The 141,836-nt window shown below is 36.2% G+C and overlaps 13 protein-coding genes, 1 long non-coding RNA gene, 2 other non-coding genes and 2 pseudogenes across 21 annotated transcripts; 12 read left to right on the top strand and 6 right to left on the bottom strand.

Moving 5' to 3' along the window:
• Nucleotides 1-5,286: 5,286 nt before the first annotated feature.
• Nucleotides 5,287-10,076, top strand: LOC104787594 (P-loop containing nucleoside triphosphate hydrolases superfamily protein). The gene is made up of 10 exons (XM_019245481.2): nt 5,287-5,652; nt 5,967-6,095; nt 6,198-6,746; nt 6,828-8,024; nt 8,096-8,426; nt 8,534-8,795; nt 8,871-9,066; nt 9,138-9,496; nt 9,566-9,709; nt 9,808-10,076. Exons 2-10 carry the CDS (start codon nt 6,000-6,002, stop codon nt 9,905-9,907), a joined length of 3,234 nt encoding a protein of 1,077 aa, XP_019101026.2. The 5' UTR covers nt 5,287-5,652; nt 5,967-5,999; the 3' UTR covers nt 9,908-10,076.
• Nucleotides 10,077-14,737: 4,661 nt separating this feature from the next.
• Nucleotides 14,738-15,903, top strand: LOC104787593 (putative F-box protein At1g65770). Its single transcript, XM_010513201.2, has one exon. It carries the CDS (start codon nt 14,760-14,762, stop codon nt 15,831-15,833), a length of 1,074 nt encoding a protein of 357 aa, XP_010511503.2. The 5' UTR covers nt 14,738-14,759; the 3' UTR covers nt 15,834-15,903.
• A 9,728-nt stretch (nt 15,904-25,631) lies between these two features.
• LOC147944549 (small nucleolar RNA R71) lies at nt 25,632-25,738 on the bottom strand. The gene has a single exon (XR_015558611.1). It is a non-coding gene; the product is annotated as a small nucleolar RNA R71 (small nucleolar RNA).
• Nucleotides 25,739-38,000: 12,262 nt separating this feature from the next.
• On the top strand, nt 38,001-39,130 carry LOC104787592 (putative F-box protein At1g65740 pseudogene; annotated as a pseudogene). The gene has a single exon (XR_015598034.1). The product of XR_015598034.1 is annotated as a putative F-box protein At1g65740 pseudogene (transcript).
• A 12,309-nt stretch (nt 39,131-51,439) lies between these two features.
• Nucleotides 51,440-53,434, top strand: LOC104787281 (uncharacterized). 3 transcript variants are annotated; one of them, XR_015557612.1, is made up of 6 exons: nt 51,470-51,749; nt 51,916-51,996; nt 52,150-52,220; nt 52,351-52,422; nt 52,571-52,677; nt 53,054-53,434. It is a non-coding gene; the product is annotated as an uncharacterized LOC104787281 (long non-coding RNA). The 3 variants fall into 3 exon arrangements; XR_767828.3 differs by lacking the exon at nt 52,571-52,677 and having other exon boundaries at nt 51,440-51,749; XR_767829.3 differs by lacking the exon at nt 53,054-53,434 and having other exon boundaries at nt 52,571-52,859.
• Nucleotides 53,435-73,011: 19,577 nt separating this feature from the next.
• On the top strand, nt 73,012-76,409 carry LOC109133032 (uncharacterized protein At3g43530-like). The gene is made up of 5 exons (XM_087452792.1): nt 73,012-74,435; nt 74,699-75,405; nt 75,494-75,655; nt 75,736-76,110; nt 76,183-76,409. The coding sequence occupies exons 3-5, from the start codon at nt 75,575-75,577 to the stop codon at nt 76,258-76,260; spliced, it is 534 nt and encodes a 177-aa protein (XP_087308918.1). The 5' UTR covers nt 73,012-74,435; nt 74,699-75,405; nt 75,494-75,574; the 3' UTR covers nt 76,261-76,409.
• Nucleotides 76,410-77,943: 1,534 nt separating this feature from the next.
• On the bottom strand, nt 77,944-80,016 carry LOC109132881 (uncharacterized). The gene has a single exon (XM_087512633.1). The coding sequence runs from the start codon at nt 80,014-80,016 to the stop codon at nt 77,944-77,946; it is 2,073 nt and encodes a 690-aa protein (XP_087368759.1).
• Nucleotides 80,017-81,588: 1,572 nt separating this feature from the next.
• On the top strand, nt 81,589-82,481 carry LOC147944548 (uncharacterized). Its single transcript, XM_087512632.1, has 3 exons — nt 81,589-81,758; nt 82,058-82,326; nt 82,405-82,481. Exons 1-3 carry the CDS (start codon nt 81,589-81,591, stop codon nt 82,479-82,481), a joined length of 516 nt encoding a protein of 171 aa, XP_087368758.1.
• Nucleotides 82,482-84,214: 1,733 nt separating this feature from the next.
• On the bottom strand, nt 84,215-85,451 carry LOC104789427 (phenylalanine ammonia-lyase 2 pseudogene; annotated as a pseudogene).
• Nucleotides 85,452-85,556: 105 nt separating this feature from the next.
• LOC104789425 (putative F-box protein At1g65740) lies at nt 85,557-94,518 on the top strand. Its single transcript, XM_010515123.2, has 4 exons — nt 85,557-85,729; nt 86,299-86,635; nt 92,281-92,283; nt 93,913-94,518. The coding sequence occupies exons 1-4, from the start codon at nt 85,557-85,559 to the stop codon at nt 94,474-94,476; spliced, it is 1,077 nt and encodes a 358-aa protein (XP_010513425.2). The 3' UTR covers nt 94,477-94,518.
• A 12-nt stretch (nt 94,519-94,530) lies between these two features.
• On the bottom strand, nt 94,531-98,799 carry LOC104787279 (putative metal-nicotianamine transporter YSL7). The gene is made up of 4 exons (XM_010512820.3): nt 98,091-98,799; nt 96,306-96,567; nt 95,888-96,212; nt 94,531-95,803 (listed from the first exon to the last, which is right to left on the bottom strand). Exons 1-4 carry the CDS (start codon nt 98,476-98,478, stop codon nt 94,703-94,705), a joined length of 2,076 nt encoding a protein of 691 aa, XP_010511122.1. The 5' UTR covers nt 98,479-98,799; the 3' UTR covers nt 94,531-94,702.
• A 1,672-nt stretch (nt 98,800-100,471) lies between these two features.
• On the top strand, nt 100,472-101,506 carry LOC147944547 (uncharacterized). The gene has a single exon (XM_087450962.1). The coding sequence runs from the start codon at nt 100,698-100,700 to the stop codon at nt 101,253-101,255; it is 558 nt and encodes a 185-aa protein (XP_087307088.1). The 5' UTR covers nt 100,472-100,697; the 3' UTR covers nt 101,256-101,506.
• A 1,448-nt stretch (nt 101,507-102,954) lies between these two features.
• LOC147944546 (uncharacterized) lies at nt 102,955-105,021 on the bottom strand. The gene is made up of 2 exons (XM_087450961.1): nt 104,422-105,021; nt 102,955-104,192 (listed from the first exon to the last, which is right to left on the bottom strand). Exons 1-2 carry the CDS (start codon nt 104,891-104,893, stop codon nt 103,234-103,236), a joined length of 1,431 nt encoding a protein of 476 aa, XP_087307087.1. The 5' UTR covers nt 104,894-105,021; the 3' UTR covers nt 102,955-103,233.
• Nucleotides 105,022-112,497: 7,476 nt separating this feature from the next.
• Nucleotides 112,498-114,135, top strand: LOC147944545 (uncharacterized protein At1g65710-like). The gene has a single exon (XM_087450959.1). It carries the CDS (start codon nt 112,601-112,603, stop codon nt 113,999-114,001), a length of 1,401 nt encoding a protein of 466 aa, XP_087307085.1. The 5' UTR covers nt 112,498-112,600; the 3' UTR covers nt 114,002-114,135.
• Nucleotides 114,136-114,445: 310 nt separating this feature from the next.
• LOC147944544 (sm-like protein LSM8) lies at nt 114,446-116,783 on the top strand. Its single transcript, XM_087450960.1, has 6 exons — nt 114,446-114,608; nt 114,875-114,937; nt 115,051-115,091; nt 115,181-115,255; nt 116,379-116,431; nt 116,523-116,783. The coding sequence occupies exons 2-6, from the start codon at nt 114,901-114,903 to the stop codon at nt 116,611-116,613; spliced, it is 297 nt and encodes a 98-aa protein (XP_087307086.1). The 5' UTR covers nt 114,446-114,608; nt 114,875-114,900; the 3' UTR covers nt 116,614-116,783.
• Nucleotides 116,784-120,036: 3,253 nt separating this feature from the next.
• Nucleotides 120,037-120,143, bottom strand: LOC147944543 (small nucleolar RNA R71). The gene has a single exon (XR_015558635.1). It is a non-coding gene; the product is annotated as a small nucleolar RNA R71 (small nucleolar RNA).
• An 8,502-nt stretch (nt 120,144-128,645) lies between these two features.
• On the top strand, nt 128,646-129,661 carry LOC147944542 (uncharacterized). The gene is made up of 2 exons (XM_087512631.1): nt 128,646-128,933; nt 129,233-129,661. Exons 1-2 carry the CDS (start codon nt 128,646-128,648, stop codon nt 129,659-129,661), a joined length of 717 nt encoding a protein of 238 aa, XP_087368757.1.
• A 669-nt stretch (nt 129,662-130,330) lies between these two features.
• LOC147944541 (uncharacterized) lies at nt 130,331-138,187 on the top strand. Of its 3 annotated transcripts, none has more exons than XM_087450958.1 (16): nt 130,331-130,500; nt 130,721-130,882; nt 130,999-131,100; nt 133,613-133,943; nt 134,423-134,970; nt 135,068-135,412; nt 135,499-135,552; nt 135,723-135,893; nt 135,965-136,105; nt 136,187-136,240; nt 136,319-136,375; nt 136,470-136,666; nt 136,775-136,856; nt 137,141-137,581; nt 137,667-137,805; nt 137,916-138,187. In XM_087450958.1, the coding sequence occupies exons 3-16, from the start codon at nt 131,053-131,055 to the stop codon at nt 137,930-137,932; spliced, it is 2,625 nt and encodes an 874-aa protein (XP_087307084.1). In that variant the 5' UTR covers nt 130,331-130,500; nt 130,721-130,882; nt 130,999-131,052; the 3' UTR covers nt 137,933-138,187. The 3 variants fall into 3 exon arrangements, with proteins under 3 accessions (XP_087307084.1, XP_087307082.1, XP_087307083.1); XM_087450957.1 differs by having other exon boundaries at nt 130,423-130,619; XM_087450956.1 differs by having other exon boundaries at nt 130,406-130,882.
• Nucleotides 138,188-141,836: the final 3,649 nt, after the last annotated feature.

Here is a 141,836-nt window from a genome sequence, read left to right as displayed (position 1 = left end):
GCATCAGGTTCCTGGTGGTTTGTTACAGAGTTTACCCATTCCAGAGTGGAAGTGGGAGTTGATCACGATGGACTTCGTGGTAGGTTTACCTATGTCGAGGACATTTGATGCTATTTGGGTCATTGTGGACCGTTTGACTAAGTCTGCACATTTTCTGGCCATCAAGAAAACTGATGGAGCAGCGGTTTTGGCCAAGAAGTATGTGAGGGAGATAGTCAGATTGCATGGTGTGCCTGTTAGTATTGTGTCTGATAGAGATTCCAAGTTCACTTCGGTGTTCTGGAGGGCGTTTCAGGCAGAGTTGGGCACGAAAGTGCATATGAGTACAGCCTACCATCCTCAGACGGACGGTCAGTCAGAGAGGACGATCCAGATTTTGGAGGATTTATTGAGGATGTGTGTGCTGGATTGGGGTGGTCATTGGGCAGATCACTTGAGTTTGGTGGAGTTTGCTTATAACAACAGCTACCAGGCTAGTATTGGGATGGCTCCTTATGAGGCCCTGTATGGGAGGCCGTGTCGTACACCTTTATGTTGGACTCAGGTGGGGGAGAGGAGCATATTTGGTGCAGATTTTGTTCAGGAGACCTCGGAGAAGATTCGGGTTTTGAGGCTGAACATGAAGGAGGCTCAGGATCGGCAGAAGAGCTATACTGATAAGAGAAAAAAGGATCTTGAGTTTCAGGTTGGTGATAGAGTGTACCTCAAGATGGCCATGTTGCGGGGTCCGAACAGGTCTTTGACAGAGACTAAGTTGAGTCCGAGGTACATGGGTCCGTTCAGAGTGGTTGAGCGGGTGGGACCAGTGGCATATAGGCTGGAGTTGCCTGAGGTTATGCGTGCGTTCCACAAGGTATTTCATGTGTCGATGCTGAGGAAGTGTCTTCACGAGGGTGATCAGTTGTTGGCTAAGATTCCTGAGGATCTTCAGCCTAACATGACTTTGGAGGCGAGACCAGTGAGGGTGCTCGAGAGGAGAGTCAAGGAACTTCGGAAGAAGAAGATTCCTTTGATGAGAGTCCTGTGGGACTGTGACGGAGTAGAGGAGCAGACTTGGGAGCCCGAGGCGAGGATGAAGGCAAGGTTTAAGAAGTGGTTTGAGAAGCAGACCGCTTGAGCTTGTCTAGCCGGGTCCGAGTTGTAGTCCGTGGCTGGAGCGGGTACGGAGTATTCCAGCCCATCTCTCTTGATATTTGGTCGCTTAGGGGTGGTTGGTTGTGCGACTAAGTATCAAGATGAGGTGGTGCTCGGGATGCGGGTTGTTGGCTCCGGTTGTTGTATTTTTTGGTTTTTTTTTTCTGATGTAATTTCGTTGAGTTTGTAACGATTATGACATTTTGAGATTAATAAGATGAGTATTTTTCTTTATGTTTGACTGTTGTTGTCATGGGAAAAGAGAAATAGCTCGGGTTTCTATTTTTGGAAAGGTTCCATAAATAGAAAGTTTCCACAAGAGGAAGGTTTCCATAAATAGGAAGTTTCTAAAATGGGAATGTTTTGTGGAAAAGTGAGGTAGATCTAGCCGGGAGATACTCGTTGGCATCAGTGTTTGTTTTTGCTCTAGGCTGTGTGGGCCCAACTCACGTGATACCGATAGCTGATGGACTTTGTGGCCAGAGAGTGGGAGTGGTATGTTGCTTCGGATGACGATCCGAGAGCGCGCTTGAGGGTGACGACCCAAGAGCGGGGATATGTGAGGCTCCCTGGATACCGTAGCTGTGAGCCGAGGCTCGGCAGTGAGCCGGTATGTCTCGAGGGTTGCGACCCGAGAGCGGGGGGGAGTGTGTGTGGGTGACTTCCTGGATGCCGTAGCTTAAGGCGGTTGGCCTGATAGCGAGCCGGCATGATCGTTGGTTGCGACCACGGACGGGGGAAGCACTGAGTTGTGAGCAGATAGTGTTATGATGCGAGTATATTGGCTAGAGGGAGACCTCGAGGGTCAGTCGGAGGTGTGCGGGCTGTTGCGACAGTGGCACGGGAAACCTTGACTGATGGTGTTTAGTCCGGTCTGGGGACGTGCGGGCCGTGATGACGGTGGCACGGAGGTCCTTGGCAGATGGACGGTATTGCGGGATTCGGGGACGAATCCATATTGGTGGGGGAGAATTGTAACGCCCGCGAACCAATTTGTGTATTTTTGGTGTGGGTGTCGATCGACACCCTTGGTGGCATCGATCGACACCATGTTTTCCGGTTTGGTCGGGTTTGATTTAATTGCCGAATTGGTTCGGTTTGGTTTGATTTAAAACCCTAATCGTGTGAAAAAGGGGAAAAACAACCCTAGGTCGTATTATTTGTTGTACTCGCCGCTTTTGAGAGGAAAAGAAAGAGAGAAAAGAGAGAAAAACTTTTCTGGGATTTCTAGGCTTGTTCTTGGTGATTTTGGAGAGATCTGAGGCTGTAGGAGTGTTAGCTGTTGCTGGAATCGAAGGGGAAGCTTCTGGAGGTGTTGTTTTTCCACGTTTCTCAATCCAAACTTCTTGTTCTTGAGGTGAGTGCTTGACCATGGTTGATCTAAGCATGAGATCTCTCTTGTTTGAGTGTTTTCCTTGTTGTTTTGTGTTGTTTTGTGCTTGGGTTCGTTGTTTGTGTGATTTCTAGTGAATTCCGAGATGGTTAGACTTGATTGGAGTCGATTTTGGGTTGATTGGAATCGGAGTTCGTCGCTGGGATTCGCGCAGATCGTGTCTGCAGAGGAGGCATCGATCGACACTCAGGAGCATCGGTCGACACCAATTAGATGGGCATCGGTCGACACTGGTTGGCATCGGTCGACATTTTGTTGTAGCATCGATCGACACCGTTTGGCATCGGTCGACACTAGTCTTATCCGAGACTTGTTTTTATGGTTTGATGTATTGTTGTGTGTTGTTTGTTTTGCTTGAACTTGAGGGTCTCATCTGCTTGTGTGTATAACCCAGGTAGATGGGAGGATGGCCTCACTAAGTATTTATGATAATACTTACGCATCTCAATTGTTGTTTGTGGTGTGCAGGTAAAGGAAAAGTGTGATCGTGGAATCAAGGGCTATGAGGAGGAGGATGTTCTAGAGACTTGATTGATTGTGGTCTAGCTGTTGTTAGGTTGCTAGATTAAGTCAAAGGAACATTGTAGGATGTTAGCTTTTGGTTATTTCTTTGTTTGGATTATGATGTTATTGGATTATTATGTTGGATATTATTGGAATTATTTTATTTGGTTATCCGCTGTTATTGATTGATGTTAGGATGTTAGTGGGTATGGGACCACTAGTAAATTAAGGTATTCAAAAAAAAAAAGACGGGAAGGGTTGTTTCAAAAATAAGGGCAATAAATTTATTGGTGTCTCGAGCTCTCTAGCGACGACACATCAGCATTTTTTTGAGAATGCTTCTCTATTAATATATAGGAGATTTTTTTTTTTTGTGTAAGAATATGTTTCACCTGTAGAATATTATTCCAATGGTATTAAATAAGTCAATTGATTATTGTGATAATTTTATTTTGGAAAATTTAAATAAATAGTAATCAGTTTTTTTAATAGGTGAATAAATACGGGTTTTGTAAATGTTTTAGATCTAATAATGTTATAATAATTATATATCTTATAAAAATGAATATATATATTTTAAAAGTAAAATGTTTGATTTTTTTTAGTTAATTGAAAATGAATATTCCTTAATTATTCAATAGCAATTATGTGTAAATATCAATAAAAATAAGGGCAATAAATTTATTGGTGTCTCGAGCTCTCTAGCGACGACACATCAGCATTTTTTTGAGAATGCTTCTCTATTAATATATAGGGGTTTTTTTTTGTGTAAGAATATGTTTCACCTGTAATAATCCCCAATATTATTCCAATGGTATTAAATAAGTCAATTGCCTATAATAATGATTATTGTGATAATTTTATTTTGGAAAATTTAAATATGTGAACAGTAATCAGTTTTTTTAGTAGTTGAATAAATACGTGTTTTGAAAATGTTTTAGATCTAATAATGTTATAATAATTACATATCTTATAAAAATAATTAAAATATATTTTAAAAGTAAAACGTTTGATTTTTTTAATTAATTGAAAAGGAATATTCATTAATTATTCAATATCAATTATGTGTAAATATCCATAAAAATGAGGGCAATAAATTTATTGGTGTCTCGAGCTCTCTAGCGACGACACATCAGCATTTTTTTGAGAATGCTTCTCTATTAATATATAGGGGATTTTTTTTTGTGTAAGAATATGTTTCACCCATAGAATATTATTCCAATGGTATTAAATAAGTCAATTGCCTATAATAATGATTATTGTGATAATTTTATTTTGAAAAATTTAAATATGTGAATAGTAATCAGTGTTTTTAATAGGTGAATAAATACGGGTTTTGAAAATGTTTTAGATCTAATAATGTTATAATAATTATATATCTTATAAAAATGATTAAAATATATTTTAAAAGTAAAACATTTGATTTTTAATTAATTGAAAATGAATATTCATTAATTATTCAATAGCAATTATGTGTAAATATCCATAAAATGAGGGCAATAAATTCATTGGTGTCTCGAGCTCTCTATCAACGACACATCAACATTTTTTTTGATAATGCTTCTCTATTAATAGGAGATAAGAGGTTCAAATGATTCAAATAAGGCATAACACATGAACTTAAGAATTTGTATTAAAATTAGTTTGCAGATATTTTATATTTTTATATTTAAAGAGGTTCAAATGATTCAAATAAGGCATAGCACATGAAACTTGAGAATTTGTATTAAAATTTTATACAAAATATATCTTTGATAAACTAACAAAATGCTAAAGTGACAATAAAAAATAGATGGTATGACATTTGAGAGTCTATTTTATTTGTTATAAAAACACATATATAAAAATATTTTACTTATGTTTTGTTTATATTTCACATATGTTTTGCTTATTGTCTTGTTAGTTTACTTAAAATTTTTTAAAAATATATGTAAGATGTTACATAAATGTATATCAAACAATCAAATCAAATGTGATCATGTATATATATATATATATATATGATTTTATTATAATCACAAATCAATTAAAATTTATAAACAACTAAAAATGCATGGGCAACCATGTAGTTAAAACCGGTTTAAAATTGAAGAATACAGTAAAACCTTTATAAATTAATAAAGTTGGGACCATGAAACTTTATTAATTTATAGAGGTTTTAATTTATCGATAAATTAATAATTATTAATGAACTCTAATAAAAATTAATGTGTAGATATATACATATATTATTGATGGGACCATATATTTACAAAGGAGTTTAAAAAAAATATTATTTTATTATATTATCGAATAGTATCCAAAATTACACTAGTTCCAACTTGAGACCGGAGAAATTTATTAATTTATAGAAATTATTAATTTACCGAGTATTAATTTATAGAGGTTCTACTGTATTTACTTTACAAACAAGACCCTTAACTAAACCAATAAAAAAACGAGAAAGCCCCAAAAATAACCAAATTGGAACCTTTACAGCAAGTCGATCACTTCTTCTCCTTTCCCTCCAATTCCTAATCGTCCACGTCTCCTTCTAGAAACTTCTGTTTCTCCTGTCTCCCAAAACCAAACCCTTTGTCTCGGAGTAATCAATCAACTTCGACAACAACTCGAAAATCAAAGTAAGCGGCTACAATTTTATTGCCATACGCTGTAATGTTCAAGCCGATGTATGGTTTAGTTTTTTTTTTTTTCAATTCGAATCGCAAAAACCTAAGACGTACGGTTTCCCCAGAAAGAACAATTCGAAAAAAAACCTTACTTTACCTTTCAATGATTCATGGTTCTTGTAAAAATCGTTCCTTTGACTTCGTTGTTGAGCCAAAATCACTATGTGTAGTAAAGATCGAACCTTTGAGGGTTTTAGCGTAACAAGTTTTGGGTTTTAAAGCTAACTTTTTTTTTCTTTGTTTTTTCTTTCTTTCTAATATTCCAGATTGAGAAATTGAGTTTGGTAACTGTATTATAAATGCCGAGAATGCGTATTGAAGGAAGAGATTTAGTCGATCTTGTGTTTTCGTGGTCTCTTGAAGAAGTACTCAATGTGGATCTTTACAAAGGACAGGTTCTGTTTTATCTTCTTCTTGTGTCTCTTGTCCATTCTAGTAAACAGAAGCTTATCTTTCTATAGACTAGTAATCTTTTTGTATTTGATTGCTTTCAACAGATTGAGAAGATTCCTATGGAGTTTGAATCAACCGGAGACTACTTCAAGTCCTTTATCCCTCCACTTATCGAAGAAACACATGCCGCTTTATTGTCGAGTATGAGGAAGTTGTGGCAAGCACCTGTGGTTGAAATAAGCTACATTATGCAAACTGCAGAGTTTAAGCTTCCTAATGACTTGTTTTATAAAGTGCGTTTGAGTGGAATGAGTAATACCGTTAGTGATGAGGCTAGTACGAAGTTGATGCCTAGAGATCTCATTGCGCTGACAGATCAAAGGCCAAATCGTGTTGATGATGGCTGCAATTTTTCAAATGAACCTTATATAGTTGCTTTAGTGTGTAAGGCAGATCCAGACAGGCCTAATGATGTCACTATCTTGGCTTCAAAACCCCTTTTCGTTGAGAAGAAGAATGGCAAGATAGAAAGCCTTTTCGGTATTCATCTGGTCAATTTAACTACTAATATTCGTACCTGGAACGCATTGCATCCTGGTGTAGAAGGTGCAAACTTGAATCTTATCTCAAGAGTCCTTCAAAGAAACAGTGAGGTAAACGATATGAAATAAATTCTTTTAACAGCCTTTGATGTTTGTAATCATATTATTTTTTTGTAACTTCTGCTTGTGTAGGATGAAGGATTTTGTCTTCCCTGTCTACAAGAAGGAAGTGATGGTCTTGCTCCTCGTCGTTTTCTGAAGCTGAATCCTTCACAAGAAGAAGCAATACTGAGTTGTTTGGACGTAAGACGATGCTACCACACGAATACCATCAAACTGATTTGGGGACCACCAGGGACAGGGAAGACGAAAACAACAAGTGTGTTCTTGTTCACACTTCTGAATGCGAAATGTAGAACCTTGACATGTGGTCCAACGAATGTTTCTGTCCTTGAAGTGGCGTCAAGAGTTCTGAAACTAGTCTCTGGATCATTGAAGATTGGTAACTACGGTCTTGGAGATGTAGTTTTGTTTGGGAATGATGAGAGGATGAAGATTAAAGATAGGAGAGATCTTGTGAACATCTTCATTGATGAGCGCCTTGATAAGCTTTACCCATGTTTTAGGCCTTTTCACGGGTGGAAAGCTACTGTTGATTCCATGATACGTTTACTTGAGGATCCGAAAGGACAATATGATGAATACTTGGAAAATCTGGCACGGGTTGACAATGTGAAACGGAAAGACACTGGTTCAGTCTTCAAACGCAAAGGACATGACCTAAATGAAAACATAGCAGCACAAGTTTCTGTTTTTCAGGGGAAAGATAAACCTTCTCACTCATTTCAGGATTATCTTCCTAAAAGATTCTGTGATCTCAGGAAAGATCTGGACCTTGTTTTCACAACTTTATGCACACATTTGCCTACTGCTTTGCTGTCATCTCAAGCCGCAACACGTATGTATGAAGCTATTAACCTTCTCAGAGATGTTACAATTTCAGCTACACCAGATGGTGTAACTGGTGAAGGACTAAAATCTGTCCTAATTGCTAATGGAGAAAAAAGTGACAGACTCAACAGACAACATATGACGGTAGAGGATGATTATCTAAAGCTGTTAAGATCGATCCCTGAGATTTTCCCTCTTCCAGCTGTAAGTGATAGGCATCATATTAAAGAGCTTTGCTTGGGGCACGCTTGCCTACTTTTCTCTACAGCATCATGCTCTGCATGGTTATATACCGGAACACCGATACAGCTTCTTGTGATCGATGAAGCTGCTCAGTTAAAAGAATGTGAATCAGCCATTCCTCTGCAGCTTCCCGGAATCCAACATGCAATTTTGATTGGAGATGAGAGGCAACTTCCTGCAATGGTCGAAAGCAAGGTATGCGACTCTGTGTCCTCGCAACTCACTTCTCCCTCTCCTTAACTAACCTTTATTTTAAAACTTTACAGATTGCTCTAGAGGCAGAATTTGGGAGAAGTCTCTTTGAAAGACTGGCTCTTCTTGGACATAAGAAATACATGCTAAACATCCAGTACCGGATGCATCGCTCGATAAGTATCTTCCCAAACAAAGAGTTCTACGGAATGCAGATTCTAGATGCTCCAATGGTCAAGCAAAGAAACTATACGAAGCAATATCTTCTTGGAGAAATGTATGGACCTTACTCTTTCATCAACATAGCATATGGACGAGAAGAATATGGGGAAGGAGAAGGACGTAGTCTGATAAACAATGTTGAGGTTGCTGTGGTCATGGATATATTAGCCCACCTTCTCCAAGGTGATCTTTGATTTTATACAGTTGGTAAAGAAGTCTATAAAAAAGTTGGGCTCTCTTTGGTTTTGGTACAATGAAACAGACATTTTTTTTTTGTTTATTAAATGCAGTTTCAGAGAAAACAAAATCACGCATAAACGTTGGTGTTATTTCCCCTTATAAGGCTCAAGTAAGTGCAATCCAAGAAAAGATTCATGAAACATGTAGAGGTGATGCAGGTGGACTCTTCTCTGTGAGGGTTCGCACTGTGGATGCGTTTCAAGGTGGCGAAGAGGATATTATAATAGTTTCAACTGTTAGGTCCAACGGTGTTGGAAGGGTTGGATTCCTTGCAGACCGCCGAAGAGCAAATGTATTACTCACTCGAGCAAGGTAATTTAGGCATATCTCATTTCTTTGGTTATTGCAAGTGAATGTGTCTATATTATTATTTGTGTTTTTCTATAGGTTCTGCTTATGGATACTTGGAAATGAGGCAACTTTGATGAATAGCAAATCTGTGTGGAGGAATCTGGTAAAAGACGCAAAGGAACGTGGCTGTTTCCATAGTGCCGGAGAAGACGAGTCATTAGCGCAGGCTATTGCTTGTGCGAAAATTGAGTTTAACCAGCTTGACAGGCCACTGAACAATTCAAAATGGAAGGTAATAATTTGATTTGTGTTCTTTTGGTTCATTCTCTTTCTTTGAGACTTGACTTTACGCATGTGAAACAGCTTTGCTTCAGCGACGAGTTCAAGAAATCTGTGGGAGAAATCAAGAACCCGGAGATTTACAGGAAGATAAAGAATTTCTTAGAAAGGATATCACAAGGTTGGCTTAATGAAGAAGAGACGGAGAGAGACAATCTGGTTTCTTCCTTGCAGCTGTTAAAACAAAGCAAGATCGACAACATTCTAAGGCTCATTTGGTCTGTAGACATTCTTAAAGAAGACTTTTACCATGTCCAAGTTCTGAAGATTTGGGATGTTGTGTCTTCGTTTGATGCTCCTGAAGCTATAAAACGTCTAGATGAAAGCCATACAAAATATACAAAAGACGAGATAGAAAAATGCAGAGCCAGACGTACCAGAGGGTGAGTGACATAACATCTTATTACTTGTAGTAAAAAGCATTCTTTATCTGATTTTTCACATTGATGCAGGGAAATAGTTGTACCCTTGAGATGGTCTGCTGAGTCTACAAATGGCATACCTGAAAATAGCTCGGTGGCTTGTTCAAGCGATGCTATGGAGACAACTGAATCACTCAACCTCGTGGGAGAAAATTTTTCTGCAGTACCATCCAAGTAAGTTAATGCTTGTTTATGATATTTCAAGTACATTGAGCAAGATCAAAACACTCATTGATTCTTTTTGTATGCAAACATTACAAATGGACGCGTAGTGACTCTGTGGAACTGGAACATCTGCAAGTTGAAAATGAAGAGCAAGATACCGAAGTAGATCAATTAGGGGATCTTTTCGCCTCCAAACTTTCTCTATGACATGGTTTCCTCATATAAGGATTTTTTTTTTGGTCGAATATGTTCAATAGATTCATATGTACTTGATTCTTTTTGTTGTAAATTCGAAAATATGTTTCAACTATGTACTGCTCTAAGGTCCCAACAGAGATTAACTCTAGGAAATTGCATATAGAATGCAAGTTGTGTATCAGTCTGAATCAATATTTTCTTCTTCCTATTTCCTACATTCGAGATACTCTATCGTTTATATATTGACTCGAGGACATCTTACCAACGTCAAGTTTTGCTTACGTGATCCAAAATCTGTAGGCTTCACGGACTTTTTGGAGGCTAGGACCGAAGCAACCATTATGGACTATGGACTGATCTTTCGTGGCTGACAAGAGAAACTGATACGTACCATCACATTTTTTTTTTTATCATCTAAAATAAAAATTTACCCTTCACTATTCAAATCATGTTTTCGTACAACAAATGATATCCATGAAACCCAATTAATGGTAATTGTTACTAGGAGTAATATTCTTCAGCAATTTTGCAGTAACTCTTTGCAAATTTTTAGTATCAGTTTATTAATTTTCATCTACGGAATAATGAATCTTGTTTATATATTTTATTTCTTTAGATGGATAAAACAAATAACCATTTGCCTTGACTGTTTCTAATCCTCCAAATCTCAAATCAACAGAAAAATTATGCATTCATACCAAAACTGATAAACATGGACGCTATTAATGATATGAAATCTAATAGAATATGAATGCACGATTAAAATGTAATTATCCATATTTCCTCAGGTTTCCAAATGGCTGTTCCTAGTTTTCTCTGAATGTTGTTTAATTAGGTCAAATCTACTTTCTTTATAATTTAGAGTACCAGTAGTCATCTTAATAAAAAGCACCTTTCCTTTCTCCTCATTTTTGGTATAGACAAATCGTATTATGCAGAAGATGTTACATGCATGGTTATGATATATATGTTTTCACAAGTATATACTTAAGTAACACATTTATTGGATCTTCCACGAAATTGTTTGATCATTAATGATTCTGAGGCGGCCACTTAACTAGTTTCGCTCCTCTTGATACTATTTTATGTAAAACAGTAACAAAATTGTGCTTTTTGTAAGCTTAGACACATATATGTCAAAACATTTCTTTGTTTTGTTTTATGGATACGTACATGATAAGCTTAACAAAAATATATATGTAACCAGAATAAATCTCACTTGTAAATTACTAATATGCTGAAAAACCAAGATATATCATGTATTAGTATATATACTTTTTTATAAAAATACAATGTATGGTCAAGCTAAACAATGGAAATGGAGTAAGCAAAGACATAATGGTAAATCTAGTTAGCATTTCATTTTCTCCTAATTATATTTCTTGTTTCCCCAACAAAGATTTTCTTTCGTGTGGAAGAAACCAATGTTGATTAGGAGAAGAAAAAAAAACCCAACGTTCTATACGTTAGGCGCCAAAGAAACCAATGTTCAATTTGAAAATAAATATGGTGCAATGATCGATTATTAATTACCATGTTATGTTATAAATCTTATATAATATGAGAAGGTTTTTCTCAACTTCTTCTAATAACATGACACCTGGCTTCTTATATATATGACACATGTCATTATTTTCAATTTAATTCAAAACTATGGGTTAAAGAAACTTAAATAGATCCATCTCAATTCCCTAGCCAACAAGATATAAACTCATTTCAATTTTAATTCAAAACTATGGAGCAAAGAAACCAAAGAAACAAAAAAAATAGGCCTGTTCCCTAGCCAACATGACTAATTAAAAAAGTTAAATATATTTTTTTTCTTTTCCATGACTCTCTGCTTCTACGAACTTGGCATCATTTCGAAGCATCAACTACATAATCTGAGAATGTATTAATGCTTTACTTATGGTTGGTTTTCCCTCATTTCTCACATCATCATCAATTCTATCACCTGTTTTATTCCTCTTTGATGACCTAATTGGTTAAAAATCACATTATTTATTATATAGAAGTACTCAGATTTATCTTTCTCTACCAAATCTTTAATTAATTTTGGTTTTTTTAATTTAGTATTATTTCATAGCAAAAATATCTATAGTTTACTTTTGTTAAAGAAAAATTAATCTATTAATCTATTTTGTTTTTACAATTCATAAAATTTTCACTTATTTTTTGATCGCAACTGGAACTTTATTACTTAACTATTTTTATCGGTTTCACATGTCAATATTTACTATATATTAAACTATAATAAAGTAGAGTTGTGAGAAATTGTCATTTGGCACTCCTGTATTTTTTTTAACATGTGTCATTTTTTTCAATTTTAATAAAATAAAAAGACACATTATTGCTAATCTAAAACTAAATTGTCTACACACATTTTTTTAATTTGGGACATTTTATTTGTTCAGTTTCTTTAGATTTACATTTACTTCTCTCAATCAATTACCTTTATGACATTATGGGTGGACGTTTTCTTTTGTTCAAACTGTTCATATTGAAATAATGCATATGACCAAATCAATTACAATTAATATGCTTTATAACTGTATTTATTGTCATGAATGTGATTACTCAGAATAATGTGTCAGTGAAATTCCTTTTCCCATCATTTCCCATGGTATTTTTAAAAAAATATTATTTTTTATGAAGTTTTTTTAAAAAAACATGATGTCTTGCAGTATGATGATTAACAGATTAATTTCTCTAGGACTATTTGAAGAAATCGTTTATAAAGCCATGTCAATGTTTTTTTTTTGATATCATACTTGTCAATATTTATTAGCCTCTTTCAAAGGATTATGTTTTATGATAGTCATGATTTAAAGTTTTTGCATTGTTTTGTAATGTGATTTTTAACTTTTTAACTATAGTTGGAAGTCTTAAGTGATGAAGATGAGCCTAATGCTTGACTCCTAAAGCACAATCTCTTTGGCTTACATTCAATCATAATATTATAGTTGTAAGTCCCTTAGATTTCTCCTCTTAAGTCCTCTGATATTCAACTACAATATATTTCTAAGTTTATGTTTTGTAAATTTGCTTTGTTTTTCATTTTTAAAAGTTCTTTATCCCCATTACAAAAAAAATATTTTACTTTGCATATTGATAAAAAGATTGAGCCTAATTTTACCGTGTAATACATATAGAAATAGTCAAAAGATCACATATTTCTTTATGCCTCTTTGGAATCACTTCCCAAACTTTACAACATCCTTTCGCATTACACGGAAAAACATTACAGAGACCTATTGTAAAATATTTAATATATATACACATATTGTAACCTTAATACTTTCATCATAGACATATGTCAATCATTAGAAGTGGTATAAATTATAGTAGATTAACCTGTACAAAAGCAAAACTACTTTTATATCGCATTGGTATTGTTTGAGTTGCCAATCATACCTCATGTCTATTTTCCTGTAACCCTTACTCCATCCGTCATTATGCCGAAAAAAGCTTACACTATTTCCAATGGTTATCTATATTTTATATTTTACATTTAGGGTATAATTTTGAAGAGATATGGTTTAGTATTTAAATATATAAGATTAAAAGCATGATGCTATTTTAGTATTTTTAGAATTTAGAAATGATTTGCTAAATTTAAAACCAAAACTTATTTTTATGCAATATGTGAAAATTGTCCTTTTTTAACACACTTCATAACTATAAACTGATAAATGTATGTATTTAAATTCTTTTCAAGGCATATATAAATAATATCATAAACGATTCATATATAATTTAACAAAATTTTATTTTATATACAAAATATTTGATTTTATAACCCACGCATCGCGTGGGTAACTTTCTAGTATAATATATGTGATGTATGTACTATGAAATACGGTGTATGCGTGTTAATTTCAAACATGAACTATATGGTCAAGATTGATGTCGTCGTCTGTCATGCTAAGTTGCTAACGTTGGAGGTGATGCTGATGCTTTTGTCTATAGCTTCCCGATCCGATTAGGGTTTCAGAAGAAGACCAATATCTTGGGCGAGGGGTCAATTTTTTATCAGAAAAGTTTCACTTTAACTTCTCTTTAATTTCAAGCATCATCTAACATGTTCAAAAACTTTTTGAGTGAGATATACAATATATATAGGGGTAAAGGGCTTTCGTAGTTGGTCAAATATTAATGTTTTTGCGGTCAATCTTCCTCATGGTAGTCTAGTGGCAAAACAGTACACATGGATATGCATGATAAATTCCTCCTCCATTATTCTCAACCTCAAAACACTTTCTAGATCTTCCTCTTAAAAAACCATATAGAAAGCACATCTTATTTCGTGGTCTCAGACTCAATCAAACTGATTTGGTACACATCAGTTTAAAAACTTTAAACAAAAACTTAGTTTAATCGTATTTTATGGTATATTCAACAATAAAACTCCTAATACACATGTGAATATATGATCGATGTACGGACAATAAAATATGTGTAGATATGTACGTGTTAAATTCAATCTTGATCAGTTTGTTCCACAAACAATTATTCAGTTATTTTATCACTCCACTAAAGTCTAAAACATATATAAAATTTCGGCCTCATGTGAATCAGGTCAAATTTCTAATAAAAAAAAAAATCTATATATTAATGCTACAAATTTGAAGTCATACAAATGATACAATACTTTCCATAGCAAATAAAAATTAATAAACATGAAAGCTAAAAGTGGTAAAATATCCAATGGAATAAGAAATGAATGAAACATATTTATTAAAAAATCTCCATCAACTTTGGCAGGATCAGGTTTCTTTATAAAGTACAAACGTTCCCAATATATTAATATTGACTTGCAAAACAAACCAAATTAACGAAACAAAAGAACAACAGCAGAGAAATGGCAGATTGGTCTAACTTACCGGATGAGCTCTTGTTCTTGATCGCTGTTCGATTGTTCTCCGTGGTCGAACTCAAGCGCTTCCGAAGCATATGCAAATCATGGCGCTCCTCCGTTCCCGGCGACTACGCTCACTTCCCGAACCGCCCTCTTTTCTACGTCAACCAAGTCCCAGAAATCTCTCTCTCCCAATGGTTCAGCCTTGTCAAAATATTTCTCTCACGTGCAGCCTTTTTCCGTGTCACCCTCTCCTCTTCCCCGAGCCAGGGCTGGCTTATCAAATCCGACGCGGACATCAACTCCGGGAAAATCTGTCTCCTCGAACCACTCTCGCGCCATCCGATGACACATTCGCTCACGAGTGTTGATCTTTCGGATTTCACTATGTCAGAGATTCAAGAATCATTTGCGCTTAAGACGAGAGGATTCATAAGAGTGGTGCTTGTCAAATATAAGAAAGGAGAAGCTTATCATAATCGGATTCTTGGACTCGACCATTACGGGGAGATCAAGCACAGGCCATGGGATAGAAATAAGTGGAGAGTACTCAGAAAGATGGCTGATCATAAATTCTCTGACATTATAGTTCACAAAGGACTAATGTATGCCTTGGATACACGAGGCATTGTGTGGTGGATTAATTCTCGTCTTGAAATATGTATGTACGGACCTCCAGTTGATGATAACATCACATATAGCCTGCCCGGAGACAAGAGCTTTGTGGAATGCTGCGGAGAGCTTTACATTGTCGACCGACTTTGTAACAGAAAAGCTGGCTTCTATACTCCGAATGCTGAAACAGTCGGTTTCAAGGTTTATAAGTTTGATGAGGAGATAGGACAAATGATGGAGGTTAAGTCTTTGGGAGACAAAGCATTTGTGCTGGCTACCGACACTGGTTTCTCGGTTTTGGCTCATGAGTATTACGGATGTCTTCAGAACTCTATTTACTTCAAAGACGGCGAGAAAGAGCTTAATGTGTTTAAGCTAGACAATGGTAGTGGAAGTAGCATCACAACAATGTCCCAGTTTTCTCAGAGTTGTTTTCAAATGTTTTTTCCTAGCTTTCTCTGAATCTTGTCAAAGCTACTTTCTTTATATTAAGAGTATCAATCATCTTTAATAAATTCCTTACCTTTCATCTTCATTATCGGAACGAAATATATCTATGTATCAAATGGTGTTGGATATATTGTTGGATTTACTTCAATCTAGTACAATTTGTTTTGTCGAACCTCCCTAATTTTTTGCTGAATCTTACACATTTGTTTTTTTTTTTGTCGTGCACACATTTGTTTTGTACCTTACATATGTTGATTCTTAAGACAATTTTTGTTTTATTCTGTAGTAGCATATATAATAACATAACATTGAATATTACATCACTTAATGATAAAATTTAGGTTAATATATACATAGATAAAGTTCAAATGTTTTTCTTGACATTGTACTTTCTAAGATAGTTGTAGTTAATATACGTTATATATAGAGCAAAAGATAGCTCACTCATCTACTCCCTTAGAAGCAGAAACCAAATCACTATTAGCATCTCTTCAACAAGTTTGGATACATACATGGTTTGAAATCGGTGTGTATTGACGGCGATTGTAAAGTTCTTATCAATACCACTCACTGAGGTTGAATATCGCTCAGTCGCAAACACATCTGCCGAGGTTTGCTGGATATGTTCTTTACTTACGGAACTAGGGTTCAATATGAAGTCACCACCTGTAATATATTGCGACAATATAGGCGCAACATACCTCTGTGCTCCTTAAACTGAAGCGGTGGTTACTTTTCTAATGTTTAACTTCTAAAGAAGATGGAAGAAATGAAAAAAGTTTCCCAAAATTATATACACTGACCCACAGTTTTTAGATTAAATTTTATTAGGACTGAAAATTTGTTTCAAACATATCTTTAAAACAAAAAAGATATATAATTCAACTCAAACACTCGTAGTCGGATGTGCATAACCTTTCCGGACCATAGAAATAGCGTGTTTGTCTATTCATCAAATCAATCTAAATGCATTTTTCAAAAAAAAAAATTAAAAGGTTCATCATTCATGGTTATAATTCACCTAATTTATTGAAATTTCATGGTTATGTAGTATATATATACTCTAAAACAAAGAGTATTATTAAATAATGGTGTTGAATGACCAAATCATTTTAATTTTATTTAAATGTTAATATCAATGAATATGACTACAAGAGTTTGTTATTTTTTATTAATTCCATTGATAACACCTATCATTTCTTTTATCCTCGTATCCTGAACTACATAGACGGTCAGCCATGATAGACCAGTTACATCTATAACAGTTGCCTTGATCTCTTTCAACTGTATATACATCAAACCATTTAACCTGGTTTTTCCAAGAAAACTTGCAGGTAAACTTGGTTGTCATAAACCAGCTTGCTATAAACTTCCATAGAAATACGCGTCCTGGTGCCACTCTGCCGACTAGAACATCACTTTTAGATGTACAATTTAGTGTCAAGTATGTTTGCGGGCTGATATTGTTGGTAAGTGTAACAACAGTTCTAGCAAAGGGATTATATCCATGACAAGGACTAATGACATAACAAAAGAATATATAGAGAACGACGAGTGTTTTTGATGAGTTTTTCATATTCTTTTGTTATTAGACGTGTTGTGTTTGTTTTAGATTCATAAAGTTAGTCTAGTATCTTATTTATAGCGTTGATTTTGATTGATAATTTATAAATTGAGAACCGTTGCAAAGAGATACATTTATTTAATTAAGGGGTTACATTGAGCTAAAAAAAACGTTCAATAATATTCATTATGAGTTTTTGTTATTGCATATTTAGAAAATCTTTTTAGATCTATTTTATTATATAAAGTTTGATGACAAAGTTACTCATTAACAAGATCATGACATGTGTCAAATATATTGATTAGATGTTGACACATATCAAAAAATTTCTTTTCATATAAACATAATATGACAGCTAATTATATTTACAGAATTTTACATATTTATATTTTAAAAATTTTATTTTCTATAAACGTAATAGGACAGCTAACTATATTTACAGAATTTTACATATTTATATTTAAAATTTTTATTTTCTTAAATCAAAAAGGAAAACTAATATAAGCAATATATTTTTCATTGTATGCAAATTATATTATATGTGTGTTTTCAATAAAATTTGACATGTGTAAGCAAAAACTTAATTTATTAAGCATTTATATTAATCAATAAATAATGAATAATAAAGTTAAATAGAATAACTTAAGTTATTTAACATAATTTTAGTCGGATATAAATTGTATTTATCGTTGTAATATAAATTTTTATTTCAAGTAAGTACATAAAACCTTGAAAGAATTATGAACTTAAAAATAAAAAAATTTCAGTACTTGATGTGTATTAGTATAGTTTTACATGTTTTATTTTAAAGATTTTAATGCATGTAGTAATATCAAAAACCTGAAGAAAAAAAATAGAAAAAATGAGTTTGTAGGAATGAATTTTTGGTTAATTGATGAAAATTGACAAAAGTATTACTTATGAAATTATGACATATAGAAAATAATATTTAGGATATATTTGGAATTCCAAAAAATTTGTGGATGTTAACTGATATTTTATTGTTAAATTTAAAATACTAACCAATATACATATTATCTCATATGATGCTCATATTATTATTTTTTTTATTAAAAATTTTACTCAAATCTATGAAGAAGTGAATTATGATTTTACGATGAAATAGATAGTTAAATATGATTACTAAGCTGAATGTCTAACGATGAAATTTATTTTAGATTAATTTTTTTTCAAATATTAATATGTATCATTTTAAAAAAATTCATATAAGAATATTAGTAATATTAATATATTTCTTGACATAATATTATTCTTATCAAATATTATGTTAATTTTATTTGTATTTTCAATTCTTACTAAGATATAGATTTGATATGATTTATTAATTGTGTTTGATAGAAAATATTTAGTTCAATGCATTAAGATGAAATGTATAATTAAACTTAAAATATGGTTTATTATGATGGTACAGATGTTTAAATGGTATCCCTATCCTATAAGAGTTTTTGGGTAAAAACAAAAAGATTAATAAACAAGAAATATTATGTCACATATAAAACTTCAATCAATAGGAAAATATATACTTCCTATGTAATGGACCTCACTGGGAAGGTAATAATATAAAAAAAAGCCATCCACTCTCTCACAGACAAGCTAAGTGAGGAGGAGCCAGATGAGGAGTTGGGATCTATACAGCTGATCAATGCCATGGCCAAATAAAAATCCAAGTCGGTGATAAAAGGGCTCATCCACGTTGAAGCCGGAATCAATGGGAAGAACACTCGGGCCATCGTAAAGAGATCTCAACGAGCCACTACTTTTTCTCAGTAGAGGAGGCAAAGACAAATGGATTGAAGCCCAATAAGGAAAGAGTCTGCCTCAAGCCTGTGGAAAAGCCCGTACAAGGTCTGACTCATGCGGTGTAGCTACACATGAGTGATTGGAAGGACAAGATAGATCTGACCCTATAAGTACAATGGTTGGTCCCTCCGGAACCGGTAATCTCCGTTTGATTTCCTTTCAGCAGGTGCGCAGCAAGTATTCTTTCACAAGTTTGACGCAAGTCTCGTACCTCCCAGCCCCCTTAGCTACTTGTACTAAAAAAAACTAGGACGGAAGTTCGTGCCTGCTTATCCCGGCTACAATAAATAACTATCGAAGAGCGATCCATCTGAAGAATGGCGCTCGTATATCCCTAGACGTGGGTTTGTACTTTTTTATAAGGGCGAGGTTTGGAACTCTCAAGCAAGACATGATCTACATAATAAGACATTATAGGCGCCTAGAGAGAAAGGTACTTGGAGATGATTATAGATCCCTAAATGAGTAATCCATACAAACAAATTTATATGGGTATGATCCTTTTCTGACAAAACGAATTTTCTTTTAGACGTCAATGGTTTAGGATAGGTTTCCTGCCCCGCGACGCGAGGTGACAAACTTGGTGTAGTCGATCTTGGGGATAGTAGGCTCTATTCTATTGAGGCAGATTGGATTGTAACGGGAAAGATATTCAACGGGCTAGGTTCATGATTGAATATTCTGCTGAAGTCTCTACCTAATGACGAGGTGAGGAGAGGAGAAGTTGAGAAGCAAGTGATTTGAGGAGGACCGAGAATAAAATCAAGTCGAAATATCCAAATTCTTGAAATATAAAATTTCGTATGAAATATAAATAAATATCGTTAAGAGAATATATCTCTATGTCCCCCCCCCCCTTTTTTCGTTTTTTCTCCCATGCTTTTTATGGGTCTACAACCAACCACAACTTTCTATAGTTCTTCACTACTCCTAGAGGCTTGACGGAGTGAAGCTATCTGGAGGGAATCATTTTCTTGAAATCAATTAATCTAATCATGCGACGAATCTTTTTATTTGATGAAAATAGTCTTAATTCAAGTTCCAGTAATACATCTTCTAGAACTGCGGGTCAATTCACGACTATTAACGATTATAGTTTTCAATCAAGTTCCAGTGCTAGAACTGCGAGTCAATCCACTAACTTTTCGAGTGGTCAAGCGTCCGGTACTCAGGATGCTTTTGCTGGTATTTTTGAAGATCATCCGGGTCTTAATCCTAACGCTGAGCGTGTAGTGGAGCTGCAATGTGTGATACGCGAGAAGTTTGAGGCATTGACGCAAGATCCTGAAAAGGCCTTGATTTGGCCGGGTCTTCCCACGGAGAAAGCGAGAATATCCCTTTTATGAAGTCCATTGTAGATGATTGACCTAAAACGGAGTATCCGGGGAAACCTTTCAAGAAGCTCTGAATCTAGTGGGACAGTCGTCGGACTCCCCACTTGACCAATTTGAGATTGTCCCATTGATTTCTATGAATATCGAAAACTTTTATTTCTCATTCACAAATTCATCTTTGTTCATGCTGCTAACTCTGAGTTTATTCCTACTTCTGATTTTGGTTTTCGTATTATGGATCTTGGTTCGTGCTTTATGGCATTTCCACTTAGCTGTCATCCCATGATGATGGGGGAATCTTCGACATTCACTTCTTCCTCTTCTTCTTCTTCCAATAATAAAATAAGGGATAAAAGGAAGAAGAAAGAAGATTTAATCAGGAATTTGGTTCTCAAAGAAGTGGATAAGTATTTAGAAACCCATAAAAAGTCTATAATAAAAGAATTCCCAGGTGCTTTCCCGCTTATCGAAACGACCACCTTTTTGGTCAAAGTTAGCGTCAATCTTCTACAGGGTGCCGGATTGCCGGATACCGCGGACCCGGAAAGTATGGAGTATCTCCATAAGGTCCACCTTAATTTAGTGGACTCCATTAAAATGGTAAAGGAGGAGGGGTACCGGAATAACCTTTTCTATGATTTGATTCGATTCCTTTTAAAGGATCATCGAAGTCGATGAAATGGTTGTAGAGTTTGTTCAGCGGTCGTAATGTAATTGGTTAATGGGGGGGGGGCCCTGGAGGGGACTCTACCGTATAAAGTCTGCAAGCCTTTCGGAATGGGCTTTTGCTTCTTTCTTTATTTTTCGATATGCCGCTTCTTCGCCAGCAAGGAGCGAGAAAACAAAGTGGGCTGTAATGATGTCAGAATTTGCACCAATTTCTATCTATTTAGTGATTAGTCTGCTAGTTTCTTTGATCCTACTCGGTGTTCCTTTTCCATTTGCTTCCAATAGTTCTACCTACCCAGAAAAATTGTCGGCCTACGAATGCGGTTTCGATCTTTCCGGTGATGCCAGAAGTCGTTTCGATATACGATTTTATCTTGTTTCAATTTTATTTTTAATCCCTGATCTGGAAGTAACCTTTTTCTTTCCTTGGGCAGTACCTCCCAACAAGATTGATCTATTTGGATTTTGGTCCATGATGGCCGTTTTATTTATTTTGACGATTGGATTTCTCTATGAATGGAAAAGGGGTGCTTCGGATCAGGAGTAAAGTGATAGGGCACAAAATGGGGGGATAGAGAAAGGAAAGAGAATAATGCCCACGTTTAATCAATTGATTCGTCATGGTAGAGAAGAAAAACGGCGCACGGACCGTACTCGAGCTTTGGATAAATGTCCCCAGAAAACAGGAGTATGCCCGCGTGTTTCAACGAGAACACCAAAAAAACCTAATTCCGCTTTATGTAAGATAGCCAAAGTACGGTTGAGCAATCAACATGATATATTTGCTCACATTCCAGGCGAAGGTCATAATTCGCAGGAACATTCTATGGTGTTAATAAGAGGAGGTAGAGTGAAAGATTCGCCAGGTGTAAAATCCCATTGTATTCGAGGAGTAAAGGATTTGATGGGAATTCCGGGTCGAAGAAGAGGCAGATCAAAATATGGTGCAGAAAAACCCAAATCGATATGAATGAAAGATGCCTCTGGAACTAGTATCGGTCAGTCGGTGGAACAATCACAACGTTACACCCCAAAATCAAACTATATGGAGCCGTTACGAATGACCATAATGGAGTCTACTACACTAGCCAAGAAAGAGTGCATTTGACTCACTTCGCCCGTGGAGGTGGCAGAGGAAGCCTAAGGCATGCCCGGGCTAGTGTAACTGATCTCGCTACTCAATCCATATCGTCAGTTATATGGTTGCTTCATCCAAGAGAGGGTAAGAAGGTTAGAAATCATCAATGAGAGCAGGCTATCGCTTCCTCCTTACCCTCTCATCGACTGCTGGTAGTTGGCTGACTTGGTTGATGGCTTTATGTCATATGTGTGCCAAGTTAATAAAATTGTTATATTAATGAAATTATACATAGAAATTTGAGAATATATTATAAAATAGAGCAATTCCAAGATAATCTGGTACTAAGTCATTTCTATTTTGCAAATTATACATAGTAATGGTCTCGGTCCTCACATCCACTTATGGGACCCTAAGTCATATAGGGAAATCCAAGATGATCTGGTACTAAGTCAATTCTATTTTGTTAGTTACATTTATCAACAATTCTATTTTATCTGGTATTAACCATTCTTTAATTTCTAACATTGCAGGAAGAGGAGTTGGGAAGAGAGGTCAGTATCGGTAAAGTTTTTTTCAAAACACATACAAAGCCGGATGGTTCTTATGTTGATGGCAAGGCAGAGAAAATCCATCAAGCTTATCAGCAGAAGTTGCAAGAGAGGATGGCTGAGCTCGAGGCAGATTTAACTGCTTCAGATGGTACTTCACACCATCGGGAGCTCACCAGCGATGAATGTACTGCCATCTTTCTTGAGGTAAAGTAGCATTTCTACTCGTTCATTGATGTTCATATAATTTACCTTGTTTTCCCTTAGTTTATTCACATCTTTTGCATCTTTTTCTATCCATTTAGGCCATTATTGTGTAGCTTTAGCACTAATCATGCATTAGGGCTTAGTTGCATTGCATTTGCATCTTTTCATGCATAAACAGGTGATTTTGGAGCTCAAGGAGCATGGAAGCAATGGAGAAGAGATGTGAAGCAATCTTGAGGAGGAAACAAGGGAGTTAAGGCTGAAACAACAAGGTCCGGAGTCCAACTCGACCGCACACTCGACCAGACACTCGACCGTGTGCTGAGGAGGACTCGACCGAGTGGAGATTGCACGTGAGAAGCCAGCTCGACCCCTAGCTCGACCGAGCACAGGTCGAGTTGACCGAGCCGTTGACTGCTTTGACTTTTTCTATTTTTAGGGCTTCCACTTCCCCACTATATAAGACCTTGTACCTGCAGCCACCAAAGGGTCCAGCTTTTTAGATATTCCCAAAAACCTAGTTTTTACCTTTTTTTGCATTATTCCTTTTGCATTTTATTAGATTTTGTACTTGTTTAAGAAAACTCTTAGATTCTTCAATATTGTTGGTTCAATAACTTTCTTAATATTGAGAATTTGAGTTTCATTTAATATTGAAGATCTCAGTTTTATCTTTCTAATAATGCAAGTTTCAATATTTTCTGGGTTTTTGATTTGTTTCATCATGTCTTGTTGTGAGTAGTCTTCTTAGGATCTTGAGGATGAGTTAGGAAGGATTGATCTTGTGGTTTATGTGATTTGGTCAAGCTTGATTGTTGTAGATCTCTTCTAGGCTAGATGTTCTTAAGGCTGATCTTGAACTGAGATGTTAGGATCTGATTTCAAGCTCCTTAGCATCACACCAATGTTTAAGAAGCATAGATAAGGCTAGATCTAGAGCTTACCATTAGGCTTGCTAAGAGATTAGAGGTCTTGTTTGGTTTGAGATGTATTGCTTAATGCCTGCTTGTGTAGATTCTTTACTGTGTGAGAACAAGTCTAGAATTGCATAGGTTTGATTGTTTCTTGACCATGAGAGTGGGAGAAACTTGTCTTAGATTTATATGTCTAGAGGTTAGCTCAAAGTTTGCTTGAGATTTGTTGACCAAGTTAGATAACCACAATGATTAGTTCTTCCCATGAATCCATCCTCAGGAACCTTCTTTGTTTATTGATTTTAAAGTCTTAATCTTGTAGCTTGCTTGTTGTTTGATTGGTTTTAGTATTGCTCTGTTTTTGTTGTGTTGCTCTGTTTTCTGGATTCAACCAGCTCGACCTCCCACTCAACCTACACTCGGTCGAGTGCTTGCTCGAGTTCATCCCCAGAACTTGTGTTTATGATTTGTGATTGTCTTGTTTCATTCCTTTTTCATTCCAGTTGCATACATTTAGTTTTCAGTTCATTAATTGTCTTGCATTAGTTCATTAGTAGTAGTTTTTATTTCTGTTCTTGCTTCATTACAGTTTCAATCATTCAGTTTCATTTGCATTTAATTTTTGGTTCTTGTAGTTTACTTTCTGCATCTTTACGTTTCCATCTTAGGATTGTTAGTGACAAACAATCATTACATTGGTCTTAACTTAGATTCATATGCACATCTTATCTGTTCACAAACACTCATTAGGATTGATACCTCTTGTACTGCAATAGCATAAGGGGAATTGAAACACCCATCCATCATTCCATTCATATATCATCATTGCATACATCCACCATCATTCACCACACAAATAACCTTGTTTCAATTTGGCGCCGTTGCCCATTTGAGTGTGTTTTTGTGACATTTAGGATCCATATTAGTCTAAGATTAAGTTCGTTTATACACTTGAATCTTCTGTTTCTGGGTTGAAGTTCCATTTCAGGTACCACTCGACCATCAACTCGACCACCACTCGACCGAGTAGTGATCGAGCACCTGCTCGAGCCAGACGCCGGATCTCTATAACCATCAGTTCCCAGTCGACTTGATCACCAACAAGAGCCTGTGCTCAGTCATGTGCCTGGGAAAAATCGTTTGTGTTTGTTGATGCACACAAGGTCTAAAGGAAAGGACCATCTTCTCAAAGCACATTGACAACATCCACAAGGTGACAAAGGGTTTGGGAACTAAGCAAAGGAGAGTTGTTCAGGAACAACAAGAGGTTATAGTAGCTATGGATCATCAGGATCAGGTTCAGAGACCAAGGAACATTGGTGCTGGAGATGCACCCAACACTCACAACCAAAGGGCTGGAATTGTGCCTCCAACTGTTGCCAACAACAACTTTGAGATCAAGAGTGGCTTAATCTCCATGATTCAAGCCAACAAATTTCATGGATTGCCAATGGAGGATCCACTTGATCACCTTGATGAGTTTGATAGAATATGTGGCCTTACAAGGATCAATGGTGTAAGTGAGGATGGTTTTAAGCTGAGGTTGTTCCCTTTCTCACTTGGGGACAAGGCTCATTTATGGGAAAAAACTCTCCCCACTGGTGCAATCACTACTTGGGATGCATGCAAGAAGGCTTTCTTGGCCAAGTTCTTTTCTAATGCTAGGACAGCAATGCTGAGGAATGAGATCTCTGGATTTGCTCAAAGGAACAATGAGACCTTTTGTGAGGCATGGGAGAGATTCAAGGGATATCAGACTCAATGTCCTCATCATGGTTTCAGCAATGAGTCACTCTTGAGTACCTTGTATAGAGGAGTGCTTCCAAAGATAAGGATGTTGCTTGACACAGCTTCTAATGGCAACTTCCTCAACAAGAATGTGGAAGAAGGCTGGGAATTAGTTGAGAATCTTGCTCAATCAGATGGCAACTATAATGAGGACTATGATAGGACCATAAGGAGCTCCTCAACTGATCAAGAGGACAAGTATAAGAAAGACTTGAAGATGGTCAATGAGAAACTTGACAAGATCCTTCTTAGCCAGTCCAAGTCTATTCATTTCATTGGTGAAGAAGAAGCATAAGTTCAAGAGGGGGAGACTGAGTTTGCTGAGTTGTGCTACATGCAGAATCAAGGAGGATTCAAAGGCTACAACCAAGGAGGTTTCAAGAACAACAACCTATCTTATAGGAGTACCAATGTGGCTAATCCTCAAGACCAAGTCTATCCACCTCAACAACCTCAACAGCAACAAACCTACATCCCCAAACAACAACACCAAGTGTTCCAGCCTCAGTTGTGTCCCCCACCAGGGTTTCAGACTAACCAAGGCCAAGAACAAGACTTAAGAGCTATGATGCAACAATTGTTGATTGGGCAAACACAAGGAAAGATTGAGGAAGCCAAGCAGTTTGCTGAGTTGAACCAAAGGTTAACATCACAGTACAATGATCTGAATATGAAGTTTGAGGGTCTTAATTCAAGAGTGAAGTATATGGAGGGTAACATAGCATCTACTTCAGCTCCAAAACCCAACCAACTCCCTGGAAAAGCTGTTCAAAATCCAAGGGAGTTCTCAGCCAAAGCCATTCAATTTCAAGAGGAAGAAGTCACTGAGGACAGTGCAGTCCAAGTTTGGGGGAATTCATTAGTTACTGAAGCCCCAAGTGACATCTGTGCAAAGCAACAGGAGCACGCAGGAGAACTCGACCAGGAGCTCGAGCAGTTACTCGACCGAGTGCATGCTCGAGTGGTCGATCGAGCTGGGGACTTCGAAGCTGTCAAGCCTGCTAAGTACATTCCTCCTGCTTACAAGCCTCCACTGCCATTCCCTGGGCGTTTCAAAGCACAGCGGATCAAGGAATTAAGGGAAATCATTGAGAAAAAGGAGATGTTGGCTAAGCAACATGAGGAAGAAAGGGTTTTGAGGGAAGAAGCTTTGGTTGAGAAAAAGGAAGAAGTGATGGCTATTCAAGAAATCATCATTGCCTACCAAGAAGAGGAGATAGGACCTGCTTTGGAACAATATAAACCATACCCTCTCTATAGAGATTTTTTGCTTGATTTATCAGTAAAGAAGGCTCAAGCTCAAGATGAGAAGGATCTCGAGAACCTTGGAGGAGTGATCATCCCACTTAAGCTAAAGGACCCAGGGCCATTCTACTTGCCTTGCACAATCAGTTACCTCCACTACAATCAATGCCTTTGTGATTTGGGAGCTTCAACAAGTGTGATGCCATACTCCTTAGCTCAAAAGCTTGGGAGAACTGATTTCAAATCCACTAAACTCCATGTGTGCCTAGCTGATGGGACAAATAGAGAGGTAGTTGGAAGGTTGGAGAATGTCCCACTCAAGATAGGGAAGGTAAGGGTTCACACTGATTTTGTGGTCATAGAGATGGACAAGGAGCCTGAAGATCCAATCTTGTTAGGGAGGCCATTTTTAGCCACTGTTGGAGCAGTAATAGATGTTAGGGAAGGTCTTGTGACCTTGAACATTGCTGAGGATACAGTCATGAAGTTCAACATCTATAACCCAACCAACCTGCCTACCATTGATGATCAACCCTTCACTATCAAGGAGAAAGTTGATCATGAGGTTTTCAAGGATGAAGGAGACCCTAAGGCTGAGCTCCCACTTCAAGAGGATTCTGTTGAGGAGCTTAAGAGGTCAGTTCAAGAGCTGTCTAGTATGGTTGAGGATCTCAAAGTCAAGCTGAACAAGAGGTCTTTGAGGAAAGCAAGACCTAGGCTCAAATTTAAGAAGAAATATGGTTTGAGTGCCAAGGGTGAGGTGATCAAGGATCAACTTCACAGTGACCAAGAGGTTCTAGGGAGGATTTCATCACCTACTTGGTATCTAAACCAAAGTTAAGAAGGAAACCAAAGTCAAGCTTAGTGACTTTAAACAAGCTCACTAGGGAGGAAGTCCCTAAGGTATCCTTTGTAAATATGGTTTAAATTCTTAGTAGTTTTGATGTGTTTTCTTTTATGTTTTTGTTGGACAGGCTTTTAGTGAGAATGTAGTTGGTTAAGGAGAGTTGTGGACTTGGAGAAGAAGACTCGCAGGCCCACTCGACCAGTCCACGAGAGGTACTTGGCCGAGCTGGGTATGAATTAAAGCCCATTTCATCTTCAAACCGTTAGGACGATCGAGTGGAGGGAAGAACAAGGAGAAAAAATTTTGAAATTTCAAAATTGGTCAAGGAGCTCGACCACGTGCTGGTCGAGTGTGGGGTCGAGCTACAGCCAAAAGCAAGTCAAAGATTTCCAATTCAAATTTGAATGGTATGGACGCTCCACCCTTGTCCTCTTGTCCCCTTGGCTTCTTTATATAGCCCTTGCACGATCTTGAACCTCTCACATTCTCTCATTTGCTCAAAACACTTAAATTCAAGCTTTAATATCTCTCTCAAAGTTCATCTCTTGCTCAAGCTTTGTTCTTTCAAGTTTTTGGGTCACTAACCTATTAACTTTGAGCTTTGAGTTTATTCTCTTCAGTTTCTTTTGAAAATGTCTTCCAAGATCACCAAGAAGTCTCACCGAACCGCTGCAAGCTCCATGGAACGTCATGATGCTGACCTTGAATCAAGAGGTGAAGCTGGGAGAGTCACTCGACGGACCACTCGATCGACCACTCGACCGTGTGCCGGGTCGAGCAGTCGGTCGAGCCAGATGCCGTATCCAAGGAGAAACTCTGTTGAGGAAGATCCTGAAAGGACTGAGAGTGAGGAGGAAAGAGGGCCCACTCTCAATGAGTTTATGAGGAGACACAAGGCCAAGGGGAAGAGGCCAGCTGTTGAAGTTGAGCAAGAAGAGATTGAAAGTGAAAGTGAGGAAGAGAGTGAAGAAGAAGAATTGATGGATGATGGAGAAGCTGAGTCTTGTGGGCTGTCAAAGAGGCAGATTTATGATGCTTTCATGAGGATGGAGTTCTTGGGAACTAGGTATCCTCACAAGGAGACCATGGAGAAGCTTGCCATTGATGAGGATGTGGAATACCTCTTTGAGAAGAGCAATCTCACCAAGTTCATAGGGCTGTGCATGGAAGGCTACAAGGAGGAAAGCTGTGAGTTCCTAGCTACTGTCAAGCTGCACACATATGCAAGGAAGAGTGCTGAACATGGAGCTGGTCACATCTCTTTCACTATCAAAGGGAAGAAGCATGAGCTTTCAATGAAAGAGGTAGCAAATGTGTTTGGTTTTGAGGTTGTGAGCAATAGGAGTTTGATGGTTCCAAGAGATGAGTTGTATGCTGTGTGGGAAACCATTGGAGATGACAAGTACTACTCATCCTCCAAATCCAAGAGCTCAAGGATAAGAAGCCCAGTCCTAAGGTACTTTCACAAAGCTCTTGCCAATACCTTCTTTGCAAGGAAGGAAACTGGGAACATCAATGAGGGAGAGCTAAAGATGATTGACTTGGCTCTTAATGGAGTGATCTTTCAAGCAAGGAATGGTACCATCATCCTTGCGAGCACAGTGGAGACTGACTTAAGAATGGTGCTCATTGACCACATGACCCAATTGAGAAGTTGGGTAGGAAAGTTGGAGACCAAAGGGTCAAGAGGAGCACTTACCATTGGAGGCATCATCACTCCAATCCTTCAAGCTGCTAGAGTTCAACTTAGAGGAGAGAGGGTCTCACTAAGATGGATTGACTCAAGCTACCTCACTTCTACTCTCATCCTAGCCAAGGAGAAGCATCAAGGGAACCACATATTCAACTTTGAGCTTCCAACACTTGGGAAAAAGCAATTCATATTGCCTAACCAAGAGCTCACCACCATTCAAGAAGGAGCCAACATTGATTTTTGGCCAGCTGAGGAGCATTGGTTTGATGGAGTGATTCAACATAGAGTTGAGGAAGCTAGGAATGCACAAGTAGCTGATGGAGAGGAGCAATTCTACTTTGAAGATTATGAGCCCAACCCAAGAGATAGTAGAGGAGTGAGGGAGAATGCCAAGAGGTTAACTCTTTTGCAAAAATGGGGTAAGTGGCATGGAAAGAGATTTGATAAGCTGAAGAAGAAGGTGACCAACATGGCTAAGTCTATCAAAGGCTTGAAGAAGGAGATTGCTGAGCTTAAGAGTGGAAACTCATCTCCTAGCCAACATTCAAGCCCTTTGAGGAGAAGTAGCTCAACTAGAGCACTTTCAAGGGTTGCGAATCCTGTGGAACCAGCTAGGGCTTCAATGTATGAGCCAAATCTGAGGAAGAGGAGCTCAAGTACCCGCGAACATCAGTTTTCGAGGCACTCGACCGGGTCACTCGAGCACCCACTCTACCGAGCACCTCCGACGCACCCGGCCGAGCACCTTCCCAGATCACCCTATGGCTTCCCACCTCCAGCTGCTTATCCAGGTTATCCATTATATCCTCCCATCCCACCTCAATACTACATGGATCCAGCTCTCTACCAGCAGTTTTGCCAGCACCAAGCTCAACATTTGGAGACACGCGGTCCAGCTCGACCCCCCACTCGGAAACGTACTCGACCGAGTCAAGATCGATCGGAGTCATCGAGCTGCCCCAAAGTCCTTCTCCAAGCCACCAGCCTGACCCCAACTACTCCTATGACAGCATGCAGATGGATGTGGACAACTACTTCCACAATCCCTAAGGTACCACTATCACCTTACCATTATTTATACCATTGCATTTCATATTGTGTTTTGTGTTGTGTTTAAATCTTGAATCCTCTCACAACTTTTTCACACAAGGGACTGTGTGATTTAAGTTTGGGGGAGGGTTTGAGATAGCATTTGATGTTGTGTTTTGTGTTCTTATTTCAAATTTTTATCATCATCATGTTAGCACTTGCATTAGCATCTAAGGCATAGAAAAACCATAAAAATTTGAAAAATTTTGAAAAAATCTTCATAAAAAAAAAGAGTGTTCATGTAGTTTGCATTGCATATTAGGATCTTGTTTAGCATGTTTCATGTAGAATTGTATAATATTTGCATTAGGGATCTATGATGAGTATTTCCTTGTTAGCTAGCCTATTCACTAGACTAGGATCAATGCCCAAGTTATTAGTACTTTGATGCTAGTTGAGTAGTAGGAAGCATAAGATTGAACCAAGCTTGAATTCTTGCATTGCATTTGGTCTAAATTGAAGCATGTTGTGATTTGAAACCATTTCCTATTTTATAAGAACCTAATATTGACTTTTAATTATCAATGTGTGCATTGCTTTAAACTCATGGATACCATATACATACTTGGATCATCTTTCTTCTTTTTACCACTCTTGTTGATCCAAGTAGCTGATTAAATCATTAAGATCAGTTCTCCTACCCCTAAACCATACCTTCTTTCAAGCCTTGTTTGTTCTTGAGTGTGTGAGGCCTATTTTTGGAATTGAGCTTGGTAGAAAGTGTTAGGTTTGAACTGACAAGAGTAAGACCTTGTGTAGTTCTAGTTTGCATTATTCAAACTAGATAGGACTAGGTGGTTCACTTGTTGGGTTTGGGACTTGGCTGTTATGAAAAGAAAAGAAAGAAAAAGAGAAAGAAAAAAGGGTAGAGTCTTTAAGAGGAGATTGTGTTTAAGCAAAGTCTAGTGAAAGGATGGGAAGTAAAGTGTTGATTAAGATGGTTCTAGTTAAGGAAAAGAAAAGAAAGAAAAGAAAGGTTTAGCAAAATGCTTTTATGTCTTAAGAATAAGAAGAAAAGAGAACCATAGCAATAAGAAAGAATCCCCCATTCCACTAGAAAGATCAAATAAGAAACATCTCCTAAGACTTGAAAACCAAAAGAGAAAAGGGTTAAAGAGAAAAGAAGAAGCAAAGGGTAGCACTAGGATCATTTGGGTTTAGATTGCTAGGATAAACACTTTGGGTACCTTTGGGTAGACAAGGTTTTATTCTTGTATGAGTTTAGGTGTTCTTACCTTTAGCATTCTTCTAAAGTTCAATCCATTTTCATGAGAGAACCTTGATATTGATAAGCCCCACTCTAAACAGAGACCATCATTGTCTCAAAACCCTTTATTACCAAGCCAAATGAGTTTAAGCATTGCATAGAGTTGATTCATGTTCTTGTTTAATGAATGTTAAAGGAAATGGTTGATTTGAATGCATGTGGATAACTAAGGCTCAAATCAATAAAGGTTGTGATATGCTTGTCTAAAGTCTTTAAATTCCAGCTCATTCAATTTGCATCATAGTACTAGTAACTTGGACATTGATTCTAGATGGTCTATTTGCAAGCTTAAGGAGCTGAGATCCCACTTTCAAACCTCACTTACCTTCTTATGTCTTTGATTATTTGCTTGAGGGCAAGCAAAGACTAAGTTTGGGGGTGTTGATGTTCATATAATTTACCTTGTTTTCCCTTAGTTTATTCACATCTTTTGCATCTTTTTCTATCCATTTAGGCCATTATTGTGTAGCTTTAGCACTAATCATGCATTAGGGCTTAGTTGCATTGCATTTGCATCTTTTCATGCATAAACAGGTGATTTTGGAGCTCAAGGAGCATGGAAGCAATGGAGAAGAGATGTGAAGCAATCTTGAGGAGGAAACAAGGGAGTTAAGGCTGAAACAACAAGGTCCGGAGTCCAACTCGACCGTACACTTGACCAGACACTCGACCGTGTGCTGAGGAGGACTCGACCGAGTGGAGATTGCACGTGAGAAGCCAGCTCGACCCCTAGCTCGACCGAGCACAGGTCGAGTTGACCGAGCCGTTGACTGCTTTGACTTTTTCTATTTTTAGGGCTTCCACTTCCCCACTATATAAGACCTTGTACCTGCAGCCACCAAAGGGTCCAGCTTTTTAGATATTCCCAAAAACCTAGTTTTTACCTTTTTTTGCATTATTCCTTTTGCATTTTATTAGATTTTGTACTTGTTTAAGAAAACTCTTAGATTCTTCAATATTGTTGGTTCAATAACTTTCTTAATATTGAGAATTTGAGTTTCATCCTTTGATTAATATTGAAGATCTCAGTTTTATCTTTCTAATAATGCAAGTTTCAATATTTTCTGGGTTTTTGATTTGTTTCATCATGTCTTGTTGTGAGTAGTCTTCTTAGGATCTTGAGGATGGGTTAGGAAGGATTGATCTTGTGGTTTATGTGATTTGGTCAAGCTTGATTGTTGTAGATCTCTTCTAGGCTAGATGTTCTTAAGGCTGATCTTGAACTGAGAGGTTAGGATCTGATTTCAAGCTCCTTAGCATCACACCAATGTTTAAGAAGCATAGATAAGGCTAAATCTAGAGCTTACCATTAGGCTTGCTAAGAGATTAGAGGTCTTGTTTGGTTTGAGATGTATTGCTTAATGCCTGCTTGTGTAGATTCTTTACTGTGTGAGAACAAGTCTAGAATTGCATAGGTTTGATTGTTTCTTGACCATGAGAGTGGGAGAAACTTGTCTTAGATTTATATGTCTAGAGGTTAGCTCAAAGTTTGTTTGAGATTTGTTGACCAAGTTAGATAACCACAATGATTAGTTCTTCCCATGAATCCATCCTCAGGAACCTTCTTTGTTTATTGATTTTAAAGTCTTAATCTTGTAGCTTGCTTGTTGTTTGATTGGTTTTAGTATTGCTCTGTTTTTGTTGTGTTGCTCTGTTTTCCGGATTCAACCAGCTCGACCTCCCACTCGACCTACACTCGGTCGAGTGCTTGCTCGAGTTCATCCCCAAAACTTGTGTTTATGATTTGTGATTGTCTTGTTTCATTCCTGTTTCATTCCAGTTGCATACATTTAGTTTTCAGTTTATTAATTGTCTTGCATTAGTTCATTAGTAGTAGTTTCTATTTCTGTTCTTGCTTCATTACAGTTTCAATCATTCAGTTTCATTTGCATTTAGTTCTTGGTTCTTGTAGTTTACTTTCTGCATCTTTACGTTTCCATCTTAGGATTGTTAGTGACAAACAATCATTACATTTGTCTTAACTTAGATTCATATGCACATCTTATCTGTTCACAAACACTCATTTAGGATTGATACCTCTTGTACTGCAATAGCATAAGGGGAATTGAAACACCCATCCATCATTCCATTCATATATCATCATTGCATACATCCACCATCATTCACCACACAAATAAGCTTGTTTCATTCATGCATTTGTTTTGCTCTTTAATTACTGTTTTTCTTTTTCTAAAAACAGTGCACTGAGAAGGATTCACGTAGAACTCCTTATGGTGTTGGAAGCCTCAAAGATACTCTTGGCAAGGGCAAGGGCAATCAACCATCACAAACCGAAGCCTTTATTACATTGCAAGAGCAACTGAAGGAAGCCCAACGCCAGATTGAAGTTCCAACGACTCTCAATGCTGAAGCTGCTGCTCGAGAAAAAGAGACTGCTCTCCTTGTGGCTGAGCAAAAGCATGAGATCAAAGAGTTGACGATGATGGCAAAGTTTATGTGCCACACTAATCCAGCTTACTTGGAGTTTATAGCCTCTCAATCAGCTGAGGAGGACAATCTTCCATCAACAACTCCATGATCAACTCCACAACCTTTGCATATTGTTTCTCAACTCATGAACTAAGTTCTTTTATTCAGTTTTTATGTGTTATAAACTTTTTCTTTCTTTGCTTTTTGGTTTGATTTCTATTTTGGACTTGTGTATGTTCTGGTTTCAATACAATTATGGTTATGTTTATAATGTGTTTTCATTAGATTTTTCATTTAATAAATCAGTATTAAAATCAGGATTACAAAACAATAAAAACCAGTTAATTTCATTATTTTCTAAAACAAAGTAGTCGCTATATAGTCGTCAGTTAGACGGCAAATTATCGTTAAATAGAGGGTAAATAGTCGCAGAATAAAACGACTAATTTCAGACTAAAGTATTGCAAGTTTTATTCATGTAAAAACGTCGTAACTTTGTCGCAGATTAGTCGCTAAATTTAGCGACTAAGCTGCGACTAATGCTAATATAATCGTTAAATTATTGGCAAATTGTTGCCAAATTTGGTTACTAAGTGACGACAATGCGACGACAAAGTAACGACAACACTATATCGTCGTTAAATACTCGCTAAATAACGACTATTTAACGACTATACGTATTAGCGACAAAATTTTAACTACAACAGTAATTAGTCGCTAAATAGTCGTATATGTTCATTTAACGACTATTTAGCGACTATTAGCACAGTGGCCCTTGGCCTGTTTTCTTGTAGTGAATATACTGCATAGTTCAAATAGTCATAAATTGTTATATTAATGAAAATTATATATAGAAATTTGAGAAAATATTATAAAATAGAGCAAAAAAAGCCTTAAAACTCTTATATAATGGAACTAGAGAGTATTAAAATGAAATATGAGAGCTTCATATTCAATATTAAAATAGAGAATTTGTTAGAAATACTCTTTTCAAAAATACATTTTTTGAACATTTTTATTTTTAACCTCTTTTACACAATTCCAATATGTTAAATTAATTTTTAGATTTTTTTTTTAAGTCTGAGTTCTCTATTTTACATTTAGGATATAGTTTTGAGGGGCTAATATTTAGTATATGTAGTTTAGGGTTTAGAATTTAGTGATTTTATACATAGAAAATGGATATTTTTTTAAATGGACAACATGAAATGGTATTTTTAAAAATTGACATAAGAAAAAGAGTATTTTTGAAAATACTCCATTAAAATATACAAGATAAAGTCTAAAAATATGTATATTACTACTTAATTATTCTCAATATTTTTTTTTAATTTTTACCCGCGTAATAATGCGGGCCTTATCTAGTTAGCTTATATTCCTCTATAGGCTTTTTATTTTTCCCAAAATATAACTACATTTATTTTGGGTAAAAACCATTTGAACTTAACTTTATTGAGTAACTCAATAAACAATTCGGATATAATAATAATTAAATAATTTATTATAATTTCTGTTTACAAAATCTAATATAATTACTGGTAAAATTATTATTTGAGATCTAAACATCATTTGTGTAATATATATTTTGAATTTTTATTTGAATATGTAAAATTTTTGTATTATAATTAGGATTTAACCCGTGTGAATTATTGTAATGTCAATTTTATTTTGTCTCACCATTCAAAGTAAGAGTTCTTAAAATTCATTTTAAAGGTTTTATGAAAATGTTATCAAGAGATAAAAATCATAAGTAGAAAGATATACCTATAAATATATAGCAGAGAGGATTTTAAATATATATACAATTTATATTAAAAATTATTCAGTTAGATAATGATGATATTAGATTTTTATATATTTAGGGAAATGGATTTTTGATGATCAGTTTTTATATTGTTAGGTTTAGGTAGATGGTGGTGTGTAATTAAGGGAAAAGGGTAAATTTCAACCCTTACTATTTCAGAAGTATAAATTCCTACCCAGACAACAACATTGTGTGTGTTTTCGACCTAAACCCTCACTTAATTCAAATTTACTACCTAGACTTCGAATCGTTACATGTATTCCTACATTGACTCAAACAGTGTTTAGTCAACATTAAATGTTTTGATCAATTTGACACGTAAGCGATGATGTGTCAATGTCGTTGGGCTCGAAATCTTAAAACAACGTCGTTTGGAATGAAAGGCTACCCCATCCCTTCCAAACGGACACGCATGAAACAATATTCCCAGATTTTTTAGCAGTTGTCGATGTTTTCATTACAACAAGTGTTCCACAATGGTGACATCTCTTAGGGAGGCCTCTTCTTTGATTATCCATTTGAGTTTGTCGAAATCCCTAATTGAGGAGCAGAGACACGAGCTCAGTAAATAAAGAGGAAGAAGATGAATGTATGAAACCCTAAATCGAATTTTCCCCCAAATAGATTCGAAGATTAAAAACGACGTCATTCTGTTAAAGGACATGCCACATCAGTATCAAACTTGCCATTGTGTCATATGGCTCAATCAAATTTAACTGTTGACTAACGCTGTTTGAATCGTTATCCATATTCCTACATTGACTCAAACAGTGTTTAGTCAACATTAAATGTTTTGATCAATTTGACACGTAAGCGATGATGTGTCAAGGTCGTTGGGCTCGAAACCTTAAAACAACGTCGTTTGGAATGAAAGGCTACCCCATCCCTTCCAAACGGACACGCATGAAACAATATTCCCAGATTTTTAGCAGTTGTCGATGTTTTCATTACAACAGGTGTTCCACAATGGTGACATCTCTTAGGGAGGCCTCTTCTTCGATTATCCATTTGAGTTTGTCGAAATCCCTAATTGAGGAGCAGAGACACGAGCTCAGTAAATAAAGAGGAAGAAGATGAATGTATGAAACCCTAAATCGAATTTTCCCCCAAATAGATTCGAAGATTAAAAACGACGTCATTCTATTAAAGGACATGCCACATTAGTATTAAACTTGCCATTGTGTCATATGACTCAATCAAATTTAACTGTTGACTAATGCTGTTTGAATCAATGTAGGAATATGGATAATACTTCGAAGTTTAGGTAGTAAATTTAAATTAAGTGAGAGTTTAGGTTGAAACACACACAGTTCTGCTTTCTGGGTAGAAATTTACACTTTTGAAATAGTACGGGTTGAAATTTACCATTTTCCCGTGTAATTAATGGTTATTAGGTTAGTGAAATTTTTGCTTATATTTATCATGATTTATGGCATACGTTTTGTTAGGTTAATATATCAATTTAAAAAATTCCAAATTTTAGTTATATAAGCATGAGTAAATATTGATTTTTAATAAAGATCTTTTTAAAAGGATCATGATTCTTATGAACATTAAGATTAGTCAAAAAAGAAAAAGAGTCATTACTGGTATAAAATCTGAATAGAAAATAAGAAAATAATACTCAGCAATTTAGGAGCAATATTTTACATTTAGATTCAATGTATTCAATTTTCATCTATGGAAATGACTGATTTTTTATTTATATATTTTATTATTTCTTTAAAAGTTAAAAACACAACCATTTGGAGCCTAAATGAGATTCGAAATCTTTTTAGGTTCTTATTTAATATATATATATATATATATATATATATATATATATGTATATGTCACTCACAACACAACCCAACACAAACAACCAAAGTAGCCGAAACATCAGATTTGAGTGAAATGGTAGTAGATTGGTCTAACTTACCGGAGGAGCTCCTCAACTCTATCGCCGTTCGATTGTTCTCCGTCGTCGAACTCAAACGCTTCCGTAGCATCTGCACATCTTGGCGGCGCTCCGGTGTGCACAACAACAACAACCCTTTCCCGAGCCGGCCTCTCATCCACTTCGATCCCATCGCCCCTAGCGAAACCCTACTACACGACGAGGTCTACCGATGCGATCCCGGAGCGTTCCTCTCACACATCGCCTTCTTCCGAGTCACTCTTTCCTCCTCCCCGAGCAAGGGCTGGATCATCAAATCCGATGTGGACATCATCAACTCCGGGAGAATCCGTCTCCTTGACCCTCTCTCGCGTTATCCTTTGCGCTGTTACTCCAAGAGCCTCGATCTTTTGAAGGTCACTGTCTCCGAGATTCGAGAAGCCTATGTTGTTCTTGGCAAAGCCAAGGCAAGAGTAACGGCTCCTGGATTCCAAAGAAGTGTTCTTGGCAAAGTCAAGGAAGGAGAAGATCATCATCATGGAGTTCTTGGTATCGGTTGGGATGGATATATCAACTACTGGAATGGAAATGTCTTGAGGAGACTCGAACAAATGGGTGATCACTTCTCCGACATTATAGTTCACAAAGGGGTAACTTACGTTTTGGATTCACAAGGCATTGTTTGGTGTATTAGTTCCGATCTTCAAATCTCTAGGTACCTAACCACTTCTGTCGATGAAACTATCACCAATGGCTGTTGGGGAGACATGAGATTCGTGGAAGGTTGTAAAGAGCTTTACATTGTGGAGCGTCTCCCCAAAACGAATCCCCGAAAGAGAAAAGCTGGGCGCACATGTAACTATTCCATGACGGTCGGTTTCAAGGTTTACAAGATGGATGAGGAGTTATCAAAATGGGTAGAAGTTAAGACCTTGGGATACAAAGCATTTATGATGTCTCCCGATACTTGTTTCTCGGTTTTGGCTCATGAGTTTCACGTAGGGCTGGGCATTCGGGTTACCCGTTTGGGTTCGGGTATTACCCATTCGGGTTCGGGTTAATGGGTAATGGAAAATAGAACCCATTCGGGTATTTTACTATGTTTGGGTTCGGTTCGGTTCGGGTAGTACCGGGTTCGGGTCGGTTTGGGTTACAATTTTCAGAACCCAATTAGTACTCGAACTACCGGGTACCCGAAAAATATAATTAAAATTAATTAAATTTAAATAAATTTAGTTAAAGTTTGACTTATGTGACAATATATTTTAGATATTTTGATTATTTTTGATATTTAGGTATAAAACTAAATGAAATATTCAAAATTATAATCATAACTTTAGGGTAATTGCAGTATATTAATGATAAATATTATAAATATGTTTATATGTTCGGGTTTGTTGGGTACCCAAATGGGTACCGGGTATTACCCGACCCTAACCCGAACCCACGGGTATTAGAAAATAGAACTCAATAGGGTTTTATAAGTAAACCCAAACCCAACCCGAACCCGGTTTTTCGGGTCGGGTTCCGGGTTGGATATTCGGGTACGGTTTTTATGCCCAGGCCTAGTTTCACGGATGCCTTCAAAACTCTATTTACTTCACCGAGAATTTATGGCCTAAGGTGTTCAAGCTAGACAATGATAATGGAAGTATCATCACATCAAAGTCTTCCAAGAGATCTTTCCAAATGTTTTCTCCTAGCTTTCTCTGAAGCTTGTTTAGGTGGTCAAAGGCTCAAAGCTACTTTCTTTATAATTAAGAGTACCAATCATCTCTAATAAAAAAAAAATTACTTTTCATCTTTATAGAAAAAGCAATGCAACATGTTATATTGTAAGAACAACTAAAACATCTTCATCCGTTCGGTATCATAAGCTACTTCACATACGGATATAACGACTAAAAATGAACTGGCTTAGAGAACGAATTTATCTTGCATACCATACTTTACCATTTGAGAATGAGTATCGTCCTTGAATATTATATGCCGCTTCCATTACCAAATGTGCAAGGCGTTTTCTAGATTTCCAGCTTTCAAGACATAAACCACTTGGAAGTATGTCACATGAAAGACTTCTTTCACTAACATATAAAATTTCCGATCCAAAAATATCTATAAATTAAACAAAACAAATCCATTTCATGATTATTATTTACAATCGAGATGTATACAACAACACATACAACTTCCAACTCTAGAGACCTTTTTGCCTTTCGCGAATCTCTCTCTACCTAAACCTACTAAAACTGATTGATCAAGAACTAATATTTATCGACTTCTTTAAGACTTTGGATATGATAAAAGGTTTTCTTCAGCGACGAGCTCAAGAAATATGTGGGAGAAGTAAAAAACATGAGATCTATATGGGAATAAAGAGCTTCTTAGAGGGTTGTCTACTTGGCATCATGAACAAGACAATCTGGTTTCTTCGTCTCACTCTTAGTAAACAATTAAAGAAAGATCAAAGCTGATTTGAGTTGCAGCTAGACATTCTGAAGAGAAACAGTTCTAAAGACTTAAGATGTTGTGCCATTATCTGATGCTCTCGAAGCTGTTAAAACGTCTAGACGTAAACCATTAATTAACTTAGTCTTAATTAAACTCAAACATTAGAGAGAAAGATCTCAAATCGAGAGAAAAGCAAACAGCTAAAATCATAACATTAATTAATTTTATAATAACCTAAATACTCATATATAAAAGGAATATATAAAAAGCTTAAAAGTCAATCTTCATGGAGCAATAAGCTCAAACAAAAAAATTATGAAACATGGTACAGTAATACTAAACATCACATGTTTGACACTCACACAACTGATCAAAACATCATTAGAAAGTTAGAAAGAGTTTGCTATTTTACCCAAATAAAACATTTTCACTTATTCAAAACAATGTCAAATTAAAATATAAACAAAGAAAAACAGGAATTAAACTGGTTGATTTGGTCAATTTGACTGATTAATACTAATTTTGAACTCATTAACCAAGAAACTGATTTCCTAAAATAAGAGGAACAATACTTGGGTTCACCCCTAGGGGTGAACCTTTTCATTCACTCCTTATAAAATAAAGAAATAAAATATGTATGCATTATTATAAAATTAAAAACTTAAACTGTTCTTTAATAAATCCAAACAGACATATAATTTTGTTCTAATTGTAAAATCTTAACCCTAACTATCTCATTTGTGAACCCAAACCGACATAGAATTTTGTTCTACTTGTAAAATCTAAACCCTAACCATCTCATTTGTTAACCCAAACCGACATATAATTTCGTTCTAATTGTAAAATCTAAACCCTAACATCTCATTTGTGAACCCAAACCGACATATAATTATGTTCTACTTGTAAAATCTAAATCCTACCATCTCATTTGTGAACCCAAACCGACATATAATTTCGTTCTAATTGTAAAATCTAAACCCTAACCACCTCATTTGTAAACTCAAACCGACATATAATTTCGTTTTAATTGTAAAATCTAAACCCTAACCGTTTTATTTGTAAACCCAAACCGACATATAATTTTGTTCTAATTTTAAAAATCTAAACCAAGCCAATATTTAATTTTCCTTAATTACAAGTATACATAATTTGTTTCCTTAATTTGTTTTGCTTTTTAATTTAATTTTGATTTATTTTTAAATGAAATATTAGATAGAAGATTCTGATTGGCTGAGAGAATAGGGGGTGAAAAAAAAAATTCACCCCTAGAGATGAAACCTAAGTATTTTTCAAATAAGAGCGTCTCGAAGCACTTAAGCACACCTAGACAGGTATCCAATCGTCCCCTAGGCTGATTTTTTCGAACATTACTGAAAAAAAAACTTAAGTCAATTCCAATAGCTAAAATATATTATAATCTATGGAACAATAATAACTTAATACATATCGAAAGCTAAAAGTAAATCTTTGTGGAACAATAGTAACTTAAAAACGATTTGTTTGAAACATCATTTTTTCAGTTCACACGAAACAAGACACTTTCTCAAGTCAATTCTACCAACAAAAGAAAAGAAATTCAAGTCTACAAAAAATTATGCATTCAAACCACAAATGAAAAGTATAAAAACCATTAATGGTATCAAATCGACGAGTTTTAGAGAGTTTTCTTTTTCTTGCTCAAACCAACTAAAACCCGAGCATGATTGATCAATAATTCATCGTATCTACTTCTTTGAGACTCCCCTTTGGATGTGATAATAGGTTTGCTTCAGCGACGAGTTCAAGATATATGTGGGAGAAATCAAGAAACCGGTAATATACATGCATGGAAATAAAGAGTTTTCTTAGAGGGGTTGGCTTCATGAACAAGACAATCTGGTTTCTTCCTATCAGTATAACAAAGCAAGATCGATGACATTCTACAGCTGATTTAAGTTGTAGACATCGGAAGACAGTTCTGAAAATCTGGGATGTTATGGTGCCCTTAGTTTGTTTTTATTTCACGTGTTCCAAAAAGAGAAGGTCACATGTCAACCGCGATGCCAGAAGAAGGCGAAGAGTTCCGCATCGAGGTGGTCCAGCTCGCGAGTTGTCAGGTTCGCAGTGTTCTGAAAGACCTCCGGAGAACTCAAAGAATCAAAGTGGATGAGGATGACAAAGGGAGCTCGAAGATGGGTTTCCAAAGTGAAGGCTCAGACGAGGACCAAGTTGTTGATTAAGCTTGAGGTGCAAGCTATCCTAATTCTACCAAGTTATGGAATAGGATTATTTCTATTTAGGAGTCATCTAAATAATGTTAGTTTACCTATTTTGAAAAGGAAATTGTTCTAGAGATCTCTCTATATAAAGAGTTGCCAAGGTGTGGTATACCTTCAAGAGAGTTTGAGAGAACAAGAGAGCTTAGGTTTTTGAGAGATTTTTCCTAAAGATTTAATAAGAAGAGAGTAATTCTTCTAGTCTTGTTATTAAATTCTAAGTGAGTTCTTAATATAGATTCTATATTTGGTATCAGAGTTTTGATTGAAACGATACCATGGGAGAGATCACAGAGTCATCAAGCACGACATTAGCAAAAGTAAAGGAGGGAAGTTCTTCCTCTTCTTCGATCAAATGCCCCATGCTTACCACGACCTATGAAGATGAGAATTCTCCTCAGGGTGCATAAGGTCTGGGATATCATCGAAGAACCCTATGATGATAATGAAAAAAACGACATGGCGGTGGCCTTGTTGTTTCAATCAATCCCTAAGACACTTATCCTACAAGTTGGAGAGTTGGATAAAGCGAAAAGGTATGGGAAGCCATAAAGACAAGACATGTAGGAGCAAAAAGAGTTAAGGAAGCAAGGTTGCAGACTTTAATGGCTGAGTTTGATCGGTTAAGGATGAAGGACACATACACAATTGATGATTTCTCTGGCAAGCTATTTGAAATCACCTCCAAATCAGCGGCTTTAGGAGAAGAAATTGAAGAATCTAAGCTTGTCAAGAAGTTTCTTAAGAGTCTTCCACGGAAAAAGTACATTCATATCGTTGCTTCACTAGAACAGGTACTCGATCTCAAACACACAAGCTTTGAGGATATTATTGGTCGTTTAAAGACTTATAAAGAACGTATTGCTGAAGAAGAAGAGGATCAAGATGAACAGAGTAAGCTTATGTTTGCAAACATGGAGTCACAAACACAATATGACTCGTCTGGAGATTTTAGAGGTTGAGGGCGTGGAGGACGTTTCAGTAACAGAGGAAGGGGTCGTGGAGGAAGATTCAACAGTGGACGTGTCAATGGTGGACGAGACATATCAAGGGTGATTTGCTACCATTGCGACAAAACATGACACTTTGCATCGAACTGTCCTGATCGTCTTCTTAAGCTACAGGAAGTGCAGGAGAGTGATAATAAAAGTACAGCGGAAACAGATGAGCTTATGATACATGAGATTGTAAATCTAAACAAAGATAAGGTTGTGCCAAGACAATATGAGACAAACTCAGGAGAGGATGTTTGGTACCTTGACAGTGGAGCCATCAACCATATGACAGGAGACCGCAGGTATTTTGCGAAGCTTGATGACACCATTGCTGGTAAACTGAGGTTTGGAGATGACTCTCGAATCGATATCAAAGGGAAAGGAACGATTGAATTCATAGATATGAATGGAGAATCAAGATGGATGACTGATGTGTACTTTATACCTGGACTTAAAAGTAACATCATTAGCTTAGGACAAGCTACTGAATCAGGCTGTGATGTCCGAATGAAGAGAGATAATCTGATAATGCGAGACTATGATGGGAAGCTACTAGTCAAGGCAACCAGGTCGAAGAACCGCTTATACAAAGTGATCATGGGAGTTAAAGATACATTGTGTTTGTTTTCTAAAACAACAAGTGACACAAGTAGGTGGCACGCTCGTTTAGGCCATCTGAACTTCGGATCGATGAAGGCTATGATACAAGGAGAACTGGTTGTAGGGGTTCCAAAGATCAACTTGGAGAAAGAGATTTGCGGCTCTTGTTTACTTGGCAAGCAAACACGTCAAGCGTTCCCACAAGCTACTGCTTATCGAGCCACAAAACCTCTAGAACTGATACACATTGATCTTTGTGGTCCCATAACTCCGAATACGATGGCTGGAAACAAATATGTATTTGTGTTAATTGATGATTATTCACGATACATGTGGACTACCTTGTTGAAAGAGAAGAGTGAGGCGTTTAACAAGTTTAACCGGTTCAAGACCTTGGTGGAGCAAGAAACAAAGGAGCTTATTAAGACATTCAGGACATATCGTGGAGGTGAATTCGTGTCGCGAGAATTCAATGAGTTTTGTGCCAATGCAGGAATAACTAGGCATCTTACAGCCCCATACACTCCTCAACAGAATGGGGTTGCTGAGATGCGTAACAGGACTATGATGGAGATGACTCGGAGTATCGTCAAACATATGAAGCTTCCTAATTCATGTGGGGAGAGGCAATCAGGCACTCGACATACCTGCTTAATCGTGTTGCTACAAGGGCACTCAGAGACAAGACTCCATATGAGATGTTTGGTTCTAAAAGACCTAATCTTAGTCACTTGCGGGTGTTCGGGTGCATAGGATATACAAAAACAGAGGCTCCACACCTAAGAAAACTAGATGACAGGTCACGAGTGTTAGTCCACCTTGGTATGGAACCAGGGTCAAAGGCTTACCGCTTATATGATCCAAATTCTCAAAAATTAATAGTAAGCCGAGATATTATTTTTGATGAAACAAAGGGTTGGAACTGGAGTCAGAGCATTGTAGAGGAAGACAAGGCATGAGTGTTTAGAATTCTTTCTGAAGAATTTGGAAACCACAGTATACAAGTTACAGAACAGAACAACAAAGAACAGAGGAAACTTGAGCCTACATCAAGTGATACGACCACTGTAGAGGAAGCAAGTATTTCTGACACTGATAGCGATGATGGCGAAGAGGGAGAGGATGGTGGTGATAAGGATCACACACATTTGGTGCTCAGGAGATCACAAAGAGCATCCATAAAACCCAAATATCCCAACGATTATGTATTGCTTGCTGAAGTTTGTGTAGAAGAACTGTTGATGTTATTAGACGAAGAGTCTAGAGATTTTTACGAAGCACATGAATCAAAACAGTGGATGATGGCTTGTGAGGACGAGATCAGGTCCATCACGAAGAACCATACTTAGGATTTAGTTAATCTTCCGGTGGGAGCCAAGCCAATAGGCTTGAAGTGGGTTTTCTAGCTCAAGAAGAACTCCGATGGCAGCATAAATAAATACAAGGCCAGACTTGTTGCTAAGGGGTATGTGCAGAGACTTGGAATCGATTTTGAGGATGTGTTTGCTCCTGTAGCACGGATTGAAACAATCCGCCTTCTTATCAGTCTCGCAGCATCAAATGGATGGGAGATTCACCATCTTGATGTCAAGACGGCGTTTCTTCACGGAGAATTGAAAGAAATTGTTTATGTGGCACAGCCTGAAGGTTTTGTTGTTGAAGGGAGTGAGGAGAAGGTCTACAAGCTCAACGAAGCCTTGTACGGTCTTCGACAAGCTCCAAGAGCTTGGAATGAGAAATTAAATAAAGTTCTCAATTAATTACGCTTCAAGAAGTGCTCTAAAGAACCCTCGGTCTATCGAAAGAACGTGAAATAGGAAGTTCTTGTTGTTGCAGTGTATGTAGATGACTTGTTCATCTCTGGTTCGAGTGTTGAGGTCATAAAAGGGTTTAAAAGGGAAATGGCGTCTATGTTCGAAATGAGTGACCTTGATAAGCTGACTTACTATCTAGGGATCAAAGTATGTCAGCACCAAGATGGGTAACATTGAGCCAAAGGCGTTATGCATTAAAGATACTAGAAGAGGCTGGTATGTCGAATTGTAATCTTGTTCAAACGCCAATGGAAGATGGACTGAAGTTATCTAAGGCACCAAAGGAGAAAGACATTGATGCTACAGAGTATAGGAATCTTGTGGGCTGTTTAACATATTTACTTCACACGGGACATGACCTGTCGTTTTGTGTAGGAGTCCTAAGTCGTTATATGCAAAGTCCAAAGGAGTCACACGGAGTGGCTATGAAGCGATGTTTAAGATACCTACGAGGAACCACTACATTAGGACTAACGTTTAATAGAATGACTTCAGGAGATTCGAGGTTGATTGGATATAGCGACAGTAGTGACAATGTGGATCCGGATGATGGTAAGAGCACAACTGGTCACGTTTTTTACCTTGGGGGAAGCTTGATTACTTGGTGTTCTCAGAAGCAGGAGACAGTAGCTCTTTCGTCGTGCGAGGCGGAATTCATTGCTGCTACGGGGGAAGCAAGACAAGCGATATGGCTACAGGACCTACTCAGTGAGATTACGGAGACACAATGTGAGAAAGCTCTTATTAGAATTGACAATCAATCGGCGATTGCTCTCACTAGAAACCCTGTTTTCCACGGCCGAAGCAAACACATACACACTAGATACCATTTCATACGTAGAGTGTGTAGAGAATGGACAAGTAGAGGTTAAACATGTTCCTGGAGAAGCGCAGAAGGCGGACATCTTGACGAAAGCTCTTGGAAGAACTAAGTTCAGTGAAATGAGAGAGCTCATTGGTGTGAAGGATATTGGTAATGAAGATTTCAAGCTTAAGGGGAAGAATGTTGATTAAGCTTGAAGATAGCTTGAGGTACAAGCTATCCTAATTCTACCAAGTTATGAAATATGATTATTTCTATTTAGGAGTCATCTAAATAATGTTAGTTTACCTATTTTGAAAAGGAAATTGTTCTAGAAATCTCTCTATATAAAGAGTTGTTAAGGTGTGGTATATCTTCAAAAGAGTTTGAGAGAACAAGAGAGCTTTAAGTTTTTGAGAGATTTTTCTTAAAGATTTAATAAGAAAAGAGTAATTCTTCTAGTCTTGTTCTTAAATTCTAAGTGAGTTCTTAATATATATTCTATACAAGTCAATGGAGCGTTTATAGAGTAAATGTGGAATCAAAACACACACATTTATGGAGAATCGTAGACAACATTAATTCAGTTTTTGTGTATAAACAAGCAAGTTTCTACTTACAATTTGTCTTAAATAATATTTAACTATTTAAGCATTTTGTTCTTCATCATTTTCGAGGGATCCAATTTTTTCTTTGTCCAGTAAAATATTTGAACGTGAGATGGGTGGATGAATACATTTGGTTTTTTTTTTTAAGTTGCCCGACATATATTAAAACATATGCAACAAAAAAAACAAAAATTGAAAAGCTTTATTGTTAACCAATTCTTAATCTTACATATACCGTCTCCTTTGTTGATATAGGTAAATACAGTCTAATTGAAACTAAGGGAACAAAACCTTGTCCATTAGCCCAAATGGAGCCATCAAATTCAAACCTTATATTTTAACCTACATAGCGGTTGTTATCTTAAATTTTATGAAAAAAATGTTTTAACTGAAAAATAATTTTCCAACATATCTTTAAAACACAAATTTACATAATTAAAGTCAACCCCATGCAGTGGAGGAGTAATAAGACTTTGTACGTAGCTAATTTTTCAAAATGCGTGCATAAAATTTGCGTATCACCGAGAGATCATGGTTGTCTTTTAATCCAATGCAGTTTTCAATTTTTTTAAAAACAAGTTTTATGGTTATCATTCACCTAATCTATTAAAATTTCATAGTTATGTAATATAGAAATACTCAAAAAATATATAAAATAATGATGTTGAAAAACCAAATCATATTAATTTTATTTAAAATTTAATATCAATTATAGGAGGGTGATTTAGCACCACCGGTTAGCCCGGAATAAACCAACACATACCAAATTCAACGGATCGAGCACAGAGCCCAAGGAAGCTTCGGTTTAAGGCAAGTCTCTTCAGCCCAGACTCAACAAAAATTAGAGTCTTTCGGCAAAAAAAAATTGTTGGAGTTTTTGTTACATTAAAAAATAAATTAGGGTTTTTCTGAACTTTTGTTAAAAATGTGAAATATTTTATAATAATTTTTAAACTGTTAAATAGAAAATGAAAAAGCTGGATCATTTTGATAACCTGCATGGAATCGGAAGTGGGTACATGGAAGCGGAGCGTTTGGAAGCGTATAATCATTTTTAAAAATAATTTAAGAAGCGGGTACGCATTGAAAACATTAATATATATATATATACATATATATATATATATACATATATATATATATATATATATTTTTATATATACATCTTGGAGGTTCTGGTAAGGGCGGTAACCATGCACAGGGAACCAAGAGGAAGTGGGAGGCTACGCAGAGGCTGAGTGGTGAAAGTCGCTATAGGTGCGGTAGCATGGACCACAAGGTGGCTAGCTGTCCCTAGAGGAGTACCACGCTGGCAGCTCAGACGGCGGTTCGTGTATGCTACCATTGCAGGGAGCCTGAGCACATCAAGACTAAATGTCCCAGTTTGCAGCAGATGGCGGTGGCAGCGGTGCAGCACGGAGTGCAGCCAAGAGTATAGCAGGTTGAATGGATTGAGCAGGCGCCGCGGGTGTACACGACCGCAGAGATTGGTGGCACCAGCGCCGGGGCGATCACCAGTATAGTTTATGAGACTCAGACTTTGTGAATTTCAGTAGTTCAGATTTTATTAATGTTTGTGATAAGTGTTAGGGTTATTAGCACATGAGATTTGTGTAGGGACCTTCTTGGTGGGCGGGTTTAGGTCCCATGTTATGTTTGGTTCTAGAGAAACTCATTACTTCATTACCCCGAAGTGCGCAGAGAGCGTTAATATCATATGAGATCTCGGAAGGGTTTCTCTAACCTAAAACACAACATTTAACTTAATAAGTTTCGCGATAAACTGGCCTTGCATCGATCGATGTACATCCCAAACTAGGATTCTGGTTCGCCGTTGTTACAATATTAAATTTACTTTTAAAAACTGTTAATTGGCCTCAAAAAAGTAACAAAATATTTTGAGACTCCACTAATGGGCTTTGACACTTTTTACTATAGTTTATTTTTTTACAAGACTAAAATATTTTGATGACTATCATACATGTTTTTCAAAAATATATAAAATTACTACTAAATATTTTTAAAATAACGGAATAAAAATCAAATTTTAAAATTATTGTTTATAATTAGTATTTGCCCACACAAGAGTGTGTAACTTTCTTACTCTTTAGTGTTATTTATACGAAAAAGTCTGTGCATATGTTTAGAAGGAGGGTAACACTATGTAAAATGCATAGCCCGGATTTTTCTCCTAGTACAATATAATTCAAACTAAGGGAATAAAACCTTGCCCCTTCCCTTGGCTAAATGGAGCCATCAAATTCAAACCTTATGTTTTAACCTAAAAGGTTGTTACCTAATGTCTAACTTCTTAAGAAGCTCGGGAAAAAAAGAAAATATTTCCCCAAAATTAGATATATATACCGACACACTGTTTTTATATTAAATTTTATGCAAAAAAACATTTTAAGTGAAAAATAATTTTTCAAATATATCTTTAAAACACAAAATTATATAATTAAAGTCAACCCCATGGTAGGAAAGTAATAAGACTTTGTATATAACTAGTTTTTCAAAATGCGTTGTGTACCGTCGAGAGATCATGTTTGTCTTTTAATCCAATCAAAGCTGAATGCTTTTTCAGTTTCTTTTAAAGTTTCATGGTTATACTTCAGCTAATATATTTAATATTTTGTTTCCTATTTATAGTATTGAATTTATTTAAACTGGAAGTTGTTGCCACTTTGGTGGTTTTTTTTGCGATTTTCTCTAATGAGATACATTGAATACAACTTAAAGATAACTGCATATGAGAAATGAAACAAAATATTAAAATATATAAGAAGTTACTATAAAAGGTAAATACTTTTTAAAAAAAAATCTTAATATATAAATTTTGTATGAATGTAATGCAAAGGTGACTTTTTATCTTTTTAACTTATTATATAAATCTTATTAGAAAAAATAATATTTGGGTTAGATCTTCATTTTCTTATTTTGCCAACACCCCACAAATCCCATCCCCATCCCCTATATATTAATAGAGAAGCACATTTGAGAAAAAACTGATGTGTCAGCTTTACAGAGCTTATGACACTTTTTATCAAATAACCCTCAAAACATCTACTTATTTACAACTTCCCGCCATTGTATTTATTAAAAAAACAAATCTATAATCTTCTCCTCTCACCTTATTATTATTTACATAAATATATCATTGACATTTATAAGACAATGTTCTTTCCTATAAGTTTTTAAAATGAAAAATTTAATTAACAATTAAAATCCAGAAATTTATAATCAATTTTATAACATATTTAATTATTAGAAATAAATTACATTTCACAAACAATAAAAAAATTATTCATTTATTTACCACATTTTTCTCATTGCATTTTTTAAACTTATGATTAGTTTAAATTAAATCGATTAGTCTAAAAAGTATTTTTTATCTATTTAATGGTATAGTGATGTATATGATAATGTGAATATAACATATATGGATATTATTTTTAGAAACACAAAAACACATCAAAAAATTCTACACCACCTTAAAATTCATTTCCAAGTTCAAATATTTCACGGGTAAAACGTATTTTACCGAAAGTAAACGCAAATTTGAATAAACAAAAAAAAAACTTTACTTACATATTTTGTTTCATACAAAATAAATCTTAAATCTCAAATAATAATTTTACTCATAATATTTTATTTAAATCGATTTATCTCGCACATAGTGCGGGTTGGTACCTAGTCCCTACTATTAATCGTAAAACATTGCCTGAAAAAAACCTTAGTTTTGTAAGAATTTACAATACAATACCATTACAATTATGATCAAATTTTCGATTTTTTAAAAGGGTACAAAGGAAATTTCCAAGCCGATGGAAACGGATAAAGACGCGGATCTTCTTTGACCCGTTTTAGTTTATTCCGGATCCTTTCCTTTAATCATGACCGTTGATTCACTTCGATCATATCCGTTAATTTAAAAACCTAAAAAGTGTTTCTCTCTCTCCCTATTGTCGCCGTCTCCAATTTTTTACAGAGTTTTTGTTAATTTCATAGGAGCTTTTCTACGCAACAACACTAGATCAGCAGAATTAAACATGAATTTTCAGTGGATTCAGCTTTATTTGATGTCTTCTTTTTTTCTCTTCTCAATCTCTTTGTTTCCTTCCAAACCCTAATCTCTCTTTTGTTTCATAATCAAAATCCAATTATTCTGTTCAATACATGTCGATGATGGCGGGTATACAAGCAGTGCGATGTTCTCGTGGTCACTGGTTTGTACATTTTCCCTAATTTTGATGTTCTTTATTAGAGTCCCTAATATTCTTCAACCTAATTTATAAAACCTTTGAATGTTCTTTTTCTGCTTTGATCGCATAAAGGTGTTAACTTTTCTTTTTTCAAAAAAATATTTCTCAGATTCTTTTGATATTTTTTCAGTTGTTGGGTGCCAAAAATTGAAAGACACCGAATGGTTTTTTGAGTATAACGGCGCAAGATACCTTACCAGAACTTGCAGAGGTCATTATTATTAGCTCTTCTTCTATTCATATTATTTGTTTCATATCCATTAAAAAATTGCGGTTTTTGTTGGACAAGTTAACATTTTTCAATTTTCAAAGGGCTTGAAGTTTTACTAATCAGTATGAATATGTTTGATGGGTTTGTTCTCAGATGGTGGAAAGAAAGCTGTTTTCCAAGAGATGTTTATGTTTACTTTGCTTGAAGGGCTTAGGGATCTTAAGGTTGCTAGCAATACACTCTCCACCGATGACTTCATTGGGAAATTCTTAAGGTTCCATATGTGTAATGCTTAAAAATTCCTGATTTGTATTTGGAATTGAGTATTTTGCATTGTTTGTTTGTTTTTGTTAGGATTCAATTGCAGAAGGTTCTTTCTCAGGGATATGACAATTGCACCTAAAATTTGCAGACTAAAACTGGGAGGTATGAACAATAGCTATACTTTGCTTTCTATTGCATTGACTTCATGTTTGGTAATTTATAGTTGCATGATGTACATTGGTCTAAGCTAATTTTGGTGATAGACTTGCTTATTATCAATGAAGCTTTTGATGTGATTTGTACTATATAGTGATTGAAGATGTAGTTCTCCCATGTTGTAGCTCCATGCTCGACCCTTCTGCGGTCCTGTTTGCGTTCTCGGCAGTTGCCCATGGCCCCATGATACTACACATATCAGTATACTTTGGTTTAGCTATGTTATAGCGTGCATGTTTTTTTATTTAAATAATTTGCAGAATTTTTTGTTGTGTAAGTTGCATGTTCTGTTTCCTAGAATATGAGTGATAATTGATTTTAGAGGATTTACTTTGTACTTGTGCATTTTAAAATCAGGAAAAACAATGCTTTGCTTTTGTCCACTCCTTCCATAAGTTGAATTCTCAACTCCACTGTTGAAAATGTTTATTGTTTTCATTGTTCTCAAAATTCAACTTACATTAGTACAATGGTTTTAGTTTATATGATTTCATGATTGGTATTGGGTATTTTATTAAAGTAATATCGAGTATCAATATGGTATTGAGAATTTAACTATAGTAACACATATTTGCAGAATTTTCTCATGGGTGGTTGAGTTAGTTCATCCTTTTAAACGTTACAAGATATGTCATTGCGTGTGAATGTTCGATAAAGTTAAACAGAGGAGCTTGGACTGATCATGAAGACAAATCTAGGAGTAAAGAGATTTCGTCACCCATCAAACATATGTACAGAGTACTTGCTTTTGTACTCAATTTTCAACACAAATGACAAAGTATGATAATTGGTCGAGACTGAGCCTGCTGGAGAAAGTGAAGGGTATACATTTTTCTATACATAAAGGATTTATGTTCAATTGTTTTGTTGAGCACGTACACTTTTTATTATTAAACAACACTGGACATATTGGATAAACTAAATTGTTTGAAATCAAATAAAAAAATGGATTTGACAAGATGCCACTGAGTTTTGATTCAAATAAATTGCTGTACTTTCCCATTTATATTTTGTCATAGATTATTGAAATAAAAATATCTGAATTTTTTGATGTTACAAGAATACATTAGAAATCAAATGTAAATTTACGACAAATGATATTGGACTAAATAATGGTAATAGTTAAGTTGTAAATATGGCAAAAGAATAGTTTTTGTTTCTTATGAAGTATCAAAAAAACTATTTTATAGGGATTTCTTATTTCTTATGAAGTATCAAATAAAAACTATGTTATAGGGATTTCTTATTTCTTATGAAGTATCAAATAAAAACTATTTTATAGGGTCATAAATTATGGAAACGTGATTAATTATTATTCTTAATTGTAGGGATTTCATTTTTGCCATAATTAAATATTTTTTTAAGTAAAACAAAACAAAAATTATGGAAATGTGCTTAAGCAGGGATAAAAATCTTTAAGTGGTTGCTATATTTGTATCCTGATTTATACATAAAATTTTAATTTTAATAATTCCATAAAAATAGCTTTAATTCTTACCAATTATAATTTCAATTATCAATTTGTGCCGAAATCATATATAAAATTTTAAAGTACATACTTTAAGAAACAATAATTAAATTTTTAGAAAAATCCAGTTTATTTATGGTATTAAGACGAGAAATAATATATGTAAATTGAAACGGGTAAATTTGAATAATGAAAAACAATATATTGAATAGCTTTCACTAATTTGAATAAGGATTAACCATGCCATAGGCAGTTAACGACTTTAGAACAGAGACTTTGAAAATTAATTATATAGTTTTTAAAAATTATAATAATTTTTGGATAATTTCAACTAACTAAGATATATATATATATATATATATAACGGAGAAATATGGTATCCCGTCTAAATTTCTTACCCCATCTTATTTAGTAAATATTGTTTAACGAGTAATTATTAAAAAAGGGAACGAATATATGACAAAAAAATTTTGATGGATAAGGGATGAGACGAGACTGGATAAGACAAGACGAGATGAGACGGGATGAGTCGGGATGAGTCGGGACGAGAGGGGATGGGACGGGACTGGACGTGTTTCCCGTTCCAAAGTAAATACCTTTAGGGTTAAATTTTTAAAAATTTACATTAAAAAGAATGCACATGTGCTATTGCATCCATGTCAATATAATTCTTAGTCATTTTACGAACTTAAAATTTGTATGAAAATATTTTGTCTCGTGCTGTAGCACGGGTTACTACCTTCAGACGGGTGTTTTGAGAATTTTTTTAGTATTTTTGATAATATTTTGAGAGTTTTGAGAATTATAATTTCTACTAACTATAGGAATTAAACATACAAATGGAGAATACATGTATTTTGTCTAAATTCTTAGCCAAAATTTATTAATAACATTATTACATTGATAATTCTTTAAAATAAAATGGTTATGGGACAAAAAATTTATAATGGGATGGATCAGAACGGAAAAGGGATACCCGTAACAAAATTACTTTAACATTTTCAACAAACACGGGCTGTCTTTGATTATTATGGATGGATTGCAAAAAATTGTATATTTTCCAGCTATTGAAGATGATGATCATATTTATTTTCGGTATGGGTTACGGTATTCTACATATACACTAAAATATTGACAAAACACCGTGAAAGAGTGACCAACTAATTTTAATGAAAAAAATATTACTATTATACAATTTCAATTTTCCAACCGAAAAATGTTTATTATATTAATGAATATATGTTTTACCAGTATTGTTTTAAGTAATTTAATTTACTAATTGAATACATATACTTTAAAAAAAATAATTAAATTTTGAGAAAATTCCAGTTTATTTATGGTATTAAGACGAGAAAGAGTATATGTAAACTGAAACGGGTAAATTCGAATAATGAAAAATAATATATTGAATAGTTTTTTTAAAAAAGGGACATAAAATTTAGATTAAAGTACAAAATAAAAAATATAGGTAGATGAATTCAAGTATCAAGCTTTCACTAATTTGGATAAGGATTGACTATACGACAGGTAATTAACGACTTTGGAATGGGTACTTTAAAAATTTTTGTATTTTTAAAATAGTTATATAGTTTTTGAAAATTATATTTTTTTGGATAATTTCAACTAACTAAATACAAAAAAATCAACAGAAAACTCATGTATCCCATCTAAATTTCTTACCCAATCTCTTTTAGTAAATATTGTCTAACGAGTAACTATTTAAAAGAGAACGAACATAAGACAAAATATTATGATTGATACGGAAAGAGACGGGATGAGACGAGACTGGATGAGACAAGACGAGATGAGACAGGATGAGACGGGATGAGAGCTGATGAGTTGGGACGTGAGGAAATGGAACGGGACTGGACGTGTTTCCAAATCCAGAGGAAATTCGTTTATGTTTAATATTTTTTTAATTTAAATGAAAATAACGCACATGTACTATAGCATCCGTGTACGCACATGTACTATAGCACTCGGTTAATATAATTTTACTCATTTACGAATTTAAAATTTATATAAAAAAATTTTGTCCCGTGCTACTGCACGGGTTACTACCTAGTATATATTAATAGAGAAGCATTCTTGAAAAAATGTTGATGTGTCATCGCCAGAGAGCTCGAAGCATATTTTAGCAAATAAACCCTATTAATTAATCCTAATTACATCTATGCCATTACAGACTTAAATAAAAATTCATTAAATAAATTAAACTATTTGTAGTCATTTAATTTGGAACTATATTATACTTCTTAAAAAAACAACAAATTAATTTCTTTAAAATTTTTAGTAATTATTCATGTTTTATTAAAATAAATTTCATACAATTTTTTTCACCTCGTTAAAATTATTATTTACTTTCAAATATTTCACGGGTGAAACATATTTTTATATAAAATAAAGGTAAATTTGAATAAAACAAAAAAAAAGAATTATTTACATATTTTATTTTATACAAACAAATATCAAATCCCAAATAATAATTTAGTTTGAATTGGTTTATTCGCACTATGTGCGGGTTGTTACCTAGTTCCCTATATATTAATAGAGAAATATTTTGTGAAAAAGCTGACATGTCGTCGGCAGAGAGCTCGAGACATATTTTTGTATTTTGCACTCATTAGTTAATATTATTTACAATTCATGATATTATATATTTCATCAAAAAAAAATTAAAACAATTTTTTATTTTCCAAATTAAATAACGTTCACCTCTTTTCCTAACATACTTTTATATATATTTCAAAATTCACATATCAAACCTTATATCTAATTTAATTAGTAAAAATACTCATATCTTTACATTAAAATACCAAAATACATTTTTAAAAAAATACAAAAACATAATTTCATTTTTTCCAATGTACATAATTTCATTTTTATATATAACTATATCTTAGTGTTTAATATTAATATTTAACAATTATGTAATATAAATTGTTATGAAAAACATTTTAATAAAACAGGAAAATGATTAATTAAAAAAAAAAAACGAATTCAGTTTGATTATGGAGCAACTCATTGTTTCATTACCCTGCAGTGCGTTGAGAGCGCCAATATCAGAAGAGATCACGAAGAGCGATCATTGTTGTTAGAGTCGCGGGAGGCGAGTTCTTGAGGGTTGCTTGGATGGGCGAGAGGTGTTGATATTCAGATTGCAGGAGAGTTAATGCCAGCAGATTTGGTGATCAGTACCGAAGAGTTGTATGATGTGATCCTTGGTATGGATTGGTTGCATTGCCACAGGGTACATCTGGATTTTCATTGGGCTAGAGTAGTTTTTGAGCTTCCAGAAGGGAATTTGGTATTTGAGGGAGTGCAACCAACTTCGGGGAGTCTCATAATCTCGACCATGCAGGCAGGGAAGATGATCGAGAAGGGATGCAAGGCCTATCTGGTTACAATCTCGATGCTGGAGTTAGTGGGACAGTCTACGGTTGGAGGTATTCAGGTTGTTGAGGAGTTCGAGGATGTCTTCCAGTCATTGTAGGGGTTACTACCATCTCGGTCTGACCTCTTTACGATTAAGCTGGAATGAGAAAGGGATTCATTCGTCCTCGCGTTTCACCTTGGGGAGCGCTGATATTGTTCGTTAAGAAGAAGGAGGGGAGTTTCCGCTTGTGCATTGATTATCGGGGTCTGAACCGGGTCACTGTGAAGAACAAGTATCCTCTTCCCAAGATTGATGAGTTGTTGGATGAGTTGAGAGGTGCTACCTAGTTCTCCAAGATTAATTGGTTCCAGGTTATCATTGGATTCTGATAGATGAGGCAGATGTGAGAAAGATGACTTTTAGGACGATGTATGGGCATTATGAGTTCTTGGTGATGTCTTTCGGGTTGACCAATGCATCAGCAGCGTTCATGAGATTGATGAACAGTGTGTTCCAAAACATTTTGGATGTGTATATTATCATCTGCATCGACGATAATCTGGTATACTTTAAAAGTCCTGAAGAGCATGCGGTGCATTTGAGAGGAGTGTTGGGGAAGCTGCGGGAGCAGAAGCTGTATTGCTAAGTTGAGCAAGTGCAGTTTTTGGCAGAGCGAGATGGGATTTATAGGTCACATTGTTTCGATAGAGGGAGTCTATGGATCCAGAAAAGATTTAGACCATTAGGGATTGGCCTATACTGCAGAATGTCACAAAGATCAGGAGTTTCCTTGGTTTGGGGGGTTACTACAGGAAGTTTGTGAAGGGGTTTGGAAGTAAGGCACGACCGATGACTAGGTTAACGGAGAAGAATGTTCCTTTTGTTTGGTCACAGGATTATGAGGAGGGATTCGCAAGCCTGAAGGAGATGATGACTACTTTGCCAATGTCGGCATTGCCATAGCAGAATGAGCCATATGTGGTTTATACAGATGCTTCTAGAGTTTGCTTGGGGTATGTGTTGATGTATCTTGAGAAGGTTATTGCCTACGCTTCACGGTAGTTGCGGAAGCATGAGGACAATTATCCTACTCATGAGTTGGAGATGGCTACTATGGTTTTTGACCTGAAGATTTGGAGGTCTTATCTTTATGGCAGAAAGGTACAAGTGTTTACAGATCATAAGAGCCTGAATTACATTTTCACTCAGCCTGAGCTGAATTTGAGGTAGAGGCAGTGGATGGAGTCGATGGCAGATTATGATCTGGAGATAGCTTACCACCCTGGTAAAGCTTACTTGGTTGCAGATCCCCTAAGTCGGAATCAGGCGGCTTCAGCTAAGCATTAGGATATGGAGACTCTGATTGGAGAGATTAATGCATTGAGGTCTTGTGTTGTTTCTCATGAAACGTTAGGTTTGGAGGCGGCTGTCCAGCAGATCTTCTGAGTAGAGTGCGGTTACTCGAGAGATGTCGATTCGGAGTATCATGTGTCCGCCAATGGTACCATTATTGTGCACGGTCGGATCTGTTTGCCCAAAGATGAGGAGTTGAGGCAGGAGATTCTGAGGGAGGCTCATGCGAGCATGTTCTCCATTCATCCATGAGCGACTTAGATGTACCGTGACCTCAAACAGTAGTATCATTAGGTCAGGATAAAGAAGGATGTAGCTAGTTGGGTCACAAAGAGCGATGTTTGCCATCTAGTGAAGGCTGAGCATCAGGTTTCAATTTTCTTGTTGTAGATTTTGCCCATTTAAGAACGAAAGTGGGACATGTTCACGATGAACTTCATCGTAGGCTTGTCAGTGACTTGGAATTTTGATGCGATTTAGGTCATTGTGGACTAGTTGACTAAGTCGGCACATTTTCTGGCCATCAAGAAGACCAATGGGCAGCAGTTGTAGTTAAAAAATATGGGAAGGAGATAGTCAGATTGTATGGTGTGCCTACGAATATTGTGTCTGACAGGGATTCCAAGTTCACTTATGTGTTTTTTAGAGCGTTTTAGGCAGAGATGGGCACAAAGGTGCATATGAGTACAACCCACCATCCTCAGACAGATGTGTAGTTGGAGAGGACGATCTAGACTTTGGAGGATTTACTAAGGATTGTGTGCTGGATTGGGGTGGTCACTGGGCTGATCATCTAAGCTTGGTAGAGTTTTCTTAGAACAACAACTACCAGGCTAGTATCAGGATAGCTCTTTATGAGGCGTTGTATGGGAGGCCATGTCGTACACTGTTATGGTGGACTCAGGTGACAGGGAGAAGCATATATGATGTAGCTTTTGTTCAAGATACCTTGGAGAAGATTCGGGTTCTGAAGCTGAACATGAAGGAGGCTCAGAATCGGCAGAGGTGTTATGCCGATAAGAGGAGGATGGATCTTGAGTTTCAGGTTGGTGATAGACTGTACCTCAAGATGGCCATGTTGCATAGTCCGAACAGGTCATTGTCAGAGACTAATCTGAGTCCAAGGTACATGGGTTCGTTTAGAGTGGTTGAGTGGGTGGGACCGATTGCATATAGGCTGGAGTTGCATAAGGTCTTCCATGTGTTGATGTTTCGGAAGTGTCTTCACGAGGATGATCAGTTGTTGGCTAAGATTCTTGAAGATCGTCAGCCCAACATGACTTTGGAGGCGAGGCTGGTGAGGGTTCTCGAGAGGAAAGTCAAAGAACTTGAGAGGAAGAAAGTTCCTTTGATAAGAGTCCTGTGGGACTGTGATGGTGTTGAGGAAAAGACTTGGGAGCTAGGATCGAGGATGAAGGCAAGGTTCAAGAAGTGGTTTAAGAAGCAGGTCAAGGCTTGAGCTTGTTTAGCCTGGGTCCCAGTTGTTGTGGTAGTTGTTGGTAAGGTGAAGTCCGTGTCTGGAGCGGAATGAAGTATTGCAGCTCATCTCTCTTCATACTTGGTCGCTTAGGGGTGGTTGTTGTGCGACTAAGTAAAAAGAAGAGGTGGTATTCCGGGTACGTGTTTTTAAGTGAAGCTTGTTCTTGGAAGTGAAAAGTTTCTAGAAGTGGAATTCAAAAGTGGAAAGTTCTAAAAATGGAAAGTCTTATGTTAGTTAGAATTTGTCTATTTTTAGAGGTTGTGGACCATGGTGGTGCTTTTGTGGTCTTTGTGACGGACATTTTGAGTCATTGTGTAGCCCTTGTGGCGGTCTTTTGAGATATTGTGTGTCCCTTGCGGGGAGCTCTTTAGCCAATTGTGTGGCCTTTGTCGCGGGTTATTTAGCTACTAATGTCTGTTTAGGCGGTCCTTTGGGATGTGTGGCTTGTTTAGGCGGTCCTTTGGGACGTATGGTCTTTGTGACGGTCCGTCGAGATGTGTGGCATGTTTAGACGGTCCTTGAGGATGTGTGGTTAAATGACCCGACCTTTTTTTTTAATATAAGAAATAACTAGTGATCCCATACTCACTGACATCCTAACCCTAATAAAACACAACAGCAGAAATAACTCATCATTAAGCCAATAACATCAAACCAGCAATTATCTAATAACTAATAAACTAATAATAAAATATCCAACAATTCCAAATAACTAACATGAACCAATGAACCAGCAATCCTAGGAAACATTCTAAAGACTCAATTCTAGCAACCTAACAAAATCTAGACATCAACCAATCGAGCCACTAGAATATCCTCCTCTTCATTGTCTTGATTCCACGATCACACTTTGCCTGCACCACATACAACAATTGAGATGCATGAGTATTGTCATAAACACTCAGTGAGGCAATCCTCCTATCTACTGGGCTATACTCCTATCTACTAAGAAATCTCCAATCAATAAACAATAAATAACACAATCAAACCATGCAACAAATGAAGTTCAGCCGCTAATGAATGATGGTGTCGACTGACACCCTCCTAGTGTCGATCGATACTGAAACCTTGCGAAGGTTGTGTTGACCGACCCACTCCTTGTGTCGATCGATGTAGCCACCTAGTGTCGACCGACACACTCTTGTGTCACCCGACACCTGCACGACATTTCCCAAAAACCCTAATTCGCGTCGACCGACAACTCCACATGCATTGATCGATGCTCGTTAGGTTTCTCGCATCGTCCTCGCATTTGTGTCGACCGACGCACTCCTTGTGTTGATTGACACAGATGTCGAGCATCATTTTCCTCGAAGCTTCAAGCCATATCTCCTTTCCCAAACGCACCAAACTCAATCCAGGGTCACACAGGAGTCTCACAAAGTCTTAGGAACCACAAAATTGCTCCAAAAAACAAAGGAATCAACCACACAACACATGAACACAAAAAATTAGAGAATCTCAAGCTTAGATAAGCCATAGTCATGCACTCACCTTTGCAACAATATGATTCTGAGCAACAAACGACGATAACACACTCCTAGCAAGCTTCTATCATGATTCTAGCCTCAGATTCTCCACTCCACATGAAGAATCTCTCAAGAATTGCACCAAAATCTCCAAAACTCTCAAGAACAACTTTTCACTTTTTCTAAACTCTCTGGAAACAACAATAGAGGCTAAAAATTCTCAAAGTCGTCGAGTTCCCACTTTTTATACCCGACCTTAGGGTTTTCCTAAGTAAACCCCAATGAACCAACGATTTAAAACCAAAATCAGCTAAACCGCAGATGCTTGTGTTGACCGAAACACCATCCCCAAGAACACTCTTGGATCGAAAATGTTATAATTCTCCCCCACCAACATAGATTCGTTCTCAAATCTCGAACAAACAGCAGCCAAGGACTCTCGTGCAACCGTCTCCATGGCCCACACCTCCTCTGACCGATATACGAAGGTTACTTCCAGGCGATAGACTTACATTCCATGTATTATTTGCTCTCTGAGTTTTGGACTTTTCTTTACTCATAGGTGTCAACCTTAAGTTTTTATTAGTTTCTCATCAGGTCTTAGCTTGTGTGTTATAATATTGGCTCCTCATCAAGCATTTGCTTGCGTGCCATAATATTAGCTTATACTTTTTTTTGTTTATAAGAACTAATTTCTTTTCTTTTGGTTAATAAAGAGGAGATTTGTTTATGATAAATTAATGTGAATAATGAGAAAAATGATAATAATTAGGAGAGAGAAAAAGACATATGTCAAGTATTAAAAGTGTCAAATGTCAAAAAGTTTGGTCGTGAAATTTGAACAATACTTGGGTTCACCCCTAGGGGTGAACCTCTCTATTCACCCCCTTATAAAATAAGAAAATAAAATCTGTATACATTATTATAAAATTAAAAACTTAAACCGCTTTTTAATAAACTCAAACCGACATATATGAAATCTAAACCCTAACCATCTCATTTGTGAATCCAAACCGATATATAATTTCGTTCTACTTGTAAAATCTAAACCCTAACCATCTCATTTGTGAACCCAAATCGACATATAATTTTGTTTTAATTGTGAAATCTAAACCCTAACATCTCATTTGTGAACCCAAACCGACATATAATTTTGTTATACTTGTAAAATCTAAACCCTAACCATCTCATTTGTGAACCCAAACCAACATATAATTTCGTTCTAATTGTAAAATCTAAACCATAACCACCTCATTTATAAACCCAAACCGATATATAATTTTGTTTTAATTGTAAAATCTAAACCCTAATCACTTCATTTGTAAACCCAAACCGACATATAAGTTTACTCTAGTTTTAAAAATATAAACCAAACCAAATATTTAACTTTCCTTAATTAAAAGTATACAGAATTTGTTTCCTTAATTTGGGTTGCTTTTTAATTTAATTTTGATTTATTTTTTAAATGAAATATTAGATGGAAGATTCTGATTGGTTGAGAGAAGAGGAGGTGAATGGAGAGGTTCACCCCTAGGGGTGAACCCAAGTGTTTTTCAATAATCTGGGGTCGATGTTTTGAGAATTTAAAAAAATGGATGATGTAATAATTTAGATATCCTTTATCCTATAAAACACAAGTCATCTATCCACTAATATTAAGACACATCAGAATTTATTTTAGTTTAAATTTTAAATAAAAATCAAAACAAATATACACAAAATGGTGCAACTAAGAAAAATAAAAGTAAATTGCCTAAATCCCTAAATTTATGCACACCGCAACCAATACAATCAAGAATCAAGATAAAACTATAACACAATATATCTATAACCGTTTCATATTCTATTTAACTCCAGTTTAATTCAACTTCTTCTCTATTTGATATTTTCGTTGTGTTTCTTTTCATCGTGTTTTTCTTCTCTATTTGTTTTATTTTTTCCTTGAAAAAGCTGGAAAAAGAAGATCATGAAAACATTTCTCCGGCGAGAAGAAGATTATACGAAGACTTAGGGGGGTGTATTCAACTTAACATTTTAATTGTTTGTGTAAAAGTTACAAATCCTAGGTTATTCAATCATGAATTTAAAAAGTCTCATGAAATCCACTGTTATCTAACTGATGATTTAAAAATCTACTTTAAAATTCACTGTTATTCAAAACAGTTTGTGGATTTTGATTTTAATAAGTTTTATGGATTATGAAGGATTTGAGATGATTTGTTTAGTTAAAAATACATAAATCCAAATCTCATGGTTTTAGGTGGGATTTGAAAGAATTTTACCATAAATCATATCAACTTCCCTAACATCTATCAAAATTCCAAATTTCTTAAATCCCATAAAGTCTTCCAAAATCATTGTTTCAATATACCCCTTAATAGTATTGGAGTTTGGGTATTATGAGTTATTGCCGGTTAATGATAATTAGGTTTTAATTTAATTTACTCAAAAAGTCAAAAGTAATTGTATTGAAAATAAACAATATGAAAAGGATTATACGGCAGAGAGACTAATTGGCGTCATCTACGGCTACCATTACCATCCAAAAATATAAACATGAAGAGAAGTGGATTTGGATTTGAAGATAATAGCATCGTGTAGAGAGTAGGGTTAAAGGCTTTCCCGCCCATGTGGCCATGAGATATGTAATGCGACGTAGAGACAATGTCAATTTTCTAGATTACGACGTAGAGACAATGTCAATTTTCTAGATAATATATAGTATATATATATATATATATATATATCATTTAAATGCTTTGAGTTTTCTTCTTTTTGTTACTTTTATGGGTTGTCGATAAATCTTTTCACCTCCTCCATCGTTACTCCTTGAAAAGCAAAATGCCGATTGGACCAAGTCCCATGTTATCATGATTCATCTTCGTTAAGTATCAACTAAACTAGTCAGAAATAACAATGCAATGATACTTTTTACATTTGTTGTATATACCTGACTTCGTCTCTCATCATTTGTATTAACTGAAACAATCGATACTTCTCATTTAATGTGAATAAATGCTGATTGTAATAGTCTTACTTCATCGATCCAATTTTATTTTTCCATAGCAATATAGGTATATCGTATATGCATGGCTGTCTCAAACTTTATAGAGACTTAGGTTAAAAGATCTAGACTTTAGTATATTGGTGTAATCTGTTTTTTAGAATAATGAAATTTGAAAAGTAACTTCTTAATTTCTGATTAAATTTCGAAATTTATTTCTTCAGATAACTAGGAACATAATAAATATCATTATATTTTCCAATAAAAATAAAACTTTTTTCTTAAAATCATAGTCCGTTCATTTTTTAATATATCCATTTGATTGTAAAGATATTTTTATAAAACTCTTGGTGGAAAACTCTTAAGAGTTTTGATTCTATTTTTTAGCAAAGCGTATTCTATTAAATTGCAGGAGAAAATAAACTTTACGTATTCAAACCTGAACCCGTCGTATAGCGGCATCTTTAACTTCACCGCTAATGGAATTATAACATCCTTGATAACCGGTCCAAAATGTATATATATCTAGTCCCATCTTTACCCGTTTTCATCAGCACGGCTTTGACTCTATGGATTGGCCGGATAGTTGGTTGAAAAGGAAGATACAAGTTATTAATATATAGTTCTAAGCAAACTTTTGTTCAACATACGTGGGACGAACAATATTGTTAATCTGTAATCATTCAATTATAAACATGAAGATCGTTAGAAAAGAAGAATAACGTGTTTCTTCTTTATATGTGTTTCATTTAATCTTAGGATTATATATAGATTCTTTGGGTTTTTAATTTATGAATCATGTAAAAAATTAATTAGTAAATTAAAATTTATATATCTATATATTCAAAAGTTTTCTAAGGTAACATAAGCTATAGTCGGGTTAAAATGGATATGAGGTTGCCACCCTAAGGCCTAATAGTTAAAAAAGAAGAAGAACTTGTTTCTTCTGTCTATGTGTTTCATTTAGACTTAGGATTATATATAGATTCTTTGGGTTTTTTATTTATTTATCAAGTAAACAATTAATTGGTAAACTAAAATTAATATAACTATATATTCAAAATTGTTCTAAGCTAACGTAAGCTATTGTCGGGTTGAAATGGATATATATCTACTAACATAAGCTATTGTCGCCCTAACATTTTAAGATCTCACAGGTTTAACTAATATTGTACAAAGTTGTTTATAATGAAATGGCCAATGGAATAAATAATAAGATTACACTAGGTAATAACCCGCACCATGTGCGGGATAAATCAATTTAAAAAAAAATATTATAAGTAAAATTATTATTCTATAACCAATAAATGTTTGTATCAAACATAATATGTAACTAAAATTTTTTATTTTTTTATTTAAAGCTGCGTTTTTTCGTATAAAAAATACGTTTTACCCGTGAAGTCTTTGAATGTGTAAGAGGTTTTATGGTAGAGAAAGTATTGATAAAATGTTACTATTTATGGCAATATGTCTTGTGTGGTTTAAAAATCAAATTCATATCTTCTTATGCTTTATCTTGTAATCACAACAATTTTGCATGTTTCTTATGTAACCATAACAACATATACTAAATTACTCTGTAGTTTAATTATTTAATTTTATTATATGTTAGTAACAATCAGATTCTAAACTAATTTTTCTGAAGATAATCTAATTTATTGATTTAATATTTTTGATTAGGCTATTTAAATCATTTGAGTTAGTCGGTTTGTTAATATTTTCTATAAATGACGGATTATTACCAAAAAAACATTATGAAAAATTAATGAAATTCCAAAATCAATGTATTCGTGTGAGAATACATTTTACCCGTGAAATATGTGAACATGGTAAAGAAAATATTTATAAAATGTTAAAATTTATGGCAATATATATTTTTGTGTGTTTTAAAAATCAAATTTATATTAATGATTTATCAAGTAACTATAACAATTTTGCATATTCTACTAATCACGTATTTTAAATATATTATGATTTTTTTTGGTTACAAATTTTATTTATTCTGATAAGGGTTACTGTCTCATTCCTTTTTAATAGCACATAGATGAATATACAATTAGAACGTATATTCTTATTCGGTTATCAATATTTTCATTTTTAATGAATAATCACACTAAATGTTGAGATTAATTAGTTTACACACTTAGATATATATAAATAATCACACATCATGATATCTCCTAATTTGTTGTCATTTTTATATTTATTTATGAATATACATATATATATATATATATATATATTTATTTATTTATTGGGAATTAAGTTTTTTTTTAATGAGTTGGATATAATTTATGGGTAATATACTTCTTTTTATAATCAATTATAATAACTATTAAAAGCTTGTTATTTAAATTATTATGATAACAATACTAACATAAAAATATCATTTTTTTTTATATGATTTTGTTAATAAGTTATATGTTCTTTATTTTTATCAACTTTATATTAATTGATATGTTTTATAGCCCTTTTAGAATATTTTACTTATATTGATTTTAAGAAATCAATATTTATATTAATTTTAAGAAATTAATATAATATTGACTTGTATATTTGTAAGTAAATTTTAGTGATATTTTGCCTTACAATCAAATTTGTGTGAGAAATGATAACATATCTAATTATTATTCTGTTAATTATTTTAAAAATAAATACAATGGCATAGAGCTGTAATTAATTAGAAAATTTAAGGGTATTTTACTAAAAAATGTCATGAGTTCTCTGATGGCGACACATCAGTTTTTTCTCAAATGTGCTTCTCTATAAATATATAGAAGATGATTATACATCGAATGTATATATAACCCCTATCCCTTCGTATCATTTTTTATTCACACTATAATTTTAAAAATAAAAATAAACAAACGCTAATTTTGGACACCCAGGTGAGTCAGTACGTGATCTCATTTTTATTATTTTCTTTTCCGCCAAATCAAGAATTTGATCTCTAGCTAGTAAACATTAAACAACATTGATCCGACACAATTGACTTTTGTATCTTCTTTCTACGTGTTTCATCATTTCATCTAACCACAAGTAACATAAATTAATTGAATTGTTCTAGTTTATTAAAAAAAGTGGAGGTCGTTTTTTTTTCTTCCTTTTGGTTGAAAAGGAAGATACAAGTTACTAATATATATAATATATTTCTGTATTAGTAAAAGAGAAGTACAAAATCGATTATGGGTCAGGTCGAAATTAAAAAAAAATTCCAAACTTAAACAGTCGGATACTTGGAAATCGGATCATTTGTTGGGTATGGATATAAACCGAAAATCAAAAACAATAACTAATTAAAAAAACAAATTAATTTTTAGAAAATAATAACTAGCCAATTTTTATGGAAATCGTTTGAAGTTGTTACTATATAAATCAAGCTATTAAATTCGAAATTGTATATACTGTAAAATGTGTAAACATATTTAATTTGGTTATATAGTTTGAGATATTTATGGAAAACATAATCAAATTTTACATTACCAAATTATCATTATTTCATATTTTTATAAATTTCCTCAACAAAACTATGCTTATAAATTTGTATGACTACATATGGAAAACACTTAATTTAGACAGTTAATACAGAATATTACACATATATTTTAATTTAATTTGTTTCTTAATTATAGCCAATTATAATAAATATGGCTTGCTCACAAAGATATTTTTTGATTCGGAATCAACACTAACCTAATTGTGTATGACCTCTACATATATCATCTTATTAGCAAAAACTAGACATCACACATCTCCATCGTTTTTTATGAGAACCTTTTATTAAAAAAGCGTTTTTGTTTATTTTTTTGTTACGTTATAAGAACATTCATATTTTATGTCATTTCTTTGTTAGTATTCTAATCACACAACAGCTAATTCTAAACAATGCAAACATATCAATAATTCTAAGCAGCTAATTGTAACTGTATTTTTGGTAAATAACGTATTTCTATGAATCCAATCTTTTAGTGGGTTGGTCCGTTAAAATATACATTGTGACTGTATATTTCTTACAAATATATATTTTTACAAATGTAATATTTTACGTGTTGTAAGTACATTGTGGTTGTGTATTTTTGTTACAAATGCAATCTTTTACGGATTGGTTTTGTCATATATACACTGTAGATGCATATTATTATAAATGTATATTTTTATATGAATTTGTATTTTTACAAACACAATCTTACGTGTATTCTAATTTCTACTACAAATCATATTTAAATAGATGAATATTCCTTCGCGCTGTAGTGCGGGTCCGATCCTAGTATACTTCTAACTAAGCAAACTTTCGTTCAACAATCAACACATGTGGGACAAATAATATTGTTATTTTGTAATCATTCGATTATTTTGAAACATGAAGATCTTCAAAAAAGAAGAAGTACTTGTTTCTTTTTTTTATGTGTGTCATTCAGTCTTAAGATTATATATAGATTCTTTGGGTTTTTAATTTATTTATTAAGTAAAAACTTAATTAGCTAATTAAAATTAATATAACTGTATATTCAAAACTGTTATAAGCTAATATAAGCTATTGTCGGGTTAAAATGGATTTGAGGTTTTCGCCTAATCTTTCGAAACCCTAAGCTAACATAAGCTATTGTCGGGTCAATGATACATGATGTATATATAAAAAGTGGAACACCTTTTTTTGGCTGAAAAGATGATATATGCAAGTTACTAATAGTACTTATCTAAACTAATTTATCAAATGTAGATTCTTAACCTACACAAATCTAATTAGCAAGTATCTCTTAATTTATGAACAATTTTTCTCATCGTATATACTAGTATATAAATCAATCATCATTGTAGCATTTTATCTCATACTTAGTTCTTTTTCTTTTTCTTCTTCTAATACTCCTCCTAATCCTTTTTCTCTTCTTCTTCTTCTTCTAATACTCCTTCTTCTAATACTCCTCTGTGAGAACACATGGATGTGTACATCATACAAACGACATTGGGAATCATCGGTAAGTCTTCTGCTTTCCAATTTATTTATAATTATATATATATATATATATATATACATATATATTTGTAACTAGTTAAAAAAAAAAAAAATTTCTTGAAATTTTCAGGGAGTTGCGTTGGTGTAGGTCTGCTCTTACCTCCAACGTAAGTTTAACTCATATATACTTTTTCAAATATTTCAAAAATATTTTAACAATCTGTTTTTAAAAGAAAGACAATCTATATTTGTTATTTTAAATAAAGAGTGTACAAACAGGAATTTGAGTTAAACATTTTGTATCATCAAAGAAATATTGTTATCAACGAAATAAATGTTAAATAACTAAACATTACAATTGCTAAAAATTTTAAATTTTCATATCATATTCGCACATAATGAGTAATGACTTTAATTAGCTTTCTTCGGTTAATTCAAAATTTGGATAAATAGTAATTCTGTTTTAATATAATACAGACCAACATTCATTAGAATGTTAAAGGCCAAAAGTGCCATAGAGGAAAATTCACCAATACCATATCTCGTTGCTCTCATGAGTAGCTTGGTATGGTTCCTCTATGGTCTTCCATCCATTCATCCGTATAGCAAGACTCTCCTATATCTGAATGGTGCCGGAATCACATACGTTAGTAAGAATGTTTTTTCGTAGATGGTTCGGACGAATATATATATATATATATATATATATATATATATATATATATATATATTGTTTTATGTCATTCGATTGAGCTTTATGTGGTTAAGCTATCTGGGCCATAAGAGTTTGTTAAAATCATAATTATCTAGCTTTAAAAAAAAAACGACTAAAAGGAAATATGGATGTGAACAACTCCTAAATGATATGGAACCAAGCATTTTAGCATGGAAATCTAGCTAGAGGTTTGACTTCTGAGGTTGCTCAAAGAATACCACAACATGGTTTTAACTCAAGCCAATTTAACAATTAAAAAATACATTCAACTCTTAAATAGTTCACCGAAGCTATAGCAACAAGAAGAATATGATAAATATATTTCCTTTTTTGGTTTTCACTATTTTTGAACATATGAGAGAGAGAGATGATATTTTGATTCTTGATAATGACAAGCGTAGCTTGATGGAACTACATTCAAAGAATATTTTTAGAGACATGAAAGAAGGTATGAGCATTTACCATTCGTTCGCCCTAGCCGCTTCTCTCTGGCACGATTCACGAGACATCCTCCTCCGGCGGCGTCGAATTTGATCGGCGCCGCTGGGACTTCGATCTGTCACCCTCATTCTCTTCTCTGCTCACTAGTCTTGGTCTGGTTCTGTTTCGACTTCACCGGAGGGTCAACAATCGCTACTCCGGCCATGCTCCAGCTTCATCCTCCCCTTTCCTCCCTATCTCAACCGGTGAGTCTCCTCGGCGGTCTGCCTCTGTCGAGCCCTCAGCCACCCAATGTCAAATCTGAGATCCCTGAACCCGCTCTTAGCCTTGGTCTCTGTCGCTCTTACCAACTCCCCTTGAAGTCATCCCCAACATCTCCTTGTTCCTTGGAGTTAGCTCCCCTCACCAAGTGTTTTACTTGGACGCAGTTGGACAGGAGCTCTGTGATGACGCCGGAGCTGCGTAAGTTCGAGACGAAGCTTTACGAGTCGAGTATTGTGCTTCATCAAATCAGGTCTGTCCCAAATCTTCTTTTGTTCCCAGTTAGTGTACCTCTGTGCCGATACTTGAAACCAACTGTCCGAAGACTGCAGTTGAATCAGTATCAATCATTGTTGCTTTGTGGTTACAAAAGGTTTTTGAGAACCCTGCCTTCAGATCTATCTAGGATTAACCCCCATGACTGCCATAGTTTGAAGAAGATTGGCATTATGATCTCAGCCCTGTGGAGCTGTGGTTACCAAAGTTTCTCTACTATGTGCTACTTGTCGAATCTGGAACCTGAGTCAATACAATTCCTCATGTGCACCATCTGTCCAGCTACCCGAAGTGTGAGGGAGACCGACATTATGATCACTTCTCAAAGAAGAGGTGATTACCGGAGCTTCCCTAATCTTCTATCCACATCTCTTCTATGCCCTGAACTTTGTCAACTGTATATCATCAAAGCCAAGGAGTGTATCACCTTTGTCCAAAGTTTGAAGAGCTTCGGCATTATGACCTCAATTCCAAGGAACTGCGGTTACCGACAACCTCTTAAGCAAACTCTAACCGCCATGAAACCCACAACCACCCTCTTCCTTGCCGATGACCATCCCGCAAGATTCTCGGCTATGGAACCATTCGTAACGTCCCAATATCTATTGATAAGGACAATTCACCATGTTCCCGCTATCACCGAGAATGTGTTTTCGACACCCTTTGGATCTGCTTGTGTCTTGGTGCCCTTTAGCCCATGTCTACAACTTCTATTGGTCTTGTTGTCGATATTCCTATCTCTTTTATCTGCTTTAACCTATGCTTGTAGTTTCTTTGATTCACGCCTAGTGTTAGCTAAAACTCTAAAAGCTGTAATCTTTACCTTTGAATGAATGAATAGCCGTGAGGCTCTGGTTTATCAAAAAAGAAAGAAGGTATGAGCATCCGTGTTTGACCGTTTTGGGCATTGACTGTTGACTTGTGGTCCCCACCAAACTAATTTTGGTATTTATCCAATTGTTAATATGAATTTTGTCACTAAAAGTATATATTAATTGCAAATTAAGAATTATATCAAATTATATGATTGAATATCTAACAGTAACTATTTTACTTACTAATAAAATCCCTTATATAATAATAATCACGTATATTGGCCAAAAAGCTGATGTGTCAGTGTTATAAAGCTTCAAAGCCAATTTAAGTTTTAATTCTTATTTACCACATTATTTACATTAATTTGCCATCAAAATAATTTAATTCCCAACAATTTTTATTACATTATGCAAATCATAAAATCAATTTAATATTAATAACATTTTCATCAATAAGATTAATACATATGTCAAAAAAAATATATATATATATATATATATATATATATATATATAATTTAATTGGTTATTGTTATCATAGATATTTTTATTATCCAAATCATTATGTTTGTAATTCAATATTTTATATTTAAATATTTATTCTGCAAAGGCTAAAAAACACTTGGACTTTTTAATTGACCAAATATTGACGGCTTTTTTTAAAAGACAAGATAGATTTTCACTTAAATAATTTTAAAACATTATCCTTAAGATAATTAATTATAAATATATTAGATGATAAAGAGGTTCTGTCGGATACAAAGAAGGGCTTGTCTGAGGTCGAGGACAATGCTCCACAAGGTAACACATCTATCTCCTCTATTATAGATGCGGGTTTGGGGGTTATTAATCAAGCGATGAGGGATGTTAATTTGGGTAATCATAAGGCTATAAATGATAAAAGGGTTGGGTGTTATGGGTCTAAGGGTGGTAGGGTGGGTAAACGACATGTTGTGCCTATAGCTTCGTCGGGTAAATGGTTATTAGCTAATGCCTGGTTATTGAATTCTGCCGGCAATTCTTGTAAACAGAAGGGGGTGGTCAGGCCAAATCAGAAGAAGCCAGAGGATGGCATTATGGGAGGAGGAACCCGCAAGTCGAAGAAAGGGATGGTGGCTCTTCCGAAACTACCGGTTCAAACGTGAAGATTATAAGCTGGAACTGTCAGGGCATTGGTGTGTGGTGCGCGATGAAACCGGCGCGATGAAACCGGCTTCGTCTTTTCTTCCGTTTATCTCTATGATTCGTGAGTGTGGTATGTTAGAGTTTCCGTGTTATGGGGATCTACTTTCGAGTTTTTGTCTCAGAACTCCCTAAAACATTTCTGACAATCTCAAAAGTCCCTCTCTTTTTTGGCATTTGTTTTTGTTTTTTTTTTTAAATCGAGAATGTGTTGTTTTACATTCTTGTCCATAGAAAACTTAGATATTTACAAAAAATATATGGGTAGTATCCACCCAAAAAACTGAATCGGATCTAAGACCCAAAAAAACTGAATCGGTTTTTAAAAAAAAAAACTGTAAATTAAAACTGCTCTTTCTCGTCACTCTTCTATTTCTTCGGGAAATTCGAAGCGATTTGGGTGAAACTGTAGAACTAGGGTTTTCTCGTTTTCATTCAATCAAGTAAAAATCGAGTAAGAAGATGGCGAAAACAAGGGGGGGGTCGTGTGAGGAGGAGTGAGCGTTTGAAAGAGAAGAAGATCTCAGAAGGAGATGGTGGTTCGAAAGCAAAATCCGATTCGCCGGAAGTAGGTGTGTCGGGTTTGAGTCCGGCGACAGTAGGAGGAGAGAGAGCTTTGAGTACGGTGGCGGAAGAAAGTGAAAGTCGAGTTTCGGAGGAACCCAATCCGGTGGTCGGAAGAGAAAATGCGAACGAAGTAGAGAAAGCAAAATCCGCTACTCCGAAATCAAGTAATGGAGAAGAAGATGATGAAGAAGGAGGAGATAACGAGAGATCTACTTCTGTGGAATCAAGCGATGGAGAAGAAGAAGGAAACGATGAAGGGGAAGAAGGAAACGATGAAAGGGAAGAAGAAAAAGATGAAGTGGAAGAAGAAAACAATGAAGGAGAAGATTGTGAAGAAGGGGAAGAAAAAGACGATGAAGGGGAAAAAGAAAACGATGAAGAAGAAGAAAACAATGAAGGAGAAGATTGTGAAGAAGGGGAAGAAAAAGACGATGAAGGGGAAGAAGAAAACGATGAAGGAGAAGAATCGGAAGAAAAAGACGATGAAGGAGAAGAAGAAGAAGAAGAAGATAAGGAGGGAAGTTCGAACTCGACAGGTAACTCGAGAAGGAGTACAAGCGAAAGTGAGATGGAGCACGAGGAGGACAATGATGCAAGTGTAAGTACAACAAGTCTGTGTCATTCGTTCGGAATTTGAAAACTCATTGGAATTTGAAATTGATCAAGTAGAACTGGTGCAACTATTGGTGTAGAACTAGTATAACTTGTGCAACTATTGGGTGTAGAACTAGTAGAACTGGTGCAACTTTTGGGTGTAGAACTAGTAGAACAGGTACAACTAGGTGGTGTAGAACTAGTAGAACTGGTAGAACTAGTTGTTGTATAATTGGTATAACTCATATAAAACTGATATTGTTGCAGGAATCGGAGGAAACATAAGCGATGAAACCTTTAGGAATGCACTTCGAGCCTAGCCAGTACAACAAGAAAATCAAGCTATCGACTAGGTGTCATATTTTTGAAACTTTGAAAACGCTGGATAAATTAGAGCATCCACAATTCAAGCACATTTTTCACATGCCAAGGGAACCAAACCACAAGCTTATGGGAATGTGGATGCTCTTACTTCGAACGGCTAAAATCAAAAAAAAGAAGGAAGCATGGTTTGTTGTGAATGGTGTTCCAATCCGGTATGGTCTGAGAGAACATGCTTTGATGTCTGGATTAGATTGTTGGTGCTATCCACTTGATTACAAGGAAGCCGGCGGTACCGTGTTTCGAAGGAAATATTTTTTACGAAAAAAAAAGATTACACTTGAAGATGTGAGGAGACACCTATTGGTAATGCAACCAGATCGTACTCGTGATAGGTTGAAGATGGCGGTTCTCTACTTTTTAGGAAGCATCATTGCAGGCTATACAAAAGACTCGGGGAGAGATGCAATGGGTATCGATGATTTTGTTGTAAGCGCAGTGAATGATCTAGGTTTTTGTGTGTCTTTTCCTTGGGGGAGATTATCATTTGAGAACATGCTAGAAGAGATTTCCCATACAATGAGTCATTTTAATGGGGTCGTGTTAAAGAGAATGCGTTATGGCCTGTTCCAGGTTTTTGTATTCTATTGGAGGTTAGTTAGTTTAAAATTTGAAGTTTTCTCATTGTTGATATTTCTTATAAGTGAAGCTGATTTTAGTTTTTTTCCTTGTGTTGTGTAGTTTTTACTATTTGAGGCAGTTCCAATTTTGGCGAACACTTACGTTGACCAAATTCCTGAGGCGGATGCAAGTTGTCCTAGGATGTGCAGGAGGAAATTTAAGAGGACCGGTCAGAAAGGTTTTCCTCTAAAGAATATTGGTGATACACTTGGTACAATAACGGTTAGTTATCCTAGCAATTGCCATTATTAATCATTTGAATAATTGGTTTGTAATGTATCTAAAGTAGGTCATTTACACAGGCAATTGCTAGTGTGATCCCTCATAATGATGAAGAAATTTCTCTTCTCGATTTAATCATGGAAGAAGCTGAGGAAGAGGATACCCATGATGTCGTTCTTGCCAATTGGATGTGGCGCCTTCGTAGAGGACTACCTGTACTTTTGGAGGAGATGTACACAGCCGATGTGGCTACTCGTTCAGGACAAAACGATGCGAATGAGGAAATAGTCGCCAATGAACAACCGAGAGAAGATACTATTGAGTTGGTGGATCTTCTAAGGACCATGAAGCAGGATATGAAAACCCAGTTCGATAACATTTCGGCGAAGATTGATGGGCTTGAAAAAAGGATCGAACCGTTGGAAGTATATGTGAAAGAGCAAGAGAAACCAAAGGTAATACTTCGTAATACTATAGTAATACTTGATAATACTAAAAGGTGTTAACAAAATTTGGTTTAATGTCAGGCGCCTGTAGCTGATGAGCAACCGAGTACTTCGCAAGAAGGAGGGAGAGGGACGAAGAGGAAAAGGTCTAAGAAGTAGTAAAACTATGTTATTTTCTTTGATTTGTCATCGTAGTACTAGTAAAACTATGTAAAACTTCGTTATTTTGTTGGATTTGCGATTGGTACTGGTATTACTAGTTAAACTATGTAAAACTACGTTATTTTCTTGGATTTTCCGTTCGTATTTTTGGTAAAACTACGTAAAACTAAACAAAAACTAGAGAATTCATATAAGAAAAATATAGAACATGATTCAATTCAAGAAGGAGGCATAATCCTAGAAGTCACATAGAACATCATGATTAAACAAGAGAAGTCACATGAAAGATAAGAAACTGATTCAACAAGAGAATTCAAGGAAAAGATAAGAAACAGAATCTGATTCAACAAGTTTTAAACCAACGTAGAATGAGATCGACTCAGATAATATCAATCGAAACACAACCTATCCAGGAGATCGACTCGAGTGGTAAGCAACGCTAACTCCTCCTTTAGTTTGGCAATCTCGTCACTCTTCTCCTTAAGCTCCATCTGCAAATTATAGATCTTAGTATGATGGGGTTCAAATTCCTTCAATCTCTCCCAATGGTTATCAACATCTTTCCTTAAGGTTTGGGTTTCTTCTTCAATTGCATCAGCCCAATTTTTCCGCCTGTGCAATCCATCATCCTGCAAATTATATCAACAAACAGTTAACAAAATTAGGTATCTCAATTGTATTTGATTAAATTTAATTTACCTTATACTTAACGCAAGTAAACCATCTCTTTTTCTCTGTTTATGTTGGAGAGATCTCATTGACGATTCGTTTGCCACATGGGCAAATTCGAGGCATGCCAAAATCACCATCGGCTATGGCTTCTCGCCATGCTTGTAACTTACTCGCCCTCTTCTGATCAGCATAGTATGGGTCGGCCTCAAATTGTTCCATAGTTTGAGAAGGAGAGAAATAGATCTAGGATCTTCGACTTTGAAGATGAGAGAAGGAGGACTCGGTGTACTTTAGGTTTGGAAGAAGAAAATGAATGAATGGCTGAGAATGAGCTGGAGTGAAGATAGATAAAAAAATAAACTTCATGCTGTCGTCAAAAAAGAAAGAAAAAACAAAATTCTGGGCAGGTGTAAAAGATGTGTGCGTTCACACTGCGTGTTCACACTGTGTGTTCACACACAGTTTTACCGAGTAATGCGGTTGCACTAAACTTGCAAATAGTTGTACTTTAGAGGTTTCTCAGTTTAATTAGTTTTACTAAACCTTAGCATTACTTTTTTTAGTTTTACAGTTGATTAAACTTAACTAACATACAATTACAAGCTTTTTGCAACTTCATAAGTTAAAACTTATAATTCTATAACTTTTTTCATGCTTACTTGGTAATTATTTACAAAGTGACATTAAAAGTGTAAGGAAACACTTGTTGAGATTCTTCAATAAATAAATTAAAATTGGTATATTTTCGAAAATTATTCATTTATAGTAGAAACCTATGTAGAACATTTATACTATACAATATGTATTATACAATATGTATTGATTTTAGGTAGTACCAATTTTATTATTTTTACCAGTTTTATCTTAGTTCTGCCAGTTCTGCCAGTTCTACTCTCTCATATACACATATTTTGAAAGAAGAAAATATTAATAGACTTCAAATTAAGTTTCAAACCAAGTTTTACATTAAGTATCAAACCAAACACAATTGATACATGAAGAGGTGAATCAAACATGAACATTATCTCCAAATAACAACCATTGGAGTCCTTGTCTCCGGTGCCTTTTATTCTGCGTCCTAGGTCGAGTTTTTGGTCGTTTTTCCCCAGCAGATGCATACCTTTTTGTTTTCTTTCTTCCCCCTCTTATTTTCTGATTCGGAGGTATGATCTCCATATCTTGGACGTCATCTAGGACATCCCATCGAGACTTATCAGGTACTAAATAAATTGTCCTGCAATATGCAATTGCCCACAGCTCCGTCCAATAATACTTAGAACACAACTCATGTAACTCGAAATCCTTACCTCCATATTTTTGGTATGTAATGAAAGACGCCAATGCATGCACACAAGGATACTTTAGTATATCGAAAAACCTACAACTGCAACTTCTCAATCGCAACTTCACCAAATAAGGCTTTCCGTCACTGTCAATGACATTGTATTCAAGCTCGAAACCATTTAGCTCTATCACCTTTAGTTTCTCAGCAGTTGCCCATAAATCATGTAAGTAGTTCTCCACTAAAGGCACCAATTTATTTGCGACTGATCCAGACACAGCATCTTTTCGATATTCATTAAACCATTCAGAGAATTTTTTAAGTATTGCATCAAGCATGGGTATCAAGGAGTACCTCCTTGCATCTTTGAATACGCTGTTCAACGATTCAACACAGTTGCTTGTGGCTAGGTTGTATCTATCTCCTGGAAAAACACATCGTGCCCATCTTTCTTTCTGGGTAGATTCTTCAAGATACTTGGCAGCAGAAGGATATCTTGTCGTAAAAGATGCGTAAGCAATGTTGAACTCAGCCACTGTGTAAAACCTACTACACTCCATGAATCTCCATGCAACAACGTCTTTGTTCACGTTACGAGCATAACCTTTCACATTTTGGGATAAATGCCATATACAAAAACCATGATGAGCCAGAGGATACACATTAGCTATAGCTTTTATGAGACTTGTATTTCTGTCAGTCATAAATACTATTTCAGAAGAATCCCCAACAACGGTTTTCAACATCTCCAAAAACCAATTCCAACTTGCATCATTCTCACCATCAAGAACACCAAACGCCAAGGGATAATGGTGACGGTTAGGATCTTGAGCTGAAGCAAAACCAAGAACACCCTTATATCCGTTCTTTAGAAAAGTTGCATCCATAGTTATAACTTTCCTCATGACTTTAAATCCTTCAATGCTAGCTCCCAAAGCTATGAACAAGTACATGAATTTATTATTCTCATCGCAATGCACATATGATCTTGTACCATGATTAACCTTCTCTAACATGTGCAGATAACATCGCAGCATCTTGTAGCTTTCTTCTGGGCTACCTTTCAAATCAGTAACAGCTTGATTTTTCCCTCTCCAAGCCGTGGAATATGATATATCAACACCTAATTTTGTCTTGACAAGATCCATGATAATTTTCGGAGGTGGAGTTTCCATTTGCCCTGGATAATCACCATGTAAAAGAGAAGCAACTAATTGTGGAGTGCCTTGCCTCTTACTATTGCTTGAACTTTGACTAGCCCGAGAGCATGTATGCATCTTGTTGTGCCTTCTAATCGAGAAAATATATGTACCTTGAATCCTACCACCTCGTAAACCCCAGTTACATTCTTCTTTAGGACATTTGACCACATAACGCACCTTGTCCGACTTTACTATTTCAAAACTAAAACAGTTAGCGAATGAAGCTCTATCCACCACATCTTGCAATGCCTTCTTGTTTGGAAATTCTTGAAGTTTAGTCAGATCCAAACCGTCATCCCATGGTTCAATATACTTACACGGTTCTACAACAGGGCGTGGGTCAATATATTCATCACCTTCATCACGTGATTCAGCTTCACCCTCTTTATTAGAATCACCCTCTACAGCCTTTTCTTTGCCTACGTAGACAACAATGGCGTTAGGTCCGATTTCACCATCCTTCGCATGTTGGTTTTCATAGTTCATACCAACAGAACTTTGGTCCCCTATGGGCACTGTGGGCACTGTGGGCACTATGGGCACTATGGGAACTTGCTCAGGCTGAGGCTCAGAAGGGATGACATTCACAAACAACATACATCTTCGCTTCTCATAATTAACTGAGTCTAGATAAACATTAACATCCTCATCATCATTAAGCTCACAATGCTCCAATGTTTCTACCAGTAGTGGCTTGTAGCTCAGCTGCAACTGAACGTTACTTTCAACAAACCCAAGCTTCCTCTGTATCCTTGCTTTTAACATCAACAATGTTATATTCCTCTTAAACATTATACTATACATGCGTCCTTCATATTTAAAATGTAGGATGACGTTCTCGCATATTGTATCCTGCCAAACCAACCAATATAAAAAAAAATCATAATTAGTACTACTACTAGTTTTACTAGTTTTACTAAAAATATCAGTATTACCAGTTTCACCACCTTCTCTCTCCTATCAAAATCGAATCGAATGGTACACGAGTTCTAATCGAGTTAATTCACTGAAATCGAAAGCCAAATCCCTTTCTTATCTAATAGATAGCTCAATCGACCCATAAACCTTTGTAAAACACCCAATGTGCTAAGCTTTCTTCGATCTAAATCCAATTGAATTTCTATATTTACAAATCAAAAACAAATTCAACCAAAAGCAACTCTAAAGTGAAGTAACGCACCTGCATTTTGAAGAACAACTTAATGCAACTTGATTTGGTGAAGAACGACAACAGTAGGAGCTCCGACGACGGAAGAATCGCCGGCGGCTGGGTTGAGAGAGATCGGGTGAGTTTCTCGGATCGAAAGAAGCTGGGTTTGAGAGTTTTTGTTTTTTTTATTTAAAAAATTTAATCTAATTCAGTAAAACAAAAAGGGTAAAATCGTCTCATCGAGTATTATTGAATAAGGTGGGGGTATGAAGAATAGAGAGGGAGATAGGAGATTTGTCAAATTTTTTTAAGGACTTCTGAGACGATGACTCTCTACTTTCCTGGCGAGGTAATCGTTGCAATAATCAGGTGGTCCGGTGTCGATTGGATCGCGCTTTAAGGAACGAGGATTGGCATTCTCTTTTTCCTCGTTCGCGAGTGGATTACTTTGAGATGATAGGTTCGGATCATCGACCTATTCTAGCCTCTTGTGCGAAATCTGGAGGACGGCGATTTCGTTAGTTTCGATTTGATAAGCGATGGATGGGGAAAGAGGGGTTTTCTGGGACAGTGGAATCGGAATGGAACCGTACCAGAAATTTCAGAATTCCGGTGTTTGTGGAGAAAATTAAAAATTGTAGGAATTCTATCTCATGGTGGAAAAAGAATAATGTTCTGAATAGTAAGACTCTTATTGCTTCTATTAAGATGGCTTTAGGATGCTAAAAAGGATGACTCATGTACGCAAGCGGAAATTATTATTTTTGAGAAGAACAGAAAAGTCGAAAGTTCTGGTTGCAGGTCGGGATAAGAATACTAAGTTTTTCCATGCTTCTACTAAACAGAGGAGGGTTAAGAATAAAATTGTAGGTTTTTATTATCCAGAGGATGTTTGGAACGAATCAAATGAGCGTATGGAGAGGATTGTGTCTGATTATTTTAATAATCTTTTCTCTTAATCGGATGTGTGTGGTATTTCGGAGGTGGTACAAGCGGTCAATCCATTTGTTACAGAGTGAATGAATAGGGAGTTAACTAAGGAAATCTCAGAGATGGAAGTTCGAAAGGCTCTATTCGCAATGCATCCGGAGAAAACTCTGGGACCGGATGGGATGACAGCATTATTCTTTCAGAGGTTTTGGCTTCACCTTAAGGGGGATTTGGTTGTTCCGGTTAGGGATTTCTTTCGGTATGGGTAATTTGATCCCAGAATCAATGAAACTAATATTTGCCTGATTCCAAAGGTTGACTTGCCAAAGAGAATGGCTGAGTTTAGGCCTATTAGTTTGTGTAATGTGAGTTATAAGATTATTTCAAAAATTATTTGCTTCCGGTTAAAGAAGATTCTGCCCTCACTCATTTCTGAAACTCAATCGGCTTTTGTTTCTGGTTGGTTAATTACAGACAATATTTTAGTGGCCCAAAAAATGTTTCATGGTTTACAAACCAATAGGATGTGTATTTCGGATTTTTTGGCGTTTAAAACAGATATGAGCAAGGCAACGATCGTGTCGAATGGGATTTTTTGAAGGCGGTCTTGACTAGGCTCAGTTTTGATCCTAGATACATTTCTTGGATAATGTGGTGCGTGAGTTCGGTTTCCTACCAAGTTTTGCTCAATGATCAACCTCATGGTTCCATTTCTCCTAAACGGGGTTTGAGACAGGGGGATCCTTTTTCACCTTATTTGTTTATTCTATGCACTGAGGTTTTGATTGCTAACATTAAGAAGGCAGAGAGGGAGGAAAAAATTTCAGGTATTAAGATTGTCAGAGATTCTCCCCTATTTCCCATTTGCTTTTTGCGGATGATAGTCTGTTTTTTTTGTAAAGCAGACGAAGAGCAATGTTCAACTGTCATGAATATCATAGGTAATTATGGTTATGACAACCCATCCCGTGGACCCCACTAGCCCCCTGCTAGCCGCCCCCATGGACCCCAAGCTGGCTCTGTAGGGCATCGATCCTAACCCATCACCGTGGAAAAGAAATCACATCCAAATCCACCAGTAGGTTATTGGTGCCCCGTGCGTTCCTCGAACCTTGGTCCCCACCCTTTAACAACCCTCCCACAGGACAAGCTGTCACCAATTGATTTTTATGTGACAACCCGTCCCGTAGATCCCACTAGCCGCTACCATGGACCCCAAGCTGGCCCTGCAGGGCATCGATCCTAACCCCTCACTGTGGAAAGAAAGCCATATCCAAATCTACCAGTAGGTTATTGGTGCGCCAGGCGTTCCTCAAACCCTGGAAAAAAGTGTTTGGAAAAAAGTGTCTACGAAGGTTAAGGATAAGATTAAATCAGTGATTGGAATCTCCAAGGAAGGAGGTATAGGATCCTATTTGGGAATTCCTGAGAGTCTCGGAGGCTCAAGAACTCAAGTCATCAGTTACGTCCGTGATAGGCTGGATGATCGGGTAAATGGTTGGACAGCAAAAAAATTTATCTAAGGGAGGGAATGAAATTTTAATAAAGTCGGTGGTACTGGCTCTTCCAATGCATGTTATGTCTTGTCAAAATATATTAAGTTAGAAAACTTCATGTAAATATAATCCATTAACCAAATATTTTAGAGCACTTCGAAAGTAGCACACATTTAAATTTTTATTTGGTTAAATGTATATATTTTTATTTGGTCAAAAAAGAAACCTCATGTAAATATAATCCATGTAAATAGCACACATTTAAATTTTTTATTCCAAAATTAGCACACACTTTGAAATATTCCAAAAGTAGCATTATTGAATTAGCATAATTATTAAGAAAAATCTTTAAAAAAGATACAAAAGTAGCATTAATTTCTTTGTTTCACGTTCTGTTGGTTAGAGAAGCTTCGATCTCCTTAACAAAATTCTTCGAGTTCTACGGTCTGATGACTCGGATCCATTTGAACAGCTCGGTGTAGCTCAAAAAAATCACATCCATCACTCTCGATGTGTATCCCTCCTCTCGAATCGGAATCGGAGTTGTGGTGTCTTTGTAAACTTCTCGCGAGAAAGACAAGGAAATCGATGTTACGAAGCTTTCATAACTAGTTTCAAACTATCATCTTCAATTCTACTCTTATTCCTTTGTTTTACAGTCACTGCCAGTAGGCTCTAGATTTCATTTTTTTGCATATTCTGGTGTTTATCAATGTCTAGACTTTTTATGGAGGTCCTCCTTAAGTTTATTATGAATTCCAAATTGTTTGTGAAGGTAATCCTGAAATGCAAGTAAATTTTCCTGAATGTAGTGGATTCCTTCCTAAAATTTAGTATTAGGTGCTGGTTTTTCAAGTTGTATGAACAAGTGAAGGGATTCTAAAAAACAGAGAACTTGAACAAGAAGGAAAAAAGAGTAAATATTCTAGTTGAGAGCACTTCAAACAAAACATTATGAAAGTCATCATGAATTTTCCTAAACATCATTCAATCTTTCCTAAATAATTTTTTTTGCAACAGTTTGGCTTACAGTTTTTACACTCTCTTAGATAGTTTGTAAAGGATTTTGGTTCTAATCTTGGCAATTGTCAAAGAGCTCATCTTTTTTTTTTTTAATGAAAGTCATCCTGAATTTTAAAGGATCATTCCTAAATCATCACTCAATCTTTCATGAATAAAAATTCATTTATGAAAGCCCAATATGACAAAGATTATTCCATTAGTGAAGAGTAAAGATTTCATTTTTGTGCATATCCTCGTGTTTACCAGTGTCTACACTTTTTATGAAAATTTTCCTAAAGTTCATCCTGAATTTCAAACATTTTATGAATGTCATCATAAAACTCAAAAAATATTTCCTGAATGTCATCATAAAATTCAAATAATCCAAACTTGGATTGCTCGAAGTTGTTAGATTCAAAGGAAGTCCACTGTTGTAGAAATTGTTAACAAGCTCAGAGAATTGAGCAAACATAAGCTTTCCAATCACAACAATGGCCAATCTCATGTTATTCATAGTAACTCCGGTCTGTGTTCCCTGGAAGTTACCACCATAGATTGCCATGTTCCTCGAAACATCGATCAACGGGTTGTCGTTCACGGAGTTGATTTCACTCTCAATCGATTTCGTGCAACATATCCATGTCTTCAAGCTTATGAGCTAATTTCATGTAAGAGTTTCCGTCGGGGATGTGCTCCACTATCGCCGCCGCTACGATTTGTCCAGGGTGATGCTTCAAACGATGAGTCAGATGATCGGTGAACTCAGGCTTCCCACTCATCACCTCCGTGAAGATCACGGATAAAACCTCAGCTAACACCGCTTGAACATTGGCGTTGGAGTTAGGACGTGCGGTGAGGAGTCCGGCGATGTAAGAGAGAGGACGAGATCGCTGGAAGCAGTTATGGTTCCGGAGTGAAAGCAAAAGAGAGATGTTGTGATTGAGGAGACTCGTAATCGCTTCGAGGATCTCGAATCGGATACCTGAGTATATGTGGAGTAGAGTGTTGACTCGTACGAGCATTGTGGCTATTGTGGAGCTGAGATTTGGGTAATAATCGGTGGAGGCAGAGCATAAACTAATAATTTTAGATTTCTTTCAAAATTAAAAATATATAAATTTGTGCTAGTTTTGGAACATTTGAGAGTTTATGCTAATTTTGGAAGAAAAACTTAAAATAGTGCTATTTTGGAGAATTACCCAATATTTTATTTAGAAGATAAGAAATACTATACTTTGAATATGATATATTTCACATCCTACTATCAAAATAAGGTAAAAAAAAAACGTTTAAACTAGAATGCGTGCGAAACATCCTATAGTACTTCTAAAATTGATCAAAAGAAACAATCTGAAAACCTTTGAATTGAGTTTTTTTTTGAATTCTCTAATAACTTCAAATCAATTTACTAAAAACATTGATATACAATATTCACCTTGTACTGCAATATTCATTGATATACAATATTCATCGAGAGTCCCCAAAGTCGGTCGTACTCCCTCAAAAACAAACTTCTCTTCTGGATGCTCAAACTCCACCCTACCCCGATGACAATCTAGATGAACCTTGTGATGATGCAACCAATCTATCCCAAAGATAACATCATACAATTCCACTTGGCTGATAAGCAAATCCGCTGGCCTCGACTCTCCTGCGATCTGGATATCAACTCTCCTCGCCCGTCCGAGGACTCACAGAAACTTGCCTCCCGCAACTCTGATAACTCCCTCTCGTTCTCCGGGATCTCCTCTGATATTGGCGCTCTCCGTGGACATACAAATTGTTTTGTTTTGAATTATCATATAATATTTAGGATTAATAAATATGTTATAATTTTTTCTGCATGTGTTATGATTTGAATTTTTTAAAACGAAGATATTACTCAATATAGGAAGAAAAATATATTTGTTTTCTCAAACAAAAAAAAATGTGTTTTAGTTTTCCACATTGGTGGGTTGGTAAAACTAAATTTATGTAGTTAATAAATTTTATTTGTATACAATTACAATTATAATTACTACTTCAAAATATTTCACAAAATAATGATTCAAATACAACAGACAAACAATATAAAATTATAATATACATCAAACAAATTAAATACTATAATATTTTAATATAATTAGTATTCAACGAGATATATATAGATTTACAAAAGAATTGCAATATTAAAAATAATTATTATCTTAAATAAAATAACTTTAAAAAAAATATATAACAATAATTTTTATAGTATATTATAATTTTTAGAATAAATGTTGACTCGTGATTATGCAACTCATCACAATCCAACCAAAGTAGAGAGAAGAGGTCGAGAGCATTGGCTGATAGGTCTACCTTACCGGAGGAGCTCCTCCGCTTGTTCGCCGTCCGATTATTCTCCGTCGTGGAACTCAATCATTTCCGAAGCATCTGCACATCTTGGCGGTCCTCCCCTTCCGGCGCCAACAAGAAACATCCTTGTCGGAGCCGCCCTCCTCTCCGCCACCTCTCTTTCGTGACAACGAAAGAGAAAAATCGAGTCTCTAACACCTACCACCTCATGTTCCTCTTACGCGCCGCCTTCTTCCCCGTCACTCTCTGCTCCTCCTCCTCGAAGCAAGGCTGGCTTATAAAATCCGACATGGACATCAACTCTGTTGATGCATGAATTTCAACAAAGTATTTTTAAGTTCTTTGACAAGGGAAAAACACTCTCATAACTTTGAAGCTCTAGAGTAGGTCGTTCGCACAAGAGAGAGAGTTGAGTTGTTTTATAGATTGGCCTTGGGAAAGGCTGCCTACGTACCTTTAAAAAGGGATCAATCCATTCGTAGTTCATATTTCATTCGGTGGCCGCTAGGCCATTATCAGGATTAAGTGATATGGGTGAGATGCTAGGTAGTCAGGCGACAATCTGGACGACCTGTGGAGGTAGGCGACAAGTTGGACGACCTATAGAGGTAGGTGACAATATGGACGACCTATGGAGGTAGGCGACAAGATGGACGACCTATGGAGGTAAGCGACAAGATGGACAACCTGCAAAGGTAGGTGACAAGATGGACGACCTGTGGAGGTAGGTGGCAAGATGGACGACCTGTTGAGGAAGGTGACATGCTGGACGACCTATGGAGGTAGGTGGCAAGATGGACGAACTGTTGAGGTAGGCGATAAGATGGGCGACCTGTTGAGGTAGGCGATAAGATGGACGACCTGTGAAGGTAGGCGATAAGGTGAACGTCAAGGTAGGCGACACGATGGACGACCCATATTGCGAATGACTAGATAACGAGCCGAGAGAGTTTGGTCTATTTTTAATCTCCTCCCCCTCTTTTCTCCCCTCTTTTCTTAAATGTTGTATCCCGTATTTATAGGGGAATGTCATGTTGCCAAAAGATCAAAATACCCTTTCTTTGTAATGGGCTTAGAAGATGATTGTGGACAAGCCTTTTAAGGGGTGTAAGCCCACCCCTAACAGTATTCCCCCCCTTCTTTAGTCCGGAGACTCAGCGACGGGTTGTGACTAGTTTTCGGACTCAATGGTTTGGGCTACAATTTGCTTCTTGGGACATCCTTATCATTCATCTTGTTTTGAATTTAACTCGCGCACATGGGATATCTGGGATCCGAAAACTGATGTTTACCCAAGACAAGCTGACACTGAAGCCATCTAAAGACGAGCTAAAGCCGGTTGTCCGAAGACATGCTGAAACTGAAGCAGTCTGGAGACTTGTCAAAACTAAAGCAATCTGAAGACTTCCAAAGACTGAAGACATCTGAAGACGAGCTGAAGCTGAAGCTGTCTGAAGACGAGCTGATACTGAGGCTGTCTGAAGACGAACTGAAACCAAAGCTGTCTGAAGACGAGATGAAACTAAAGCTATCTGAAGACGAGCTGAAACTGAAACTGTCTGAAGATGAGCAGAAACTAAAGCTGTCTGAAGATGAGCTGAAACTGAAACTGTCTGAAGACGAGCTGAACTGAAACTGTCTGAAGACGAGCAGAAACTGAAGCTGTCTGAAGACGATCTGAAGCCGAAGCTGTCTGAAGACGAGCCAAAACTAGGTTGTCCGAAGACACTCTGAAACTAAAGCTGTCTGAGGACAAGCTAAAACTGAAGCTGTCTGAAGACGAGCTAAAATTGATGCTGTCTAAAGACGAGCTGAAATTAAAGTTGTCTGAAGACAAGCTTAAACAGATGCTGTCTGAAGACGAGCTGAAACCAAAGCTGTCTGAAGACAAGCTAAAACTAGGTTATCCGGGGACAAACTGCAACTGAAGCTGTCTGAAGACGAGCTGAAACCAAAGCTGTCAGAAGACAAGCTAAAACCAGGTTGTCTGGGTACGAGCTGCAACTGAAGCTGTTTTAAGACGAGTTGAAACCAAAGCTGTCTGAAGATGAGCTAAAACTGATGTTGTCTGAAGATGAGCTGATACCGAAGCTGTCTGAAGACGAGCTGAAATGGAAGCTGTGTGAAGACGAGCTAAAACTGATGCTGTCTGAAGACGAGCTAAAACAGATGCTGTCTGAAGATGAGCTGAAACTGAAGTTGTCTGAAGACAAGCTAAAACTAGGTTGTCCGGGGACGAGCTGCAACTGAAGCTGTCTGAAGACGAGCTGAAACCAAAGCTGTCTGAAGACGAGCTGAAACTAGGTTGTCCGAAGACACTCTGAAACTAAAGCTGTCTAAAGATAGCTGAAACTGAAGCTGTCTGAAAACAAGCTGAGCTAAAGCTGTCCAGAGAAGAGCTATAGCTAGGTTGTCCGGGGACAAGCTGAAACCAAAGCTCTCCGAAGAAGAGCTGAAACCGAAGCTGTCCGAAGACGAGCTGAGCTAAAGCTTTCCGGAGACGAGCTAAAGCTAAAGCTGTCTGAAGACGAGCTGAAACTGAAGCTGTTTGAAGACGAGCAGAGCTAAAGCTGTCGAGAGACGAGCTATAGCTAGGTTGTCCATAAACAAGCTGAAACCAAAGATGTCCGAAGACAAGCTGAGCTAAAGCTGTCGGAAAACGAGCTAAAACTGAAGCTGTCTGAAAACGAGCTGAAACTGAAGCTGTCTGAAGACGAGCTGAAAGTGAAGCTGTCTGAAGACGAGCTGAGCTCAAGCTGTCTGGAGACGACCTATAGCTAGGTTGTCCGAAGCCGTCCGAAGACGAGCTAAAACTAAAGCTGTCATAAGACGAGCTGAAGCTAAAGCTGTCCGGAGACGAGCTATAGCTAGGTTATCTGGGGACAAGCTGAAACCGAAGCTGTCCGAAGACGATGATACAAGCCTCGGAATCCACCAAGACAAGACTCACGGACTCAAAGACTTAGAAGCTTGGGCGGAATCGATCTGATGGAGAGTAACCGATTTGATGCTGATTCCACAACATCGAGGGCTAGAGAATATGATCAAAGGGCTATTCCTCGCAAGGATCAGAGATTCTATACGAAACCTAAGTTGTTTGATTCCACAAACTACCTAGAACTCGCAGGAACAAGGATTTGATTCAAAACACAAAGTGTTGAAGCAAACTGAAAGTTTTTATTATTCAAAAACGTGTGTTGAAAAGTAAAACGTGATAGAGCTTATATAGAGGCTCAAGTACAACATCTATATGCTGAAATAAAGAAAGAAATCTCAATAATTAATGATAATTATGGTCTTTGAGAATTGAATCAGAATATCGGCCAAATCTGGAAAGTTGTGATGCACCTTAAGTCTTGATAACTTGGGGCCGAAGTTGTGGTTTCTTGGGACGTCTAGATACATTCTAGGAAGCTTATGGATGGTCTTGAGAGTCTCACAAAAGCGCAACATTGAATAAGGAAAGAGCTGTTGTGTCATAAAGACAAACAGATCCAAATAAGGAAAGTTGCACTTTAACTTGATCCGCCTGATCAAGTGAGGTGGGGTGCATCCTAAGATGTGTGGTGAAGTCTCCAAGTGACATAGAAGCTCTCCAGGACGCCAAGGGATGCTTTGGTTTTAGCCATTTATGGAAATGTCCATTTTGAGTGATGATTGACTTGCAGAAAGGCTCCCTGAACCATGTCTTGAACTAGCTTGAAACAAGGGTGGCTTTCTTTGATCATCTTCCTTAGAATATGTGTAGGAAGGTATGTGGAAGGATGTTGCCTCATTAAAAACCTTTCTAGGTAAACCCATTGATGTAAGAACGGAAGCTGAATTACCTGCTGTAGCAGTGGCTGAAGTACTACGTGACAGACTTCTTGATGTACAACCTGACGAACTTCCGAATAGACTGCCTGAAGTACTTTTTGGAGAGAACCAGCTTGTACCAGTTAAGGAGCACTATGATATCCTTCCGATATGTGCAAGAATCAGAAACAAACATACTTTGGAGCTGACCACTAGAACTAGAAGTGATGCGGACATTCAACGAGCCAGAAGATCACATCGTTGGAGTAGGACCGTTGCACTCTTTTTCCCTTATCTAGCGTTCTTACATCAATGGGTTTACCTAGAAAGGTTTTTACTGAGGCAACATCCTTCCACATACCTTCCTACACATATTCTATGGAAGATGATCAAAGAAAGTCACTCTTGTTTCGAGCTAGTTCAAGACATGGTTCAGGGAGCCTTTCTGCAAGTCAATCATCACTCAAAATGGACCTTTCCGTAAATGTCTCAAACCAAAGCATCCCTTGGCGTCCTGGAGAGCTTCTATATCACTTGGAGACTTCACCACACATCTTAGGATGCACCCCACCTCACTTGATCAGGCGGATCAAGTTAAAGTGCAACTTTCCTTATTTGGATATGTTTGTCTTTATGACACAACGGCTCTTTCCTTATTCAATGTTGCGCCTTTGTGAGACTCTCAAGACCATCCAGAAGCTTCCTAGAATGTATCTAGACGTCCCAAGAAACCACAACTTCGGCCCCAAGTTATCAAGACTCAAGGTGCATCACAACTTTCCAGATTTGGCCGATATTCGCATTCAATTCTCAAAGACCATAATTATCATTAATTATTGAGATTTCTTTCTTTATTTCAACATATAGATGTTGTACTTGAGCCTGTATATAAGCTCTATCACGTTTTACTTTTCAACACATGTTTTTGAATAATAAGAAATTTCAGTTTGCTTCAACACTTTGTGTTTTGAATCAAATCCTTGTTCCTGCGAGTTCTAGGTAGTTTGTGGAATCAAACAACTTAGGTTTCGTGTAGAGTCTCGGATCCTTGCGAGGAATAGCCCTTGGATCATATTCTCTAGCCCTCGGTGTTGTGGAATCAGCATCAAACCGGTTACTTTCCATCATACCGCTTCCGCCAAGCTTCTAAGTCTTTGAGTCCGTGAGTCTTGTCTTGGTGGATTCGAGACTTGTATCACCCATTGGGAAAAACCCTAGATAAGAGAAAAAGAGTGCAACGGTCCTACTCCAACGATTTGATCTTCTGGCTCGTTGAATGTCCGCATCACTTCTAGTTCTAGTGGTCAGCTCCAAAGTATGTTTGTTTCTGATTCTTGCACATATCAGAAGGATATAATAGCTCTCCTTAACTGGTACAAGCTGGTTCTCTCCAAAAAGTACTTCAGGCAGTCTATTTGGAAGTTCGTCAGGTTGTACATCAAGAAGTCTGTCACGTAGTACTTCAGCCACTGCTACAGCCGGTAATTCAGCTTCCATTCTTACATCCGACGAGCTGAGCTAAAGCTGTCGGGAGACGAGCTAAAGCTAGGTTGTCCGGAGACAAGCTGAAACCGCAGATGTCCGAAGACGAGCTGAGCTAAAACTGTACGGAGACGAGCTAAAACTGAAGCTGTCTGAAGACAAGCTGAAACTGAAGCTGTCTGAAGACGAGCTGAGCTAAAGCTGTCTGGAGACGAGCTATAGCTAGATTGTCTGGGGACAAGCTGAAACCGAAGCTGTCTGGAGACGAGCTAAAACTGACGCTATCATAAGACAAGCTGAAACTGAAGCTGTCTAAAGACGAGCTGAGCTAAAGCTGTCCGTAGACAAGCTATAGCTAGGTTGTCCGGGGACAAGTTGAAACCGTAGCTGTCCGAAGACGAGCTGAGCTAAAGCTGTCTGGAGACGAGGTAAAGCTAGGTTGTTCGAACACATGCTCTCTAGTGTGCCGAGTTATCTGAAACGGATTCCAGATACAAACTTAGGTGCGACGCACGATGATCGGTTTACCCTGTATAGACTTTGGATTTTTTGAATATGCGAGTATGGACTCGGCTTTCTATCCAATCCCCAAGAGCCTTGCGAGCATGGACTCGGCTTTATAAAAGAATATCTCTATAACGTAGATAGAGCGAAAGATTGGCGCCTGGCCAGGGCGTCAATGTGATTAGCACGGATGTTGTACTTACGTCGATTAATCTTTGTTGTATGTATGTGTATGTACATACACACACCTCTTTTTTTTTTTTTTTTTTTTGCTGAGCTTGTCTAACTGACGAGCATAACCTTTAAAATGGACGAGTTGCCAATTGGGAAGAAGATGAGCAGGAACAACCATGTGGATGAGAAAAATGATTGAAGAGCATAAATTTTTACTAGTTAACGGGCTGGCATTTGACGAGCTGACACCATCAAACGAACGAGCTGGTAGTTGGCTAGCTAGTACAAAACTGAAGTATCTGTTGAAGACGAGCTGAAACTGAACTCTCTAAAATGGGTTGTCTAAGGATGAGCTGAAACTGAAGATCTCAAAAATGGGCTTAAGTTGAAGCTGTCCGAAGATGAGCTAAATTTGAGCTCTCCGATAACGGGTTTAAGTTGAAGCTGTCCAAAGACGAGCTGAATTTGAGCTCTCTGAAAACGGTCTTAAGTTGAAGCTGTCCAAAAACGACCTGAATTTGAGCTCTCCAAAAACGGTCTTAAGTTGAAGATGTCGAAAGACGAGCTGAAGCTGAGCTCTCTAAAAACGGGCTAAAGTTGAAGTTGTGAGAAGATGAGCTGAAGTTGAAGCTGTCCGGAGACGAGCTGAAACCATTGCTATATAAAGACGAGCTAAAACCGAAGCTTTCTGAAGACGAACCCGAACCCGAACCCAATCTCGTCGACGAGTTGAGAGCATCCTAATCTTAACCTTCTCTGCTTGAGAAAATGTTTATTCCCCCTAACTGGTGCGCCAATTGTTGATGCATGAATTTCAACAAAGTATTTCTAAGTTCTTTGACAAGGGAAAAACACTCTCATAACTTTAAAGCTCCAGAGTAGGTCGTTCGCACAAGAGAGAGAGTTGAGTTGTTTTATAGCTGTGCCTTGGGAAAGGCTGCCTACGTACCCTTAAAAAGGGATCAAGCTATTCATAGTTCATATTTCATTCGGTGGCCGCTAGGCCATTATCAGGATTATATTAAGTGATATGGGTGAGATGTTAGGTAGTCAGGCGACAATCTGGACGACCTGTGGAGGTAGGCGACAAGCTGGACAACCTATGGAGGTAGGCGAGAAGATGGACGACCTATGGAGGTAGGCGACAAAATGGACGACCTATGGAGGTAGGCGACAAGATGGACGACCTGCGGAGGTAGGCGACAAAATGGACGACCTGTGGATGTAGGTGGCAAGATGGACGACCTGTTGAGGAAGGTGACATGCTGGACGACCTATGGAGGTAGGTGGCAAGATGGACGACCTGTCGAGGTAGGCGATAAGATGGACGACATGTTGAGGTAGGCGATAAGATGGATGACCTGTTGAGGTAGGCGATAAGATGGACGACCTGTGAAGATAGGCAACACGATAGACGGCCCATATTGCGATGACTAGATGACGAGCCGAGAGAGTTGGGTCTATTTTTAATCTCCTCCTCGTATTTTCTTAAATGTTGTATTCCGTATTTATAGGAGAATGTCATGTTGCCAAAAGATCAAAATACTCTTTCTTTGTAATGGCCTTAGAAGATGATTGTGGACAAGCCTTTTAAGGGGTGGGAGCCCACGCCTAACAAACTCCAAGAAGTTCCGTCTCCTTGACCCTTTCTCCCAGTTCCCGCTGCCGCATTCTCGCGAAAGCCTCGATCGTTTAGAGTTCACCGTCTCGGAGATTGGAGAAGCCTACGCGGCGCTTAGCAAATGCAGAGGAAGAACAGATCGTGATTTCAAAAAAGTGGTTCTTGTCAAAGCCAATGGATTGGATCAACATCTTCTTGGGATCAGCCGAGAGAGGTATATCGAATCTTGGGATGGGGAGTTTTGGAGCAGACTCGAAGAAATGGCCCATCATAAATTCTCTGATATTATAGTTCACAAAGGGTTAACTTATGCGTTGGATTTAGAAGGAACTGTTTGGTGGATTGATTCCAGACTTAGAATCTATGGGTACGGTCCTTTGTTTGAAGAAACGATTACGAATGGTTGTTGCATAGAGAAGAGCTTTGTGGAATGTTGTGGAGAGCTTTACATTGTGGAGAGGCTCTTTGAAGAGAGTTCACGGAAGAGAAAAGCTGACTCCTTGGATTCGAATGCGAGGGAACTCAAGACGGTTGGTTTCAAATTTGTTTGTTTCTTTCACTTGTGGTGATAGTGAAGAAGCACACTACTATTAGTGTTAAGAGTAAGAAGATAAGAACAGAGAAACCAGAAAAACAAATAATTCAATCATTCTTCTTTTTTTACATTTTTGAGTAGAAGAAATAAAAATAACCACCACCAACGTAAGACAGGAAGCCTATAAAGCCAATTAAAACTAGACAGGAAACGTAAAAAAAAAAACACCAAACTCTAAACCAAATTGAGAAAAAGAGAATTTAAGATGGGCTTAAGAAGGAATCAACCTTCATGTTGGTAGAGCTGGACAAGAACTTCATGCAGATGGGAGGTTTAACACCAGCCAATGCAAGTATAGAGCTTGGTAATGTCCAAATGCCTTCACCGCAGATCAAACCCGAAGCAACAGCGGAAGAGTACGCATCAGCCTTTGGTTTATTCAGCTTCCTCCAGATGAACAATATGAGACTTCCCACACACATGTCGATTGTGAAGTAACCTCCGATGTAGAATGGTATAGCCATAGCCATCGGGAGGGGGATAAATCGAGCCCACTTTGGTCCTACAGCATCCCTTACGCCGTTCACAATCACTGCTGCTGCGAAGAATATGTAGCACAGCATGAGGCAGTGTTTGGGCAAAGCAGAGAACCCTTCGACTCCAAGTATAGACATGTTTCTGTAGACTAGGGCGTAGGGAGCTGGATAGGCGGTCCCGACTTGGCCAAAGTCTGGGAATGCCTTGTAGAATAGCCAGAAGACGCAAGGAGATATCACACAGCCCATTGCGGTTCCAATAGCTTGGCTCAAGAACATTGATCGTGGTGAGGCTAATGTCATGTAACCGGTTTTGAAATCTTGCATAAGATCAGAAGCTGTTGAGACAATGTTCATCATGACACCACAAGCCGCGAGTCCGGCTAAGACGCCTCCATTGGCTGCACCCGCCCAGGCTCCGATGGTGAAAATGGCAAGTTTTCCGTATGTGGAAGCTAAGGACCAGTCAGTGAGTCCACAACCGTAGGCGTTGCAAAAGGCTAAGACAGGGGCGACTATGTACATGGTCAAAATATGGTACCATTTGAGCTGATGGAAGATGTGTGGAACTGTGACGATTGAGACTATAGCCAAGACTAGATAACCGGTTACAGCGAACCATGATGGGATTCTGTCTTTGAGGAAAAGCTCTGTTCTTCTTTTGTCGTCGTAAGAAATTTTTACAATGTTTGGTGATGAACGGTCGTTGACGGGAAGAACATCTTTGTTCTTGAATTGCTTGTATAGACCAAAGATAGTGCGACCTAAGACTTTGATGAAGTTGTAGAGACCATCACCGAGGATCATAGCTATGGCTATAAACACCTGAGAGAATTAAACACAATTCAAGTTTGCCATCTCTTATTGAATGAACTGAAGGGAAAGAGAGGGAGAGACATAATACAATACCTTGTAGCCTTGAAGACCATGGAGACTACTTGGTTTAAGTTCAGCAGAATACCAATTGCCTTTTTGGTTACCAATGAGAGGCCACATAACACCCCATGAGAGGATTGATCCAATGAGAAGAGAAACATTGATTAGGTACGGGCAGATCATTCCGACACCAACATATGTAGCCGAGAAATCAAAGTAGAACTTGTTTTCATAGGCTTTGAGACCAAATGTAGGGAAGTTAGCAAAACCACAGTCGTCACCAGAAGTAAAGAACCATTGAAAGAAACCCCACAAGAAACTGAATGAGAAGAACTTCCCCAATGCTCTGACTTGCTTCCTGTGTTAGATATTGAGAAGAAAGGGATCAATATTTAGAAAATTGAACACTGGATTCAGAGATTCATCTAATGGTATGATGAAAGATTCTTACTTTGCGAGTTTGGCACCTTGAGGTGTGTGGAAACTGTTGATGAGATGTGCAGTGGCAGTACCACTAGGATATGTCAATTTGAAGTCCACAATCATGATCTTTCTTAGGGGAACAACAGAGAAAAGACCAAGAAAGCTAACAACAAAGAGAAACCCAATCATCCAACCCAAATGAGGATTCTTTATGTTCATAGCTGTATTAGCTTCCGCGGATTGTTTTGCAACAACATCACTCATCCCAAACAAGTAACTACCAAACCCACCTGTTCAAAACAACAAACACACAACAGAGAACCAAATGGGTCAGTTACTGAGCCCTGTAACATATCAAACTAGTCATTGTTATCCAACCAATCATTAAGTCAACTAAAGAAGCAACAGAGAACCAAATGGGTCAGTAGCACTGTAACATATCAAAACCATTATTTTGTGATTTGAATCCTTTAATTAAAAAACCAAAAAATCGAAGCATAACGTGTACCACAAACTTAAATTCCACTATTTAATTAGTCGTCTAATCAAAACCTATTTTAATAAGGTGGAATTAAATAAAGGTCATGTGGAAAATTCTAGATTCCCATTTGACACACATGGTATGGTAGGCAAAGCAAGTCAACTCAATATTAAATAATTTGACGTCAGGATCTCCAAATGAACGAATCAAACACGTGAGAGTCAAAAATAGTGGTTTCCTTGAAAATGCTCAATCTCTCCATGCAATAAGTATGTGTACACATTGAGTGGTGATGTCTGTTTCAATCTCGAAAGCAGTTCCAAATATTAAATTCTCACTTAAGTCATTATCAAATTGTTACCAATCCGATCCCATGCAAATAAGAAAATAAGTCAAACAGATAGTGGAATTAGCTATTTATACACTTTTTATAAATCTAATCTATAACGTGAAAATTACAGCTAACTATATACTGTGAATTTTAGTTTACTAAAAATAAAATAAAAAATCAAACTCCCTAATAGAGTGCGCCGTAATCATATGCTAAAACAAGATTTGACTTGACTTAATCAGTATATTTACGCGTCATGTTTCTATCAACTTGTCCCTCATGGCGTGTAACGGTGTAAGATTAGAGATACGTATCTCATTTTATCACAAAAAAAAAGTCATACACATTTTCTCTTGGACTCTTATGTAACGTCACTAATCAACTTTATTTTGACATTTTCCATAATTCCATTCACTACATCTACATCTACTCAGATACTACAAAGAGTTTGCAAATTTAGTTTCATTAGTTGAGAAAAAAAGTTAGTTACATATAAAGTTAAACGCAAAAAAAAAAAAAAAAAAGTGAAACAAATAAATAACAAGTTAGCAAAACATTTAAAACTTTTTTAAAAGAATATTAATTAATGATATTGTAGTATCATTATATGTATTTTTTCTGTAAGTATTTTTATATAAAAATTATCTAAGGATTGTTAATTCCATGCATGTACGTTTAATGATAACAACAGCTGACCTAATCTGAAACTAGAGTTAATCATTACCCTAATTTTTTTAATTATCTTTTAATCACAATCCGTTAAAAAGGATATATAAAATCAAAATCAAATATACGAATTTGAAGTATATCCCTAACATATGAATTTTTTTTACATATATAGAAAACGATAAACTCAAAAAGTAGAATCTGTCCTTTTCCACAGAGATCTCTCACCATAAAAAAAGACGGTGACACCAAACTCCATTGAATCGTTCACATCATCAACAAATTTCTCAATTCTTAAATTTTTTTTTTGGATAATTTTCATGAAAAAGACGTACCGCTAAAAGCGATGCCGGATGAAGCGACGACGCAAGTCTGAATCACGGTGTTCTCTTGCCGTGTGAACGGTTGTTTCAGCACACCGGCTTTGTTGAGAATCTTGGTCCATGTTTTGACGAAGAAGAAACCGAGCAAACCGGCGGAGATGTTAAGCGAAGGGATGATACCAGTCGTTAGGTTGAGTTTCATCACGACGAAAGTGAAGAGAATCGCGAGTATGAAACTAACGATCAGAGCTCTGAAAGTGAGCTGGTGCTGCCACGAAGGAGGAACCTCGTGACTCGCTTCGAAGATTCTCTCGACGGAGACCTCTTCTTCTTCCGTACCACCAGATCCATTGGTGGCGAGATCGTCGTCTTTTTTGGATCGTTGTTTCTCTAACTCCATAGTTTTGTGTTGTTGATGATTGAATGAATCAGATCTGAAGGAAGAGAGGGATTTTTATATAAGAGGGATTGAAGTCGCCGAAGAAAGGGGAATAAAAGCTGGCGATTTTGTGAAAACTGATTCTATTGTGTGTGTGTGTGTGTGTGTGTATGTGTGAGAGAGAGGAAGCGAATCTGTTGTCGTATTCTATATTTAAATGGTCAATGTTTTTTTTTATTAACCTAAATGTACGTAGACTGGTGTGGGTGTGTAGAGAGAGACGGTATAAATTCCTAATTTTGTGGGCATTTCAGAGTTAAAATTGATTTTGGAATTTTAATTATGATATGTTTATGTGTTAAAGGGGCCAATTATGATAGATTTTATATTGAATTAATTTTCTATAATAAAAAAATAATTAAATATGTTTTTAAAATTAAAATAAAAAAAGAATTGAAATATAGATTAAGTATGTTTACTATTTTAATGTTGAGATATTTAATGGAGATTGTAAACTTTTGTTACGAAAAATCTGTTATGTATCATTTATACTAATGTTAACCGTTATGTTAATAACATGTCCCACCATATAACAATAAACCGTCATATTAGTGGCTTAACCCGTGTTTCAAAACCGTTATATTAGTGGTTTTGATTGTGGGTGTTGTGTTTCATTTGTGAAGTTGATATTTATACATGGAAAATGTTTGATGATCAAGGAGTTTACGATCCATAGCAATAAAATAGAGATTATAATGTTTTCCTATTTGAGTTGATAACATTATCACAAAAATAATATTCAGTTTCTTAACGTGATATATACTATATTAAATGTATTTCTTGATGCTAAAGTTAAATATACCCGATTATTGAGTTTCTAAATTTGGGTTTCCATTTTTATGAACTTTATTAACGTTATAATAATTATTACGATTGTAATCATTTGTTACTCAAATTCGGCTGTGTCATTTAAATTTAAGAGATCATACAGTCTCTAAAGATCTATTAAAATAGTTTTAAAGATTTTTATGGGATTAAAAAATTAATGCGTAGAGTTGTTTTTGGAAAATCAAAATGTATAGAATTATAGATATTGTCAAACTATTTATGGCAATAAACATATCAAATTAGATCGATTTAAATAGTTCCATTAATTGAGTTTCTGAAATGTTATTTTAGAAAAATCGTTAGGGGTTAATGTTGTAAATAAAACAAATTAAATAAACAAAACTTAAAGGGCGTAAACCAAAATGTATTTCAAAAATGTTAATATAGATTGTTTTTTGAGGTAGACCAAATATGAAGCTATGATCTCACTTGAACTCTTAGCATCTCTTTTTTATTTGTTCACTTATCTGTTTCCATATTTGCAAAACTATATCCCTTTCTCTTCTTGTCACTTTAACAATTTGCCTATGGGAGATACATAAAAAAAAATTAAGTTTAAAATCAATTGTTATTGAAAGACAAGGTAAAAAAAAACTCAATAAATATTGATCCTTGTTGACAAAAAAAAAAAAAAAATTATCCTTTATATTTTGCCATTTCAATAAACTAAAACTCAAATATTATCAATATTAATAAAATTAAAAATATATATTACAATTAAACAGTTTCACATATTGGTTTGAGTAAATAATTGAGAATTATGATTTAAATTTTACAATTAAATGAAGTTATATGTCAGTTTGGGACCTTTGGGTTATAAAGGAGAAGTATGCTATAGAATTTATATTTAAATAAAATTATATGTCAGTTTAGATTTATAAAAGAAAATTATGGTTTCGATCTTATATCTAGATAGAGAGCATTAGGGTTTAAATTTTAGGAACAATAAATGTAAATATGTGTTGGTTTGGGTTAAACTAAATTAATTTTTTTGTTAATAATTTTTAATATATTTTATTGTATTAATTAAAATTTAAATTGTATTAATTAAATTGTTAAATTTTTAATTTTAATATATTTATTGTATTAATTAAATTGTTAAATTTTTAATTTTAATATATTTTATTGTATTAATTAAATTTGATTGATGCTATAAAATAAAGGAAATAAAACAAAAGGGACCTATATGGTTAAATACAGAAAAGAGGGGTTATTTCATAATACATTAAAAGTAAAAAAAAAATCGTCTATAATCTTCTTCGTTCACCGAATCTTTCTGGGTTAGGTTTGTTTGTTCCTTTGTTTCAAAATCAGAAGAAGAAGAAGAACAAGTCAAAGACGATACCACAACAATGGCGTCCTCCAACCTCCTCCTTGCGATCTTCGTCGCAATTTTGCTCTCGATCACCACCATCTCCGCCGCACGTCCTTGCAAAACCTTCCTCATCTCCTCCTATTCCCTCTCAATAACCCCAGAAAACCCTAACCTCGAATCCGATTTCACCTCGACTCGATTCGTCACCGTCTTCACCATCCGTCGTCTCAATCCTCACCACGTCGTTCCCTTTTTCGTCAATCGCCGTCACGAGACGCCACAGATCCAACGATCGGAGGAAGATCGTTCCCAATTGTCTCTCCCTCTGGGCTCCGATAACATCAATTCGTTCAGAGATCGAACGAGAGACATTCTCAGCGTCGTCGTGGCTCTCTTGTTCGGTGTTGGTTGCGGTGCTTTGACCGCTGCTACTATGTACCTTGTTTGGGCTTTCGTTGTGAACCGTCAGAGCTATGATTTTGAGGAGGAAGAAGATGATTATGAGAATGAGGAATCTGATGCTGCTAGCTTGAAGAAGTTGGGTTATGTTAAGATTCCAGCTCCAGCTCCTGCTCCTGTGAAGGAAGCTGCTTGATTTGAGGTTGTTGTTCTTTATCCATATTACTTGAAAACAAAAAAAAAAAAAAAAAAAGCAGTAGAACAACAAAATTCCTTTTGTGAATTCAGTTTCTGCATATTATCATGATTTACGTTTGTTTGTTGCTTATCCTATGTTGCGTTTACGATTTGTTATCCAATCTAAAACTTAATATACTCTTTAAGTGTTATTGCTTTACGATTTGTAGTGGCTGTTTGTTATATAAAGTGTGATTATGATGTTTCCTATTGGTTTTTGATTCATTATCTTTGACACTGACCAATTTGACTAGTTTAGGAACCAAGGTCGAGAAGTCGGTTTCGTGTTGTCTTTCTGACTTGCTAGATCATAACTTGGTCGCAGGATATGTGTGTATGACCTCGGTTTTTGGTTTCAAGGATTGTAAACTCTTGGTAGTGTTTAGGTTAGGGGCTAATGGTGTGTGTGATCATTAAAGGAATAAAGAACTTAAGTAGGTCGCAGGATATGTTTATGGTTCTCTTGTACTCCAGTCTTATTGTTTAACCGTTTAACAGCTTTGAAGCATTAGTACAATATGGTGGTGCCTAGTTTCTAGTGCTTATTGTCTGTCATCTTTGTGTATGTCTATTGTTTAAAGCTTGGTGTTTTGGATGAGGAGAAACGATTTTAGGTACCTTGTTTTCTATCTGGTCTATAAACTTCTGGTTTCTGGTTTGGCACTAGTATAGCGGTGATTTGCCTGTAATTTTCTTTTGTTTTGCTCTGTTTGTTTTTTCTTACTAACTTTTTATATTACGATTTTGATTTGAGCTTGTTTCGTGTATGTCAAAAGTCAAAGCCCCTATTTTGTATAGATTTTTTGTTCCTTTCTTTTTGGGCATCACAAATGGTGCAAGAACACTTGCTTTCAACCTATACTCTTTTCTTATCTTTTCATTAAAAGCTAGTGACACGATTTGATTACGTGAACAAAGTTTGATTCACTTCTACCTTTCCCCCCAATCTTGGTCCAAGGCAAAATTCGTTTGAATGTGTTGCGGCACTGTACCTAGCTCAAAAAAGATTGACAATGCTTGATACATGCCTCACGGCTTGCCCTCGGGTAACCCTGCTAACACAAACATCTATTAAACTACTTACATCCCTTTTAGAAAACAGAGCATGTAATACTTATAACTTAAAAGGAGTTGGTCTATATATGAATGCAGAAATATGACAAACTGTTTGAGAATAACGCGAAAGCAGAGAGCTTTTTACCTTTAATTGAAAGTTCTTCGAGCTAAAGAATGTCTAGAAGTTGTGTACAGAAGCAAAGGCAACGGTACACCTAGTTGAGAGCTTACATCTTTTTTTTTTTTTTACAGTAGAACTCTTGCTCTTAATGTGAAATTAAGACGATTTCATGGTTCTTTTGAGATGATGGGAATCTTATAAAACGGCCATAGTTTTTTTACTCATTAATTTACTAATAAACTAAGATATACTTGCTCTGGTCAATTGATCAGTGTCAAAGAACCTCTTAGAAGGTAAAACAAGAATGGATATTGATCGAGTTTAATCTGATTATATAGATTTGAAAGTTTATGTCGAGTTAGGTATAAAACAGCTTAGGGCCGACCAAGATCTGTGCAAAGCAACTTGAGCCTGAAGTGTAGTCTCTTAAAGTTGTCCCGGAAAAATCAGATTTTGCATTTAGATGAAAATTAAAACCTGATTTTGTTGCAAACAAACTCTTCATTTCATAAAGTTGGATCTAAGCAAAATAAAATTCTATGCACAACAAATATGTTACGACCCAATTTTGGCAATCCGAGCTGAGGAAACTAAGATGAAAGCGTGAAAAGGAGATGAGTAGACCTATTGAAGTAGAAGCGAAGTGGTTCGTCTTGAGAGAATCGTTGTCGTTGGGTGAAATATGACGTTCCTTATTTGGTTCACTTCTTGATCTCCTCTTACACCTTTTGCATAAGAAGTTGTTTTGCATAGAACTTACTTAATAATGGGGAATTTTGGTTAAAACTTGGTGAGTGTAGTATTGTATGGGAGGTGGGGGCGAGGCGTAGATGTAGACTGGAGTAGGAGGAGATTTTACAGGAGGTGGTGGAGAGTTGTAGTAATATGGTGGTGGTGGAGATTTGACTGGTGGGGGCGGTGAATGGTAGTAGTATGGTGGTGGTGGAGATTTCACAGGAGGAGGTGGAGAATGGTAATAATAAGGTGGAGGAGGAGACTTCAGCGGAGGAGGTGGCGAGTGATAATAATAGGGTGGTGGTGGAGGTGAGTGGTAGTAATACGGTGGACGAGAATGAGTTGGTGGTGGTGGAGACTTGTAGACATATTTGGGAGTATGTGGCGGTGGGGACTTATATACATATATAGGCGTTGGTGGTGGCGGAGACTTATATACATATATAGGCGTTGGTTGTGGCGGAGACTTATATACATATATAGGCGTTGGTGGTGGCGGTGACTTGTAAACATATGTTGGGATTGGTGGTGGCGGAGACTTGTAGACGTAAAGCGGAGTTGGAGGAGGTGGTGACTTGTAAACATAAGTGGGAGTAGGCGGTGGTGGTGATTTGTAGATGTAAGTCGGAGCTGGAGGCGGTGGTGACTTGTAGTAGTAAGGTGGGTGGTAAGGAGCTAGTTTATGACATTCCTCATAAGGCTTCTTAGGTGCATAAGCAAAGGACTTAGCGTAAAGCACAACTTCGTACTTAGTCTTTGATTTCACATGAAGCTTAGCTCCTTTGTTACCCAAACGGTAACTTGTCGGAATATTACACGGTGAGCCCTTCGGTGGCGCGTGAAGTTTGGCCGTGCATACCTTACCGCCGTATTTGCGGTAGTTGTATCCTTCTACGGTGATTGCGTATTTACCGTTGATCTTTGTCTTTCCGAACGCTTTGACCGTTTTGTCTCCTGCTTTACATGTCACCTCCACAACAGCGCCTACGTCGTGACAAAATATAATTACATAATTTTTTCGCAAGTTACTATTTAATATTAATATTAATAACGAATTGTTGTAGTAATCGTTTTCATTTCTCGGCCAACGATATGGTAACCAGGTAACTTATGTATAGTGCAAATATTATATAAACTGTTAGTATTGATTCAGATTGTATTATAATTATATAGACTTGATGTCAAGTAAAAAAATTGATTTGTAAAGTTTTACCTTTGAGATGCTTCTTGTCATGTGACTTTTTAGGGTGAGTCCAGTCGTAGCATCTATAGCAGTAAACTTTACCAACGACTTTGAAAACGAGTGGTTTGGGATGTGGGTGAGATTGGGGATGAGGGTATGATACCGGAGGCGGAGGAGATGTGTAGTAGTAAGGTGGAGAGTAGATTTTTGGTGGTGGTGGAGGTGATTTGTAATAGTATGGTGGTGGTGGAGATTTTACCGGGGGTGGTGGGGAGTTGTAGTAGTAAGGAGGTTGAGGGGATTTCACTGGAGGAGGAGGAGAGTTGTAATAGTACGGTGGAGGTGGAGACTTCACCGGAGGGGGTGGAGATTTGTATACATAAGGTGGTGGAGGAGAACTGTAGTAATAAGGTTCTGTTGCCAATGTCAAACCCACAAATAATGCCATAACAGCAACTACAAAATGAGTCGGGCCGGCATGACTCCATGCCGGAGTTGCCATTGCTTTTACCGAAAAGTCTCACAGGTGACTAATTACTTCTTCAATAGAGAATGTTTTAGAAGATATGGTTTGTGTTTTTGCATGGAAAATGGTCTCTTTATATAATCCAACTGGTTGTCTGAGGTGTGCTTCATTTACTTAGAAAAAACGATTCAAAATTTTATTATTAGCTGGCAATTATCATTTGTTTTTTAAAATGTTATACTTTTATGGAGAACTTGTTTTATAGAGAACTTGTTTGGAAAACTAATCTTCAACCACGCCCAATTGAAAACTCCAAAATTTGATATGATTATTTATACACTTTCATTAAATCCTACTTACTATTTAGTATAATATAGTGATAGTTAGCTTGCTTCTTAATATATGTTAATTAGGCCTAATGTTAATCAATAATCACAATGACGTACACATAGTTTCGGACACGATATAAGTTTAATTTAACGGGATTCAAAAAAGAAAAAGAAATTTAACAGTATATCAGATAGAAACTTCATCATGTTTCGTGAACAAGATCAAAAGAAGAAATCGAGTTAAGTTACAAAATTATCGAATACCTTAAGTAGAAAGGTTAAAAAATAAAGCAATAAGGTCATAAATTACTGAAGTCCAATATGTATGCTAAAAATTATGAAAGCAAATAATGATCACTAGCTAGGCAAGCTTGTCTCTGAAAGATGAAACCGAGTTATACAAAATTAATAATTACATCGATTCGAGCAAAGTACGAAAAATCTGGGGGGATTAAAATTTCATTATGTAAATACAAATAAAGTGAAATTTTAGCCTGTGGGGTGGAACAAAGCGAAATTGCATCTTTTCCTGGTCATTATTTGAGGAAGGTTTTGTTTCAGAAACAGACAAAGATATAAAATAGAGAAATAACCATGCCTTTAATTAAATGATATAACATGCAATTAGTTGTAGTAAATTTGTATAAATAAATAGTTGTACTCCAAATTGTTTTGTTATACAAAACCCATATTTATTTAGTTAGTATAAAACTATAAATTACATTAATCTAGTTGACAAGAAAAAAGCCAAAATCATTATTTCGTGGGTAAAAATGCACTCTTGCCCCCCACCTCTTTCATCATAATTGCCTAACTTGATTTCAAATTTAAATGTGTTTTTTCAAGGCTTTGTACAATCTGGTCACTTGTAGTTGTAGTCTCGAGCCTACCCTTCAACATATATTTTTACCCTCTAATTGTTAGGCCATCCGCAATGGGGAACACGGTGTGTTCTTAGCCCATTAAAATTATAAATATAATGAAAAGTGGCATAAGAACATGTTGTCCAGTTCTTGATGTAGAACTGATCTAGGCTCAGTTCTAAGCTGACGTGACAAGCTGTGATTGGATACAATTTTTTGCAAACAATTTTTCACAAATTAAAAGAGGATTTGATTTAAACTATGTATTAATTAAATAAAATGTTTGTTTGTTTTAATTAAGTAATATGTTTGTTTGTTTTTTTTTTAATCTTTAATATTTTTCTTGTTTCATAAAAATTTGGTATTGTATTTTGAATTTTAGTACAAATTTTATAAGTTTGCAATTTAAATGTTATTTTTACAGTTTTTATAAATGTAATATGTTTAAGAATATTATATTATTAAATCTTATGATCTTAAACATGTTCTCCCAATAATTAACTTTTTAACAATAAATCTTAACTACTGATCTTAGATTATTTTCATAATATTTTTACTCTAAGAACATCCTAAAGTGTTCCCCATTGCGGATGTCCTTACACAGTGAATGTAACGAAGTCAAACAACTCAATCATTTGGCTACGTAACTAAGTACTATTTAAGATCAATCAACAAAACTTCAACTTGAATAGTTTTTCAGAAACCAAATGTTCAAATACGCACTTCGCATATATACTATTTTTTTTAGTTAGGTGTTAACTTTTTAATAAATGGAGTCAAATTACCCAAAGAGTTGGAAAAAGTTTCACCGACATGGTTTAAAACGCGATAAAATAGTGTAACCCAAAATACCAATAAGGTATAACGATAACCACAATGTTTAAATACGAAAATTCAAATCAATGTTTTTTACATGAGCCGGTTACTTTCACATGTTGAGTACCTTTTGTTACAAAGGTAGGAGAAATTGCCTCCGCAAATGTAACATTCATTTTGATTTTGTAATTTTATTGACACTAAAATTATTTTGAAGTACTCGACATGTCATCTGCCCTATAAACTAATTTACTTTTGGATCTATACACTAATACAGATGTTGATTTGATTGGTCCAAATTTATTCCAATGACACGAGAAATTTGTCCAAAATATAATTTTATTATAAAGTAATAAATAAATCTAACACAGTAATAAAATTAATACATCAACGAAGTCTAATTAAGTTCTTCATGTGGCTACAAGAATTAAGTTAAATTAAAAGGAGAATTTGTGAGCTTTTCTCTCTCTTTCACTCTCTCAATTTTTAAGAGAGAAAAGTTTCTTTAAATGAAATATTCGGCTTGTATTGGTTTTCTTAGTTACGGTGGTCGGCTTTTGGCTCTGCCATGCATTGACTTTCTATTCAACGATGTTTGGCTTATGATTCTGACATGTGTTAGCTTTCTATGCAATGATGTCCGGCTTATGGCTTTGAATACGTTGGCTTTTATGTGACCGTGTCCAGTTTGTGTCTGCCTACAATGGCTTCCTCATCGTCGATGGCTTTCATGTGGTCTCTCACCAATCATCTCTCCGGCGAGTTCCCACTACTATTTCTCTGGTTTATGATGTAGATCTAATTTCTTGAAGATCGAAAAATTGCTGATTTAAGACGAAGATGAAAAAGAATTGCTAAAGGTGGAGTCATATTCTCAACAAATTGGAATTTACCTTTTTTTTGGACGTATATCGAAATTTCCTTGTGCAATTTTGGTTGGAATTGAAGTTTTCTGGTGCTACGTTTGTCTGCTGGTGATCAGAGACTCCAACTTCTTCGACTTTCCACATGTCATTCATCATGTTTCTCTCTTGCCAGTTCTTTGTTACAATGCTTACTCTTTAGTCTTTAAGGAAGGATTTATTATTTGGGCATGTGGGCTTTTGTTTTATTTGGCTTTTTTAGGCTTGTTTATTTTGGTTTAATGTTGGCCTCTTATACTTGGTTTGTAATCTTGACCTGTTATATTTGGCTTTGTATTATTAATAAAACACTCTTGGGAAAAAAAAATTAAGTCATCTATTAGAAAAATGACGTCATACACTTGGCCAATATCTTTATTATCTTTCAATATTTTTTCTTAATTTATATAAAAAATCCAGATTCGATTTGTCTCTTAATTTATCTTTCTCGCAACTTTAACTTCATTTAATTTTGCTTACAAAATAATCTCTCGTAGTGCCAGTGTTGGAACTCTTCGATTTCCATGTGTTTGGATGTATATTATCCGAAATATCCTGGATCAATATTTTTGAATGATTGGTGTTAGAGTTCTATCTGACTTATGTATCATACCTAAAATAAGAATGTTAAGGTAGCCATTTACAAATTTATACTTGTCCTTTCTTTATGGTATTTACTATTTATATCTTGAGGTTTTTATGCATTTTTAAACCATCAATATTTTAGTAATTGTTGTCTTTGTAAATGATACTAGTATTAAATGATAAGACTCAAATTTGGTTTGATTTATTGTAGGATTTAGGAAATATGGAAATATCTCATATCCAACCAATATTTTTTAAGAAGTTGGTTCCATTTTTTTTTTAACTTTGCTAAGTTAAATACATTTACATATATACAATTTATATTTTTTTTGCTTCCATCAATAAAAATCCAAAATTTTTTTTACTCAAATAGTACTTATATTGATTTAAACTTGGTCAATACAAATTTGTTCTTGTAGCCATTTTGGCATCATTATAGAATCAGCATAAAACACTCTATCAATACAGCCAAATTGTGCTAACAAATGAACTACTTTATTACATTCTCTTCTTGTAAAAATAAACTTTACAGAAAGAAATTTTGTAGCCCAATACTATATATCTTGAAGAAGATTTATTAGAGTTCTATTTCGTGATCGCCCATATGCCAAGTTAATGAGAACTTCACAGTCACCTTCAAACACAGCTGATGTATAACCTCGAATCCAAGTTTTTTGAAGAGTAACAACCAATGATTTTGCTTCTGCTTCCAATGGCGAAGACGTATAGGTAAATTTTGTTGATGCCCAAGCTAATGGTGAACCAAAACAGTCACGGATTATCCAACCTTCAGTTGCTTCATGGTGTAAATTGCTGAAGCCTGCATCAAAATTACATTCACAATTTGGGTAGATGGAGCTCCATCCGTATGCCTCAGATCTTGTTCGTTGAGGTTGTAGATTATCAGTTTTCTGTATAATATCAAACCATTCTTTTGTTTCATCGTTGGACTGTAAAACTGTCTTAGAAGCACTTTCTCTGAAACTAATAAACACGAAATTGTTTTGTGCCTTCCAAATACGCAAAAGTAGTCAAAAAAGTAACATTGTTTCATTGTCTATGTTTGCAGTGTTGACTGTAGATGTGATGATATTTGAAATATTCTCCTCAGGATCATTACACTACAACAAATATGCACATTGATAGCAGACGGATATAGCTCATTTTCCGTCACTGCTATGAAAAATGAGATTTTTTTTCGGTTACTTTTTAATAGCATCTTATTAACGCTATGATAGGAAAATTATGTAGCGGGAAACAAAAGTGACTTTTGTCCGCCAATACTTAGTGAAATTATTCACTTAATCGCCAAATAAAAAAAAAAAACCAAAAACTCGACACACTCTCTCTCTCTCTCGTTACAACCTAAGCTCGCTACACTCGATTTATTCTTCTAAATTCTCTTTGTGTGTTCAATTTCTTATTTTAAATCTCTATCAAATCTTCAATTTTATCGCCGTTTGTGAAAAGCCCCAATTTCGCCGTTTTTGAGAAGCCCTAAATCTCCATATCCATCGCAATTGAGAGCTCGAATCCGTTTTTGAGGCATGTCTTTCTTCTTCCTCCTAATTTCGTTATTTGTTTCGATTATTTGTGATTTCAAACAGCTTATGTGTGATTTCGATAAGTTTAGGTCAGATTTATCTAGTTTAGTTATCTGTTTTGTTAGGGTTCGATTTATCTAGATTTATTTCGTTATCTGTTTTGTTAGGGTTCGATTATTTACAGATTTTGAGAATGTGGAGTTTCGAATCCATCTGTTTTGTTAGGGTTCAATTATTTACAGATTTGACTCAAACTTAGCTTTTGGATTTGAGTATTTGCGCCTTCATAAACTTTTTGTATCCTTCATAAACTTTTTGTATCCTTCATAAACTGAACGATTATTTTTTTTTTCCCAAGTGTTGGTGATTGAAATGTTGGGGAACTGAAGCTTCTCATTTCTCTGTACTCACACAACAGGTTAGTATCACTCAACCAAAATAAGGTGATTGCTATGTTTTGTCCTTTGAGTCTGATTCGTATAAATAGTGATTAGATTAGTGAGATTTTACACAGTTAGATATTGGTTTAAGAGCATCTGTATGTGTCTGAAGTAGTGCAGTATTGTCTGAATTGTTGCTTAATGTGAGCTATGTATAATATGTATCTCTATTTTATCTATAAAGGTTAAAATTTATGTTATAACATATAATGTTGGACAAGGCATGGGTGCATCTATGCAGGTAAGGAATTATATTTCATAATTAGGTTTCATTTTGGGTTTGGATACTTTAAGATGTTCTTTTAGTTATTATTTTTTTCTTTACTTATCCATTGAAGAGCTGATCTTGGTTATAAAAGTGGAGCTTGGAAATTTGTAAGGGATGTGTCTGCGGCTTTAGGTGACATAGAAATGATAATATGTCCTTGTAAAGAATAGGGTTGTTTTTGTTAATTATATGATGACTGATGGTTTATATTGTAAACATGGCAGTGCATTAATAAAGTTATTTCCAAGGAGAATAAGAAGTGCAAGTTGATGGATTTAACTGGAAAGAATAGGGTTGTGGCTGAAGGACGATGGGGAACAAATGATCCAGAACATAAGGTTCACTTTACTCGCTTGGGTTCTAATGCAGTTAAAGTGTGGATAGATGTTGTGAAGGTGAAAAATATAAAAGTTTGGAGGCCATCCGATGAAATAGAGATTATTGAAGATGCACTTAGCTCCTGCATTGCTTGGCCAGAGAACAAGGTCATTATGTCTTAAACTGATGGTTTTATTGTGTAATGTTTAAGTACTTGAGATTGATTGTTTATTTTGGATGTTCTTGAGACTTTGATGGTAAACTGATGTTCTTGAGACTTTTGTTATGTATTTTGGATCTGAGACGTTTAATCAATGGTCAATGTATGAGATTTTATAAAACAGGTTATGTGTGCTATAATCACATATCAGAAAATGCTATAAAAGTACAGGTAAACGTTATGATAAAAGAATATACCATAGCACAGTAAACAAGATAAAACAGCATTTCGCAACAGCTATATTAGATATGTATAACATAGCACGAAAAATTAAATATTGTATAAATTTTTGCAAAATTATAATCTTGATAATACAGCAGTTTATTAGAGCTATGTTATAAAACTATAACATAGCACGAAAAAACAAATGTTGTATAAATTTTTTCAAAATTATGATCTTGATAATATAGCAATTTCTTAAAGCTATGTTATAAAAATATAACATAGCATACGTAATTAGTGCTATTGTATATGGGGTACATATAATAACAGTGCCCTAAAACAGCGCTCATGAAAACGCTATCAAAGGCCTATGATAGCGTTTTTCTCTGGTTAACAATGTGCATATTTGTTGTAGTGTTATGATTTATTGTTTCATCTGTTTGTCGACATCGGGGCAAATAACATCTAATTGCATATCCCCTGATCTTAATCTTGTTATAGTGGGTAGAGCTCGAGAAATAGTACGCCAAAGAAAATGTTTTATCTTTGGTATAACTTTTAAATTCCAAATTTTATTTTTGAGCTCAATCTATCCATAAGGTTTATTAGGACAAATGTCACATGAGAGTGGATCACGTGTTAACAGCCAGTAGCCCGACTTGACAGTGTAGTCTCCATAAGTGCTATAATTCCAGATAAGTTTATTTGATTGTTCTTCCTTAGCAAGATAGATATGTTGAATCTGTTCAAGATCTTTTTGCAGCAAAAAAATCCGAGTTATGTTTTCAGTGACATTACGTATAATAATTGTGAACAAAAATGCTTTTGGGTAACCAACCTGACAAAACCGTCAAACATGCAAAATAGCCGTTGGAACTCTAAACCTTATATAAAAAACTGAAGAAACCCCAAATTGCTTCGAAAAAAAGGAGAGAAGGCTCAGATAATAATATAATACGACATTGACTGCAGTGTACAACGGCTTCAAAATGACTCTCTCACTGTTCTGTCCTTGTTAAAATTGAATAATTTCAGTTTGATCCCAATCTTCTTAATAAGTTACAATCTCACGCCCACATTGAGAAAATAAAGGGGCTAATTCGAATATTCTCTGAAATAAAAGGATCTGTCTCTGTCACAAATCGCATTACCAAATTTAATAATATTCTCAGAATTTGAAGTTTTAAAATTTTCTTTCGTCTTTTTACACAAAGACATTCCCCTAAAATCTCTCTTGATCTTGACTCACTTCTACTTCAAACTTCTCTGTTCTTTCCAAACTCTTTGAGAGCACAAATGGGTTGCTGTCTTAGCAAAAAACCTTCTCCTTCCTCTAATGTCACCTCCTCTACTATTATTAGATCCCCAGATCCCATCAAACCCAAGATTGAGCCAATAGAAGAAACAAAACCCAAATCTCAGAAACTGAATCAAGAAGAAGAAGAAGAAGAAGAAGTTCCAAAAAAAGAAGCTTTGGTGATAAAACACAGAAGAAGCCATGAAGAGAGATCCAAGAAGACAGATTCAGATAAAGACTCTCAAGTTTCGTCTCCTGTAGCTGCTGAGAAACAGAAACCGAACTCTACAACACCTGTCGTGAGGATCTCGAGCTGTACTAAAGAAGAAGTCGATGCTATATTAATACAATGTGGGAAGCTGAGTAGAAGCAACTCTGCTGCTAAAACAAGAAGAAACTCTGGTTCAAAGAGAAGTTTTGATTTTGACCAAAACGGCGGCGATGCTGCGGCGGAGGAGGTGGTAGAGGCTGAGATGCAGACTCACCGGAATCGTCACCGTGGAGTTGAGAGAGTGAACGGTTCGCCACGGGAACGGAGAAGACGAACTCCAAGTAGAGAAAGGGATGATTCTAAGAGTTATCGATCCGGAAGCAGAGAAAGAGGAAACAACGGCGGTGGTAGCAGGCGAGTGAGTAGATCTCCGGCGAAACGATCGGAGTTTCCAAATGTTAACAACAATAGACCGGGAAAGTTTGTTACGATTCCGGCGACTGATAAGAGCAACAACGTAGAGCCGTCGGTTAAACGGGTAACGGTTAAGAGAAACATCGGAGACGCTTGTAGAATCGCAGCGTCTCCGAGATCAAAGTCTCCGGCAAGAACGGGTCCCTCGCTGAGCCGGAGCAATTCAAGAAAGGCGGAACAATCGCCGTATAGACGAAATCCATTAGGAGAGATTGATCAAAACTCATCAAGAATCGGATCTTGTAACAACACCAAGAAGACGGTAGAGTCTCTGAAACCTAATCCAAGAACTAGTAGAGCTGCAAGCCCGAGTAGTCGTGCCGCTGTTGTAGAAGTAGCGATAGCGAAACCTCCTCAAGTTGTGTTAAACAGAAGCAGATCGTTGAGGAAATCTCGAGATTTCGATTTGGTATCGAACGAAGATAACAATTACACAGCATTGTTGTTGAAAGATATTCAGAATTTTCATGGGAAGAGTGTTGTTGAAGACAACTCGGTTTCGTTGTTGCCGTTATGTGTTACTAAAGCTTGTTCCATTGTTGAAGCAGTGGCTGATCTTAACTCTATGGCTAACAGCAACTCTGATTCGAGCCGGTTTAGATTCACATCGACGGCTAAGAAAGCGGATTTGATGGAACCGAGTTTTGACAAGTATGTGACTGTGAAGAGAGGCGGTTCGTTGGAGGAATCATCAGGCAGCAACAATGTTACATGACTCTTCTTTAGGCAATAATGACACAAACTCGTGTTGTTGTGGTTTTATGTTTAATTAGGAGACATTGTTGTTTATTTGGTTTATTGTGTATTCACTTTGCTCATTTCAATGAATTTTTTTTTTTTTTTTTTTTTCTCTTCTTGTTATGGCAATTTTAGAGAGGTTAATGGTTAAATGGTCCGGTTCGGGTCAGAAATTTTGGTTTGGAAAAAAACTTGATGAGTTAAACCAAATAATTTTTGGTTTAGTTTGAATCCACTTCTCAATTTAATCTTCTCTTCTTCAGGTTATGACAATTTTGTGGAGTAACTAATAATAACTAATAACTAATAACATAATTTTTGAGTGGGTTGAACCGGTTTGGTTCGGGTCGAGACTCTCTGAATTTCGGTGTAGGAAAAAATTGTCGAATTAAACCGGATAAAATGTTGGTTCGGTTAGATTGTTGGTTTGAGCAATTTCTTAAACCTATACATCTAATTCGAAGGCAAACAAACACACAGCCGAGCCCGAGGAGTTCTCTGAAAGCAGTGCGAAGGTTTTTTTAGGGCTTTACGAATCAGAAAGCTCTGCTAAGCAACTGCGTTTTGATTCGGAAGCAGTAAAGGTTAGAGCTTTCTTCTATCTATCGTCTTCCTCATTTTTGAATACCTTGAAACCCTTCGATGTAATAATTCCCAGGAACCGGAACCAATTTTACATTTGGTTATTCTCTGATTTGGGTCGAATTACGCTGGGTTGATCTCTTGTTTCTCTTAATTCTGGGTTCATGTCAAACTTGGTGATAGAATCTATATGACTCTGTTTGTTATCTATAATGCCCACCACCTGTTCGATGAAATTCCTAGTCTAATATTTTAGAAACCCTTTCAGGTCATATTGTTCTCTGGACTCTTAGTATGGCGACAGCCACTGGTCTCGAGTCTCTTGTTGATCGTAAGTTGCCTTTTTTATCTTTTTTCTTCCAGTAAGCAACATTCTAGATTGATGTAGTGATGCGTTATCGCATGAATTGTACAAAAGTATTTATCTTTTGGTTGGTGTTGCAGAGATGATTTCGGTGATTACAAATGATGGACGCAACATTGTGGTATGTTTATTTTCTCTACTTGTGTGTTATATGCTTTGTCACTCGAAATATATAAGCAAAGAGAGCAATGCGGATGTTTTAATTTTCAGGGAGTTCTTAAAGGTTTCGACCAAGCTACAAATATAATCCTTGATGAATCTCATGAACGTGTGTTTTCCACAAAGGTTAGGCTTCTGATTTCTGTTTTAAAAGTACCAAATTGAATGGCTGCAAATACTAGTTTCTGCAAGTATTGGCCAGTTTTTTTTTTTTTTATTATGACATTGTTCACCCCAATGTTTAATGGCTTGGATCTTTGAGTCGCTACATCTAATCTTACCGTGGAGTCATTTTCATGAGGTTTCTATTGATGTTGCAGAGCTCTTGATATCTCCATATTGTGTCTGTAGTGATCGTATTAGAATTAGAACAAGCGAGATGCAAGCTCACTAGGATGCTAATTTAACTTGTGTTCATTGTCAGAGCAATTTTCTTTGTCTGGACGTTTAATTGGTTGTACGTCCTTGCTAATAATGTACATTGAGTCATTGCTTGGTTTATTTTGTGTTGTGCCATCTATTGAGGAACAAACATACTCTTAACATTTAAGATTGGCTGGTCACTATAGTACTTTGAGTAGTGAGACGTGAGAGTGGATAAATAAATAATTGGCCTCTGAATGAAAGAATTTATATCAGATACCGTGGATATATTTACTACATGGTGCATACACTGAAATATATTTCGTACTATTAATTCATCAAATGTTATATGATTGAAATGAAGAAAATTGTGATTGCATTTAACTAAAGCTTTAGATACTTCTATGTGAGTCAAATCTTTACTGGCAGTGTGTAATTATGCATTACTTACTTTTGTTTACATAAAGATGCTTAAAGGTACAATTCCTTTCTGTTTTCTTGTGTGCACAAGAGTGTGTCCATGTCAATACTCGATTAGGCCAATGTTATTGGAAGGGATTAGTATTCGTCAGGGCCCATCCATGGATCTTTTTGGCTTTGGATATAGAGATGCTTCTGTTAAAATGATGGATACTTGGAGAAAACTCTTTTGGTTATACCTTATATGTTGTTTGTGTCTAAAACATGTTGCATCTTTAGTTTCTTATTATTGACTTCCATTAGTGTCTGGTGGATTCAAAATATGAACAAAGTCGCTTTTAAACCACCCTTAAGTTTTCCACTTAGCATCGAGACCTCTTACTATTTTTTTCACACACACTCTCTCTGTCTTCATCCGGGTAAGATCTTTTGATGTGTTAGTGGTTTACTTGTCTTGATATTTCAGGAAGGGGTACAACAGCATGTGTTGGGTTTGTACATTATCAGAGGCGACAACATGTAAATCTCATCCTCGTATTTTTCTTTTTCTTTCTTGGCCAAGCATAGGAAATAGTCTAACACTGCAACTGTTTTTATTTTATTTTATCAGAGGTGTTATTGGGGAGCTGGACGAGGAGCTTGATGCAAGTCTGGACTTATCAAAACTGAGAGCTCATCCTTTGAAACCCGTCGTGCATTGATTGAAAATAGTTATGGCGTGAAAGCCTAAGATTTGATTGTAAACAATTTGGATAGTTTATTTTCATGTCATGTCTGGGGAGTTGTCTGTTTTGTGTATCCTAAGGACAAAGGCTATATGATATTTCTATGTCTAACGTTTCCGCCTGAAGGATTCTTGTTTTCTTCAAAATTTCTATTTAGTAAGTGAAACGAGATGCTATCTGAGTGAAGGTCGAAGTAAAGTTGTAAGCTGAAACTAAAATTAGATCGTAAACAAACACGTTATATGATGGTTACTCATCCGGTAAAATCATGTGAAGCACACATGACATATCCCACTCGTCGTCCCATCATGAAACTGAAGAACACATCGCACACCACTAGTGTACTTGGAAGGATCCATCTATTAAACAAGTGAATATTGCGCAATGGGATACAATGAATAACCAAACAAGGCTCCTCTAGACTAATGTCTCATGTAAGATAAATATAGTAAGGTTGTATATATGTGGCACCAAGATAAGTTATAATATAGTCAACTGTCACGTTTTTGTAGTGTAGCTAGCTCTTAGAAGCTTGTGATTCCAAACTTTTAAACCGAGGTTAAACATCCAACGTACAACCTTTCAAATACGCAGAAAGGACCAATTGAAAATCGGAAAAATGTCATTTAAATCTAGAACTTTCAAATTTTAGTCATTTAAACTAGGAACTTTGTTGTAGGCCATATAAAATATCAGCTTTCATTGATTAACTCTAATGCCAAGCCAAAAAGACATGACGTTAAATCTGATAACCAAGCAACTAACAACATTATTCTGCCTTTAACCATCTCCGTTAGTGACAAAACGACATCGATTTGAAGAAAATATTATTTCGATAAAATGCCATTTAAACTATGAACTTTTAAAATGAAGCCATTTAAACCATGAACTTTTAAATCTATATCATTCAAACTATGAACATTGTAGGCTATTTTTATATCAACTTTCATTGAATGAAATTTTTAAACATCACGTTTCGTTGACCAAACTAAACTCGACATGACATTAATTATGCTAACAAAACAAGTGTGATATGTCTATATTTTGCATCTCCTTAGCCTGTATTTGTCATGCATTTAGCTAGGAAAACTAGTCGTTTTGCATCATTTTAGAACCTCTTTTATACACTTTGCATTTTTAGGAAGTTTTTGCATCATGTTTGCATACATTGTGCATTTCGGAGTATTTCAGGTGTCTAGGAGACGTCGGAAATGCAGACGATCGAGCCACGCAATCGAGCCACTCTCAGCTGCACCAATCGAGCCACTCTCAGCTGCACCAATCGAGCCACTCTCAACCTCCGCAATCGAGCCACTCTCAACTTCCGCAATCGAGCCATCACTCGAGCCACCGGTCGGGGGATTCAGCTTTTGACGTCTTCATCAAAGTTGTAGATAATTGAGTCATCTTTCAAATGCCGTTTATTTTAAGTCAATCTGAGGCGTGGTTCAAAAGTTATCACCGTTTTAGTGGATACATATACACCCAGCTCGAGTCGCATCACCTCCACTCGACCCAGCTCGAGTCGTATCACCTCCACTCGACCCACCTCGAGTAATATGACCTCGACTCGATATGTTCCACTCGACCGCACTCCAGGGAGAGACGACACTCCGACTCAATGCACATGTCAGGAAGACGTTCTGTCTTACACGCTTCAGGAGATTCCCAAACCGACGCTTCACCTTGTCGTTTTAAGTTTTAGGGATTCACATGTTTTTACTATATATACATTTTTGTTAAGTCTTGGTTGGAACATCTTAGTTTTATCTCGTTTTCTTTTGTAAGGTTTACCTAGCCACCACAAACGTACTCCGATCTTGTAATCCAGATAGCTTTGATTTAATTGAGTTTTTGCATTGGATTTCTTCTACAAAGTTGTTCTTCTCATTTCTATCTATCTACTATGCCTTGTTCAATATTTTCTGGATTTGTATCTTTGGTGATGATTTCCGGATCTGAGTAGTGTGTTAGTTCTTGAGGATATGATAGATTAGGTGTAAGGTCTTAGGATGTAGAGTGTTTAAGCTTTGATTGCATGATTCCCTTCTGGACTAGAGTAAGAAATACTAGTTTCTTTCTGATCAATTGGGACTAGGTTTGAGACATTTCCACACCCAAAAGGTGTTTGATGAAATGTCTGACTAACTAGTGCCAGAGACTTACGTTCCTAGCCTAAGAGATTAGTTGTCTAGGATGTTTGTTGACATGAATGAACTTGTTTGTAATGCCTGCTCGACCATGTTCCTCTAGCGAGAGCTAGGTATGGAAGTGGTTGAGTCTGAGTAGCTTTTGCCAAGTGATTAGATTAGCTAGGTTGTGATGTTCATTGTTTAGGGATAGTTTGCTTGTGGTATGTTAAACACTCTGTAGACTAGGATACTCCACCGACATCAATTACTCCCATCCTTAGGACTTTTATCTTTTTGATTGATATTACATTCCTGAGACTGTTTCATTTGTTCATTGCTTAGAATCGTTTTCGGTTTCGCTTATTCTTGCTTGCTTCTTGTCATACATTTTCGTTTATGTTTCTGTGACTCATTTCCGTTTTGTATTTTGACCATTCTAGGATTGTTAGAAAAACACTCTTTTTGAATTGGCTTAACTTGTGACTTCTTGATTGCATCTTGAGTGATAGTAAAGATTCCCAATTGGATTGACACCTTAAGTATTACAACTGCATACGGTTAATTGAGACCTACTAGGAGACACAAAAATCCTAGTATCAATTTGGCGCCATTGCCATTTGGGAATTGTTTTGCTACATTTAAAATTTCAAGTTTTGCAAGATTAAGTTCTATTACACTTATCATTCTGGGTACTGACTTGTTTTGGTTGTCTGCTTGTTTGTCTTGCACCTCAGGTACCTGTTGATTGTAACCTTGCATGCACACCAGATCAAGAGGGCATCAGAATCTCCTTCCTATTATCAACAAAATCAACCGGTTGCAACGCCCACGACAAACTCGTACTTCCAACGATCATCCCGTACCAGTCACTATGGAACAACAGAATGAACCACATCCGGGACCGCGAAACATTGGTGATGGGGATGCACCGAACACTCACACTCAGCGTGCTGGAATCGTCCCTCCCGCCGTGCAGAGAAACAACTTCGAAATCAAAAGTGGTCTGATCTCCATGATCCAAGGCAACAAGTTCCATGGGTTGCCTATGGAGGATCCACTCGACCACTTGGACGAGTTCAACCGTCTGTGCAGTCTCACCAAGATCAACGACGTGAGTGAGGATGGTTACAAGTTGCGCCTCTTCCCATTCTCCTTGGGAGACAAGGCTCATCAATGAGAGAAAAACCTTCCCATGGGATCAATCACCACCTTGGATGGTTGCAAGAAAGCATTCTTGGCCAAGTTTTTCTCCAACTCCAGAACAGCACGTCTCAGGAATGAGATTTCCAGCTTCACTCAGAAGAGCTCAGAATCATTCTGTGAAGCATGGGAGCGTTTCAAGGGTTACCATAGCCAGTGTCCACACCATGGTTTCAGCAAGGAGTCACTGCTGAGCACTCTCTACCGTGGTGTACTACCAAAGATACGTATGCTGCTTGACACTGCTTCGAACGGTAATTTATTGAACAAAGACGTTGAGGAAGGATGGCAACTGGTTGAGAATCTCGCTCAGTCTGACGGCAACTACAATGAGGACTATGACCGCACAGTTCGCGGCGACGCTGGGTCTGAGGAGAAGTACAAGAAAGACCTCAAGAATGTCAATGAGAAGCTTGACCGTATCTTGCTAAGCCAGCAGAGGAGCGTCCACTTTGTATCTGAGGATGACCCTTTCCAAGTTCCAGATGGGGAGGGTGAGCAGACTGAGGAGATCAGCTATGTCCAGAATGAGGGTGGATACAACAAAGGTTACAACCCCTACAAGACGAACCCCAATTTGTCTTACCAAAGTAACAACGTTGCTAATCCACAAGATTAGGTGTACCCGCTTCAAAAACAACAACAAGGTCAACAAAAACCTTTTGTGCCTTACAATCCGGGATTCACACCAAAACAACAATTCCAGCAGGGTTACCAAGCTCCCTCAGGACCACCGCCAGGATTCCGCCCTCAACCAGTTCAGCCTACCCCAGCCCCAGTTCAAGAAATGAAGCACATGCTGCAGCAACCTTTTCAAGGTCAAGCTAGTGGTTCTCTAGGTACTGCTAAGAAGTTTGCTGAACTCAGTCAGCGGATGGAATGTTCTTACAATGATCTGAATGTCAAGTTTGAAGCTCTTAACTCCAAGACAAAGTATATGGAAGGCAAGACTGTTTCTACTTCTACCCCAACAACTGGCAACTACCTGGAAAAGCAGTTCAAAACCCCAAGGACTATGCTACTATGCATGCTATCACCACCCAAGCTGTAGATGTACGGCTCACTGAGGACACTGAGAGTTTAGATGGGGAGGAATTTCTTCAATATGAAGTTCAGATAAAGGATCCTGTCGAGGTGCTCAAGGATCCAATTAAGTCAGCCAAGCAATCTAATCCTGAAGCTACTAAAGAACCCACTGCTCCCAAGAATAAACCTGTGAGATTCATTCCTCCACCATATAAGCCACCTCTACCATTTCCAGTGAGGTTTAAGAAGCAGCTTACTGAGAAGTATAAAGCTCTGTTCGAAAACCAAGTCAAGGAGATTGAACTTAGGATGCCTTTGCTTGATGCATTTGCACTTGTGCCTTAATATCAAAAGTTTTTAACTGATTTGGTAACAGAAAGGACCAAAGAGAAGGAGGAGATAGCTAAAGGAGTTTAAGCTAAGGTTCTGGAAGATGAGAGGGTAGTGCATGACATAGGTGGGGTTATTCATGAATGCAAAGCTATTATTCAGAAGATGATTATCCCAAAGAAGCTAGAGGACCCTGGTTCTTTCACCTTGGCTTGTTCTCTAGGTCCATTGACCTTCAAAAAGTGCCTATGTGACCTTGGTGCTTCAGTAAGCCTCATGCCACTCTCTGTAGCTCAGAGGCTAGGATTCAACGAATACAAGTCATGCAACCTCCGCTTAATATTGGCTGATAGGACTACTATATTGCCTCATGGTCAACTAGAGAACTTGCCCCTCAAAATTGGACAAGCTGAGATTTCTACTGATTTCGTGGTGATGGGAATGGGTGAAGAGCCTAAAGATCCACTAATTCTGGGAAGACCTTTCTTAGCTACAGCTGGAGCAGTCATTGGTGTCAAGAAGGGGATGATAGATCTCAATCTGGGTAAGAACTTCTAGATGAAGTTTGATATCAAGGATTCTAGGAAGAAACCAACTATTGATGGACAGACCTTCATGATTGAAGAGAAAGATCAGAAATCTGGGTTTGACATCTTTGAGGATGTGAATGAGGCAGAAACAGAGGTTTTGGTAACCAAAGAGAAAACTCAAAGTGTCACTCGACCATTCTCCAACTCGAGTGCAGTCGTTACCCTCCCTAAGCGTCAAGACCTGCTTCCCAAACCTCACCAACCGCAAGAGTCAAGTCCTCCCGCGCTTGACAGTTTATATGAACTCCTAAATACTCTTATTCTAAGGGATTCAGTGAAAGAGTTAACAACTATGGTGAAGGAGATGAGTGGGCAAATCAAGAAGCTCCAAGGTACAATGAGAAGTTCTCCTCCAAGGAAATTAAGGAAGAGGTTTGGGATAATGAAGAAGAGGTGTTGCAGACTTCAACCACCACCGTGCGTTCTCAACCATCATCGACTCGAGCAAGGTTCAACCGACAGCGTGGAATCAGACTCGACCCATCCTGAGAGGTTCATCACTCTGCACTCGTTCGAGCCACGCCTCCGCTGTCACACTCGAGCCAATCTCACTCCGCACACGCTCCAACTACCATGCTCGAGCCACTCAAGCCAACAGCCAATTGAGCCCCTCTCTCGAGCCACACACAAAGTCTCCATCGAGCCAACTCGTCAGAGAACACTCTCTCCGGTTCCCTCCCCAGCACGTTAATCTTTATATGTGTCACGGGAGCGTCAGCCTTCACCCGCTCCTTCACGCCACTCGTCACATGAGTCCAGGGAGAGAAGGAGACTCGGTTCGCGAGGTTCCAGAGCCTCCTCTAGTCGGCGATCAGCACGTCGTTCTGCAGCTCAAGATGAGCACGAGGTTCAGATTGAGGTTGAGCAGCGAGTTGAACATCAGGGTGATTATCATCCTACAGAGGTTGTTGTATTGGTATCGGACCATGGCGAGTCTAAAGTCGATGACATGCAGTGTGACGAGCAGCCGAACATGTACCAGAACATGCAAGCGGTAGAGCAGCAAGTCGACCAACCAGCTGAGGTCACCCCCGCGGATCCCGAACAAGACGAAGGACAGAGTTAGTTTCACGCTCCTCCTTAGGCGAGCACAGACTCCTTCTTCTACTACTGAGATACTCCGACCTTTCCTTTGTACATACCATTTCATTCCTTCATTGTTTCTGTTGTTTTTCTTAAATCCTCCTGCAAATTTTTCTTACACAGGAGACTGTGTAATTTAAGTTTGGGGAGGGTTTGAGATGATGTATCTGATGTTGTGTTCTGTGATTCTTATTTTAATTTTTTTTTGCATCATATCATATTTGAGTTTGCATCCACCTATTGCATAAAAAAAAAAAAAAACTCGAAAATTTTCACAAAAACAGAGTGTTCATGTAGTTTGCACTTGCATATTAGGATTGAGTGTAGGGTTATTCATATAGGGTTGTTGCATTTAGCATAGGGGTTGATGATGATTGTAACCTTGTTAGCATGCTGGATTCAATAGGATAGGATCAAGGCCCTTGTTATTAGTTCTTTGATGCTTGTTGATTGAACTTGAAAATGTAAGATTGAAGCATGTTTTGAATTGATATCATTCCCTATCTACCTGAACCTAATCCTGACTTGCAATTATCATGTGATGCATTGAAGTTGAACTCATGTATACCATACAAATACTTGGATTGTCTTTCACATTTTTACCACCCTTGTCAATCCAAGTAGCTGATTCCCATCTTTGGAACAGTTCTCCGCACCCTTAACCAACCGTTCTTTCAAGCCAATTGTATTCTTGAGTGTCAGGCCTTTTCCGAGTTGAGCTTGTTAAAAAGTGTTAGGTTCTAACCGACAAGAGTAGGATCCTGTGTAGTTCTAGTTTGCGTTATCCGGACTAGTAGGACTAGGTGAGAACTCGATTTTGGGTATTGGGTATGGATTTGTGCAGAAACATAAAGGGGTAGAAAGTCTTTAGGAGGGGGATGCGTTTTCACAGTTTAAAGTCTAGTAAAGGATTTGGGTTGAGCAAAGTAAAAAGAGTTATTGGATCTGGGCATAAAATAAAAAGATTAGACAAAGAATAAAAGAAAAAAAATGCTTAAGATGTCTAGAGTCCTTAGAAGAAAATAAAACGAACCATAGTGATAATAAAGAGTTCCCAATCCGCTAGAGTGATAAGAAATGAACTCCTCCTAAGACCAAATCTAAAGAATGAAAGAATGGGTTTGAGATGAAGTTTCTGATGAAGGGTAGAGATAGGACCAACTTCGGTTTGGAGTGTTCTTTGGGTAGACAGGGCGCTGCTCTTGTATGTATCAGTTGGCTTCAACCTTTAGCCTTCTTTTAAGCTCAACTCCTTTTCGTGAGAGAACCTTGTTCTGTATTGATAAAACCACTTGATGAGGAGACCATCTATGTCTCTAACCTTTTACCCTAGCCAAATGAGTTCAATGACATTGTTTAGCTTGATTCACGGTTCTCTGTTAATGAATGTTAAAGGGGATGATTGATAGGATTGCATGTGTAGATTTGAAATAAAGTTCCTCCACCATGCATCATAGAACTAAAAACAAGGACCTTGATTCTAACTACTCTATTCAGCATGTTTTAGGTTCTGAGACCCCATCTTCACACCTCTCTTCCATACTTTGTTCTTTATAGTTTGCTTGAGGGCAAGCAAAGAATAAGTTTGGGGGAGTTGATATGTCTATATTTTGCATCTCCTTAGCCTGTATTTGTCATGCATTTAGCTAGGACAACTAGTCGTTTTGCATCATTTTAGAACCTCTTTTATACATTTTGCATTTTTAGGAAGTTTTTGCATCATTTTTACATACATTGTGCATTTCGGAGTATTTCAAGTGTCTAGGAGACGTCGGAAACGCAGACAATCGAGCCACGCAATCGAGCCACTCTCAGCTGCACCAATCAAGCCACTCTCAGCTGCATCAATTGAGCCACTCTCAGCTGCACCAATCGAGCCATTCTCAGCGGCACCAATCGAGCCACTCTCAGCTGCACCAATCGAGCCACTCTCAGCTGCACCAATCGAGCCACTCTCAACCTCCGCAATCGAGCAACTCTCAACCTCCGCAATCGAGCCACTCTCAACCTCCGCAATCGAGCCATCACTCGAGCCACCGGTCGGGGGATTCAGCTTTTGCCGTCTTCATCAAAGTTATAGAGAATTGAGTCATCTTTCAAATGTCGTTTCTTTCAAGTCAATCTGAGGTGTGGTTCAAAGGTTATCACCGTTTTAGTGGATACATATACACCCAGCTCGAGTCGCATCACCTCCACTCGACCCAGCTCAAGTCGTATCAACTCCACTCGACCCACCTCAAGTATTATGAACTCGACTCGATCTGTTTCACTCGACCGCACTCCAGGGAGAGACGACACTCCGACTCAATCCACGTTCTGTCTTACACGCTTCAGGAGATTCCCAAACCGACGCTTCAACTTGTCGTTTTAAGTTTTAGGGATTAACATGTTTTTACTATATACTATATTAGGACCCGCGGTACACCGCAGGCAAAATTATTTATAATTAAAATATTAAAATTATAAATTTTATTTGTTCGTTAAATATGTTATAATTATATAATAATTGTTAAATAAACCATATAATACCGCTATATAATTTTTATAATATTTATTTAAATTTAATTAGATATGTATATTTTCTGATACTGACAGTATTAACAAAATAATGAAATGATGTTTTACCCGTGTAACACCGAATTACTGATATTTTTTAATTTATATAAATATCAATAAAACATGTCCCGCTATATAACTCCGTCATGAGATATTTTAACTCACACTATATCATCTTAAATTTTAATATTTATTATGTATCTATGGTATAATATTTATCATATTTAACTTTTTAAAAGTTTTAAATATTTTTCATATTTAACCTTTTAAAAATCTTTAAAATAAAGAACCGGAATAAACCAAATAAAAGTTTTTAAAGTTTGAATGCCTGATAAATCAAGCGTCTACTCATTTGTATTCAGAATCATTTTGGCAATTGAGAGTATCATTAATGTCTCGTAGTTATTGCAATGTAATTTTTCAGAAATTTTGTCTACAAATTCATTTTCCGGAAATTTTGTCTAGATTATTAGCAAAAGAGTACATTTTCGCGGGTTCTATGAAATTTTGGACATCGTTTTATCTACAACCTAAATAAATGGAGGCCCCTAAAATTATGAATTTATCAAGAGGCCCATAAAATACTAAGAGATCCATATAAAATTGCTAGAGGTCAACAGAATTAATTGCATTAGTAGCATTAATTGCTAAAACTTTCGTTATTAATATTTTTGAGCAAAAACTGCTGCAAAAATACTAGTATAGATACATTTTTGTTAAGTCTTGGTTGGAACATCTTAGTTTTATCTCGTTTTCTTTTGTAAGGTTTACCTAGCCACCACAAACGTACTCTGATCTTGTAATCCAGATAACCTTGATTTTATTGAGTTTTTGCATTGGATTTCTTCTACAAAGTTGTTCTTCTCATTTCTATCTATCTACTATGCCTTGTTCAATATTTTATGGATTTGTATCTTTGGTGATGATTTCCGGATCTGAGTAGTGTGTTAGTTCTTGAGGATGAGATAGATTAGGTGGAGGGTCTTAGGATGTAGAGTGTTTAAGCTTTGATTGCATGATTCCCTTCTGGACTTGAGTAAGAAATACTAGTTTCTCTCTGATCAATTAGGACTAGGTTTGAGACATTTCCACACCCAAAAGGTGTTTGGTGAAATGTCTGACCAACTAGTGCCAGAGACTTACGTTCCTAGCCTAAGAGATTAGTTGTCTAGGATGTTTGTTGATATGAATGAACTTGTTTGTAATGCCTGCTCGACCATGTTCCTCTAGCGAGAGCTAGGTATGGAAGTGGTTGAGTCTGAGTAGCTTTTGCCAAGAGATTGGATTAGCTAGGTTGTGATGTTCATTGTTTAGGGATAGTTTGCTTATGGTATGTTAAACACTCTATAGACTAGGATACTCCACCGACATCAATTACTCCCATCCTTTGGACTTTTATCTTTTTGATTGATATTACATTCCTGAGACTGTTTCATTTGTTCATTGCTTAGAATCGTTTTCGGTTTCGCTTATTCTTGCTTGCTTCTTGTCATACATTTTCGTTTCTGTTTCTGTGACTCATTTCCGTTTTGTATTTTGACCATTCTAGGATTGTTAGAAAAAAAACTCTTTTTGAATTGGCTTAACTTGTGACTTCTTGATTGCATCTTGAGTGATAGTAAAGATTCCCAATTGGATTGACACCTTAAGTATTACAACTGCAGAAGGTTAATTGAGACCTACTAGGAGACACAAAAATCCTAGTATCAAAGTGATATATGGTATTTTAAGTGTTTTTCGTCTTTCATTTAGTACTCTATTTTAGTCATTTTGTCGTATCTTTTGTGTCTTGAATTTTTTTTCCAGGTATTAGGATGTTACACTGGAGTTTGAAAGATTGATCACCTTATTTTAGATTCATAGAATTGATCATTTTATTTTAAATCCTAAGTTTTTATAAGCATTATTTTACTGTAGCTTTATTGTGCTTGTGCTTGTGATCCTTGTGAACTTGATCTTTATATTTGCCCTTGCGATCGATTTAAGTAAGACATGTTAGTAGACTTAATATCAAGTCCGGTTTTGCTTGATATCTAAAATATCTTTGTCAATGAAAGTTGATGTTTTAAATGGCCTTTAACAATGTTCATGGTTTAAATGACATAAACTTGAAAGTTCATAGTTTAAATGGCCTACATATGAAAGTTCATAGTTTAAATGACCTACATTTGAAAGTTCATAATTTAAATGATATTTTTCGAATTAAAAGTTTCATCAAACGGCGTCGTTTTGTCACTAATGGATAGTGGTTAACGGGAGAGTAACGTCTGTTTGTTACTCGGTTATCGAAGTTAATGTTATATCTTTTTTGCTTGGTCAACAAAACTTAATTTTTAAAAGAGCTAAAGAAAGTTGATGTTTTAAATGAGTCTACAGCAAAATTCATATTTTAAATAGCCAAAATTTGAAAGTTCATAGTTTAAATGATATTTTCTCCAATTAAAAATGTTTAATACGATGAGCTGAAATATAGTCTTCTATCAATATTCGTTGAAATGTTCCGATTTAAATTAAACCGTCAAGACCTAAGGAGCAGAGGGATAAACCCAACAGCAAAGTGTCCCTTCTGCGGTCAAGAGGAAACGAGTGTTCACCTATTCTTCCACTGTCATTTTGCTTAACAGGTATGGTGCAAAGCCCCTTTACTGCCTTCACTTGAACCCACCCGGATCTCCAGCCTCTGAATGGGAATCGAGCTAGTTGGAAAACTGAAATGCCTGCCTCCAGTAGGGATCACTGATGGATCCCCTGGCGCCTGGATCCTATAGATAATTTGGAAGACACGCAACAAGTTAATTTTTGAACAGAAATCGATCTCAAGCATGGAAGCGGTTTCCCAAGCCATTGCGTATGCCAGAGAATGGTGGATCGCGCACGAACTACAAATCAAGCACCCATCCAACCAAGATAGACAAGTCACGAGAGTGTTGAATGCTGGACTTACCCATTGCTTCAGTGATGCTGCTTGGAACGAAAAATCGAAAATGGCGGGACTTGGATGGCTGTTCATGGACCCAATTACGAAGATTTAGATCAAGGGATCTGACACAGCTACGCATGTTCTCTCCCCCTTATTGCGGAAGCACTCGCGATGAATAGGGCTTTACAACACTCCTCAGATCTGGGTTACCAGAAACTTTCTCTTGCTTCAGATTCGCATACGCTAATCAAAGCAACAAACATGGAGCTCCAGCACAAGGAAATCCACAGGATTCTACACGACATCATAGAAAGGACCATGAATTTTGAAGAGATTAGCATCAGTTTCATCCCTCGTGAGATGAATAGAAGAGCAGATGAGATCGCAAAAAATGCTTTAACTTCTTTGTCTTTAATTTCACAGTTATGTGGTACAACCACCGAACAAAATTTAAGTCTTGTAACCTCTCAACCGAGGCATACCAACCCGGTTTAATTATCTTTATGGAAAGATTTGGATTGACAAAAAAAAATTAAATCGTCTAGAAAGAGGGAAAACAAATCAGTAAGATGGATTCCTTTCTCTGTCACACGATTATTTTTTCTTTTTTAGTCTCCAGTACTACAAATCTTTGTTTTATCAATGAAATTTTAAATTTAATAAAAATAAATAAATAATAATTCATCAACACTTCCTAGTTCCCCTAGTCGAGTGACAGGGTGCGTGGGGTCTCTGCCGGTTGTTTTCTCCGGTCACAGATGTTTTGTCGATGGATCCTGGAAAGCGGGAGATGCCTATGCGGGTCCGGTTGGGTGTGCTCAGCCGCTACGGATGGCTCGACGATGAAGGGAGCCGCTAATTTCCGCCAGAGTCTCTCTCCATTGCATGCAGAAGTAGAAGTTTTTGTTTGGGCTATGCGGTGCATGATTGGCCATGATTATCGCGAAGTGGCGTTTTATACAGATTGCTCAGACTTGGTGAAGATGGTGTCTTCCCCTCAAGACTGGCCGGCCTTCAAGACTTACCTCGATGATATCAAGATAGATAGGGAGGAGTTCTCTTCTTTTTCTTTATCTTTAATTTTCAGAAATGCTAATGTACATGCGGATTCTTTGGCACGCTATGCGTGTGCATCACTGCATCATGTTTTGTTTGTAAACGACTTTCTTCCGTATTGGCTCATATGAGTTAATTTTATTGTTGTAAAGAAAAAATAAATAAATAATAATTGCTGAGAAGAAAATCTAGTGGCATGTTAGAAAAATAAATTAAAAAAAAAAGTACCGTGACGGAATGCATGAGAACATGGCTGCATAAGTCAAGGGAGACTAGGTCAACAAAATTGATATTTTGACTTCACAATATATTCAGAATCAAGGTATATATCCGATCTAATTATTAAAAGCACTATTTTAAAAAACGTTATGATCAAAAGTTAGATGTTTAATTTTGTTATGTAGACTAATTAGATACAACTAAGACCACTATATTATATATAAAACATAATTAGGATATAAAATAGGGGAAAAAGGTTAAAAATACCTTATTTATTTTTTATCAGGAAGTTTAATACTTCATATTATTATATTGAAATAAAAATATTTCATTTAATTATTGTTAGATAAAAAATACTTAATCTTTGTATTATTGTTAGATTCATACCTTTGACTTAACATCCGTTAACGGATGTGACGGAATCATTCGACGGTGTTAAAAGTTTTAATTAAAGTTTTTCTAAGTATCCTTTATCCTATAAAGCACAAGTCAGTATACCAATAAACTTGACATGTCAGCAAAACTAAATTAAATTTTTTGAAAATATATAAAAGAAAAGCGATCATGGGAAAAAAACGATTACATATACAAAAAACCGAAATATCTGTAAAAAAAAAAAAAAAGGGAAACACAAAAACTGAAATACAGTTACTCACAATTTTTTCGAACTTTTATATAGCAACAGCATAAATAATTATTACCCTTCTCCTCGACGCCTTCCCCAACCCACCCCACGATCTCCATAACTACAGTTGCGAATTAGTTTGCAAAAAACATGAAACTGTTTCGTTTTTGCAATTGATGATCACCTTATTTATACGGATTCATCTTCTTTGCTAATTAGTTTTTAAAATTCTTCACCTCTGATCGGTTACTTTCTCGGCGACCAACTTTACTCTATGTACCATATATTCTACCGTTTTTTAATCCTCTTTTTCCCTTTTCAAATCAGAATTCCTCATCAATTACAGGTGAGAAGAGATAGAAAACAGAGTGATTCTAAAAACACGATGGTGAAACACGAGAACATAACAGAGTGGATTGCGGACCGCCATGATGAAACACGAGCACAAGGATGATTCTGGTTTTTGAAATCAATCCCTTCACGCCACATATATAATTAATCTTTTAAGGTATCAAATTTGTAATATTTCAAGATTTATATATCTTTTCGTTTTGCTTATACTGTTCTGGGTCTTTATTTCAATATCATTTCGATTTATAAGTTGTGAATTTTCTAATTTTGTAGTATTGATAATACATGGTTTGGTGGGAAACATTTTTCGGTTGAAAGAACACTTCAATGGAGCAAATCGTGATTACTAAATTGTCAAATCGTGACCAACTCAAGGTAACTGTCATTTAATTTCCTTTGGTTCACTGATCGATGATCACATGTTTGATCAAGTGGTCTATATATTGATTGTTTAAGTTTTTGAAATCCAGCCATACAAGAACATGTTATACATTTTGCCTTGAATACTATTCCCACGACTTATAAACAAAATCACATTTATAAGTTCCTTTAAGAAGCATATAAACTTATTTTTTTCCTTTGTTTTATACATCTCTTTTGTAGATTACTCGATCTATAATTTTCAAATCTCTTTCTTCTCTGTTGCAAACAGAGATACCTCTCTTTCTCTTTTGTATATCTCTGCTTTTATGGACATGAGCTACGTGTAGATTGCTATAATGTACAGTGGACATCTCTGGTTTACGAGAAATCTGAATTATCTATGTATTAACATAAATATCAATTAATGTTACGGTTGAAAAGTAACTTATGAAAAACTAAACAATTACTTCATTTTCTCCGTTGGTTTTGCTTCAATTGAAGTATTCGATTCCATTTTTGTTATTTGAAGTAATAGCATTCGTGAGTTCATCCGATTAGATAAAATGAAACTAACCCATTATGCACTACATTTTGATTTTCGTTTTATTCATATAACATTTGATAAAAATCTATAAATTTTATTAAAGTTTTGTCCCGTACGGAGTACGGGCTTAATACTAGTATATTGTATATTTAGTTATAGTATGAGTAATGTTAGCATGGTCTGATGGTAATGGTTGGGTTTAACCTCACATCATGTGCGGGTTTGATCCACATCAAAAGCAAATCTTTTCTTTTTTTTTGGGTTTAACCACTCGTGTCTCGCCGGTGATGATGAATCAGAAGAAAATGTATGAGCAACAACATCTTCGTTCATCGAATCTTTTTGTCCACCTCAAACCGCTCCGCACTGGACTGTCCTTTAAACTACGCTAGAAGCTACCTCGCCGATCTCCTCCCTCCCTACGTCCGCCGCATCGAATACCGATCTCCTCCCTCCTCCGATCCGCCGCGTCGTATACTTGGACTTCGATCTGATCCTCGTCGACGACATCGCTAAACTCGCCGCCACAGATCTCGCCACAGACCACGCTTACATAACTCATATAGTAACTAAATATATAATATATATCTAGTAAGACTTTAATTAAAACTTTTAACACCGTCAAATGATTCCATCACACCCGTTAACGGACGTTGAGTCAGAGGTATGAATCCACCAATAATATAAAGACTAGATTTGGACCCGTACTACAGCACGGATTGAAATACATTTTATTATTTTTAAAATATTATATATGTAATTATATATAATATTATTTGAATGCAACTCATGCAAATAATTTTTATTATAAATATTATTCATGAAATGTAAATGTATTATGTAAGTCTTATATTGTTAATTTTAACCCGTGTTAGAGTATATAAAATTATTAATCCTTGCTAGAGTATGTCCAGTTCCGTGCTAGAGTATATAAAAATTTAACTCGTGCTTGAGTTTGTAAGTCTTAAAATTATAATATAAAAACAAAATTCAATATGTGCTCTAGCATGGTCCTAATTTTTATTGAACGTTATGGTTTATCAATAAAATCTGTGAAAAGTAAATTTATAATATTGTGTTTAAAGATCTTTGGAAACAACTTGATATATGACTAAAATCTTCTAAAAATACAGTTTGAAAGATCCATGATTTTATTTATTACCATTAATATATCAATTATCAATTTGGAATATCTCCAAGGGGGAAAAGCAAAAATGCCCCTTTTTCCCTTCCACTTTTTAAAAATGCCCTTGGGAAGGGTCCATTTTTAAAGGTACCCCTTTTTTGCGTGAAAAAGACTTTTTTACCCTTAATGAAGAAAACCTAATTTTCTCTCCACTCGCCGTGCTTCTCTCCTTCCTCAACCGACGATTCTCTCTCCTTCGTTCATCGGCGATTCTGCGCGGCGATTCACGATTCTTCTTCGCGGCTAATCTCGATCCTTCTTCGCGGCGATTCTGCGCTTTCGTCTCTCGTATACGTAATTCCCGACATTGATTCTGGTTCTATCGCAGGCAGGTTCATTCTTTCTTTTTTTCTTTCTGGGTTTATCAATTTGGACTATCGCTTTTTTAAATTTAGGGCTTTTAGATTTCTTTGATATCGATTTGGAATATGTAAACTCTTTTAAATTTGGATTTATGTTCTTTTAAAACAGTTTTTAAAAGCCTCTTCAGTTTCTTTGATATCGATCCAGATTCAGATCTGATGCATTCAGATCGATAATTGTGTTTGATATGGATTTGAAATTAGTAAAGTCTTGTAAATTTGGATTTTTGTTATCTCTTGTAAAACACTTTTTGAAAGTCCCTGTTAAACCATTTGATATCAATTTTTAGATCGGTCGTAGTTGAATTATGTCGATAAAGTGTGTTGATAAGATGACTTCAGATCGATAACGTGTGATATTGATTTTTAAAAACCCTTTTAAAACTCTTGTAAATCCGTTGAAAAGTCTAATTAAGTGTGTTTCTTTAACAGATGGCATCAACTGATTTTGAACCCCTTGCACTACCAGAACCAACATATGGTATGGGTTTAGAACCAATTGTTGGAGCAAACATATGTCAACATTCGGACTTAAGCCTAGTTGCCAAAGTTAAACATACATTAGGAAAAGCATCTTTCACGAAGCTTCAATCTTCCTTCCTTGGGCACATCATCAATCTTTCTGCCAGAGACATTGGATTTTCTGGGAAAATATTCCACTACTTGATGCTGAGAAGGCTGAAGACAAGAGGGAGAAACTTATGGTTTACAGTCGACATGCAACCTCTTCGGTTTTCCATGAGAGAGTTCTTCCTTACAACAGGTAATTATAAAGTGTTTGCAATGGTTTTAAAACCCTTTTAAAATCCTTTTAAAAACCTTTTAAAACTCTTTTAAACTCTTTTAAAACCCTTTTAAAACTCTATTGTAAAGGGTTTTTCCCGTTTTAAATGTTTTAAAACCCTTTTAAAACCCTCTTAAAACTCTTTTGAAACTCTTTTAAAACTCTTAAATGGTTTTAAAAGGGTTTTAAAAGGGTTTTAAAAGGTTTTTAAAAGGGTTTTAAAAGGGTTTTAAAATGGTTTTAAAAGGGTTTTAAAAGGGTTTTTAACCTTTTTAAAACCTTTTAAAACTATTGTAAAAGGGTTTTTCCTGTTTTAGAAGTTTTTAAACCCTTTTAAAACTCTTTTAAAACCTTTTAAGAGTTTTAAAAGAGTTTTAAAAGGGATTTAAAAGGGTTTTAGAACAGTTTATATTAGGCAAAGTTTGAACAAACTAACATCATTGTTTTATTAAACATAGGGATTCAATGCGAACCTATTCATAGAGAACCAAGGAATAACGGAAAAGATCCAATTAGTGAACCATATTCTTGGGCGGTGAGAGGAGATTACACTTTAACTCAACTTCAATATCGACTATTTAATGAACCAGAAGAGGGTGAAGAACCTTTGGATGACAAGGAAAAGGAATGCCTCGCTGCAGTGGTATTAACAGAAGGTATTTTGATGACACCAAATTCAACAGAGAAGATACCTCTGTCTAGGCTGAAGCATGCATCAGATTTCGAGATGTATACAGCCCAACCATGGGGCAAGGAAGCGTATAACATTCTTGCCACATGCATTCAGAAATTCGATAAAAATACTTGGTTCAAAGGTCAGTATAGTGTCAAGGGATTTCCCATGGCATTATATATATGGGCCTTGAGTGCTGTTCCAATTTTTGGTGATAAATTTGCGATAAGATGTAATTTTTCAAGAACATTCTATCCACTGATTCTCAATTGGCAATCAAGTCGTTATGCAAGGTTTGATGATGTTGTTGAAGCTATTAAGACAGCAACTTGTGTAAGTTTTGAATTCTATTAAAAGTGTAGTTTTGATTATTCATTGGTTATCTATATTTGATGAGTTTTGTTTTGATGGATTTTGATTATTTTTGTAGGTTGAAGTCAAAACAATAATTGGAGATCCAGAAGAATATAAGCATTTGGTTGATAAAGATGACAATGATTTTGAAGAAGTTATTGGCCTGGTTATGAAAGGCTATAGGTTGAAGAAAGAAGAATGGTCTACAAGATTAGTTGATATTTACTGTGCTTTGGGAGAGTTGGGTGACAAAATGGGGGAAAAATTGCCAGACTTTGAGAAACAAGAGAAAATGGAGAAAAATTTGTCAGATTCAGAAAAACTTGACATAATCCTCTTTATGTTAGATGACTTCAACAAAAGACTAGAAGCCATTGAAGAAGCTGTCAAAACCACATCAGGGAAAGATAAGGATAAAGGAGTAAGATTACAAAATCGCACCTTTTCGCATATATTCGACACTAAACTCTTTAAACTGAGGTCCTTTTTTTTCTTTTCCCTTTGCAGTCTCACGAAGATGAAGATGGACAGAATAGAAATGAAGAGGTTATAAATGAAGAGGTCAGTATCTATTTTAAAAGTTTTTCTGTTTAAAAAGTGTTTTTAACGGATTTACAGCATAACACTGATTAAAGGGCAACCATAGTGACTTAAACCTTTTAAAACCCTTTTGAAACAGAATGTAAAACCTTAAAAATGATGTTGTTATATGTTCTTTTTTTTTGTTGCAGGCTGGCAAACAAAATGTTGATGGAGATATTGCTAGAGAAAATTTCGTAGAAAGCCAGTATGCAGATTCTGTCCGTCCATCAAACACACAAGATGGGAGCTACGCTGCAGATGATGAAAACACTCAAAAAACTGGTGGTGATGATGGTAATTACTTTGAAGAAACACCAAAGGTACATATATCTAGTATTTTTATAAGTTCTCAAATATCCTTTTAAAAGCACAATTGTTATCATCTTTGAAGGATAAATCTCCTTCTCCACGCCCTTCTACACCAAAATTTGATCTTCTTTCTGAAGAAGATGAGGATAGTGGAAAAGATAAAAGCATTGATAAAGAGAAGGGAGCAAGCAGTAAGAAGAGAGTTTTGAGAGAGAGAAAACAGGTAAATCATTATTTTTTTATATAGTTGTTATGAGTATTTTAAAAGATTTCATCAAGTAAACCAAGAAATGATGAACTGCAGAGAAAGTGTAAGCAAAGCAATGATGGTGATGATGATGTTATGAACAGAAAAGAGGTTAGTAACTAGTTGTATAATGTTTTACATTTTATTAAATGTTTTACAAAAAATTGTGATTTTCTTGAGGCACTACAGAGGAAGAAGCGTAAACCAAGTGACAACCCAGATGCTGATATTCAAGCTAGAGAAGGGGTATGTATCTAACTTAATTATTTATTTCTATGAGATATTTAAAATGTTTTCCAGTGTATCGATATAAAGTGTGAAATTTTTTTGTTTTGTAAAGCCACAGAAAAAGAAGATTAAATCTGATGATGTTGGTGGTGTGCAAAGAAAAAGTGAACGAAATACAATTCCTTCTATTCACACTCAGCCGCCTTACTCGGCCGAAAAGAAGAAGGACCCAATACTTTATCCTTTTTCCAAAGTTGATAAGACCCGGTTAGATGTATTTAGTGACTGGAAGAATTCAAGGAAAGCAAAGTAAGTTTTAGTTTCTAGCAACAAAAGTAAAAGTTCAATTAGTCTTTTAACAGATGTATTCATGGTTTTGAAAGTATTCTTGATTATTCTGTTTATTTTTGGATGTAGGCAACTAACAATTCTGGGTAAAAAAGTTGATGCCAAGTGGTTCACAACACTAGAGACGCCAGGGAAGTCGTTAACAACAATGGTATGATAACAAAGCTTAAGGTTTTACAAATGTGTTGTTAACGTTTCATGGGGTTTTAAAAAGGTTTTAAAAAGGTTTTAAAGAGTTTTAAAAGGGTTTTTAAAAGTGTTTACAAGAGGTTTAAAAGGTTTTAAAAGGAATTAAAATATGTCTTTTAAGCGTTTTCAAAGATTTACAATGTGTTTAAATTGGTTTACAAGATGATGTGTGACCGGGTCTGAACTTATTTATATGAGTTATTTGACAACAAGACTTGTTCTAATCTGTTTTTTGTTGTTGTTTAGCATGTTGATACAGTTGTGAAGTTGTTAAGCAGAAGAGAAGAAAGTCATCCGCACTTCTATAAAAGCAAATCATTGACGTTGGCTGAAACTTCTTTTTTGAGAGAGATTGATGAATATTACTCAATATTCGTTGACAACAAAGATGAATATGAGTTCCCTGAAGAAGGATTCAGTCAACTCTTCAAGGAAGCACCTACAAACCAAATACTGGCGCCAATGTTGGTTAAGGAAAGGCTTTGGATGCCATTGATGATCAATTTGGAGAAGAAGGAGATGATTATCTACGACTTGGGCAAGCATTTCTACACCAACAAAATTAAAGACAAACAGGTGGGTGCATATGCTGTTGCAATGCCTTATATTGCCCAGAAGAAATTTGGGATGAAAAATGATACAAAGAAATCTCCGTTCAGAATCAGTATTATAAATTGCATACCTCAGGTAAATACTGTTGAGCTTGTTTTCTAGTTTTTTGATATGGTCTCTGTAAATACTTTGGACTCTTCACTTTGTTTTTTCTTGATAGGTTGATAAGATTGAAGATAGTGGTGTCTTCATGCTGAAGACAATCGAATGTTTGGCTATGAGCATAACAACACATGGCAATCTTAAAAATGAGTCAATTGGTGATTTACGGAAGAAAATGGCGGTTGATATCTTTGCAGGTCAGTGTAGGTTTTTACATGGTTATTTAAACTGGTTTTAGATGGGTTAACAACTTTTGTATTGCAATGTATTTTAAATGGTTCTAACATCAATTATATTATATTTGCAGAATTACAAAATGACTAGGATAATGGAAGTTTGCATCTTGCTGGTATATGAACGTGATCGCAGGAATGGTGCTTTAGATTATTGCATCAAGAACAATATTATTGCATCAAGAACAATATTATTGCATCAAGAACAATATTATAACTTAACATATTCTAAAAATATGTTAAGTTACTCCTTTTATATATATACTTCGTTTAAGATTAAGTATTTACAATGAAGTTTAAAACGTTGTTTATCATTTCTGAATCCTTTTAAAAACTTTTTAAAACTCTTGTAAATCCTATAAAATTTATTGAAATACCCAAAAAAATCCCTTTTAATCCTTTTAAAATACGTTTTAAAACACTTGTAAATCCTTTAAAATCATTGAAATACCCAAAAAATCCCTTTTAATCCTTTTAAAATACGTTTTAAAACACTTTTAAATCCTTTAAAATCATTGAAATACCCAGAAAAAACCCCTTTTAACCTTTTAAAACGCTTGTAAAAACTTTTAAATGGTTTTAATACTATATTTTAAATGATTTTACAATGTTTTTGTATAATAAGGGTGAAAGCCCTAGGCCTAGGCCCAAATAGTAAAATATAACCTCCACTCCCCCCCCCCCTTATCATTTGTCAGTAAAAACTAGGGTTTCTCTTTCAAAAAGTACAGTTTTCCGTCTGGGAGGTTGAATGCGCGAAATTCACTCAAATCTGTATTTGCTTAAAATTGGGTTCTCGATTTCGTCGGATTGCAGTCACGAAATTGTCGGATTGAAAGTAGAAGTCGGCTGATTGGGTACGCGAGGACTTCAAATTGCAATTTCTCTTTGTCGAATTACGGACTCTTCTTCTTCCTCGTTTTTCCTCTCAGTCCTCTATTCGAATTCGTCGTCTCTTCTTCTCCCTTTTGTAAGTTTGGTTTGGAATTTAATTTTGACTTCAATTTCTATTTCAATATGAAATTTTATGATGTTTTGGTGAACTCGGAATACGAAGGTTGTAAATTTATCAATGTCTTTAAAAAGTTTTAAATTGGTTTTAAAATAGGATTTATAAGGGATATTGGGTGCATGCCTTGAATATGTTCTCTGTAAACAATGTTGACAGGTTTTGCGATATGAGTAATTTTGAAGATTCCGCGAAGAAACTGTGCTTTCCAAAAAGATTAATCACGCCAGGCACAGAGGGAGATACATTAGAAAGAGTTACTAAATATTCTTCAGAGCAAGCTGTTTTGGCGAGTGTAAAGAATGCATTAAAAATAAAAGAGTTCCAGCAGTTAGAGAAGTCTTTCTTGGGTCCAATTATAGAATTTGTTAATCGGAAAAATATCAAGTTCTCGAGTCAACTGGTCCACCACTTACTACAGAGGAGGATTTTGTCTGCGAAAAACGAGCTCTGGTTTGCATTTGATGATCAACCTATGCGATTTTCGCTAAGGGAATTCGTCATTACAACAGGCCTTCCCGTAGGCACTGTTCCATCAGGTACTGTTACATCGAAAAAAGATTTGTGGATGAATGATAAAATGACCTGCAAACGTCTTCTTGATACTTTGAGAGTTAAAGGGAAAGACATGAAATCTGAGGAAAGAATTAGATTAGGTGCTTTGATACTAGTGGAGGGGATATTGATAGCTCAAAATCCAGTAGTTCAAATTCCCTTAAAGAATTTGCTGAGAGCCAGTAGTTTTGAGAATTTCTGTAAGTATCCTTGGGGTGAAATTGCTTACGAATCATTAGTGAGTGATGTGAAACAAATGACTGTGGGAACGTTGGCAAAGAAACAGTATGGAATGGCTGGCTTTCCATTTGCAATCCAAATCTGGTTGTTATCTTCAGTTCGACAGCTAGGGGAACATTTTGGTGTTAGGGAAAGCATTTCAAGCCAAAATCAACATCTCCCACTGATCTTGCAATGGCAAAAGACATCATCCCCAAGATTCAATGAAATAAAATTTGTTTTCGAGTCTTGCAAGGTACCATTACTTCTCTAGAACTATTTTTTTTTTTTGTTTTCCAACAGTTTTAAAACACATTGTAAAACCTTTTTTAAAAAATGTTAGTAATGTAATTTAGATTTACAATGTGTTTTAAACTGGTTACAAGACTTTACAACGGATTTACAAAGGATTTCTAGAGTTATAAAAGAGTTTTAAAAGGTTTTAAATATCTGTATAAGATTTTTGAGATATAATATGAATCAATTTATCTTTGCAGTTTGAAGTGAAAACAATTGTCGGTGATCCCGATGAATATAGCCATTTGGTTATGCCACCGAATGATGAAGACAAGGATTTCGACGAAGTTGTTAAACTTGTAATCCAAGGCTATAGGATGACTAAGGAGGAATGGATTCAAGGATTTATTCAAGATGAAAAAGGAGAAAAAAATAAAAAAAAAGCGTGTGAGAGAAGCTGCAGGGCCATTCTTGAATCAAACTAACAAAAAAAAAAGAATATCTTTTAGTGAGAAAATTGACATGATTTTAAAAACATGTCAACTTACTCACAAAAGATTAGTGAGACTGGAGAATCATGTGGGGATCACTACTGCTGCTTCAACACCACAGTGGGAATCAAGGGCATTTCAAGAAGAAGTACCAGCCTCGGCAACTGCATTTCAAGAAGAGGAAGTACCAGCCTCTACAACTGCATTTGAAGAAGAGGAAGTACCAGCTTCTGCAACTGCTTTCCAAGAAGAGGAAGTACCAGCCTCTGCAACTGCTTTCCAAGAAGAGGAAGTACCAGCCTCTGCAACTGCTTTCCAAGAAGAGGAAGTACAAGCCTCTGCCACTTCATTTCAAGAAGAGGAAGTACGAGCCTCTGCCCCCGATTTTGAAGAAGAGGATGTACCAGCTTCTCAAAGTGAATTTGTAAGTGAAATAAAAACTTAATTCCTTTTAAAATCATTTTAAAAAGTATTTTAAAGAGCTTTTAACAAAATCATATAAACGTTTTCAAAGGTTTTGCTAGTGTTTTAAATGTATTAAACAAAATTTACAACATTTCTAGGTATCTAAAGAAGATAATCAACATGAGAAACAAACTGACTTGAGAGGGGACCCAAGTGTTATTCCTGAAGAAAAAACCCAGGATACTAATGAAAATGATCCACAAGAAGAGGATATGAATAATGATAAGGTATGTGTTACTTGAATATGATCGACAAATTTTAAATACCTTGTAAAAACATATTTGAAAATAATTACATATGGTTAAAAAAAAATATCATTATTTATGCAGGATGAGAAGCCTAACAGTGCTGATAATGTATACTCAAGCCAAGAAGAAGCGTACACTATTATATCAGATGACGAAGAGTGTATTAATATTTCAGATACTGATGAAGGGCCAAGCCAAGAAGAAGCTCCCACTCAACAAGAAGACCAAAGCCAACAAGAAGCTCCCACTCAACAAGAAGACCCAAGCCAACAACAATATCACACCAGCCAGGAAATGGGCAGTTGTAAGTTGTTGAAGTCTTTATTATAAATGATTTGCCCTGTTGAAAAATGACATATAATATTTTGTTTCTTTTGTTTGTATTAGTGCAAACACCTACTACGCAGGAGAACAATTTAAGTTACGAAGAAATAAAACAAATCGAGGAAGTAATAACTTCTTGGACGAAGACCGAGGACATCAGAACTATGCTTTCGTCAATTGATAACGTAAGTTTGAAAAAATCATATACTTGTTATCATAGGTGTTAAACATTAATTAAATTTGGATGTTCTACATTGTAGTATCTTTGGCAAGGGAATAAGTGGGAAAAAGTCTATGCCATGGATTTGATTACTAAAGAAGATGTAAAAAAAGTAACAAGGAAGGCAATATTACTTCTTCATCCTGACAAAATTCCTAAAGATGTTACTCCACAAATGAGATACCTTGGTACCAAAATGTTTACAAAATTAAAGGTCAGTGAACCTC

Source organism: Camelina sativa, chromosome 5, assembly GCF_030686135.1.
Source record: "Camelina sativa cultivar CO46 ecotype springtype chromosome 5, ASM3068613v1".
In the NCBI taxonomy this organism is placed as follows: Eukaryota; Viridiplantae; Streptophyta; class Magnoliopsida; order Brassicales; family Brassicaceae; genus Camelina; species Camelina sativa.
This window is presented reverse-complemented; position numbering and strand designations above follow the sequence as displayed.

What these genes read in the sequence shown, in the direction of transcription:
- LOC147944544 (XM_087450960.1), top strand. Translation starts at nt 114,901, where the DNA reads ATGGCGACAGCCACTGGTCTCGAGTCTCTTGTTGATC. An exon ending in TCTCGAGTCTCTTGTTGATC is followed by an intron (nt 114,938 to 115,050) that starts GTAAGTTGCCTT and finishes TTGGTGTTGCAG; the next exon opens with AGATGATTTCGGTGATTACA. An exon ending in ATTATCAGAGGCGACAACAT is followed by an intron (nt 116,432 to 116,522) that starts GTAAATCTCATC and finishes TTATTTTATCAG; the next exon opens with AGGTGTTATTGGGGAGCTGG.
- LOC147944548 (XM_087512632.1), top strand. Translation starts at nt 81,589, where the DNA reads ATGAATAGGGAGTTAACTAAGGAAATCTCAGAGATGGAAGTTCGAAAG. An exon ending in CCGGTTAGGGATTTCTTTCG is followed by an intron (nt 81,759 to 82,057) that starts GTATGGGTAATT and finishes CGTTTAAAACAG; the next exon opens with ATATGAGCAAGGCAACGATC. An exon ending in GAGGGAGGAAAAAATTTCAG is followed by an intron (nt 82,327 to 82,404) that starts GTATTAAGATTG and finishes TTTGTAAAGCAG; the next exon opens with ACGAAGAGCAATGTTCAACT.
- LOC147944541 (XM_087450958.1), top strand. Translation starts at nt 131,053, where the DNA reads ATGGAGCAAATCGTGATTACTAAATTGTCAAATCGTGACCAACTCAAG. An exon ending in CAAATCGTGACCAACTCAAG is followed by an intron (nt 131,101 to 133,612) that starts GTAACTGTCATT and finishes TTTCTTTAACAG; the next exon opens with ATGGCATCAACTGATTTTGA. An exon ending in AAGAATTCAAGGAAAGCAAA is followed by an intron (nt 136,667 to 136,774) that starts GTAAGTTTTAGT and finishes TTTTGGATGTAG; the next exon opens with GCAACTAACAATTCTGGGTA.
- LOC147944547 (XM_087450962.1), top strand. Translation starts at nt 100,698, where the DNA reads ATGGCGTCCTCCAACCTCCTCCTTGCGATCTTCGTCGCAATTTTGCTC.
- LOC104787279 (XM_010512820.3), bottom strand. Translation starts at nt 98,478, where the DNA reads ATGGAGTTAGAGAAACAACGATCCAAAAAAGACGACGATCTCGCCACC. An exon ending in CAAGGTGCCAAACTCGCAAA is followed by an intron (nt 96,213 to 96,305) that starts GTAAGAATCTTT and finishes TATCTAACACAG; the next exon opens with GAAGCAAGTCAGAGCATTGG. An exon ending in ATGGTCTTCAAGGCTACAAG is followed by an intron (nt 95,804 to 95,887) that starts GTATTGTATTAT and finishes TAATTCTCTCAG; the next exon opens with GTGTTTATAGCCATAGCTAT.
- LOC109133032 (XM_087452792.1), top strand. Translation starts at nt 75,575, where the DNA reads ATGTGCAGGAGGAAATTTAAGAGGACCGGTCAGAAAGGTTTTCCTCTA. An exon ending in ATACACTTGGTACAATAACG is followed by an intron (nt 75,656 to 75,735) that starts GTTAGTTATCCT and finishes TCATTTACACAG; the next exon opens with GCAATTGCTAGTGTGATCCC. An exon ending in AAGAGCAAGAGAAACCAAAG is followed by an intron (nt 76,111 to 76,182) that starts GTAATACTTCGT and finishes GTTTAATGTCAG; the next exon opens with GCGCCTGTAGCTGATGAGCA.
- LOC109132881 (XM_087512633.1), bottom strand. Translation starts at nt 80,016, where the DNA reads ATGTTGTTTGTGAATGTCATCCCTTCTGAGCCTCAGCCTGAGCAAGTT.
- LOC104787594 (XM_019245481.2), top strand. Translation starts at nt 6,000, where the DNA reads ATGCCGAGAATGCGTATTGAAGGAAGAGATTTAGTCGATCTTGTGTTT. An exon ending in TCCTTCAAAGAAACAGTGAG is followed by an intron (nt 6,747 to 6,827) that starts GTAAACGATATG and finishes CTGCTTGTGTAG; the next exon opens with GATGAAGGATTTTGTCTTCC. An exon ending in CTGCAATGGTCGAAAGCAAG is followed by an intron (nt 8,025 to 8,095) that starts GTATGCGACTCT and finishes AAAACTTTACAG; the next exon opens with ATTGCTCTAGAGGCAGAATT.
- LOC147944545 (XM_087450959.1), top strand. Translation starts at nt 112,601, where the DNA reads ATGGGTTGCTGTCTTAGCAAAAAACCTTCTCCTTCCTCTAATGTCACC.
- LOC147944546 (XM_087450961.1), bottom strand. Translation starts at nt 104,893, where the DNA reads ATGGCAACTCCGGCATGGAGTCATGCCGGCCCGACTCATTTTGTAGTT. An exon ending in TGACAAGAAGCATCTCAAAG is followed by an intron (nt 104,193 to 104,421) that starts GTAAAACTTTAC and finishes GTCACGACGTAG; the next exon opens with GCGCTGTTGTGGAGGTGACA.
- LOC104787593 (XM_010513201.2), top strand. Translation starts at nt 14,760, where the DNA reads ATGGCAGATTGGTCTAACTTACCGGATGAGCTCTTGTTCTTGATCGCT.
- LOC147944542 (XM_087512631.1), top strand. Translation starts at nt 128,646, where the DNA reads ATGAATAGGGCTTTACAACACTCCTCAGATCTGGGTTACCAGAAACTT. An exon ending in CCGAACAAAATTTAAGTCTT is followed by an intron (nt 128,934 to 129,232) that starts GTAACCTCTCAA and finishes CTCCGGTCACAG; the next exon opens with ATGTTTTGTCGATGGATCCT.
- LOC104789425 (XM_010515123.2), top strand. Translation starts at nt 85,557, where the DNA reads ATGAACCTTGTGATGATGCAACCAATCTATCCCAAAGATAACATCATA. An exon ending in AACTCTGATAACTCCCTCTC is followed by an intron (nt 85,730 to 86,298) that starts GTTCTCCGGGAT and finishes CAACCAAAGTAG; the next exon opens with AGAGAAGAGGTCGAGAGCAT.